Source organism: Pseudochaenichthys georgianus, chromosome 20 (genome assembly GCF_902827115.2).
Source record: "Pseudochaenichthys georgianus chromosome 20, fPseGeo1.2, whole genome shotgun sequence".
NCBI classification, from domain to species: Eukaryota; Metazoa; Chordata; class Actinopteri; order Perciformes; family Channichthyidae; genus Pseudochaenichthys; species Pseudochaenichthys georgianus.
In genome coordinates, this window is record NC_047522.1 from 5,299,898 (window position 1) to 5,444,076 (window position 144,179).

Below are 144,179 nucleotides of genomic sequence, written 5' to 3' on the forward strand. Positions count from 1 at the left end.
GGGGAAAAAGCCTCGATGCTCATTCCCTAAATCCTATTTTTTGCATGATAACTTCAGTCTGGAGTGCAGCGGTGGTGTCAGGCTGTCAGACGGGGGGGGGGGCCGAGGGGTCAGCTGGGTGCCGGAGTGACCGGGACAGCAGTGGACAGTTGACCCCATCAAAACGGAGCGGCTGAGTTAAAGTGGAGGTGCAGCGTCCTTCCATCCTCCTCAGGTTAACCCGATTTAACACACACACACACACACACACACACACACACACACACACACACACACACACACACACACACACACACACACACACACACACACACACACACACACACACACACACACACACACACACACACACACACACACACACACACACACACACACACACACACACACACACACACACACACACACACACGCACACACAGCCAGTGAGTTAACTCCCCAGGCGAGCGCTGGGGCTGCGGAGAGGGGGATCACATTAGCCTAATAAGGGCCATCTGGTGGCCATTCATTAACTTGACCATCCTTGAAGTCCCCGACCCAAAATGTCATTTTTCACTTTGCAGAGGAATCCGTTAGATGACAAGATAAACTTGGACCAAATGAGCAAAGATGGAAAACACGAGTGACATAGGAAGACAAAGTGAGGTGTGCGTGTGTGCGTGTGTGTGTGTGTGTGTGTGTGTGTGGGGGGGGGACTGGTGGAGGAGGATGGGCTGGAGAAAGAAAAATGAGAGAGAAAGACCGACAGGGAGTGGGAGCATGAGTGAGGCCAGAAAGGCCTGAAAGTTAATTAGCTGATATTTGATACACTGGGAGAAGATCCGAAGCATTAGAGACACAGTGAATTGGAAAGACACTTTCAATCCTATTAGTTCATTCTTCATATCATCATAAATACATATTTAATAATAGGGTCATATTTTTCTATAAAATCCTCAACTTTTCTTTGTAAAAACAGTTCACAAAATTACTTATATTTCCCCAAAATGTCCACAAAGACACAGAAAAATGCTCTCTGAACTTAAGATGTAAGGATTATTGAGAAGACAGAGTGTCAGACCTTGACTGACACTCATTCCCTCTGATAAGTGATTGTTAAATGAGTGTATGCTCGCACACGTGAGCGACAGAGCCCTCATGCAACAGGGGGTCCGCCCGGTTTAATCACGCTGTCTGATTAGATGCGTGCACAGAGAAGCACCTTTCTGTGTTTCACCAAAACACTCAACAAGGTCATATGCAAATGTGCCCAGGATTTCTTACAGTCTTACCTTTTTTAAGTGGTAATGTGAGATATATATATTATTTTCTAATCCTTGGTGCTAAGCGGTCATTGCTGTTTTCTGCTCTGCAGGATAGATGTGTTTTTTTTAAACATCTATTGCTATCTATGTTCAAGGTTATTGAGAAATAATGGAACCATTTTTAGTACAGAAGGAACATCAGAATAACAATGCACTGGATCGTTGTGTGTATTTGCTGAGTCGTTTTTTGTCTGCTCTAATGTGCTCTTTTGTCAATGTACTCAAGATTTCGTCGGGGCCATGTGCTCTACTTTTCATTTTCTCTCATCAACTAAACTATTTAGATTACTCCTCCTGATTCTTAGAAATTCTAAAAAAGGACCCTGAACAATTGTTAGTGTAAAATGTAACCATTTCTACTATTTATTTGTGAGCCATTGCCTTAGCCTATAGGATTCTAAAGCCGCACTGTCTTATTGCACCTGTACTAGCAGTACTTTGAGCTAAATGCTATGCTAACAATCAACCCAGTCTCATGGCATTTCGTGTTCACCAACACGATTTTTAATCTATTGATTCGTGTTCACCAACACGATTTTCCCCTTTTTTTCGTGTTGCACAGCACGATTTTAAAAGCAATGTATTTCTACTGGTAATGTGTTTCGTGCCTGCAGGCTGCAGCACGTCTTTTTCTCCGGTCGGGTCGAGGAAGACCGGAAGCTGTGTTGTTCATAAAAACATGTTCTTACTCAATATCAAGCCACAGTTATTGCTTTTATTTGAAATCGTATAATTTCGGACTTTTGTTGCCGTCTGTGAGGAAAATAAATGGGGCTCAGAGCCTCAGAATACTGAAATCTGTATTTTTTAAATCTTTTTTTCCTTCTAATTTGTTATTCTTTTCAAAATAACACACTGTTATTTACTCACCAATAACACACAATTATCCTTGCTTTTATTTATTGGTTTAATTCCATAATCTCGGGCTTTTTTGGCGTCCGTCAGGAACTGAATTTCAAAATAAATTTAACCGGAAACAGACGTAGGCATTTCGAGCGATTACCCAAGATCCTCAGCTATGGTTGTAAGCTCTCTGATTGGATGTTTTGCTGGGATTTGGTGTTTATATGATATGAAATCCGGAAAACATTTTAAAAGAATAAAATAATACTTAATTCCGAGTGCTCTTGCTTTTCTCTTTGAAAGTCATCACATAACGGCATTGTAATACACGGTTCGGCTGCATTAAATATTACAGATCTGCCGTAGTTCTTTATTTATAGAGCCCTGATGAGAAGACCTTTGGAAAAACTGGAAGAAATGGCGCCGAAACTGAATACTTGACGTGGATCATAAATATATCAACAATTAAACAACATCTTCAATTTCTCTTCACACAATACGTCTCCTTGCAGTATCAACACTAATTCGGCTGACTTTTACATTTGATCTAATTCATAGATAGGTTATATTTACACCATAACGGTGCACAGCTGATATAAAAGGACTTTAGTTTTTAAAGATATTACTGATTTTCTTTGAATGTAAGAATGTAAATACTGAGTCTGAAATAGTATAGCAATATGTTGTAAAATTATATGAAAGCATGCATACAACTATACATCTTCAGATGTTGTACATACACACTAATAATACAAAGTAATTATGGCTGTGTGTACCTTGTGTGCACCTCCTAGTGGTTAAAGCACGTTATTGAATTATTGTTTGTATGTGTTATATTTGATTAAAAAAAAATTAGGAGTACATAATTTCATAGGGGGAAAGTAGAAATATAGAAATATAGAATATAAAAAATCAAGAAGATACTATAAGTGATCTCTACAATAAAACAGTTTAGTGCAGGATGTACAAAGATATTAATAGGAGGAGGTGCAAAACAGAAAAACGAATAAACCTTTATTTAAACATTAAATAACAGATTAAGGTCTTCTTTTAAATAAGAAAAAACCTTTGGGGGTATCTATCTACAGATAAATATTAAGCCTGACAAAGTACTTAACGTCTAATATATTGCTTTCCTGCAATGTTAACTATGTTGAAGCACTTATTTTAACTGATATTATACATATGGATTATACTCTTATGTATGTAGATAGAATAAGAAATGTGCAGAATATGACAGTTTAATGGTGGAGGTACACACATATTGATAGATGTCTTGTAATGCACTGTTGAGGAACCTGTGACCCAAGTGTTTCATTCATTGCATAACTACACCGTAGTTGTGTATGATATGTCAATAAACCTTTGAAATCTTGAAAGCGATGTGCAAAATAGCCATAATATACAGTCTTTAATTAACTATTAGTAGAGAATAACGAGTAATGAATATACTTTATTACTCGTTTCCATTCATGTCAATTGCAGATACATGTTTAGTCTTCTCAAGCACCAACTATCAAATATCTCTCCTGATTGTTGGCACTTGACAATCACCTCACCTGAATTTTACTCAGGTGTAACTAAAGTCTGATTTAAGGGTTGTTTATATTTCACATAACTAATCAGAATCTGCAAAGTAACTCAAATAAGTGTAGTGGAGTAAAAATACCAGGTTACCCTCTGAATTGTAGTGGAGTAGAATTACAAAGTAACAATGAGCTGTCATGTGGGTATATATTAATGCTGCGCATTATGGACACAAGCGATTTTCACCCATTTATTAATTATATGTTTTACATTTGATAACACCAATGTGTTTAATACTGGCAACTTCTAATTGTGGGAAAAACGAAAACGTTCAGTAGAGACGTCCCATAGAACATTTTGCGAAACACAATAGCCAGCATGTGTAGTTCTGGGGGGGTGTTTGATTCCAGTTTTGGATAGTCTGGTTTCGTTCCATTTCACACAGCTGTTTGACGCTCTGCGTAACCTTACGGGGACTGTAGTCCTAAACGATAGCTGGGGATTATGGGTAGTGTAGTGTCTTCGGCCATCCTAAACTCAGAAATGTTGACAATCACAATGATGCTCGAAATGTCCCTTATAGGCCTACGTCTGTTTCCGGTTATTTTTATTTTGAAATTCAGTTCCTGACGGACACCAAAAAAGCTCGAGATTATGGAATTCAACCAATAAATAAAAGCAAGGATAATTGTGTGTTATTGGTGAGTAAATAACAGTGTGTTATTTTGAAAAGAATAACAAATTAGAAGGAAAAAAATATTTAAAAATACAGATTTCAGTATTCTGAGGCTCTGAGCCCCATTTATTTTCCTCACAGACGGCAACAAAAGTCCGAAATTATACGATTTAAAATAAAAGCAATGATTGTGGCTTGATATTGAGTAAGAACATGTTTTTATGAACCACACAGCTTCCGGTCTTCCACGACCCGACCGGAGAAAAATACGTGCTGCAGCCTGCAGGCACGAAACACATTACCAGTAGAAATACATTGCTTTTAAAATCGTGCTGTGCAACAGGAGAAAAAGGGGGAAATCGTGTTGGTGAACACGAATCAGATTAAAAATCATGTTGGTGAACACGAAATGCCGTGTGACTGGGTTGTAACAATGACAGAGCTAAATTGCTTGGATTTAGAAGGTATACCCAGTGCCACATGTATCTTAGCTAGCTATATGCTACAATTTTATGGGGTAAAATATCCATAAAGAAAAAGTAAATCTGTTTACAGTTCTGTTTCATATGGGTGTTGAGAGATGTATCCATAGATCTCTTAATTTTGCTCTCAAAGTGCACCAGATTGATGCTTTTAACTTCAATATTTAAAAAAAAATCTTCCCGGGGGACCCCCCTAGAGGAGGGGAGGACCCCCCTAGAGGTTGTTAGGTCCGCCCCCACTTATAAAAAATAGCACTTTACCCCTGCTTACACCTATATGCCGTGAGCTGATTATCGAGCCTTCATTGTAACAGTCGCGGGTGTGCTGTGTGTGCGTGTGGGGAGTGTTTCAGTAGAAAATTCCACTGTAGCGCCCGGTACCTTAATGGGAAGCCCTACATGTTTGAGCACCCTCTATGAAACGTCAAGCTACCCTGCAGCACCCCCAAAAGAAAATCTCTGGCGCCGCCACTGTGGGCTAAGCCCCTAATGTTTCCAGGTACAGGAAATGCCCCTGATTAATACCATTAATGTGCAGGTATTTGGCAATAAACCAAAGTATTGGAGAATATGTACACCCGACACTGACAATAAATCAGAAGTAAACAGTCAGCCGTTTTGCTTTGCCTCAAGCATGTAAAATGCATGCATGTGTGGTTTTGCCTATAAAGACAAACAATGGATGCGTAGTTAGTGGCGGTGTACTTCTGTATGGCCACAATGCAGAACATGTAGAAGAACATATATATCATGATTTTTTTTAGCCACCGTTTCCAGCCAACATGAATAACCCAGTCATTGTTAAATATTAGTTAGTGGTTTATTATGTTTTCAGAATTCCACAGAAAGTTCACACTTTTCGTTTTGCCTCTTTTAAAACAGGAAACGATACCCTTCATCATGGAAAGCGCACATATATTTATATCTTCATCACTGAATACACCAAAGCTGTGCAGAAGCAAACGTGCCTTGCATAATTATTTCACTCACACACCTGTTTGTGTCCTTGGGGATAAGCAAAAGCAAAAAGGTATTTTCTGCTGCTCAGACACATCTCCTAATGAAGGTCGTCCTAAGCAACAATCTAGGTTACGACTGCACTCGCTCATCAGCTCAGACCAGACACAGATTCTCCGCTGGCTGGACACCGCTTTCAGGAAACACAAATGTCTTACATGTCCTCTCATTATCCTTTCTCACTTTGTTCTTTAAAGACAAAAAAATCACTCAGGTGTCTCCAGTGACTCTAAGACAAGCTAACCTTCGTATATGGAACCATTTTAACCACACGCCTATTCCCGATTTCACCGGATGCATTTTGGATTACATTTCAGTAGATGAGAAACAAACACTGGGGTTATTTACTTTCCCTGCTTTTCATCACTGAACATACTGAGCTTTCCAAACCGTGAAGGTTGCCTATTGGTCAAGTTTCCAAGCCAATAGAATTTTAGCCATTTGTGTTTCAGTACCATCCAAATAAAAGCCTTTTGTTTGTGTCTATGCCAGAGCCTCTGCTGAGATATTCCCATTTGTATGACTGGGCCACAACCAGGCTGATTATCCCGTCCTTATTAAAGCCACAGGGATGCCAGCAGTGAAGCCGGTAGTATTTACAGCACCCAGAGATGCTCTTTTGTTCTCCCAATAAAAGGGAAGGTGCAGGAATGCTGGCTAATGATATAGCACAGATGACCATCTTGGCCCTCATTTGTAGTTAGCAGGCATCACTCTCTCCCTCAGATGTCACCTTTTACTCCTGTTTCCCACTACATGGTGTACCTGCAGGAACATCAAAGACAGCAGGGATTAGCCCGCCTCTTTGAAGGTGAGCAATGCTACAGTGATGCTAATGCTCTAACCTCCATCTCCTCTATGGTAAAGTACCTTCAAATGAACATATCAACTGTCAACTGTGACCTCATCTTTACAGAAACAATGAGATTTAAATATCAGGCTGACTTACAAGTTGTTTTTATTTATTACTGACTCATTTGTTATTTATCATCTAGCCCAGACTGTTGTCTCTTCCAAGTGTGGTTTAGTGAAGACAAAGCTGTGAGTATCACATGTCTGAAATACATCAGGTGTTTCGCCGTGGGCATGGCAGCGATTCCATTTCTGCAGATAGCCGTCTCTTGTCTGATTAGTCCGACACACACAACAGTGAGCGCTGATCAGAACTGCATTCAAATAAAATGTGTAAATGAGTACCATCTACATGAGAAGATGCCACACACCAAAACATATCCATACTCAGTCACAATAAAATGACTTTCCCTTAAAACTTTGAGTCATTTAATTATTTGCCCATGCCTACAGAGATAAGCAATTTAAGGTGTGGTAATTACAATCAAAACAAAGAAGAGGAAAAATGTGTTTGAACTTAAACAGAATCTAATTTCGCAGGATTTTTACATGGGCTTTGGGCCTTTTTCTTTGACCCTGTGTTTGTTCAGTGTATCAGCAAATCAGAGTGTTGACACTGTGGGTTGCACACGGCGTTTGTCCACAGCACACACTACATCTGTGGAAACCGGCCAGTGTGTACTCAGGTTGATACACAGTGACACAGAAAACAAACACCGTCTCATACTTTAAATCTCAGCACTTGTATATTCATCTGTCATTTGTTTTGTTTTTTTCCTTTGACATGAGACATGAGTGAAGTCCGGTCTGTTTGTCCTTGACGGAGTACTAAATATAGAATAATTGATAGTAGTTGAACAAAGCAACCTATATCCCTCATTTTTGTAAATCCTCCCATCATACACCACCCCTGAAAACAACAAACTTCATGGAGCTCACCTCAGGGGGGTATACTACGAAGCAGGATTTTCACTTAGCGGCTAAATTCAGGGAAAACTCCGGCTTTCCGGTCCTATGAAGCTGGTTCTCTTTTTAGCAGGCTAGATCTCCATGGTAACTTATGCTTAGCGGCTAACCTGGTCGGGACCAGGTTAGGTTGCAGGCTAAGAGCTCAACTCAGTGAAAGCACTGCCTGCTGACCAATCAGAGCTCAGTGTGCGGAGTTTAAAGCGATCAAGTCATATTACAGGAGAAAGGAAATACAGAAAAGCTGCCGTTGCAGGAAAGACGGCCGGCAGAAATCACCGACTGTGTGAACGTGAACATTAATAGAATATCACCTCCATCTTCAGAGCAATCTGACTATTATAACATTAGCGTTAAGAAAGCTTACTTAAATATCTGCCACGACATAAGTAACCGGATCAGAGTAACATTAAGTACAGTCCGCGGCATATCACTTCATAATGTATCATATATTTCCTTATCTGAGTCAGCTGAGCCGTATCTGGCCGTGCAACACTCACAGTGTCACATACTGTATGCAGAAGTATTATTTTAAGCAACACATTAAGTTGACGAAACACTCGAGACAAATGTAATTGAAGTCAGATCGTGTCTTAGAGACGGGGCAGTGATATCATAAACCTGTTAATGTACGCATTCAAACACTTTTACCAGCTGTATTCACCTTGCAGGTGCAGCTATGTGGCTTTGATCCTGGATCAAGTGTTTAAGTCATGGATATTTAATTTAACTTCTTCATATGTCTAATATTATAGTTGACTTTTCATTCAGGAAGTATGACACTGCGCTGTCAGTACGCTTCTCCATGTTTGTGATTGGTCGAATGCTCCAGATACCACCCCTTTCATGTGAACGCGCACCTAACTAGATAGGACACGGCTGGCTTGAGCGATCCACTTGATAACCCGTGTCGTAGGACCGTTTAGCGAGAGCGCGTATGTTTTGGATTAGGCCAACCGGCTAACTCAAACATATCCAGGTTAGGTTGAACCAGCTTCGTAGTATAGGCCCCTGATATCTGTGTCACACACATGAAAAGCTCTGTTTGGAATGACTCAGGCTTTTAAAGGCTCTGCTCACCTTGGCTCCGCCCACACAGGTGTCTCCAATCCTGCCTGATCACACCTCTCCCTCACACGGTGAACACTGTGGGCTTGATTGCCACCTCCCTCACTCACCTGTTGCACACAGCCGTCTGTCATAGAGAGCCGAAGTCCCTCCCTTTCCGGTGGAACTCCATGGGACCTTATTTCGGAAAAATTATGTATCAAAGTCAATGGCGAGAGAAAAATTATCTTTCGATCCCGTTTGAATTGTGCCATGAATTTTGCAAGTCAAGAAAAAAAAAGTTTGTCGTAAAACTGTGAAGTAACACTTATTTTTGTGTGAAACCTCTCCATGAACTACATCTCTGGTCTCGCACAATACACGTCACCAACACCAGAATTGGTTGCAGGTCACCCTTGAAAAAGAGATCTTTTGATCTCAAGGGGCTTTCACCTGGTTAAATAAAGGCTACAAGAATGAGGCGAAAAGTATTAAACCAGGTGGAAATCATTACACGTCTGGGCATGTTGAGAGCTGCTATTACACAAAAGGTGAGTTAGTCGGTTCCGTAAGAGCCAGCATGCGGGACCGGCTGTAGGCCTACAAGGTTTCGGTGAGTGTTAAACGAGTGTAATGTGTAACGTTAATGTCAGCTAGCTAACATTAGCTAACAAGGTACACTCCCATGTTTTGTTTTAGCAACTAGTTTTCTCGTTAAGAACTGCGTGATCGCTGTGTATGCTATGGATAACATTAGTGTTGACAAGGACAAGGTACACAGAAAACTAGTTGCTAAAACAAAACACGGGAGTGTACCTTGTTAGCTAATGTTAGCTACATGTAGCTGACATTAACGTTACATTACACTCGTTTAACACTCACCGAAACATTGTACAGCCGGTCCCGCATGATGGCTCTTACGGAACCGACTAACTCCCCTTTTGTGTAATAGCAGCTCTCAACATGCCCAGACGTGTAATGATTTCCGCCTTATTCTGGTGTTGGTGACGTGTATGGTGCGAGACCAGAGATGTAGTTCATTGAGCAGAACAAATAAGTGTTACTTCACAGTTTTCGACAAACTGTGACTTTTTTTACATGGAAATGATTTTTTAAGATTGACCAACATCATATGTGTAATTCATGGCACAATTCAAACGGGTTAAAGATAACTCTGCTCTCGCCATTGACTTCAATACATAATTTCTCCGAAATAAGGTCCCATGGAGTTCCACCGGAAAGGGAGGGACTTCGGCTCTCTATTACAGTTGCAGGAATTAGGTGAGTTCACTATATGGGGTCCAAACTTAAAGGTGGGGTAGGTAAGTTTCAGAAACCGGCTCGAGATACACTTTTTGTTATATTCCATGGAATGCTCTTAACACCCCGATAGCAATGAATATCTTAAGTGCTTTGACAAAAAATCCATAAAAAAATGTCATCTGTGGAACCCGTAATACTGTAAAAAGTACAAGACTAAACGGATTGGATTGCCGCCCTGTCTGTCAGCCTTCCATCTTGTGCACGCACAAATGTATCTCGTGCCCTGGGCGTGCCGTCATTGGGCGTGCATTGCAGGGGGGGAGACCAGGGACAGTTGCAACAATTTTTGGGCTTTTCCCCAATAAGTAAAAAACCATTTACAATAGGATAGCCATTTTGCTATATTATACATTATCAATATGTCAGCTACTGAAAGAATGTATTTAAGATGTTTTTATGAAATAAGTACAGGTTGGAAAATGTATTTTCTTTTTAAACTCAACTGTTACAACTGTCCTTGTGTACAGGGACAGTTGTAGCACATGCCAGGCATGGTTGTAACATGTTAATAACGGTTACCTTTTTTCACACTGCATGACAACACATAGGGAAAGCTGTCAAATTCTAAGGCAACAATATTTGAATGGGGTTTCACACTTCCTCCAACAAACAATGAACAATGAACAGGATAACAGATAACACACACAGCATCATCCTCTGTGAAGGATTAAACTGTTCTCTGAGAGGTGCTTCTACCTTCATTATGTAGACCTACCTCCTTTGAGCTGAGACCATAATATAAATCAGCTGCCTCCATCAGGTAGTCTCTCAAAAGCCTCTCCTGCTCTGTTGAGAACACCTTCTTTGGTGTCCATTAGCCTACTCTTGGGGGTGTTTGTGATCCCTGACTCTCCAACACACACACACACACACACACACACACACACACACACACACACACACACACACACACACACACACACACACACACACACACACACACACACACACACACACACACACACACACACACACACACACACACACACACACACACACACACACACACACACACACACACACACACACACACACACACACACACACACACACACACACACACACACACACACACACACACACACACACACACACACACACACACACTTTAGGCCTACTGTACAGTATTATATTCTGTTTATTTTTACAGGGACAATGCACACCAATCAACAATACAACTGTATGCTTGAATGAACAATTGATCATTCAAGCACATGAGCCATCATTGTAAATGTGCCATGTTACAACCGTCCCGTTACAACCGTCCCAGGACCACCAGTCTTGCTTCCACCCCCTGTGAACCTGCCTGATTGCTAGCTTTACCCATATTTAGCTATTTATATTTGTAGCTTACAAAACAGTGATTCTAATAATACTAATTTGGATTCCTAGACATTTGAACTCAAGACAGTATCCAAAAAATACATCATATAATTTTAGTTAATATTTTACCTCAGAAACACACTTGTACGGTGGCCCTGAAGTGCAAGACACCACAGCATTTCAGAAAACGCCACAGCATTTCAGAAAACACCACAGCATTTCACATTGGACGAAAAGGGTATTCCTTTAGGGAGAACACTTCTTGTTTGTGATTGGACAGAGCCAGCCAGAGAAGCACTGCTGTGATTGGTTGTTTTTGCTGCCAGTCAAGAAATGACGCTTCGTGATTGGTCAACACCCGACAGCGAAATATATCCCAACCATGGTCCCACAACGTATGGTCCCAACACATCAGCCGTTAGCACACACTCAGATCTCACAGCTCCTCATATCTGTTCAGAAACTGGACAAAAGTTAAACATGTACAAACCACAGACTGTCTATGTCATGGCGAATACAGTCGTTGCTTTATTTATGTCTGTATGATGTTGTTGTGAGTGTGGACGGAGCAGCTACAGGTTAGTTTAGCCTGATGAATCCGATTCAGAAAACACGCATTTTAAAAGCTTTTCGCCTGCCGTCTTGTCTGCAGACTTGTCAAAGCGTTAATTCATGGTTTTTACTAACTGTTATCAGTATGTAGTTACTTCGGCATCACTTTGAAACGTGTATTACAATTAAATCACGGTCAAATATGTTCATTTTGTTGTAGGATTTACATGGAGATAAGCCCCGTCCCCTCTTGTTTGAATGACAGCATTGACAGGAGCAAACACAGCTGACAGCCGCGATGAAACTCGAGCGATTAGAGCGATGCGAATATTGGGTAGTCTACCATAGTATTTACATGGAGATAAGCCCCTTAAAAACCATGAGTTAATAAAGCATTAATTCTGTGTTTACTCCTGTCATTCAAACAAGACGCTGGAGAGGGGGCGGGCCGTATCTCCATGTAAATCCTATCGGAATCGGATCCATCAGGCTAAACTAACCTGTAGCTGCTCCGTCCACACTCACAACAACGTCATACAGACATAAATAAAGCAGCGACTGTATTCACCATGACATAGACAGTCTGTGGTTTGTACATGTTTAACTTTTGTCCAGTTTCTGAGCAGATATGAGGAGCTGTGAGCTCTGAGTGTGTGCTAACAGCTAACGGCTGATGTGTTGGGCTAATCACGAAGCGTCATTTCTTGACTGGCAGCAAAAACAACCAATCACAGCAGTGCTTCTCTGGCTGGCTCTGTCCAATCACAAACAAGAAGTGTTCTCCCTAAAGGAATACCCTTTCCGTCCAATGTGAAATGCTGTGGTGTTTTCTGAAATGCTGTTGCGTTTTGTGAAATGCTGCGGCGTTTTGTGAAACGCTGTGGCGTTTTGTGAAATGCTGCGGCGTTTTCTGAAATGCTGTGGCGTTTTGTGAAACGCTGTGGCGTTTTGTGAAATGCTGTTGTGTTTTGTGAAATGCTGTGGTGTCTTGCACTTCAGGGCCACCGTACTTTTGCTGATATCTTATGCGAGAAATTCAAACGTGGCTCCTTTTTTTCTCAGCGATCTTACCATCTAACTGCGCATGTGCAGAGTGAGTTTCATCACTCTCGCTTGTTTGTGATTGGAGATATTGAAGGTGTTACAACGGTTACAACCGACCCGTGTTACAACTGTCCCTGGTCTCCCCTACTTCAATGACTCGCCAGCAACAGGCGGCCACTTTCACCAGTCTGCTGACGTCATGTGTGCGTTCATGTGTGTTGGAGGAGGTGCTCTGTAAGGAAGTCTGAAGGAAGGGGCGGATTCTTTTCGGCTGTGTACTTTCAAATTTTAGTGCACTCGAGCCAGTTTCTGAAACTTACCTACCCCACCTTTAAATAAAAGAAAAAATAAATAATAAATAGATATAGTAACAAAGAATAGTCTTAAAGACATGAATCCATTACAAATTAAATAAAAATACCTTTCTTTTTTTAAGAATATTGAACTTAAAATATTTGACAGTTCACATTTTGACAGTCTGAATAATAAACTGATAGCTTTGTTCCCTTGATGGTGACTTCTCAGTGTGAATACAATCTGAATACATTCAGTAGCCCACAAATATTACCCACAGTCCTGCATACAGTCATCTGAGGATTGCAGATACATTTTTTGCAGGGTTTAGCAGCAGAACATTGCATTAATGCACAGATGTCCTGTAAAATGTCCTTTTGTTGTTCTGTTTATGTTTTTTATGTTTCATGTGGAACCTACTTGAGCAGGTTTTCCTTGAAAAAGAGATCAATGATCTCAATGGGATACACCTGGATAAATAAAGGTTTGAAATGAAATGAAAGATGCACTAAGATGTCTTGAATCCTAGAGTATTTTTGTTAAACTACTGTGCAGTAACCCAATGTTTGCCAAGGAAATAGATTATATCTCTGAATTAGATTTGAAAAATGTCTCAATAGACAATCAGTAGTAGATCACTTCTTAAAAACTACTGATATGTACGTCCTATATCTCCGGATTCGGTACGGTTGAGTTAGTATTTACCATAATATCAAATAATGTCCACTGCTGTAGACTTCATTGATGTATATTTAGAATGTAGCCCGAGTCATTGTTTGTTGTCCTGTCCACTTTGTTTGCAGTACTTTAGCGTTAACAAAGCCTTACAGCTAGCTAATCCAGAATTACTGTTTTAAATAGGATTAGCTCTCAATCCTGTTGTAATTACATTCTCAGTATATTATATTAGACTACAGGTGCATCGCTCCATGGCCCGGGAAAAGGTTGTCATCGCCAAACTGTCACATGAAACCGCCTCTCACTTCCTCTTCCCTCCTGACTCTCGCCGGCATGAGAGCAGCATTTGACATCCATCAACCGCGTTGAGCCACGATGAAGTTTCACTCGCTTTACACTTCAAACATTCCCTGCTCACAGCTGGAAGCCCATCATGAGCGCAGAGTATTTTTGAAGTATTGGGAAAGAGCATGATAAAGCTGGAATCCCGATGGCTTCTCTCCTAACAACAGCACAGCATTTTCACTTCAGCAAGATGTCACCTCTCAGTCTCACTTCTCAATCATCAGTGTTGTCTCACTCTGAGATGTGATGGGCCCCGGCGATGTGCTGTTATTATGGGAATCAAAGGTAATGAATAAGTCTATAGCCTACAGCTGTGAAAAAGGAAGAAAGAAACATGTGGCTTAACCCTTATTTAGTAAGGTACACACTATCAGTATAACACGAAGCAATACAATAGCACTGCAACAAACAATGCTCCAAAGGATAACACCATTATATTGCAGCCAGGTAAGGATTCTAGACGTTAAATACTTAATCACTCGCAGGGAGACATATTACCCCGGTAGCATCACTGCGGAAACTCTCAGGTGTGCTGGTCTCCAAAGGAATCTGTACCTTTGAAAAATGGAGCCTTGAAAGTATTCATTAGTTAGCCGAGCATTGAGATTACCCTGCTAATGCTAGTGTGATTTACTGTAAAAGGACAAATGTGGGCTATACGGGAAAGAAAAAATGCTTTTCAGATTCTCAAAAGCACCATTTCTAAAAGAAAGTCGAAGAACTTCAGTCGGGCTTCTCGCTGAGTAGCAGCTTTAGTATCCATTAATGGACATACTGCATGTCTAGTTTCAGCTCGGAGGAACCACTCAGTGCTCACTGGAGGAAAAAGAAACGGATCAATGAGTGCTGTGTGCAGTTCAATAAGTGCATTGATCATCACACAAACAAACACATCACAACCATAGCGGGAAGAAAGAGCGCCGGAGCAAGGTCAATACCGCTCAACCCGAGTAAATGTGAGTCTGCTAAGGCCTGTTTTCCATTGCCCTTTAACACAGCATCAGTCAACTGATGTACAGAACGAACACTAGCATTTAACATGTAACATGCTGTCAGTTTAACTCCTTTAAAGATGCTAAATATTTCAAGGTGTTGGCAGTTGCAAGTTGAACTTTAGCAACCAATGATAATTCTAAGATGGGTGAGGAAACAATACAGAGTTCTCTTTAAACCACAGCCTGTCCATTGGCAAGAAAACGTTTTCAGGTTATTGAAGTCTTCGTGTGTCCTTCATGATGTACAGACGGTCGTTCTTCAAAGAATCTCAGGGACAGAAAACAGACAAAGATAAAGATCCAGAGATTTCTTTTGTCAAATGTAGACACAGGATAACTTGTCTGGTCTGAACAAAAGGACAACATTGGTATACAGAGGAAGCCAGACGGGTACAAACTGTACGGGGTCATTGTCGGTAGAACTGTCTCAGTAGTATTGAGTTTACGGTTAAGTCTGGGTAAATCAGATTTGGTGTGTACGTCTTTAAAGTTGTTTTAGCAGAAGACACCCTCTTGTTATGGAAACACATTATGTAATCCACATTTTCATTCAAGCTAATTATTTTTAACCGTCTCTAAATATCTTTCTGGGCCTTCTTATGTAGTTTGGCATAACAGCTGATGTACAACTCCAAAACACAAGGATGCAAAGATGGCAGACGGATCAAGATGCCTATAATTTGCTGAATGCATCAGATGGCAATTTGGCCCAGGAACAAATGGGAAAAGCCTCAAGAGTTGCTGCAAGAGTGAGGCATTGGTGTTACCATACAGAACGGTTTGAAAAACACAAGATAGCTAGTTCACAGACTTCAATGAAGTTCTTGATTTTGTTTAGATGTTTGATCTTTAAGACTAAGATAAGTCCTTCTCAAGTTTTGAGTTGTGTTCCGGGATTTAACTCACCTTTCACCTGCAGAGATCTGACAGACTTGTCCCATGTGCTACGGTGGCCTGAGAGTGACATTCGTAGCCTCCGTAGTTTAATGCCTTAAGTCAGGGGTGTCAAACTCAATTTCATCCCGGGCCACATCAGCATTATGTTTGTACTCAAAGGGCCGGTTGTATTTGTAATTATATATAAATATACATATGTAAATATATAATATATATTAAATAATGTATTATATTACATTGTTGGCCCTGCATTGGATTATTATCCAACCTGATCTCACCAGAATGCGTGACTCCACCACGACTCCTTAACACCACAATGCGTGGTGGAGTGACGAACTTTGTTACATTTGCGTGTCGGCACCACGCAAACAACCCCAATGTAAAGTGAATGAGGCTCCTTTGTCGTGGTGCACACACGCATTTCTACAACGTGCATTGTGTGTAATGCAACTGTTAATTTTATTAAATTAGTTTGTTTTTAAGGAAGGCCAGAGCTTCAGCTGTGTCAAATAGATTGTTCCCTTCAGTTAACGTTATTTAAAAGATAATGATCATGTCCCCTGTATTGTATTACGAGCGTCCATTCCCATTGGATAACGGAGAATTTTACACCCGGAAGTAAGTAGCCTATTCTCCTTACTGTCGATTGGTTTTACAGTGATATCTGCACTACTCATCGACTAAAAAACACCAAATTGTCCTTGTTAATTACACAACATTGATTGGTTTGAATTGTGTACAATGCTTTTGTATTTTCCCCCTTCGATTCGGAGAAACAAATATATTTTCTGAGTTTTTGGACGGCAGAAGACACTACACTACCCAGAATCCTCAGCTATCGTTTGGGACTACACCATGTGCTTAGCTTGACAAACCCCGTGATCAGTCCTCAACCTCTGTGATTGGATGCGCGACGTTTACACAGAGCGTCCAAAAGGACTTTGAAATGGAATGAAACCCATCGACGGCACACTATTCAAAACAGGAATCGAACGTGTCCTACCCCCCTCCCCCCCTTAGGTCACAGGCTCCTCCAACAGTGCTACGCAATAAAACAGATGCACAGAAAAAATAGTGAAATAGTGCAATAAGAGTCTATATACAAGTGATTGGAATATGATATATTAGATAAATAATTTCTAAGTAGCAGCCAGATGAATGTTATTTCTAAATTCAGGTGTTTAATAGTCTTCTGGCCTGTGGGATGAAGCTGTCTCTGTGTCTGGTGGTTTTAGTCCGAATGCTGTGGTACCGCCTGCCAGACTGCAGCAGACAGAACCGTTTGTGGCTGGGGTGATGGTGGTCTTTTATAATCCTGAGGGCTTTCTTTAAGGTTAACCTGGTATTTTTAATCCACTACATTTATTTTAGTTACTTTACAGATTTGGATTAATGATGTGAAATATAAACAACCCTTAAATCAGACTTTAGTTACACCTGAATGAAATTCAGTGAAGGTGATTGTCAAGTGCCAACAATCAGGCGAGATATTTGATAGTTGGTTGCTTGAGAAGACTAAATATTTATCTGCAGATCCGTTTAAAGCATATTCATTACTCGTTATTCTCTAATAGTTCATTAAAGACTGTATATAATTGCTATTTTGCACATCCCTTTCAAGATTTCAAGATTTTCTAAGGTTTATTGACATATCATATACACAACAATGTAGTTATGCAATGAATGAACAACTTGTTCATCAACAGTGCATTACAAGACATCTATCAATGTGTGTATACTTACTTCCACCATTACACTGTCGTATTCTGCACATTTCTTTAAATAAAGCCTTATTAGTTAGCACATCCTCCTATCAGGCACTAAACTGTTTTACTCTAGATATCATTTGAGTATCTTCTTGATATTTTCTATTCTATATTTATATAATTGACCTTCTACTTTTCCCACTATGTACTCTTAATATTTGAATGTTTTCATAAAATATAACGCATTCAAAAGTGCGTTACAAAAATGAAAGACATTAAGAAAAAAAAGCAACACAATCTTCCTGCATTGCAATTACTCTAAACGTGCAATAACGTGCTTTAACCAGTAGGTGGTTTGGGTTAAAAGGCTGTCAAATTTACAGTGTTAACAAAATAAAATATACTGCTGTTTCTGGTTTAGTTTACGACGAATATTATTTTGTTATTGTTTTGATATTTGTAACACAAAAGCGATGGAAAAAACCCATAGCAACCAAAAAAAGATGGTCTTAACATGACCCAGTCGTCTAGTAGTTAATAAAAAACAATAATATCAAAACAAAATATTACTACTAACTTTATTGTGAAATTAAAACAGAACGGTAAAAGAATAGTTTCCGGTGTATTCTGATGCCCGATCTCTGTAGATAAATAAAGAACTAAGACAGATGTGTAATATTTAATGCAGCCAAACCATTTATTACAATGCATTCATGTGATGACTATCAAAGAGTAAAGCAAGCACTGCTGAATAAAGTATGATTTTCTCTTTTACGAAACGTTTTTTTTCATATGGAATGCAGTTGGAGGTCAACCAATCAAAGAACTTGAGGACTGATCACGGGGTTCATGGTGTAGTCCCAAACGATAGCTGAGGATTCTGGGTAGTGTAGTGTCTTCTGCCGTCCAAAAACTCCGTCCAAAAACTCCGAGAAAATATTTGTTTCTCCGAATCGAAGGGGGAAAATACAAAAGCATTGCACACAATTCAAACCAATCAATGTTGTGTAATTAACAAGGACAATTTGGTGTTTTTTAGTCGATGAGTAGTGCAGATATCACTGTAAAATCAATCGACAGTAAGGAGAATAGGCTACTTACTTCCGGGTGTAAAATTCTCCGTTATCCAATGGGAATGGACGCTCGTAATACAAGACATGATCATTATCTTTTAAATAACGTTAACTAAAGGGAACAATCTATTTGACACAGCTGAAGCTCTGGCCTTCCTTAAAAACAAACTAATTTAATAAAATTAACAGTTGCATTACACACAATGCACGTTGTAGAAATGCGTGTGTGCACCACGACAATGGAGCCTCATTCACTTTACATTGGGGTTGTTTGCGTGGTGCCGACACGCAAATGTAACAAAGTTCGTCACTCCACCACGCATTGTGGTGTTAAGGAGTCGTGGTGGAGTCACGCATTCTGGTGAGATCAGGTTGTTATTATCAGTTCTGGTAATATCTTCCTAAATAACTACGTCTGAAAGCAGAAGTCTAGGACAAATAATTGAAAGTAAATATTCAACAATTACACCAATTGTATGGTATATTATATTCTTTGCAAGCTCTTGCGGGCCACATAAAATTAGGTCGCGGGCCGGATTTGGCCCCCGGGCCTTGAGTTTGACACCCCTGCGATTTCCCCAGATTATTTTCGCACTGTTCTTGCCACAGGGCAGAAGTACAAAACAACATGTCCCCTTTGAACACTTTTCACCATTCATTTCCACAAAGCACGTTACAGCAGGGAGATAATCCGGACGGTTTGCTCTGAAGCTTCTCGTGACGCTTCATGGGGGGGTCAGCCGGCAGCTGTTGGAGGTGAGGTATCTGGGATAAAGTCCTCTCCCCAAACGACGTCAACTCTATTTTAATTCTCCGCGCAGCATGGTGCATCGACACCTGGGCTGAACACATGGTTACAATTAGGGCCACTGCAGTGGACCTTGACAAACAAGTGACTTTGACTGAATTTATCAGGGCATCCCCGGACACTTCTCACACACACTACCGTGTTGGAGGACAATTTTTAGTTTTCTTTTGTTATCTATCAGTGGTCATTTCCGGTTTTAAATGGTTAATAGCTGCATTCATGTAGCAGTAATTCTCCTTTTCTGAAAAATGTTGCCATTCATTTGCGGCTATTTTATCTTTATGTTCTATTTAGCAAGTAGAAGTACTATAAAAACATTTATTTATTTCCACTACTATGCATTAAATACGCATAAACAAGACAACTACAATTAATTCAAAGAAAAACATTGAATAATTACAATATTAAGTATTATATTATTTATAAGAATATTTTGTAAACTATGTTTGCAAAATTACAGCTAAAAAGAAAATACAGTAAAAGTCATTACATTATTTACATTTTTTGAAAATGTGTTAAATGAAAGAGTCACAACTGTACACTGAAGATGTTTGAAAAGATGACATCTGACACAAACAATAAAAATCTGATCCATCATAAACGTTGGTACATTAGGGGAGAAGTGTAGTCTTCCTTTTGAGAAGGAAGGACAACATGTCACACATATTTGACCTATTAGTGTAACACACAGTCCAAAGTTATTTTATTTACTCCCAGGCATCTTTTAAAAACAAATGGAGTGTGTTTAGCCGGCGCTGCGGCTTGAATATTTCAGGTTATGGATAAAATGTCGAGTGTCTGACAGGAGCCACTATATAAACTTTGAACACAGGCTCTCTGACACATCGATAGTTGTAAATATTTAATTCACTGCCTCTGACAATGCGTGCCACTGAAACAAATCTTTACCAGATTGAATTCTAGATAAATATCACGGAAATATCACCAGAGCTGATACACAGATTTTGATGCGGTCGTTTTGTCAGGGTGGCCTTGTTAGGGCATCTCGTGTTAGTGTCAGCACTCCTGAGCAGTGTGTGCTGCGTGGGCAAATATACATATTACAACAATATACTGTAGAACAACTCAGACGCTTATAAATCCAAGCAAATAGTTAGTTAAAGTGTCCAGAAAAGTAATAAACTATTTCAGTAACAAATGAATAATATACCTACCTGCAGTCAACAAAAGATCAACACCATTTCATTTTTTTACTTTTATTCACTTAAATTCTCAAGTGTTAAAGCAAGAACAAAACATTTATAATGTCCTTTGGTGGGATTTTATTACACTTTATCAATACTGTATATGTAAACTGATATTCTTTGATGCCAGCACGTTGCCAATACAAAGGAAAATCAACTGCACAACTAAAAGAAATATTAACGAATAAAATAAGTGAATGAAAGAAATGGAAACCAATAAAAAATAAAAGAAACCAAAAAACAATTGCTTCTTCATTTGGATGTTTTTTCAATAGATACATTAAAGGTTGCCTTTTCTCAATCACAGTTCGGCAAAGATACAAAAGGACTACATGACTCTTTTTTGTTTGCTCTGTCGAGAGGAGAACTTGCAAATACACCGATGGTTCTCTAAGCTCTTCGTCTGCTCGGGTGAAAACTATCCTCGCATCATGGTCGCGGGGAGCGTGGCGGCTCTAAGATAGAAAAAAGAATCAGACGGCTTAGTTTGGAGTACCTTTTTTGCAAGAGGAGGGGAGGAGAGGAGGGGGGAGGGGCTTCTTACACATGTGCATCACTAACATCGGACAAAAGAATCTTTCAACCAACAAGGGTTTTACAGAGTAACGTTCACGAAAGCACAGGTCTGTGGCAGCATGGCGGGGTGGTGGGGGATGAGGAAGAAACAGAAAGCTAGAGGGGGGTCGACGTGGGCGGGGGGTTTGTGTCACAAAGTGGCAGTCCGGACAGATTTCCTTCTATCCACAATGCACTGACAGCAAAGAATGCCTCCTGTTCTCAGTTTCTCTGATAAGTCTTCAGCAGCGGTCCGGCCAACGTTACGCAGCAAGAAGCGTCACGGGGGGGGGGGGGATCGACGACCACTGCCGGCTCGCTCCAGAGCTGATTGGTCGCAGCTGTTGTTGCCGTGGCAATAAGAGAGGAAGAGAACAAGTCTGTCATCTTCAGTTATCCCCTCTCAAGCTGGAAGGAGTACCTGGTATGGCTTAGAAGGGGGGGGGGGTCTCATTGTTCTTTGCACATTTCACTCTTATTAGGCTATTTTTTTTTAAATAATATCTGGCATTTTTAGAAGTATATGTTTTTTTTTCATTTCTATATATTCTTTGAAATTCAATGAAAAGTGTTTGTACTCATTAGTCTGGCACATTCTCTTATCGTCAGCGGAGTGTCCTTAGAGTCTGGCGGACAAGCTCAGGATAGTCCAGAAAGCTCATGTTCTTGTTTAATGGTTGATTATTCGAAATGGGTGGGGGGGTAAGAGTGGAGAAGGTGAGAGTGACAAACTCCGACCAGGTCCCGGTCTCTTCAGAGTGCCGAGGCCCCCCCCAGCAGAGCGGAGCCCAGCAGCAGCAGCAGCAGCCTGAGGGGGGGGGGAGGCAGGGCGGCCCCGGAGTCGGGGCCCTGGCAGCCCCCCAGCTCCGCCTCGCAGCGGGACTTCTCACACAGCAGGCCGGAGTAGTCTGAGGGACAGCTGCAGCGCACGTTGTTCACACACACCCCCCCATTCTGGCAGCGCAGGAGCTCGTTGTCACACACCCGGGCTGCAGGGGGGGGGAGACAGGAGAGAGGGGTGAGAGGCACACAGGAAACAGACTTTCTGGTGACACTTTACCTGAAGTGTTCTGCATTAAAAGCAAAATTAAAATCTAATTAATTTCAAATCACATTAAATTGAAATGATCCCAGTTGGGATCACTTTCTTATGTTCTGATTTGAACAAATCAAAAACTGACAGAATGTTTTCTTCAAGTAAAGTGTTACCACATTTTATAGCAGCTTTAATTCAGCTGAATCTTTACAGGGGCAGTTTAAAAAAGTGGTATCAATATGCAAAATACTGGATTTTCAAAAATAATCCCTGATAAATAAAAGTAACGTAACATTATTATTTAAGACAAACTCTGCAGTGCATGCATCCTATTTGGTTACATTTGACTATAACAGGTTAGTAATGTTAGTATAAATCTGTTGGTAAAAGCACTAGTTAAAACCCTAACCCTAACCCTAGTGTAAAATGTATAATATTTCTACCGGTGGTAGAATCAAAAACACATTAATACCTTCTACCTTCCTCTAATGTATTCCTCTAATAATACAATGCAACACTATGCTACCTTTAAAAGGAAAAAAAAGAAGAATCATCATCTTCTAATGTAAACATGATCACTCTGACTTTAGTGTGCGTAAACTGCCTTTTAATCATTTGCATTGTAACATCAGAGTTGATTAAAGGCCGCTCCCGTCAGTAGTGCTGCTGCGCAGAAATCCTCACAGCCTGACAGGCTTTCCCCCAAACAGCGGCTTCTTGAGACAAATTGAACGTCAGGTGAAAATTGGTGTATATTTAGGGCTGGGACAGCGAGGCCACTCTATTCCCGGAGGAGGCAGGCTGTCAAGCAAGCTGCAGGCAAACAGAGCAGCGGTGCACAAACTAATAAACCAACAGAGACAAATAAACAGTGATAAACACGGGGGCCACTCCTGCCCATTCCACTCCTCTATGGGAGTGGGAAACAATGTGGTGAGCAATCTATGAACTCTACGGGACGTACATATCACAATAACAAATATCAGGCCCCTCTCCTAATAGTGAGGAGTGGTGCCTGCTTTCTCCCAGGAATAGCCAAATAGGGCTTTGGCTCCACCAATCCTGTTTGTCTAAGCGCCGGAGAGAGGGAGCTGCAGTTCGGCTCGGTGAGTTTAGCTTCAGGCCACTGCTCAACAATTACCATGCACACATCGGTCCGGAACACACACCTGAACTCTGTCTTTGTCTCCCAATTACATATCAATTTCAAGACCATTTGAGCCACTCAGCAGAAACTAAAGTAATACGTCAATATATAAAACTGCAACCTGTGTTTCCTTCTTCGGAAGTCGTTGTCCACTTGTTTTTTTCTCCTCGTAACGAGGCGGCTTAACACGGCAACAGAAATGTCTCCTTCAAGACGACAAGGAGGAGCCATTTATAAATTCAAGACCGGTGATTTCCCCCAAGAGGCCTTGATATGATCAGAAGTGCTCCTTTAATCAGAACTACCCGGTCTATCTTATCCCTCCTGCTTCCATGATTGTATTTTCTAAAGATGTTCAAAGTGGTTTGCATTACTTTTTTGCTTTAAATGCATGATACAACACTTGAAATGAAGTGCATGACATCATTGTGCATGCAAACCTTACACAAATTAGTTTGATGAACACAGCACGTCAACGTTGATTTCCACCATATTAAGGATTGCAGTATCTACTGTGACGACAAATAGCACTGACTCGTCTACAACAGCTGAATATTAGCTTTTAGCAATGATAATAGCCCACACTGTTGGGTAAAAACAGAATAAAGTTATTTCATATTAGTTATGCTATCTCCGAATCAAGTAGGTTAATTGTGTTATTTCAGCTGCCAACTACTTGGAGCAGCAATCTCAACTTGATAAATCCACCTAGTAGTAAAAAGTCAACAGACAACATGATTTCAGGGTTAAACAATATTGTGAGTGAATATAAAAGCAGATCAGATAAAAGTGGGCTAAGAATAGCTGCTTTATGTTGTGGGAATGACGGAGTACTAATAGCTTCCAACAGCAAAGATACTCTCCCCAGGTCGCATTTAGCCTCAATTTAAAACTGGTTCACTGTCTTCCAGAAAGTAGGCTAAGCCCAAATACAGCAAGAGATAAAGTGGGAGAAATTGATTATTTCTTTTAAGTGGAAAGACAGAGTATTCAGAAACAAAAATGGGATTATTTTCTACTGGCCTTCAACAGTTTCTAATGAGGGGAAGCAGCCCCTACTAGCTTGCATTTTGTTTACATGTAGGTATTGAGAGCGTATTTTTATTTGAAGTTGAGCTCCTACTTTAAATATTAATTATGCATGGTGCTCTACACTTTATAGCACCTTCACTTGACTTCAAAGTAAAGCTCAGGTAATGGCCGACCCCTGCAGACAAAGCGCTTCATTTGCTGCCAACTAAGCATCGCTGAAGTCCAAAAAAAACAGAGGTAAAGATTTTTAAAAACATCAATAGTAAGTTTATCAAAGATGTATAACAGGGTCGATGAGATTAAAGGTACTGTAACACTATGAGGGGAGAGCAAAGGGCATTATGGAGAAACTCAAGATGGGTATTCTAGTGAAGCATTGTGTTGAACACCTTATTTCATTCTCTCAAAGGAACCGTTTCTCGGCGTGTAAACAGAGCCAGCACCGGCAGTAAAGGATGAGATTTGTAGCGTTTGCTTTTGATATGAGTGATAATATTTAGAGAGAGGACCGCTGAACTAGGTGTGCCTGTCTGGGACTGGGAGGTGTTTGATGAGAGATTTGAGTTTTAATTGCATTCTTCAGTTTGCATGCAGATAGAATATTGTCTATAAAGAAACAACGAGAGGTAAAAACTGAAAAAAGTATTTTCTTTTACAGTCGAGGGGTAACTCAAGCAAAAATAAGCTCCTTGGACGGGCATTGTTTTCGGGGTTTTCTAGTTTAAATGTTCTACAGAAAATATGTTATTGCCAGAGCAGTAAGAGATTTATTTATAAAACCTACATGGATAACAACAATGGGGTGGGACTGGGTAGTTATATTTACTCAGTTGTACTTACTGTTATTTTGGATATTTGTAACTATAAACATTACATATATGTTTAATACATTTCATATACGATGTTAAAGAATTTTTGACATGTGTCTTGGTCCCTTGAATTACAATTATTGAGCACTTTTGTTACATCTATATATTTCTTTATTCTCTGGGATGGTGAGAAATTTAATTTTGATCCCAAATAGAGGAATTGACAATAAAGTTGACTTTTTCACAATTTACAAGCTACAGTAGTAATGACCTGTTTAATGTAAGACGTATCTAATGAAGTTACTCACCCGTTTTTTACTCTTCAGTCGTACCTTACTCTACTTATGTAAATATATATTTACAATATTTGTTTTTAAGTAATATTTATGTTTATTCAATATTTACACACAATATAAGACCCTTCTTTCCCTTAAATGCATTCTAGGAAATGTAGGTAAAAATGCTAACTGAATTAAAAATAATTTGAGAATAGTTGAAGTGGACACTATAGAAAAACATCTATTAAAAATATATATTTGAAGTTGGTCTCATCTTAAGTAAGAATAAACGTTGGCATTCGTTTTGATAACACCTCAGACAATAGTGTTTGTTTGATTTGAACTGTTTCACAGCCTATCTGACAAATAACACTTCTGATCCATTCAGAATTCCCATCTATATGAATTTACCTGTCTTGTTACTACAACACCAACATGTAATGACTGCTGTTGTACAGCTCAGCATTCTCAGGATTCCACTTTGATCATATGATGAAATGTGACAGATGCCTTAACCTCTACCTTTTGTGTAGAAACAGCTCTGTGTGCTGACAGTGCGTATTCACACTTAAACGCTGAATCTATTAGTCAAACACAGTGCATTTTTATGAACACCCAGCTGTGTCAAAAACTGCTAGAATTAACAAATTATTCATTTCACACATTTAAATCTGCACCTGACATATTATTTTTACATTTCGCAGACTAACAGAGGCCAACAAAGACTAACAGATGCAAACAAAGACTAACAGAGGCCAACAAAGACTAACAGAGGCCAACAAAGACTAACAGAGGCCAACAAAGACTAACAAAGGCCAACAAAGGCCAACAAAGACTAGCAGAGGCCAACAAAGACTAACAGAGGCCAACAAAGACTAACAGAGGCCAACAAAGACTAACAAAGGCCAACAAAGGCCAACAAAGACTAACAAAGGCCAACAAAGACTAACAAAGGCCAACAAAGACTAACAGAGGCCAACAAAGACTAACAAAGGCCAACAAAGACTAACAGAGGCCAACAAAGACTAACAGAGGCAAACAAAGACTAACAGAGGCCAACAAAGACTAACAGAGGCCAACAAAGACTAACAGAGGCCAACAAAGACTAACAAAGGCCAACAAAGACTAACAGAAGCCAACAAAGGCCAACAAAGGCCAACAAAGACTAACAGAGGCCAACAAAGACTAACAGAGGCCAACAAAGACTAACAGAGGCCAACAAAGGCCAACAAAGACTAACAAAGGCCAACAAAGACTAACAAAGGCCAACAAAGACTAACAGAGGCCAACAAAGACTAACAAAGGCCAACAAAGACTAACAGAGGCCAACAAAGACTAACAGAGGCAAAGAAAGACTAACAGAGGCCAACAAAGACTAACAGAGGCCAACAAAGACTAACAAAGGCCAACAAAGACTAACATAGGCCAACAAAGACTAACAGAGGCCAACAAAGACTAACAGAGGCCAACAAAGACTAACAAAGGCCAACAAAGACTAACATAGGCCAACAAAGACTAACAGAGGCCAACAAAGACTAACAGAGGCCAACAAAGACTAACAGAGGCCAACAAAGACTAACAAAGGCCAACAAAGACTAACAAAGGCCAACAAAGACTAACAGAGGCTAACAAAGACTAACAGAGGCCAACAAAGACTAACAAAGGCCAACAAAGGCCAACAAAGGCCAACAAAGACTAACAGATGCCAACAAAGACTAACAGAGGCCAACAAAGACTAACAGAGGCCAACAAAGACTAACAGAGGCCAACGAAGACTAACAGAGGCCAACAAAGACTAACAAAGGCCAACAAAGACTAACAGATGCCAACAAAGACTAACAGAGGCCAACAAAGACTAACAGAGGCCAACAAAGACTAACAGAGGCCAACAAAGACTAACAGAGGCCAACAAAGACTAACAGATGCCAACAAAGACTAACAGAGGCCAACAAAGACTAACAGAGGCCAACAAAGACTAACAGAGGCCAACGAAGACTAACAGAGGCAGGTAGTATTTGTATTATTTCCAACATGTTAGTGTCAAGCTGCATGTACTGCCTCTATAAACTACTGTATGACTAGACCTATTCACATCCTGATTGGATCAGGAAATACTTCATGGTTTGTGACTGAATAAATACGTCATAGGCAGAAGACAACATTTCCCCACAATTCTTCATGACAATATTACACTTGCTTCATCCATAGGAGGAAGAAGTAGAGGTCATGAGTAGAATTTTATTCCACAAAACAGGAAAACTGACAATGTTGAGTCGCCTTATTTAGGACGCCTTTGTTAGTTAGGACAAAGATGAATGTTGAGCTACAGGAGGAAGGCAAATAGATGTCATCACCTTCTGGGAAAGTTAAATCATTCTGAAGTAAATTGATCACCGTGATGCAAAGATAGGTCATGGTTGATGAAATGCTAATTAGCAGCAATTATGACACTATGTTATGTGAATGCATTAACCGGCACAGTTCCAGAGGGGCCAAATCATCTGTGCTCTTTCCATTAGTACTCTATGAAGTATAAAAAGTGTTTGTCAATGGCTATTTTGTAAATGAAAGTTTTTTCTTTCATTATCAAAGAGTTCGAATCCTTCCTCCTAAGGTGTGTACTTTCTTATGGCTACCTCCTGTAGAAAAATGGGTGACATTTGAAGACAAATGACTTCACAGGGCATGCATTGTGAAATGGCCTGGGGAAATGTAAAGGATAGATAATAATGCATGAGCTGGAACTGAAAATGACCTGCATTCTCCTTTGAAAAATGTTAGTGTTGGATGACATTGTACTGGTGTGGATTGGCCAGGGGTGTGATGGCTACTCAAACAGATCACAGGCAGCATGTCAAGCAGTCAATGTTGACTCAGCTGTTGTGTGTTGGTGTGCGACATGGCTGGATAACTGAGTTACGGAGCATCATGCATCCTGCCATGCCATTGCTCTGTTCCTATCGGAGCCATAGAGGACACCTGCTGATATTACATTGTTACACAGCTGCAGCAAGTGTGAGGTGCAGGTTTAGTGAAGGGCTTAGTCAATTGGGTTAGCTCATGTTATGGGTCTGTATTTGTCAGGGCAGCCGGGCAGTCCTGCGCATATGCAGCACATTCTTCCAGCCAGAGCTCAGGAGTCACACAGAGAGAGAAGAAATCAGAGGGATAGTAAAGAGAGACAGAGCTGAGGAGGAGGAGAATAGCCAGGAGCTGCGTGAGGAGGGTTGTGGTTTTACTTACATTTGCAGCCATCGTCCCACAAATAGCCGGGTAGGCACTGCTGACACTTAGGCCCTGTCGTGCCCTCCTTACATATACAAAATCCTGTGCCATTACAGCGATCATTGACTGAGCCAAAGGGATTACAATTACACTCTGGAGAAACAAGACACAAACATACAAAGGCTGGAAACAGGGTGGCTTTGACTTCCTGCTACACGTCTAGGGTTTTCACACGTGGACCACCGTCCTTAAGTTCAATAATAAGGTCATTATTACAACAGAGTCTGATTATTTTCAACCGATACAAATCTGACTCATACAGAATAAAATGCTACCATTTCAACTGTTATGAAGACGGAATGAGAAAAGAGTGAATGATGCTAGATTCATGAACACTTTCTATTCATTACAGCATATTTGTCATTTCATACAAATAACTTTACTGTTATAAAGCTATACAACGTGCAATGAGCCAAATATGCAAAGCATTATCAGTAGCTTTGATATCAGATGAACAAGGTGAGCTAATCTGCACATGCTTTTCCAACATAGTATTCATTCATACAGGTACAGAGGAGATAGATGTTAGGAGAAGATGAACAGAGGAGACAGGAACATGTGATGAGTAGTTACCAGATGGATATTGGCAACACGGACAGACAAAGAGTGAATGTTCATGTTTCAGAGGAATGAGAGTAAAGCACATTGAAATGGGCATTGTTGTAATATGTTCTAACTATTCCTTATTATCAAATAAATGTAACATTGTCTAGGAATTTGGCATTACCTTCAAATGCCTATTTGTCGTTTACATAAGAGAATGGTAATCAGCCACAATTAGACACAAACAAACCACCTCTCACGTCTCTGCTGCCCTACGCTCATCTGACATGGTGCTTTCAACAGCGACTAGAGCACTGTGCATTCAAAGTGACACCTTCCCTGACAGTCCTGGCCATCACATGGCACCTTCTGTGGCCCGCTGGCTGCACGTGGCTGCACCCGAGTGACATCCGAGGGTCAGGCGAGAGGAGAGAGGTGACGGCAAGTGACAAACAGGGGGGTCAGTGGGAGGGAGGCAGGGTGAGGTCAAGTTTGCAAAAAGTAACGCCTTGGTGACTCTTAACGCCTTGTGACGGGATTCAGCTGCTACTCTTGAGGCCATTTCATGTAGGCCTATATGACATATGCACTTGTGTGGCACCTCTGACTGGCGGTGTTGCTTCCTCGCGACATTTCTCTAAGAAGTCTTGTTACTTGTCAGACTCCCCCCTCAGGACTCACAAGTGCACCTGGCACTGGGTACCAATAACTCACACTCCGTGTGCTATCTAAAGAATCCAATAGGGAACCAAAGTACTGCCTTAGGAACTATGTGAAATGTAATTTCCCACACATTTTTACATGTACAAAAAACCGATGATGCATTGCATGAATCCCTGTGTAAAGGTAATGGACAAAATAACAGAAACACCAGATGAAAATGGCCTTTTAATTCCAAAATCATTAAGATGACAATGTCTTCACAGACAAGTCATCTTAAATTGAATACTAGTAATCTGTAATTCTATATTTAAGCTGTTAGACAAGCATTAGGTTACAAGCTTATAGTAATGACATGTCCCCATTTCATGAATGATCTACTTAGGAATATTAGCATAGCGATAGATAATAATAATAATAATAATAATAATAATAATAGGAAACAGCTAGCCTGGCAATGAGATAGAGCCTTCACAGTTCCGCCTTCTAAAGGCATGTGATGTGGTCATCAATTAACATTATATGTTTTTTTATTTCACGAACCAGGGCTAGCTTTTCCGCGTTGTTTCCTGTCTGCGCCAAGCTATGCTAACATGCGGCTAGCTCCATGTTACTCGTATAGACATTAGACTGTCTGAGGTGTTTCCATTAGGTTGTGCATTATGATTAATTTCTTTATATGTACCTGCAAATCAGATTATGCTAGCTATTAATGCTTTGCTATTTGTGGTCGCTAAGCACAGACAAGGAGCTATTAAGTAAATATGATATAATACAAATAATAAATACAAGCTAGCAGCTAGCTAACCCTGGTACTGTAGCACTCACCAATCATTCTACAGTTATTAAAACCGTGTGTCTGACTAAAGCTGAATTATAAATCCTGAAAATTGTGTGAGAGCAGAAGAAGCAATACAGGAATATGTGAAGACCACGGAAAAACATGGAGGCAGGAGGGTCTAGTGATGATGAAGCGGTGGGGGATGAAAGATGACACTTTCTCTGGTAACAAGTCAAAGACATGAGGTGAGGCGAGAACAGTTTGTGTGAAAGCAGGGTGGCGATGAAAGGGCCGGTGGGCGACTAACCTATGCACACATTTTCATCGTCCAGTTCTGCTGAGGTATTGCGGTAGTAGCCCAGCTTGCACAGCTGGCAGTGCTGGCCCCTAGTGTTGTGCTTACAGCTCACGCAAATGACGGTGTTTAGCAGCTCGATGTAGCTGCATCGGTTGGAGTGGCCGAAGCATTCACAGTCTTGCAAAGAGAGTGTGAGGGGAAGAGAAGGGAGAAAGAGAGAAAAAGGAAGAGAGAGACGCGGTAGGGAGTGTTGGCATTGTTGATCTTGCTGCGAGTGCTACGGCGGCTGTGTTAGCACGAATTTATGCACCATGGCATGCAAGGTTAAAAATGGAGACTTGGGTGTGAGGAAAGAGATGTTGGGAAAATGAAAGGGATGGTAACTCATGATTAGTCTGACATGTACACAGCCAGAGTTAGAAGACATCACACAAAATAAGCACGGCGTTAGTTGGACTCCAAGAGGTCACATCACTTCAAGCACACCACGACACAAGGCAAGAGAGGCTGCGAAATGATGACACAGACACGGTCACATTGGAAACAACAACGGAAGCGTAAGGCAGGTCAACACATGAATGAAATGGATCTTTCAACTCAGGGAATGGTATTGGGGAGTTTTAGAATCATTTTCTAATTGATCTCTTGACTGTCATGGACAATATGGTTTGAGGTAACAGGATGAAACGTTCAACGATACTTCATTTCACACCCCTCTGTAATGAAATGAATGACGTTGATTTTTTTAAAACTCTTAATTTATCCCCAACATTTTTTTTTAAACGGTTAGATAGTTGTATTTCAAGGCTTATTACAACCGAAAGCAGTCAATAAGGAAAGTGAGCATATGCTGAGTTGCATTGGCAGAGAGTGTCAAGGCGTGCTATGCAGGGTTATGTCATGCTGAATTAGATGTATGGAGTTGTAGCTGGACTTTAAAACCTCATGCTGCATTCTATGATAGTTCCTGGCAGCCCACCCTGAGGGGTGCAGCAGCCCCAGCTCGCCACTCTCCGATTAAACATCATTCTCCCACACTGAGTGACCACTGACACCACGTGTCATAGCAGAGACAGATGTGACCTCACTGGCAGACAGAATGCCTGCGGATCCAGAACAGGGTGGTGGCGGATGGGGCTTTCGTCCAAAGGATTGTGGTTATTAAGGATCTGTATTGAGGTCAGGTCTCTCTGTCCGGATGCTAACAACCTGAATAGGCTTGAAAATGAAGTCTAGCCCACTCTACATTTCACCTAAAGCAGAAAGTCTTGTCCAATTGTGAGCTTAAATCTTCTACATTAGGTGTCTCACTCTGGCTGACATACTCTCAGAAGACAAATAATCTCTCCTTTCCAGAAATAGGCAAAGGTCATAAATCATGCACGAATGAGGAATAAAAAGTCTTGATTCTCGGAAACACATTCACCAAAAATAGTTCTAGTCTCCAGCACCCACTTTGTATGAACTGAAAGAGATATTATTCCAGGGGACTTTTATAGTGTTTAGAAATGATTCCATAGACGAATGAACCCTCAGCGGAGCAGAGAAGACCATCGGTCCAGAACTGAGCTCCGGATATGGATACACAGGCTTCTAGCATTGGGTTAGTGCTACAGGGGTTAGGGGGCTTACAGTAAAACAGAAACATCAGTTAAACAGTGAGGGGCTCAGGGGGTCATCTGAGGGGCAACGTATGAATTCCAGCTCCTACCTCGCTTGCTGTTTGCAACGTGGACAGAAGGGGCAGTGGATAATGCAACCTGAGGAGCTACTAGACAAATTAAAAGAAGAAACAAAAAAAAACATGATATTGCATCAAACAAAACATGTAATGTCAGAGAATTACTGAGCATAATGCTTAATAAAACTGTAACTGTAAAAAGATAAATAAACAGGCGCAATAATGATGAATGATGGCATTGGGAAATAAGGAGTGACATTGCCAAGTGAAGTTGGCTGCATGTAGCTGCATCTGTTACAAATGCTTTAGATGCAGAAGAATTCAAATATTATGGTCCCTCTTTTATGCTTCATTTCATTAACACGTGCTTTGTATAATTCAGAAGCCTCTATGTGTGTTTCCCCGGACAGAAACTGTCCTCTGACAAACTGCTCTCCACCTCGATGGAGGCCATACAAGACTTTTCGCCCTATAAATGTGTGCACAGGAGCATCAACACATCAATCCCTCAAATTCTTTACGGTCATAAAACAAACAGTGGGAAAATAATGAATAGGCCCAGCCTCTGCTATTGTACTCGGTGACATAAGCCCCTAACATACAGCGAGTGTGCTTGGCTGCAGTCATGGAAACACAGCGCTCAGTGGTCGTGTGCTAGTTGTTTGCGAGGTGACTGCACATCACATCTGCACGATGGATTAGGCTGAGATGAGCCTAACATCAATCTGTATAAAAAACACAGCGGAACCTCTCCTGCTTTTACCCCCCCGTTACGCTAAGATGGGAATCCCTGGAAGCTCTGCACCTAATTAAAATCGAGTGTGTATGTATAAACATACAGTGCACACATTGAGCGGATAATGTACGGCCCTGCAGCACATCGAATGCTCCACTGAAGGAGCCTGAACCTTTATCAGGAGAAAGACGAGCAAGCGGAGGATGTTCTTTTTAGTTAAAAATAGCCAAGATTGGAAAAGGGAAAGATACTCGTGCTCATTTACAAATACTAATAGCTACAAAAGAGTTCTTTTAGCAAAACCCAGATATAAATGAATCTGTGAAAAAAAAAAAAATTGTTGTTGCGTATTCTTAAATGCCTACCTTCTTTTCGGTTAGCGACACCTAGGGATGACACATTCGGCCGAACTGCGTGCAATTGAGAGAAACCAGGAGTTATTCATGTGTACTTATGTGATGCAATTTACATATAGTCTAAAGGGTGGTGGGGGACTAGGTGGTGGTGTACACACAGAACTGGACACATGGACATGTCTTGCATGACTTAAATCTGTAAATCAGGAAACAGCAAAAGGGCAGGGCTGACATGGATGAGCAAAGAGAATGCATCCAAAGACCCATTGAGGACATTGGAGAGACGTTGTATGTAATTTGTGTGACTTCCATTGGCTTGCTGTCTGTTGTGTGTTTATGGCAAATGGCAATGATGAGTAAAAAACTGAAGAAAAAAATCTTTCATTTTGTATTTAAGTCATGATTTGTGCAAGCGAGTCTAAACTATGTATAGCAAATCAAGAAGTTAGGGGGCATTTTGTTTAATTCATCACATCGACTATATAATCAATATCTAATTACAGTGTATTTCTGGTGGAGGAATAACAATGAATAAATAATGGCAGGTGTTTGGAACTTGGAATGAGTGACTGCTGTGGGTAGCATAACCGAATAATTACATACACGTCCGTATTTCCGTGTCAGGGAAATACATTGGTTGGAAATGGAGAGGACTCGAGCAAAGGGAGGAATACAGATACGTTTCCTCATTGTGCCCCTTATCTCTTCACTTGATCTTTCTGTCCTTTTGCTATTGACTCATGAATCATGCAATCTTGGGTAATTAACATCCAGTGGCGTCTTGGCATGGAGCCTATTGGCCTCGCTAAGGGTGAATCTGATACGAGACTTCTGTTCAGGCCAGATCATTAAAAAATGACTTTCTCCCATGGAATTATTGATTCAAAGATTTTTTTATTCCACTGCATTGGAATTAAATAACTTATTAGGTTTGAGCTTGGCATGTCTGCACACTGTGACAATCACTTTCAAGCCTCCTTTACAACATAAATCATTGATTTTTAAAACTGCATGAACGAAAGACGATCATGCAGTTCCTCCCGTTTCATCCTTTTATTCAATTTTTTTTATCTCCCCCAAAAACGTTTTACAATGGATCCTGCTGGGGTATTGTGGAATTAGTGATGACTGCCACATCTCCAGTGGGTTGAAGACACTTGAGACACTCGATGAGAGGCTCTTTGAAAGTGACAGATTTACAAAATAAAGTGCTGAAGAAAAAGGGCCCACCACGTCTCCACTCAAACTCAGGTCTTATATCTTGTAAATTGTCATGTCCCTTAATTTTTTGTTCTGAATTTAGTTCCTCTATTCCTGGTGAAGCGGTTTCCTAATGAATCAAACTGACTTGTTAGGGCAGGAGAAATGCATTTCTGACAACAACCCAAAGTATGTATTATCTAAAAAAAACACACATGAGCAAACTGCGTTGTCTGGATCTATAACCTCTAATTGGTACAGTAAGTTCGTTTTTAATTATTCTGTGTTGGCAATTGATTGGATGTAATACACATCTGGGTTCCATTAATTATTTCGTTATGGGGAATATTCAGGTTAGGCAAGCTAAATGACTGGTGACAGATTTTAATCAATGCCATACCCATAATGAAATGCAATCTTGCGTGGACAGGATTGTTTTTTTAAAATATTAATTTCACTTTAATGGTCCACATTAGGCAATTCTGCCTGACTTAATAAACTTGAAATATAATTGAGAAAAGTCAATAAGAGATTCAATTGGCTTCAAACTAAAGCATGAACAACGCTGTGCTTTCTTTTTTTCTCCACAATGGTTTAGCTTTCAGTCAATTTAACAACCTCATGGACCTCCTGTTCTTTTTAAGTCCACTTTATTCTTCCTTCATTAAGAACGCAGAACTAAACTTGGTTTGTGTTGCATCTAAAACAGCCTCATCCTCTTCAGTTTTCTTGTTCATTGGGAGGCTGTAGTGACAAGACAGCCTCTCGTGTGAAGAACTCTAAATCCCTGAGGGGCAATCTGGATGAGAAGTGGAGACGTTCGTTTGTGTATTTTCTACAGCAACCCCCTTCCCAAAAAACAAACATACGCTCTCACACACACACAACCAGACACTTATCAGCATGCACACTCCCTGTAAAGGATTTGAGGACAGCCTATTTAGGTGGGATAGAGAGGACTGACGTGATTATGTAAGCATGTATATACGAGGAGCATGCACACACATGCTAAACTCTCGTCAGGCAGTGCATGGATTGGACACATTATTTCTAATGTGATGAGGTAGGAAGGCAAGCAGGGGGAGATTTGGAGAGGGTAGTTTGGTGTCCTTGGCCACATGTCCATTTCTGACACAGCATCAGACTTTACAACCAGTGTTCACTTCCAATCTAAAGCCTGATTAAAAACCACCTGGGAACACTCTGTTTCTGGCTGAGTCTGACACAGCAAGGTTTGGGAAACTTGCCCAGTGATCATCTTAGCTGTTAAACGATGAAAACAAGCGTGTCCTTATCGTGTCCTGGCTTGGCTTGGTTACACTTGGGAATTAACTAGATATTGGGTCAAAGTAGACACTCGCATTATAAAACAAGGACAAAAAGAATGAATGGTTACTCAGAATGTCAAGCTATGGCTCTCATCTAGATGGGAAGTGGAGGGATAAGGCATTGCTGTTGGAGTATCGGTAATGTGCCCAAAAGGATTTTGACTTTATACTATTTCAACTTTTTTGCATATATATCAAAATATACTTTAAAACCAGTTAACATTTCTTACGCATAAAGGTAAATTGGTTTTCTTTCGATAATATAATTGCCCTTTTACCTCATTCCAGTGTATTCTAAAGTACATTTTAGCCAGAGCCGACAATATTGCAGCTACAGTATACTGTAGATGACTTGTCTTAATAACCATTTGACCGGCAAGTTGATCATCGGGGCCAGTTTATTAAAAACAAGCATGTCTCCTTAACCCTAGCCAGACTATGAAGGTCCAGGAACAGACATGGAGGGGGCAATTTACTAATCAATGCGCTAGAAACAGAGAAGATTCACTAAGAACAGGGCAATGAGAAAAAAGATAAAGAGAATTGAGCCAGGCTGTGAATGCACTTTGACTTGTTCAATACAGTCCCATGGTTCCTGTATCACACAGCCTTCCAGGCAGCGGTAACATGAGACATGGCACCTCTCTTCTTCCTTCCCCTCCTTAGGGGCTACTGGTTGACGAAGATAATACCAGCCCAGGCGCTTGCGGCTTATATTAAAATGACCTCCTGTGACATTATACTGCCAGAGACGTCTTGGCACTTTAATAAAGTCTAGATGCCATTTATTTATAATGCATGGGAGAGAAGAAGAGAACAAAAACGCCATTCTGCATGCAGAGCTAGGCAAGAGTAATCTGGTTGAGTTGAGTCTGGATAAGGTCAATTAATATGCCTACATCATGAGAACATAGCCCCTAGCTATTGCTTATCTGTCTTCCCAAAAAACAAGGTTTGTCAACAGTTGTTGAGCAAACCTTTGTAGGAAGATTGGAATCAGAAATGAACATTTGGCACCAAGTTTAGGGATGTATGGTGAAGGGTGGCACAGTAGGCAAAGCAAAGCATCAAGCATTCATATAGTTATTTTGTAAGGTGTACTTACTAACTGGACCAATGTTATTAGGGATACCTGCAAGAGAGAAAGAGAAAAAAACACAAGTTAATGGAGATCTAAATGTCTTTAAGGCAATAACTTTAACCTCACCCTTATGTAAAGTAGAGATGTAACTGTTCATTGCCTTTATTTTTATATAAATATGGTGTTAGTGCAAACATTGCACTATAACTTAATCTGAAGCTAACAGTAATAACTATAAGATCTATCTGAAATAAATAAGTGTACTGAAACAAATACCAATAACTGTATTGCACTGTTTTCTTATGCACAATTACTTCATACTGTCTAGTTCTCTTTTTCGTCCTGCATTTATTGTGCCCCCCTCAGAAAATAACTGGCCCCCCAGTGGCCCCCCCGTCAAATTGGTCTAGAACCGCCACTGCATCTTTGAACTCTTGCCTTCGTTTTGATCTCAACTACACACCTGTCAAGGTTTGTTCTGGCCAATAGGGACAGAGTGTGAAAGGTTTGAGGATTGTTAATATCTCTTTAGTTTCTTCTGGTTCCCTTCATTATTTCTGCTTTGATTTGCCTGTTGTTGCCTTGAAAGGTCATTGCTGCCCTCTTGTACAGCAAAAGATACACACCTGAAAATATTTCAAAATCACTGAAAAAAACAGTTTCAGCACAGCCCACAACCTCACAGACAGACTTTGATATTTTATATATTTTGAAGTTAAAAAGTTGACCCTTTCTCAGCACACTGTCTTTAAAACATGAGCTGCCAAAGACACATGAGACAGAATCTGATGCACACAGACACGCAACATGTCAAATGATATCATATTTGGGAAATTCTACGTCTGATTCCTGCCGTAGGAGAGCATGTCTTATCCTGCTGCCTGCCTGTCCATCCCTCCATCAAGCAATCCCTTGTGCCAGACTGTCACTGAGCAGATAATAAAGTCTGTCTCATCCCCATGGTGACCAGATCTCTCCCACACCAGGACGTTGGCTGGCCGTAGATCTGCGTTTGATTGAGATGTCCAGGAGGCAAAAAGAGTCCTTGTAAGAAGCTAATGATCTAACTACCGACATCTTGGTTGTGTCCCTTTTTTCTCTGCGTCTATAAGCTTGAAGGTAACTGCTTTATATTTTTTGGTTGCCATTTGTTTTGGGAGGAATTTGCTTTCATTAGACGTTACTTGTTAGACGCTTTTATCCAAAGCGACTTACATACTCAATACTGTGGACAATCCCCAAAGGAGCAATTTGGGGTGAGGTGTCTTGCCCAGGGACACAACGACATGCTGACTGCAGTGGGGTTTGAACCTGTGGCCCCCTTATCCCAACACCAAGGCTCTGTCCACTGCGCCATACGCCTCCCCAGGAGATCAATGCCAGCTCCACTTTTTCTAATCATCTGTTTGGACTTGCCCTCCCTGCAAGTAAGGGAGGGCAAGGCAGCATGCCCACAAAAACAAACAACCCCCTCACCATGAAAAGAGGAAGCATGCTGGGCAAGAGGAGAAATGAGCCCTCGTCGACTAAAGGGGAAGAAACTAAATAAATAGGCTTTTTTTCTTTATTTTTATTCGCTAACCACCACATCTTCGGCTGAGGAAGCCGGGGAGGTATCTGCGCGGGATGTTTGGGGGCGCCTAATGTAGCCGTCACAAAATATCTCCAAGTACTCAGAGGGAAGGTGAGTATTTCCTGCGTAGGTGCATGTTTTTGTGTTTGTGGACTTTGATCAAACTCCTGTCATTCAATCACTCTTCTTCTGATCTCTGCCTGCGAGCTGTATTTAGGGAGCCAAATCTGTGACCTGTCTGAAAGCTGTGAAGTGCAGGAGGCCTCTGCTGACATAATTGGTCTGGTATGAGCAGGCACAGCCTCAGTCTTGATATAAAGAACGTCAATCAAGTTCATATTCAAAACCCATTTTACAGGGTCATAGCAATGCTAACGTAACTAGGCTACTGCAATCTCTACGTATGCATATGCCAAGCCAATTATACATTATCAGTCCAACATGTGACACTGCATGTTTTACAGCTCTTTAAGTGAGCTATGAAAAGGGAGAAAAACACTGTAACACATTGCTAAAGGAGTCTGATTGAGCTGACTCAGTGCAATAATACACAGGCGCTACAGTACCTGCATCGAGTCTGGCAGGGGACCCATTACATTGACCTGAGAGGGATGTAAATATAAAACCAGGGAGCAGCAGAGAGGTGACTTCCATTAGTGTGTGTCACCAAACTGTAAGTTCACAGTTGGAGCACAGAGAACATTCTTCAGATACACAGACATATATTCACACACATTAATCTGCATTGTATGAAACATGTGTGCCTTTCCTAAATAAGTCAACACAGTCAAATCCGGAGTGTTAATTTAACACTCCGGAGATAAGGACCATATGTTCACTGGCAGTGTTAAGGGTTAAATTAAGACTTAAAGGGAGGGATTCAAGAGTTAAATGAACACTTAAGTGTTAATTTTAACACTGAGAGCCAGTGAACATATGGTCCTTATCTCAGAGTGTTAAAGGAACACTCCGGAATTTACTGTGTATCACTCCGTTATCAGAAAAGTGATCTGATCCAGACAAAATGACTGTACCAAATCAGGACCCTTCGTTCAGGGTCAAATAACCTTTTCTTCTAGGTCATGGTTTGGAACACCAGTGGACTGTCAGAGCAATTATTCGCCGCTTTATGAACAACCTGTGGGGTTCGAGCAGATGTCCAGGATCCCATGTCGGGTCATTCCATTGATTTTCAATCACCGTCATTTCCAATCCCCTTCACCTGCCCGGGCCTGGCCATTACGGGGCATGGCTGCAATCTGATTTGGTCCTATCGCACAGGAAGAGCATTAGGAGCTGCTTATGTTGACGGTGTCCTCCATTGATTTGTAGGAGTTGTGCAGGGATCATGGTTGCGATCCGCTGGGTGGTGAACACGATGAGGTGTGTGATTCACTGAACATGATCTGTTCGCATGTGGGTTCAGCAACAGAACACACACACACACACAAACAAATGTGGGCATTACAATACAGAAGAGAGCCTTTGCCATGTGGGCCATCAACTGATTTACAATAAGGCTGCGGCCCCACGAGGACGAAAACGGCTAAACGCATAGGATTAACGCAAACGCAATCGCAAACAGCTTCCGTCCACATGCAATAGTTATCCGGATAGTGTCTGCCCACACGAGACCGCTCCGTTTATCTCCAACCGCTGGAGAAGCTGCAGTACATATGCAGGAGCCTCTACGTGGCGCTGTAACTCCCTCCACAAAAGCAGCGAAGAAGCATGGTTGTCATGGTTGCCCTTCTGTTTATTCTCCGCGGTGGGGGCCGAGGGAACCGGGCAGAGTTTTTCGCCAGTCAACGTGTATTAAAGTTGAAATCTTCCGGATAAAATTATAAAAGTGCCGGTCAAAGGTCTTCTTTGTTATTTATTGAGCTTTAAAACAAATGAATAACGACTCTATATAATATAATAACAAAATACACGGAGCCTCTCTTTTTCCTCCCTCTCTTCAGACAGCGTCAGTGTCTGTCTCATGCAGCAGTTCATCCAGTAATCAGTGACCCGGCCGACTGTAAAAATAAACATATTTATAACTAGTTTAGGGAGTTTGAGAGGTAATTAAAATAGCTAAGGGTGATGATCTGACTTGAAGTGTGTGTTTTGTGTGAGCAGAGCTGCGTGTCTCCGTCCTGTCAGATTAGACTTCACTCGTGAGAGAAAGATAAATAATCTGAATTCAGGGTGCAGTTTACTTTGACGCGGGGGTGAGCAGCAGAGGTGGGGAGAGGCGGGGCTATTGCCTCATCATTATTGCTGTAGATGTTGCACAAACAACTGTAGCATGGTCAATAGCGTCCGGAGCACGATATCAACTCTGCGATCCGCCATTGTTGTTGTTGTTGGTGGCGAAACACTTCAGCACTGGCGCGCGGTAAGCGGAGGTGAGCAGAAGAGGTGGGGAGAGGCGGGGCTATTGCGCAATCACTATCAGTGATCTGAAAATGTCCGTATAGGGCGCACACACGGAGCCGTTTGACCCCCCAGAGAGTGGCGTATGCATTTCTATCCACCTTGGGACCCGTTGTCGTTTCCTCAGTCGTTTAGTGCCATATTCGGTCGTCCTCGTGTGGCCGAACGGTCTATATGACACTAAACAGTAACGCAAACGACCAAATTCGTCCTCGTGGGGCCGCAGCCTAAGTCTCACATGAGAGAGCCATGGTTACAATGTGTGTTGGAGGTTCATCCTTCACTGGTGCAGTTCCAGCTATGTTGTCATCCATCCAAGATCACCACTGTAACCGTGCTAATGGATCATCAGAAGCCAATAATAAAATGTACTCTCATGGGTCTATGGGCTCTAAATCTTAGGCATACATCCTATTTCCTCGCTGAACAAGCTAATCTGTCATTTATTCACCCTCAATGTGTCACATATATATGCTATGGGATTCTACTGCCAAGAGCACATGTAGTTGTTGGCGTGGCAGTGTGTGTGTGTGTGTGTGTGTGTCATTACATTGTTTCTGTCAGTATCCATTCTGCTTTGACCTTCGATGTGTCTCACCTGTTTGTCTTGGTGCCACCTACTCTGAAAAGGGGCTTAACTGCTACATTTCCCCCACAGGCAAGGTTGGTAATTACTTTCCCTGGCTGCCATCCTTTTATAGCAATTCATCATCAGGTGGAGCTCTTTGGCTATACAGAGCCTAGTGGTGGTGATAGCCAGTTGCTAACTGGTTAGTAGCGCAAAGGCTGCCAAAACAAAAGCAAACGGCGAGCAACTTGATTGAATTCCTTAGGAGCGAAATTACGGCTTTAGTGCCCGGCTAAACGCACTCTCTTTCAGTGTGTAGATCTGAATTGAAGGTGGCAAGTCTTAAAGAGCCAAGGAGCCAAGTTGGAAGAAGAACAGTTTAAGATTTCAGGGAAGGAATGAGGTGTACGTCGGTGGTGGTAGCTATGGGGGAAGTATACAGAAAATGGAGATGAAAGAAACAAATATTTGAAAGAAAGATTACGGTCACAGCTGCACAGAGCCGAGATGTGGAAAAGACAGAGTAAACACGCTTGGTCTCTGGGGTGGTTGGGGGTGTTGTGGGAGAGAGAGAAAGAGAATGCGAGCATGAAACAAAACCAAGAGATGGAGCAAGATTAGGCGCAGGCAGAAGAAGATGAAGAAGGGCAGAGAGAGCAACAGAATGAGGGGATGCAAAACGACGGGCAATGAGGGATAAAAAAAAAGAACGGGATAACATGGAAATTCAAATAGCTGTGGGAAAAGGAAAGAGGCATAAATGAGTGGGTGATGTTGCACGAGAGGGGGAGAAGATGGGAGTGAAGCTATGTGAGCACAGAAAATGTGTTTATGTGTGAAGATCTGTGAACACGTGGCATTAAATGAATGTAAGCTTGGTGAAAAATACTGTTTTTTACAGAGCAGTCTGTCGTTTTTACATCTAAGCAACGGAAATGATCAATTTAAAAATGATTACCTTATTTTTTTTTATCAACCACTGGCTTTGAATTGAATTTATAAATGGAACAAGTGTATTGGCACATACTGGCATGTGTAATGTGATTACACGAGTGCTTTGTTAGCGCTTCATTAGTAAAGTAATGTGATTACACCAATGCATTAGTAAGTAATGTGCTAACCAGGGCTCATTAATCCATCTAATGCCTGTAATAAATATTTAAACAACTCATTTTTGGAGTTGGTTTACTATGTAAACCACATAATTTATGTTCACCAATCACGTCTCAGAGGCTCCCATACAGTAAACATTGAGTGTCTTCATTCACAAAATAATGAGATGTATTCTTCAATGCGATGTAGACCATTATTAGTTCCTTTGGGATTTGGATTTGTCATTGAAATATGTATAGAAACCTACTTTCTTTACACAAGAGGAAGGTTTAATCAGGTCTATATTTGTCTATGTGTGTTTGGTCACATTTCTATGATCAGCATCTCCTAGTAGGACTGGCAAAATACCATAAGAATGTAGCATCTGATGTCTCTGCATTAAGAACACTAGTTAGAGAACAACAGCATTACAATTATATTTGTTGTTTTAATAATAACTGTCCTTGTCCAGATATGACAGGCCTTCTTTTCATTTTCACCTGGGACCAAGAAGTGCCCGGTTTTATTCAGATGGTGAAAGTCTCATGTGGATTTTTCTCTTCAGGCAGTGGATGAATCATTACAGTGAAACCCACGGCGTGTCCATGCTTTTAAATGCTTTGATCAAAGGAGATCCTCAAACTGTGAGGCTGGCTTCTACTAAATCTGAACAAGTGTCTCCTAATCCTGTCCTGACAAGGAGATCTATACGTTTTATCAAGCAGCGGACAGAAAAAACTTTCTGAAATGATGACTTTCTGAATAGAGTTATTGCACAAAAACGGTACATTTATGTGTGAGTATCAGACCACGGCAATCATTGCTTCCATTTGTGAATAAAAACACTTATACTAAGTGAGGTTAAAATGCAATGGTAATATACATATGGATTTTAATACATGGCAAATTAAAGTTGTTATTAGACTGTTAAAAATATAATACCTTAAAGGTTATTCTAACATTTTGGAAAATAGATTTATCCGGCAACAGCCAGCAGATAATTGGTTCTGCAAAGAGACTTCAGAGGTGACTTCTTGGAGTCTGGACTCTGCATGGTAAACTTAGTAAAGACATGAATCCAGCGCATATTCCCCAAAAGATAACACAACTTGTGCCTTTTAGACAAGCAATAAATAAGTTGTTAATTAGCAAGCTTTAGGGGTGCTAGCTGGCAGATTGATTTCAAACCTTCGGATTGATCTAGGCTCGCTGTTACCCCATTGTTAAAGATAACCTTCAGCTAGTTGTACCTTTATACAGGGTTGCCAACTCTCACGCATCTGGCGTGACACACGCTTTCACTCTCAATCTCACGCTCTCACGCTGCCCAAACTATTATATATATAAACCGGCGATCGTTTTTGGTTTGTTATTTACAATGTTGAGTTGACAGCTGCTGAAGCTGTCGATCCGCTTCCGCACGCCCCCACCACTCTTAACAACATTAACAGACAGCAGAGCAGTGGGAGCCGGTTGGTCAATCCCCGTCCCGTGTTGCGCATGCGCAGATCTACGATCCAGTAGAAATGATAAAAAAGTAAAAGTCTGCTGCTTATTGTTCTACCAGGCCAAAATAGAGTATATGAGAGTGAGAGTGTGTTAATTAATATAGTTGGCAGTTTGGAGTAAGTCTGTAGATTTGTTTGTGTGTGTGTGTGTTTCATGTAAAGGCCTCTCATGATAATTAATTTTGTTGGATACATTTTCCCGGAAATGATTGCGATAAACGATAATATTGTTAGCACCGTTGTATGGCCATTTTAGACCACTGACATAATGATAATATATAATAACAATTCAAGTACATCCTTTAAAACTGCTAGTCACTTCCTCATGTAAATGGGAATGTATCGAGGTCAGAAAAGTTATGCTAAGGTCCCGCTACACGATAGCAGTCATTTAGTCCGCATATGCGTAATTAAATATAAAAATCTCACTCCAGCCAGGTACCCAAAGTTGACAACCCTGCTTTATATAAAGTGTACATTTAGTTTATTAGGAAAGAAAAACAAAGATATCGATTTAATTGAAGTAAGTCTAGCTTTGAGCTTGAGTTATACTTTGTGTTGAAGCTACCTTAGACAGTTGCTACTGACATCCAGCAGCTAACATGCTAAGCTAATATGTTTTATTTTACTACACATAATATTCAGACACAAACATGCTGCAAAAAGCCCAGTCCTCCAGTTTAAAGTGCATTTGAGGATTTTCACGTAAAAACAAAATTAGGGTATATTTTTTACTTTTCTAAATCAACTTTTCAAAGGCCACCAGTCACTGCACCCCCCGCCCGCTTCTATCTCCCTCAGTGTCCTCAGCCTACAGTGAAATGAACTGCCATGGTTAATTCTCAAACTGATCCCTCTCCTTCTGTCCCCACAGAAGGAAAAAACGAGAATGCGGGAGGCTGAGAGACGGGTGAGGGGGAAATGAGAGACATAGATGGAGAGAGGACAAGCGAGAGAGACAGAGCCACCCCAGAAGGCTGAGTTAGCTGTGACAGAGAGTGATGCCCACTTCCCCTCCTTCTATCTCCGCCATCCTTTTCTCTCTTCATCACTTTTTAAATCATGTTCTTCTTATTCTTAACGCCATTGTACGACAAAATATCGCCCCCGCCCCCTCCCCCTCCCCCCTCCCCAACTCCACACCCACTCCGGATGATGATTCATCGATCTCCTTATCGCATCAGACGTCTTGATGGGCATAGTAAAAATAAATTAAATCTTAATTACATTTTCATCTTTGACAAATTTGTCTCCGAAGAGCTGCCATATGCTCACTGGGTTTGGGGGGAAACATTGAGAGTGAAGGAGACTTTTGGAATTGGACTTGAACAGGCTTGACAATTACCAAACAGCACAAGGTGCATTTTTCTGTCAGACTTTTTTTTTCTATTCAGGAGGGAAAGCCTTGCATTTCTATACATTTTCCACTGTGTTATTACATTATGGATTTTTTCCCCTCCAAGACAAAGTATAATAATGCACTTTATACTAAGACTGTTTTTCATGACTTGCAGGGCAAAGGGAGAGTGTGTGTCCTTGTGTAGTAGTTATGGATGTGTGTGTGTGTGTGTGTGTGTGTGTGTGTGTGTGTGTGTGTGTGTGTGTGTGTGTGTGTGTGTGTGTGAAATAAGGAGGTCTGGATGAGCACCTGTGTGTGTGTGTCACCTTTTTTAATAATGTGCTGTCAATCTGGACTCTGGGAATGGCCATTTTACTAACCCTCCCTAGATCTCATAACACGGATCCTCTGGGAGGCAGAATAAGTCATCAGCCGGTGTCCCAGAGTCCTCCAGCACCACAGAGGGAAGAAATCACAGCGGATGCAATAAGGGGACAGAGCGGGATAAAACGTAGGCTTACAAATGAATGCCGGAACGCTCCAACTTATAGCCCTGCCTCTCTTCACCCTGCTGTTTTAGCTGATGTATGGCAGGCAAACTGGAGAGGATAACAAGAACGGGCCGATGGTGATTGTTTTTATGCTAACGTGATTGCTATTGATCATAGCTTAGCTCGTGACTTCAGTGCCACTAAACTTCTTAATGTAAGGCAGTGGTTCCCAAACTTTTTCTGTCAGGCCCCCCCTTTGGAGAAAAATAAAAGTCGGGCCCCCCAACACACATAGTCAGGCTCAGTGGCGGCGCCAGAGACTTCTTTTGGGGGTGCTGTGGGGTAGCTTGACGTTTCATAGAGGGTGCTCAAACATTTAGGGTTTCTCATTAATGTACCGGGCGCTACAGTGGAATGTTCTACTGCAACAATCCCCACACATATTCACAGTGTACCCACGACTGTTACAATGAAGGCTCGATAATCAGCTCACGGCATATAGGTGTAAATAGGGATCAAGTGCTATTTTTATAGGTGGTGTGTGGACCTCACATAGGGGGGTCCGGGGCAAGCTCCCCCGGGAAGATTTATTTTTAAATATTGAAGTTAAATGCATCAATCTGGTGCACTTTGAGAGCAAAATGAAGAGATCTATGGATACCTCTCTCAACACCCATTTGAAACAGAACTGTAAACAGGTTTACTTTTTCTTTATGGATATTTTACAAATCACCCTTTTAAACTTTATTCTTGTTTTGCTGTCATATAGTATTTCATACCTGTTTTTCATTTATTCTCTTATTTTTTTATAACTATAATGATCATATAAATGTGTGCCTCGGAAATAATTGTTTACATTAATGGTTACCAAAACGTTTGAGACCCACTGAGATAACACTGAGAGTCCTTTAGCTCACTGAGCCTCTCAGTCTGACAGGAGAGGACTCTCCTCCACTTTGTTGTTGAAAAAACTCCTTATATCTGTTAGCGTAGCTCGCTAGCACCAGAAGCTAACAGCAACGATCTCCGGTACCGGTGCGCTCTCTCTCTCGCTCGTGCACACAAAATGGCTCGTTCCACACACACAGAGCCGAGCTTTAATGAAACACAGAGACCCAGACGTAATGGTACTGTATTGCATCATATTATTTTCAAATCAATAATTTTTCAAATTATGATTTTTTTTGTTGTTTTAAATGGTTATATATATATATATAAAAAAAAAAAAAGATTTGAGAACCACTGATGTAAGGAGACATTTTCTTTTTTTTCACAACTTGAGAAGAGTTTGGGATCCAAATAAACTAACAGCAAACGTTTGGGTGTAAGATAGAGAACCTTTATAAAAAGAGGGAACAGAGATTGTAATATTGCCAAATATTGCTTGTTAAAAGCTTCGGATTCCTTCTTTTATTTGAGGCATGTTTATCAGGAAAGCGCAATATCTCAAAGGAAGGGCCGCCTGCAAGATATTTTTAAGTTCTTATCTATATACTCAGGAGTGCTATGAGTTTGATTCAGCACACTCTCTAACGGCACAATACATTTGTAAATTGCTCGTTTTAACTTCATGAAACGTAACTGTTCATGAGTAGGTGCGCTTTTGTGAGATAAAGTCATTAGCATCAGGGTTCCACTCTGTTTTTGGAACATTTGTACATGCAGGCATTATTGGCTTACATTAATATGAACATGTTTCTAGGTCATGTCTTGTTTTTATTCTCGAAAGAAAACCCTATTTTTACCTAAACCTTTAAAATATCAAGACGTTTGAAGATGAAACACTCTTCAGAAATATGCAGAATGCAGCACACTCAGTCCATGGTTAAATCAGTAGTGTTTTCTTCAGTTAATGTGAATACTTGAGATCATTTGAATGATAGAGCTGGCAGTTCATCCTTAAGTACAGATGAAACAAACTTGTAATTGACAGTTAAAGTGCACTAAAGCCCTGACCCTGCACACTCAGTTTGCACATGAGGGAGAGGGCGTGCAGTCTTTTCACTCACTGCTGTGGGTGTGATTTTAAAAGGATAGGAAGACAGTAACAAAGAGTGAAGTCAGACACAGGGCATCTGCTGAACCCTGTAACACTCACATATGCAATAATCCCACTGCACCTGCTGTACACTGCAACATGCGTAATACATTATCCAGCCATCCATCTTCTCCCGCGTATCCGTGGTCGGGTCGCGGGGGTAGCAGTTCCAGCAGAGAGCTCCAAACTTTTCTTGCGTAACACATTAGTTATAGCATATTGCTAATGGAACAGGGTGTTCCCTTATATTTGACTGCTTCAGTTCAAGCTTTTGTAATAATAATTTGTTACAGTTTTGATATAATTAGTAGTTATTGTAATTGTGTAATTTGTTGGTCCAATATCTGCTCTTGATATTATTTTATATCAAAATAGCTCTGTTTGATTAGTGTAAACCACAGCAAAGGACAACAGATACACATATCCTGTACTATATACACCCAACATAGAAGGTAAATCCGCACTCTGTTTGCTCTATACACTTTTATCTTATTGTCGCATTTGTTATTGCTTTGCATTGCTTTGAAACCCCAGCACTCTCATAGGTGACACACAGGATGCTGCTAATTGGGAACCGGCAACACATGCCTTGGGAAGTCTTCAATATTCTGTTCATATCTATATCTATATTAATACCTACATTGTCATGTGACCCATCCTTTTTAATTACTCAACGTGTGTGTGTGTGTGTGTGTGTGTGTGTGTGTGTGTGTGTGTGTGTGTGTGTGTGTGTGTGTGTGTGTGTGTGTGTGTGTGTGTGTGTGTGTGTGTGTGTACTCACAGATATTAGCGGTGCCCTTGGGGATGGGCAGGTAGGAGCCAGAACTCCAGGCTCGGCCCTGGTAACTCTTCTTGCAGCGGCCACAGTCGGGCCCAGTGGTGTTGTGTTCACACTCGCAGCCCAACTTCTCTTTGTCAAACACACAGCTGTTGGCATGAAGGTTGCACTTGCACCTGTCAAGAGTGGTAGAGAGAGGGAGGGAAGTTGAAAGGGAAAGATATGTGAACATGAGTGAATTGTCTGGCACTGAATGAACATCAGACAGATTTTATTTTGTTGGCTGAAGGGCAGCATGTCCTTGACTAGCGGTGGCATAGGAACACAGTCAGACCGGCTATAACAGTTGCTTAGTCAACTTAAGAGGAGCTAGTTCAAAGGCAAGCAGTTGCACGAAAAAATCTGGCATCATTATTTCTTCCCTTTTTCTCCCCCCCCCCCCCCCCCCACACTCGGGAAGGTAGTTTTAATTGTCCCACTGGAGGATGCAAAACTGTAAGGTCATAGTCGATGGGAGGGGGAAGATGAGGAGGGAGAGAGGGACAAAGAGGTGCGAGGGGGAGGCTGTTGAAAAGAAGCCAAGTTAAATGGGAAAATGAAGGCGAGGCGAGAAATAGCTCAGAGTTAGCCAGAGGGCGGCAGTGAGCAACAGCACGGCTACGTTAGCTATGACAAATTCATATGAGATGAGATCTCAGAAGCATATTTCCACTTTGGAGAGAGGGACTCCCTTAAGGTGCACTTAATACTCATGCACATCCTTCTTGCAGAACCTTCATTTAACAATAAACTCAGCTAAATTCATTTTGTGCATGAGCATTGAGGGGATATCTATCTGTTCAATTAATTTATGATCCTCGTGCAGCGTACTTTGAGGAATATGGGGAATTGTTAAGACTTAAAGACATTTGCATAGAAGACAATGTGAGTGAGTCGTTTCAAAATCCAATATGCAAAGGAAGTCATGAAGCGTTGTGCCATGGCATTTCAACATAGTCCTTTGGGTTTTCAAATGGTTTATTTGACTTTAGATATATTAGATATATATCCTTACGTGTGAAAACATAAGGATCACATTTTTCTATTTGAAATGTATACTTTTGGTATGTACATCGAATAATGATAAGATCGCATCCCACAGCAGAGGAACACGTATGTGAGAATGCTGTTCAATGACTACAATTCAGCTTTCAACACAATTGTGCCCTCCAATCTCATCATCAAGCTCAGGGACCTCAGGCTAAGCAGCGCCCTCTGTGATTGGATCCTGAACCTCCTTACGGGCAGACCCCAGGCAGTGTGGGTGGGAAACATCACATCCTCCACTCTGATCCTCAACACCGGAGCCCCTCTAGGCTGCGTGTTCAGCCCTCTCCTCTACTTCCTGTTCACACTACTGCGTGCCCACACACAGCTCCAACACCATCGTGACCGCCATCGGCCTGATCACCGACGAGACGGCGTACAGAGAGGAGGTCGAAACCCTGACATCTTGGTGCCAGGAAAACAACCTCCATCTCAACGTCAGCAAAACCAAGGAGTTGATTGGGGATTACAGGAAGCAGCAGAGAGAGGGACACGCCCCCATCGCCATCAATGGGACTACGGTGGAGAGAGTCAGCAGCTTCAGGTTCCTCGGTGTCCACATCACTGAGGACCTGACACGGAATCATCACATTAACACCAAAACAGCGGCTCTTTTGTCTGGTGTTTTGGTGTCCTGCTACAAGAGAGTTTGACTGATCTGAGATCTAATGCAGAACTGTGACACGACACACTCCACAAACATTACCAGCATGAGGATGCTTTATTTCCTAAGATAACAGTAATGTGTCCTAAGCGCAGAATGAGTCATGATAACTTAGTATCAATGCCAACACTGGCTGCAACTTAAATAAAAAACTGGAAAACTGAATTCCAACACGCAACTGTGTTTATTTTAGGATTAAAGGCTAAGAGCCAAACAAAATGGCACAATACAAACCAGACTTCTTACTTAGAAAATGCTTGTTCTTTACTAAGAGAAAGGTGAAAGGCATTTTTCTATTCCTTCCTAAGGCAGAGTGAGAGATAGAGTAAAACAAGTTAATGAGATGATAGTTGTGTTCGCCATCGTCTTAGTTAGAAATGAGTTTGACAGCTGGTCTCGGTCAAACCCTGCCGATTCTGCTTGATACGTGGGTACTAGGACTGCAGATGGAAATGAGCTATTAGCTATAATCTGGCATAATTCATATCTTCTCTTTTCTGAGATTAATGTATTTGTATGCATAGTCCTTCTTGAAATAAATACATAATTCAAAAATAATTTGGAGGTTCTACATTCTTCAAATCACTCAACACTCCTTTACCCTGACCCTGAAGTTATCTGCTTGTCGGGGTTTGATACCTGGCTACTTTGTAGTACTCTTTAGTACCAGGGTACGGAGTAGTCTTTATTTGGAGTCAGTAGCTCATGGAAAATAAGGTTGGCAGAAGTAAGAATAACACCTGTTATTATATCATGTCTGAAACATTTGAAAGCATTTCCTATCTCATGCTGCTCATGTTCTTTCCATGTTGTAGCTTCAGGATGTGAGCAGTAATAAGGCTGACACTCACTACTTTACGAGTGTTTCTGTTTCCTAACAGAAACCCATTACATACCTAAATCCAATGTTTGAGTTTTAAACGATCCAGATTCAAATGAATGCAATCCCAGCTGCCGATTTTATTTAAATTGTCCACATTTATTTTATCGCACTTACAATGTAATGAGTGCTGTTTGTTCCTAGGAAGGGACTTCTATGAAAGCATCGTACTACCTAATCTAGGTAATAAGCACCCATGTAAAAATAAAGTCTACTTAAGTATTCTCAAAGAAATAATAGCCAGCACTTTAGAGCCTCTAAAGGAGTCCACTTTCAGGAGCTAGACTGTGAAATCCCTTTGTAACACTGGATTAAATCTTCAGCAGCTATGGCAGTTATATCCAGACCACACGGAGACGCAGAGGGATTGATCGAGAAAAAGTGGTGTGAGTTGAGCGTCCATTAGTGGCTAAAATCAAGGTAAGAACAGAATGAAGTCCTATACAGCTCTCGTCAATTCACTTCCCTTCCTTCTCTGTTATAACAGTCTTGATAGTGTTTATGTATGTGTGAGTGTGTGGACGTGAGGAGCGGGAGAGGTAGAGGATGAGCTGTGTAACGACTTCACATGGCCCTTTGTGGTTTAACCTTCAGCTTCTTTTAACATCGGCAACAATTTAATCAGCGTCTAGAAATGATACAGCCGTCGGCATAATGGTGGAGACCGCCACTCAGGCCCTGAGGGTCTTATACCCACAAGCACTGTTGTGCTGCCAATCAGCAGTGGCCCCTGAATGTGGATACCAAGGGAGGCTCCCACATTGCTGTGCCAGCAACAACAGTTTCAGAGAAGGAGCTCAGTAAACGTGCATTTGACAGCATTTTAATAGCAAAATCCCTCCAGCGCTCCCCAACGTGTGTTTTTTGTCTTAATTTCCCTTTTGGCTCCGCTTCACTTTGAAAACTCTGTAGGTTTTCTCCTTCTGACTCTCCGTCATTCTTTATATCATTCTTTTCATATCTCTCTTCTGCATCCACCTATTAAACTCCTGTTAATAAATATTCATGGAGCTAAAGCATCTTTGTTTTTGTGTGGTGCTCTCAAAGTGATATTGCTTGAGGCAATATTGAGTGTGCCAGCCACCGGCTGTGAGCTAAAGGTCCTGATATGTATTCATAAAATTACCCATGAGGCTATGAGCTGAAATTGCTTGACTGGCAAAAGTAAAGAAAAAAAAACCTTGGGTGAAGTTTACATTCCATTTTCTCTGAGAGAAAGCAGCATACATATTCTCAAATCTGACAAAAGTTTAAAGTTCTCCTTGAAATGTGGGAGACAGGAAATATTGTTTGGCCCAAATGTATTATTTTCCTTTATCCTGGTGGAAACGAGAGCGGCCCAACGGACTTAGCTCACCTGGAGCAGTGTGTCTATGACCTCTGCAGTAATGGGATTCTGATTGACACCATGGGTTCAGACGACATATTGCGCCTTTCCACTGGTGTTGCCAGCAGCCACAAACAAAAACAGACCAAAACAATGCCCTGTTTCAGATTTTTTCCCCCATATCCTTTCTATTACTTCAGCCAATATCTGCATCATCTTCGTTTAGCCAAGTTGCTTTCCCGACATTGCTCTATTTAGCTCGTAGCGGCTTCAAAGCCAAAGTATCAGCCACTAATTGATAGTAATTATCCATAATCCAAGCCTACAACATCCCTGACGCACAAAGCTGCTGATCCCAATAAATTGAGCAGACTAAACTCAACATGGTCCTTAAGTGGGTTAACTAAGTGAAGCAATTACATTTCAATCTAACGCCCAGGTGTTTTCATATGCAGCCAATTGGGTCAAACACGGCTAATAAACACTTTTTGAAAGCCTGTGTCTGCATTCAGTGTGTCGTGCAAATAAGCGACAACAGACAGGGGGTTGCAGAGGTCGGGCAGTGGGGTGGGGGGGTGTCCGGGGGGTCTGGTGGTTCAGAGAGCACTCAGGCTTAATTATGTGCGATGAAAAGGAAATATAAAAACAGGAGTGGCTGTTAAAATGGCCTTCAGGCGTGTGTTTGTTTAAGTTATATTTCACACACACCTACATTATTGAAAGGGGACGATAACTCCATGCTGACGAAATGGGGACTGGTAAAAAGATACCATAGAACATTTTACACGCACACACACACACACACACACACACACACACACACACACACACACACACACACACACACACACACACACACACACACACACACACACACACACACACACACACACACACACACACACACACACACACACACACACACACACACACACACACACACACACACACACACACACACACACACACACACACACACCATGTATACATCACTTCAGGGGACATTACATTGACTTACATGCATTTCCTGGAGACTTATCCTAACCTTAACCAGAACCAACACATGCCCAACCCTAACCCTTACCCTTACCCTAATCCTAACCGCCTCCTATAAGGGAGGCGAGTCCCCACACGTGACTGTGTAAACAGATGTAGGTCCCCACAAGTATAGTAATGCTAGGCCACACACACACACACACACACACACACACACACACACACACACACACACACACACACACACACACACACACACACACACACACACACACACACACACACACACACACACACACACACACACACATACACACACATACACACACACACACACACACACACACAGTTTTATAGCTCTTACTTACACATAGACATGTATAGCTTGCAGCTGACGTATGTATTGGCTTGAAACATATCACCCTGTCTGCTTACGTCTTACTTACTAATTGCCTCCTCTACCTCTTTCCCCCAGCCTGCTTTGCATTGTGGGAGGAAGAGGATTAAGTGGGATATCAGCACGATGTCTCCTGGGATAGACCTCGCCCGTAAACCTCCCCTTAATTGCATACTTCTTTATCAGAAAGTATGCAGTTAAGAGGCAAATGGAGATTGTGAGAAGAATCATGGCACATTCTTTACTTCTTTCTTATATTTTTGTTGCATGCGAAAAAAGTAATTTACAGAGCAACTGATTTATAGGGCTTTTAAGTATTTACAAATGCAGTTTGACCTATCTTAGATGACAGAACTTGTTGCAGATCTCACATCGAGGTGAATACATTTGTTTAAAAAAATCTACAGACTACAGAAAAGGAAAACACCTTCTGACCGACGGCTAGTCTAACCCTAACTCTAATCCTAATCCTACATTTCTTTAAAGCAATTCAGATCCCTCAGAGCACCCAGGGTGTGCAGTTTTTTTCCAGTTTTTAAATCATGTTTTTAATTAGGTTGTTTTTATTGTGTTTTTAAAACTGGGTGGGACTTTCGGAAACAGTTCTAAATTGGTTTGAATCCTACTTAAAGGACAGAAACAACTTTGTTTCTATAGGTAAATACACATCTGAGTTGACAAATATGACATGTGGGGTTCCTCAAGGCTCCATCTTGGGGCCTCTTCTCTTTAACATCTACATGCTACCACTGGCTCAGATAATGAAAAACAACAAAATAAGTTACCATAGCTATGCGGATGACACACACATTTACGTAACAATTTCACCAGGAGACTATGCTCCAATTCAAACACTGAGTAAGTGCATTGAACAAATCAATGACTGGATGTGTCAGAACTTTCTCCAATTAAACAAAGATAAAACTGAGGTAATGGTTTTTGGAGCCAAGTCAGAACGTATAAAAGTTAGCGCTGAGCTTCAGTGTGCAATGTTCAAAACAACAGATAAAGCCAGAAATCTAGGTGTAGTCATGGACTCTGACCTGAGTTTCAACAGTCACATTAAAACAGTTACTAAATCAGCCTACTATCACCTAAAGAATATATCTAGGATTAAAAGACTAATGTCACAGCAGGATTTGGAAAAACTTGTCCATGCCTTTATCTTCAGTAGACTGGACTACTGCAATGGTGTCTTCACAGGTCTCACTAAAAAATCTATTAGAAAGCTGCAGCTGATTCAGAACGCCGCTGCTCGAGTCCTCACTAACACTAAGAAAGTGGAGCACATCACTCCTGTTCTGAAGTCTTTACACTGGCTTCCTGTGTGTCAAAGAATAGATTTCAAAAATATTGCTGCTGGTTTATAAAGCACTGAATGGTTTAGGCCCAAAATACATGACTGACCTCCTGCTAAATTATGAACCATCCAGATCTCTCAGGTCTTCAGGGACTGGTCAGCTTTCTGTCCCCAGAGTCAGAACTAAACATGGTAAAGCAGCGTTCAGTTATTATGCTCCAAATATCTGGAACAAACTCCCAGAAACCTGCAGGTCCGCTGCAACTCTTACTACTTTTAAATCCAGGCTGAAGACTTTTCTTTTTGTCGCTGCTTTTAATTGAACTATTCATATCTTAAACTGTACTGTAACTTTTATCCATGTATTTTTTGTTTTAATGTTTATTTTATTAGCTTTTCTTTTTTAATGCTTAATGTCTTTTATTTTTTGTAAAGCACTTTCAATTGCCTTGTGTTGAAAAGTGCTATATAAATAAACTTGCCTTGCCTTGCCTAGGTTCATTTTGTATAAATGCAATAAACATAGGGAGTTGAATCAGAAGTCATAACTGCCACGTTTTACAGCCTGGCTGCGCTCATGATTACAATAGTATTTGTTGTGTAAAAAAGTGATATGCATAAGTAGCCAATTAAGACTTGAAGTGTCACTCAGAACACTGACCTACAGTACAGTAGCTGAACTATGGCAGCTGGTTTAAAAATTGCAGCACTCTAAATGATTTGTAATGATTGTTTTGGTGAGCTGGTGAGGGGTTCTTGTTTCTGTTGTATGTTCCTCTAACAATAATTCATTATACATGTAGAAAAACTTCTTGCTGTCTTTCAAAACTAAAATGATGATAATTAAAATCAGCCAAGTTAAAGGAACAATTTACTGTATTTTGTGATTCTTGTGCTGCTGGTTCAGTCCATCTCTAGTTCCCTACTTAGAGGTAAATTTGTCGCCTGCCTGTATCAATCCGACCGGGCCATCCATCTATCGAGTCCTCAACATTACTAATGTATGCAGTTGGACATGCTATCCAAGCAGGAGTCAATCAGGGGGTCTTTACTGCCTGTGACATGCCAAGCCAGTTCAATAGAATCGACATGCTGGGCCTCACTGATACTGCTCTCAGCTAAAGACTGTTGGCTGAGGACCCGGAGACAGAAAATGCTCTGCAGAGGAGGCAGAGAGCTCCATCATTGAGGGGATAGTGCCATAGAGATTCAAGGAGAGGCCAGGTGGAGGAGAGATATTAAGTGATCTTGTCATTTAATAACCGGCATTGATGACTGGCGCTCTTAAAGGAAGTAACTCCCCAAAGGAAGTAACTCCCCAAAGGATCCTGCCGCATTGATCCGTTTGTGTCGGTCGCTCAGCCGCAAACTGCGAGAGGTTAGACTGTAACACCTCTGTGTGTGAGAGTGGAAATAAAGAGAGAACAAGTGTAATGTAGCAGGAAGAAAAATATTTGACTCCTCCACAGCCACACATTTTCTCATTAATTATCCAACACTTTTGTACAGTATGCAGTCTCACCTAGTTTTTGATAAGGTTCTAATCATATGAAATAACACCACAATGAAGTGAACATATAAAAGTTACAACTAAGAAGTGTTACTTCTTATTGGTCTTCTGTTATCTCGTTTTTTGCTAATGTCACTCGCCAACACTTACTTTTGTTACATAATCCCTATGTCTGGAGCAGACATCTCCAATAGCTACACCCACCAGGGACCAGAAACTGGAACCAGGGTAGGACCCGAAGAGCAGGTGAAATTACAGAAAAATGCTGGCATTTCTCCCAGCTAGCAGAGGGGCTAACTCTTAGCATCTCCTTTCCGTCTTTATGAGGTCAGGGCTGTATCCGTGTCATCTGTTGGGTTTGAAAATAACTGAGAGACCCTGATAAACCCTAACCCTAACCCCAAAGGGGCAATGTTTCCACTGCATTGAATTAGAACGGTGAACAATGAGAATCACATGAGATGTAAAGATTGCTTGTAACAGGGCATGCAGGTTTATGTGTGTTTGTGCAGACAAAATGTAAAAAATGTTTAGTGATTAGCTATTTGGGTTGATGTTAATAAGCTGGAGGGTATTCCTAGAAACTGCACAACACATTTATAAAATGGTCACTTTTACTATTATTTCTCTCACAGATGTATTGTTGCAGTTTGTCCGTCGCGGCAGGGGAAAACAGTATTTATGATCTGGTTGACGTTGGCAACTTTGATTTGAGCTGCAGTTCAGAACAAAGAATAATATCACTACTTATTCAATCAAATACTGACAACAAGAAATTACGCAAATCTCCTTTCATCAGCTGCGAGGTGAGATTATGGCTGAAATAGTGTTTGTCCTACAAACGGTTTCATCAATAAAGGTGCTTTATTTTGTAATATATAGGCCGAGTAACTGATGGTAAAGTATCATTTAGATAACTGAGCGTATGTAATGAGCACAACAGGCTGATCTATACTTTCCTATACCAAGTCTTATTTGCATGTATTACTGCTGCACATTCATTAACCAAAATAGAAGGTGCGCTTTGAAACTTCACACCACCTTGTGCTTGTCATAATTATTTGCATTTCAACTGAAGGTGCACAATATTAAACTGAGGGTGCAATGTCTCCGTCACGAGATCTTTCTAAATAGCGGCAGGGCTTCAGATGTCTTTCTCTTATCACTGAATTGTTCATGCAAGTGCAATTCAATAGTACAGTATACAAAGGCTTCCCAAACGGGTCAGTGATAAAAGAATAAAAAAAAGAGGGTCAGTGCAGTCAAATGAACGTAACTATGGTAAAGTATGGTAAATATTTGCTTTCAAATAACTGTGACATACATAAAGGCAGCCCTTGTGATATGTTTTGGACAGCGTAGTAAGTCAATCCTATTGAATTTTACCCAGACCCTCCAATCACAATCATCTAGCATCCTCTCATTTACCAATGAACATTTCCAATGAGACATCATGCTCCAGTAAGTTACATTACCTTGCGAAAAGAGCATAGGTCTGGAAAATTCAGTACAGCACTTTTTCTTTGTTTGATTGTTATTCTTCCTCTCTTTTGTCTATTGGACGCTCTTGTTCTGCTTGAAGGCTAAGGCACCGTCGGATAGCCATACACAATGAGCGTCTGCATTCATCGGCCTCCCCGAAAGATAACTTGCTCAGAATCGCTTTTCATGACTCAATGATCCCATTATCAAGCAGTTTTTATTCATCACTCCCTGTCGTCTTCAGATCAGAATCAAATATCTTGCTTGGGGAGGTATGGGATCTAAACACATCGTCACTGTCACTGTGTGTGCGTATTTGTGTGAACACAAGGAGAATTAGACAAACAGGGAGTGTGTGATGACGCTGTCGACACTTCTCCCTTTGCTCGAAATATCTGCTTCAGCTTATGATGTGGGGATAAACAGCCATATGGTGTTTTCTTCACCGAAGTGGCTTTCTTCTAGTCACCCATGCCGATATGGCTAGCTCAGTGGGATGTCTCACTGATAAGAGAAAGCCACGTTTTCTGCATTTCTGATTAGATCATTGTAAATCATCACCACTTGTTTTGGTCATTGAGTTGTCAGGTCTTAAAAATACACATGTAAAAATGTCTAGATATAGCGACAATGACATAGCCAGGGCAGGGAATAGATTGTGCTTATGGCAAATACGTGATATTTAAAACGTATTTATGGTATACACTTAATTTTTTGGGGGAAATTGTTTGAAGACAGATTTGTATTTATGAATGCATGTCAAATATTCAATCACTTTTTAACTTGGTTATTTACTCTACCCCTTCTTTCCAAATCTAAATATTCCACTGATATAACAAGCATATAACACATAATCAATTAAGTATAGAACCATGTTTAAAATAGTTCTGAGTGTATTATGTTTCTCCAGGTGGCACTGACAATGCAGGTGTTGCCAACATCTATACCAATTACTAAATCATCAGTGTGGTGGTGGAGGCTGCAAGTGAAGGAGAGGTCAATGAGGGGATTAGTCATGAGACCCTGACAGGAGCACCCATTATGAGGGAGGCTGTTGCCGACAAAGAGGGGGGGAAGACACGTTGAAAAAGGCCTATCCATTAATGAAATGGGTCACCACATGAATGCTGAATGTGCTCTGTCGACAGTGAAGAAGAGATAAAGCCTCCGATATGGCTGCTTTCTGTGCCCCAGACCCTTATGTGGCACAATGGAGAACAATTGGCTACCTTAACTTGGAGATAAAAAGGCTTTATGAAAAATCAGATCTGAAAATTGCTCATTGTATCCATTGAGATTGTCATATATGAATGTAACTGCATGGTGAACAGTAAACAGATAATACATTGGTTTGTAGGCGTATTAATGTATGGGTCATGACGGGAATGAAAGATGCTGCCTGCATTATCTTTGTGTGTGTGTGTGTGTGTGTGTGTGTGTGTGTGTGTGTGTGTGTGTGTGTGTGTGTGTGTGTGTGTGTGTGTGTGTGTGTGTGTGTGTGTGTGTGTGTGTGTGTGTGTGTGTGTGTGTGTGTATGTGGGGATTTTAGATTGAATTCCTGCTGGACCAGATTTGGATTTATGGAACAAATATGGGATGGCTTTTGCCTGGAGGATATGTACACACACAAATGCGATCACATTTACCCAAACACACACATACACATTTGCTCCCACCAGATGCCATATGTGAAGCGTGAGAGTCTTCCAGTCTATGACATAATTCCAATCTGTTGTCTGTGCTGGCCATTTGTAGTGATAAGAACGCTGTTGTTATTTATTTCCTTGAGTAATACACACAGGCACATGAATTAATGGGAAGTGATGATAAATTGCAGCACCACGGTACCCTAAGCAGATAAGGGTGCCTTGCTTAAGGGCAGGGTGCACTGCCATAGTGACTCTCGTTAGCAGTCCACTCAATCCTGGCCAAGACTCTAGAAAGTGAATGAGAAAAACCGAGTATATATCCGGGTATTTTGTACTCAAGAGAAAGACAATTTTAGCTTCATTCGCCACTTAGCAACTTTCATAGGAATGAACCGGGCCCTTCTCGCAAACCTGTACCCACTTCTAAACATTCATGGTGAATGCGGGGACTGAATACTTCTGAAGTGCAAAATGAATGTTGCTTCATCCCTGAGAACAGGAAGGGGATTTGTTGAGGCGACGCGCTACCAGTCCTCTGCTCTGACGATAAAATCTTCATGTCACTCGTAGCTTTCCTCCTCATATCTCTGGACTCAGTCCATTCCTCCGGCCTGTGATAAACAGTGAGGGATTGGCTTGTACACCTTCTCCGGGTTCAATGTCAGTGACACGGCGGCTCATCACTGGATTTTATTTGTACATAAAGCTCTCAGTGTATCTGATTTTATCACACAACGGAGTGGTTCTGTACCATTTACAGGAAGCAGGAGTTGTTTGTGTCGTGATGGTCTCAGTGTGAAACATCATTTGTTGAGAAGGCACCCTAAGTGAATATGAAATCCTTTTATTCTTGGGAAATTGGGAACCTCCTTTTATTTCGACCCTGTGTTTTTATGAGTGGGTTCGCATTTAGTTATGATAAATGATCTAACGCTTTTCTGCAGAACAATAGTTTGTAGGTAACATGCACGGAAAGATAGCAGGTCACAAATGCAATGATGAGAAACACCACAAAGAAGCAAACACAGATGTAAAAAATGCAAGATTTTAAATTGATTGGCTTTGCACATATTTTGAGTATTAATTGTATGTTACAATATACTGTACAGTGTTGTGGTTAGAAACAACACATATACAAATGTATTTTGTATGTTTACAAGAAAAGGTACACATTTATGCTTTACTAAGCTAAACATCTTAATTTAAATGTTTGAATATGTTTTACTTTGTGTTTTTTACTGCAGTAAAAGCTTCTTTTTTGTGTTAACAGCACCATTTATCTTAAGAGCAAGTATGGCCACTTTCACCTTGGTGCATTTTCTCATATAAACTAAGCCTTCAGAGTTTTCTATAGGAAGCCTCCTTTATCAATGCATGCAGCAACTTCTTTCAGACGGGAACAAGCTGAAAGCAAACACTGCTGTTTGTGTTGTGAATATAAAACAAAGAAATATCATGGGCCTTATGAAAGTACAGTACAATAGGTTTAAGCTGGATTGTCTTTGGAAAGGGGCAATTCAGCAAACAGAGACTAAGCAGTCAAAATCCATCCCTCTTTCATCCTGCCATTTGTATGTGTGAGTGGAGGTCAGCGTGGGGAAAGAGAGAGGAGGTTTTAATAAGTAGCTAGAGGGATTGCTGCTTAGAAAAGGTAGTTGAGGCATGGACATATTTTTGGACGAGACATATATGCCCTTGACCAATAAAGAAATACCGTTTTTGTTTGCTGTAACAAAACAAATCATTACATTACATTGCATTTAGCTGACGCTTTTATCCGAAGCGACTTACAATAAGTACATTCAACCAGGAAGACACAACCTTGAAGAAAACAGAATCATATAAGTACATCAGGTTTCATAGAGCCAAGCATTCCAAGTGCTGCTCAACTGGCTATAGATAAGCCAGCCCTTTATTAGTATATAAGTGCTCTGTTAGCAGATCTTTGTTAGTCATTCTATCGCTCGAGGTGGAGTCGAAAGAGATGAGTTTTCAGTCTGCGCCGGAAGGTGTGCAAGCTTTCTGCCGTCCTGATGTCAATGGGGAGCTCATTCCACCATTTTGGAGCCAGGATAGCAAACCCACGTGTTTTGCTGATGGGAACTTGGGTCCCCCTCGCAGCGAGGGTGCAGCGAGCTGTTTGGCTGATGCAGAGCGTAGTGCACGCGCTGGGGTGTACAGTTTAACCATGTCCTGGATGTAGGAAGGGCCAGATCCATTCGCAGCATGGTACACAAGTACCATTGTCTTGAAGTGGATTCTAGCAGTTACTGGAAGCCAGTGGAGGGAGCGGAGGAGCGGAGTGGTGTGGGAGAATTTAGGAAGGTTGAAGACCAGACGAGCCGCTGCATTCTGGATGAGCTGCAGAGGTCGGATGGCACATGCAGGTAAACCAGCCAGGAGGGAGTTGCAGTAGTCTAGGCGTGAGGTGACGAAAGCCTGGACCAGAACCTGCGTCGCTTTCTGGGTCAGCTGTGGAAGTATCCTCCTGATGTTGTAAAGCGTGTATCTGCAGCAACGGGTTGTAGCAGCGATGTTTGCTGAACCTCATCTTTTTTCTGATAACTGCAGCACAGCACAGACATCGCACGACTTGTGACCTCCAGAGAAAACTTTCTGAACAGGGAGTCTTAAATTCATATTTTGTATTTGCTTTACTTTTCAATCCAGCAAAAATGGTATTGATATGATAGTTTAAATCTAACAGAAAAATAAAAAAAATGCTTCTAATTATGTTGAGTACTTAAAATTGCAGTACTTATAACATATTAATTTTGATTTTGAACTCAATTCAACAAAAGACACTGATTGTATTGTTTCTCTGTGATTCGTGGAAGTGTCCCAGGGATGAAAATGAAAGGCCTGTTTAAGTAGCCTGTTTAATTAAATGCTGTTTATACATTTGGTTTGGCAAGTTTGGCTTCTTAAACTTTATTTTTAAAGTCTACAAAACTTTAATGGTATACCACTATAAAAATTAAATCCTGCAGAATATGATGTCATATCAGACAAGTTAGAACTGCTTTGGGGGATAGCTTTTGACAGATATCTTATCCATCAATTTGGATTAAAAGCCACAAATATTAACCTCATGTTGGCGCCAGAGTAGAGTAAGGAGATACCAAAGTATTTCGAAGAAAAAGCGACCAGTTATAGACCGACAGGCTGACATAATGCCAGGGAGCTAATTAAGCCTCTGAACCCTTGCTTGATTGACAGGAAAACATCATCATGCAGAATCATTTTCTAAAAATATGTTCAATTTATGAAGGACACAGACGTTGTTACGATGGTCCGATGTAGCCGGCAGCTATATGCAGATCCCTGTGCACAGGCAGCTGTGGCCTTTAGATATTGTGCACTACGCTCTGCTGGTGCCATGGTGACGCATCTCATACTCTGCCTCCGCCTATCGCATTTTTCAAATCCGCCCTCTCCGCATATTATTTCCTTTTTACCTTCACGGTTCACAAGTGTACTGCTTGGGGAGGCGTTTGCAGCTGGAGATATGCAATTAATTGGATAGGGGGGGCAGCTTCTATATTAATTCCGCCTCGCACAGAAACACACCCACTACAGCTGCCTCTATATAGGGAGTGAACGGTATTTGCTAAACACAAATAAACCACCGGGAACAAATGCATCATTATTGTTCCCATTATGTACATTAAAAAGCATTTTAAAGTGTGAGAAGCTAAAGCAGGAGCTGAGGACAATAAGGGGATGGCAGGTGTATCCGGTCATATCTCCACAGGGAGAAAGGAAACCAATACATCATATTAGGATTTATTTCATGCAGAGTTGACCTTGCTTCTCTGCAGCTGGAGTTTGGTCCCCAAAAAAACTGTTGTTCGAACACCCATGCGTACTTTTCACAGCCTATCAAGCAGGTACACCAAGAGCATAGGAAGAGCGTGAGATAAAGGTTTCTGCCCCAACTGATAGACATTTCTTTTGAGCTCTTAAACCTGGCAGAGTCAAGCTGGGAGGGCGTCAGCGAGAGACAAGCCGGGGGAGGAGCATCAAAGCTAGAGAAGTTGAGAAACAACCTGGACGGAAGTCAGGCATGACAGGCGATACATGTGTTGATGGAAAAAGGAAGACATGTTTAGGAGCATCGGGAACTGGCTGATTGAGCTTTCGCAGTAAAAGGTAACACTAAAGCAGGATTAAGTGACAATCTGACTGTTATGCAGCAAATGAACATTCAAAAAAGGTCAAATGCGGGACCTACTCTGCCCCACAGGACAGTAGTTTAAAGAAAACATCCAGTCAAATCAGAGTCAAATCTTCAATGAGAAGCCATGATTGTTCAGTTTCCAACCAGGGTTCACCTGTTAGTAAACCATCCTACTGTACGTCTCCTCTTCCAATGGACCTACAAGCATAGGAAGGTAGTTCACAACTTCAAACTGCACTTACTCAAAACACAGCAGAATGAAATAAAAGAGACATTTTGCCCACACTTAATATTCCAACTAATACTCCGCTAAACTTATCTGGCATTTATATTACACCAGTAGCTCTGTGGTTAGGGTTAGGGTAAGCGAGAAAAAAGTACGTTTTATTTTTACATAGAACTTAGCCCACATTCTAACATACTCATCGGTGTCTCAAGGGCACTGGCCAAGCTTGTATTTGACATGTTTGAAGTGAGAACTATTTGACTACATCATTAAAATGTTATTTATGCTTTGATAATCATTGCTTTACCTTTCAAAGGGAAATTACTTACTTACATTACTGTACGCACATTGGTCTGGGACTGGGTCTAATAATGGCAATGTTGTCTTTGAGCCTAAACTGTGTACAGTAGGGAACTGGTGGCAGTGGGGCCAACAAAGTGACCAATTGATAAATGGCAGAAGAATGAATTGGGTGTACGATTATAAGCACTTTACATCGGGGTGGCCACCATGAGCTATCCCTGGATGTGGCACTTCCATTCTCATTATTCTACAGTAAATATGAGAGGGACATACATTAGACATTAAAGCATGTCTCAAATACATCACTTGACTCATTTTTGCTGGACTAACAAAAGGCTACAGGTCATTTAATTACAGCCATAAATCTAACGTGTGATTTATAACAGATGGTCCGTGTTATCTGAACCTCTCAGCTCGGCCTCTCCTACCAACGAGGCATTCTCCCACACAATGACTAATGCAGACTGCTGATTTAAAAAAAAAAAAAAAAGGCTGAAATGCAGAGCACAGCAAAAGGTAAATAGATGCTTATGGTGACAGAGAGAGAGAGAGAGAGAGAGAGAGAGAGAGAGAGAGAGAGAGAGAGAGAGAGAGAGACACTACAGCAGAGAGAGAGAGACACTACAGCAGAGAGAGAGAGAGAGAGAGAGAGAGAGAGAGAGAGAGACACAGAGACAGAGATAGAGACAGAGACAGAGAGAGAGAGAGAGACAGAGAGACAGAGAGACAGAGACTAAGGATGGTAGACAAGTGGAATGACTTATTCAAGGGGGAAGTGGGCAGGGAGAAACATGAAATTAGCACAAATAGATTATCTGTCGACTACAGGCAGGCCTAAAAGCAAGCCAAGCGCTGTGGAGGGAGAGGGAGGAGGGAAAAAAAGAAGATTGACTTCTTGTTTGTTCCTCCCTTAGGGGAGATCCGATAGAGCCATCACTCACAAAATTGCTGATCAGTAGTTGGAACAGCTGTAGCCAAAGCACACATGCACAGTCTGAACTACATGCCAATTAGAATATCAATATTATGACCCATGCACTTTTGGGAAGAAGAGCTGTATAATGTTTTATATTTGTGCTCGCCTCTGATGGAAACTTTGATTTATCATTATTTTTTGAATAATTGGACCAGTCTACATGCTACAACCGACTCATATAACTTGTTTTCTTTCAGATCACAAGATAGATATATCTGCCAGATGAGAGTGGCTTCAATCTTCTTAGCCAACCCTATGCAAGTAAATAAATGAACACTAACTCAAACTATCTCTGTGAGTAATGATAATACAGTCCCAATGATAGAATAGTGTGCTGCATTCTGCTTAACACTATTGCAGTGATCTTACTGCACAAAATGCAATTGTTTCCAAAAGACATATTTTAAATGAGTGAGAATGACGACTAAAGTGTGGAGGCATGGTGACATATATCAATTCTGTGGGCGATTGCATTGGGCATGGAAACATGATTACTATGGATGATTCAATACCGTTTTTAGTATATAACTATAATATATTACATTTTGAAGATATTTCACAAAAACAAAACATTGTTTTAAAAGTCCAAATGTTGTCTTCAATTATATTTCCAAATGGTTTCACATATAAGGCGAGCACTTAGATGTAGAGAACCAGAGAGACTAGATTTAAAGGCCGACTCCTACTTTGCTTTACATTCAAAGGATTTTCTGAGAGTTTTGATTAGCAAAAGTAGTGCATGTGTACTCAACCATAACAGAACACGGGACAATTAAAACCAGACCGGGAGTTTTCATGGCAGTATCCTGAGATGTTAGGGTCCATGGTCAGTGTAGGGATTCACAGCCACTGAACAAGAGGCCGATGGGGAATCTAGACCAGATAAAAGGTTGGTGAATCCAACGAACAATTCGCTTCAAGAGAATTTTCTGTCTAACCTCAAGTCAAAGTGACAGTGACCTTCTGTGTTAATGCCTCGCGGTACATACTGTATTTGCTTTAGAAATTGAATCACAACTACCAAAGGTGCAAGGGTAAATTGTTAAAACAAACTTTGCTTCCATCTATTTTTTTCCTGTACTCAAACAGGGTAGAAACTAGCTTTGAATTTAGATCAAGATAGGGGGAAAACATTATTTCTTGGACAGCAGGAGATACGTTTGGAACTAATAGTCTATTACCGGATTTGGTTTTTTAAACGTTGTCGAATGGAGAGGATTGTTTTTTTAGATTTGGTTTACTTGTTGCAATGTGTATTCTTTGGTTTATTTGGAATTTAGATGGTGTTTATCCCTCAAGAGGCGGCACATGAATGGAATGGGGCTAGGTCTTTGTATATAATTCAAAACAGGGACCCAGAGCCACTTCAGAGACAGGAGAATTAAAGTGAAACAGGGAGATGGGACAGCCCGAATCTTCTCCAGCTTTAATTACAATTTATTGATCACAGGCGGGATGGAAGAAGAGGAGGGGGAGATAGAAGGAAGAGGGGGAGACGGTTGACTAAATTGCAGGCTGCAGTTACTGTAAAGCATTTAAAATAGAGGAGCAGAGCAATTATGCCACAGTCATACAGTGTAATTAGAAATTCCTTCCAACCCTCCACACTTTCTATCTCCACACACCCATTTAGCCCTGCTTATACAATAAAACAGTAAGGGTGTCAAATTCATTTAAATCACCAAGCAGAATGCATTGTTCACATCCATCTCACAGCTCCATGCATGGTCAGATTTGAAATTCTTAACATCGATTTTTTCTTCAGAGTGCCTTTGGTCTGGTCCTCCTTTGTAATCAACCATAATAGAATGGCCATGCATGACACATTGGTTTTCCCTGTAACTACTTGGGCTACATGTTACTAATGGAAAGAGGTGTACTTCTGCAAAGTTAAGCTAGAAAGCTCACTTCCTTTCCTATCTTCTTCTCTTGTTGGTTGACCTACTTTAGCAAAGAGCTTAGCTGCTTTTCTTTGTTTCTCACACTGTTGTGGCCAGGGCAGAAGATCAGCAAGCTCTCCTACTGTATTTCCCCCCACACCCTCCAAATCCAGAGGGATGGCAGCCGAGTCCAGCATAGTGAAATATGCCGGATTCAAACTCACTGCCCCTGCAAAATCGCTCCCGCCGAGTCTCACAGAACCGAATTCCGGGGGTTAAGGAGCTTATGTCTGGTACACGACGCATGGAGAAAGGGACTGAGCAGTGATTCGCCATGGGAGAGGGAAAAGGAGAGTGAAGACTGTGTAGTGTGCATCTCATTATGTCTGAACTATATGTTACCTTTGGTAACCAGTGGAAAACATTGCTCAGGCGAGCGTCACTCCGGGAGCAGCAGGCTGGTAAACGACAGCGGCCCAATAGTGGTATGCAGCCATTGCTCAAATCTACAGCCCCACAGGGATGCATGAGTTTGGTCATGATTAGTCAGATAGAATAAATAATCTACGCTTATGACAGCACGCTTCATTCCAGAGTGTTGAATGGATGCCCCGTTCAACACTTTTGTGTTAATACATTCCCTCCAGTTATTTTTACTGAATAACCTTCTCAATCAGGAGAAAAGTCAAAAATTATATTTCTGAGCGAGGCATTCATTATCATAGCCGGTTGGGCTCAAGGGTACCTTCCATTTACAACACGTTAGAGCCATGTGTCGAATGACTGTAATTTCATGGCATTATAAGGAAATCAACAAATTAGAGATTCATTAAATAGCTTGAAGGCATTTGACAATATTATTGTAAATAATGTCACAGCAGCAAAGATAATAGAACAGTACGACTATAGCCAGCGTAGCATGAGACACACATTCACATCCACATTGGTTAGACGTTAGAGCAACTGATGTTTGCTGTGCCCGGAGCACTACTGATATTTCTATCTGCAGTCATCTTCCCAACTTCCAATTGTTGTGACGTTCCGCCAGTCTGCACTTCTGTACTGCCATCCTCTCATGTGTGAAAAGCAAAACAAGGGTAATTAAATCTTAATGCCTTCACCCCCAACACCATATTCACATCTGTTGAATTGGAAAACCACACTGTGTAAAACACATCTACTTAAGTGTATGCCCCAGTGACTCTTGTTGTAGCGTCAAGGAGCATGGGAAGCATTTGTCGTCCTTTCCTCTAACAGCATAATGGCGTCTTGTTTTCATGTTATATGACCCTCTGTGAGTTCCGTAAATCAAGCACTAATTACAACGCGCAGTGACCTGACGGATGAAATGTCTTCGACGGGCTAATAGACAGCAGAGTGAATTTTGTGTCCAAAATAGAGTGCTTCAGCAAGCCGTAAGCATCTCAGTTAATTAAGACATGCTGACAACTGGTGAACTCCGCACATCATTATGGATCCGCTGCCTAATTGGAAAGTATGGTAACGGTAAACGCATTTTTCTTCACTATTGAGTAGCTGTACTGTCGCTGCAATAAACCACGGGGGAAACAGAGAGGTAATCCAAAACGTGTTCCTTTAGGGAATTAGTCCCCCCATTGGTGGAGTAGCACCCCAGGGGTTCCTAGTTGGACCCCTGATTTAGTTTAATTGGCATAAATTCCCTTACAAATTTGGAATGGATCAAATAACTGTTGGGGTCCTTAGCTGTCTGAAACCGTGGAGCCAAATTGCTTGTTTTGCCTGCTTTGCTCTTGGCATGATCAGAAGAACTCAAGTCTTACCTGCCATGGACTTTGATGTCAGAAATGGCGTAGAAGTATCTGGTCAGTTTGTCCTCGTCCACCATGGTAGCTCCTGTGGCAGGCCGCAGCAGACGGATTCTCAGGTCTGTGATGGTGAAGAAGTCCCGCAGATTCTTGGTGGTGTCCAGTTGGCCATAAAGCGAAGCCATGTTGTGGAGTCGGGGCCCAGCAAACAGCGCAAAGCGGTCCTTGATCTCAAAGCGCACCGTTTTGTCATACTTCCACACGTACCCTCGTGAGTAGTCCTCTGTGCAGATGATGTCCAGCAGTGTGTGCTGAGTCAGGTCCTGCACCGTCTTGGGCTCCATGGTGAAGGCGTCCAGACAGTCAGTGGCATAGAACTGGTACGGCTGCCAGGTTCTTCCATAATCCAGAGACTTTTCTAGGACCATCTGCTCGGGCCGGCCCGACTCAAAGGTGAGGACGATGTCATCAGTCAGCTCGATGGTCTTGTTCCATGATAGCGTGATGTTTACTAGAAGGGCCTTTGGGTACTTCTGCCAAGATGTGGACTGCCAGAAAGTAGTGGGATTACGGCCCTCGATGTCAAACATGAGCTTTGGAGGGTGGGCCAGTTCCTCTGTGTTGGCGTCACATTCATTGTTACACATGTAGGGGTTCTCCTATAGTGAGAGCAAAACAGAGAAGGAAGAAGACATGTTGTTAGTCTTTGCAAAAAACAAGCAAAAAGGTTATTTTCAGTCAGATTGTTACGTCACAATGTAGGGATCATGTGCATATCCATGCTCTGCTGGGCATAGTGTGCAGTCACATATAAATAATCAAAAGCCACGTAGCTATGTATCAATCTTTGAAGAACCTGCCAACACCAATGTTTAACTCAGTTAATTGTCACTGTCATTAGAGTGCTTCCTCTCTGTTGCATTGTTACATCCTGTCACTACAAATGTCACACTTCCCAGTCCTGAAATTAAGATGTTGGTGCAGAATTCTAATGTTGAAAAAAAAAGAAAGTGTGGGCATAAATTAAATAGTAAACTCATCACATTAGATAAATAACCGAGTGATCTCATTGGCTCTTCAAGTATCTGTTCAGACTGGATCTGTGTTCTTGTGTCTTATTGACGTTTTCCCACTTGATTCAGTAACACTGAGGACATTGACGCCTCCAAACCGTTGACCTAAACCTTGTAGACCATGTAATCGTTTTCATCATAACTTCTTTAATTAAAGAGTTATATTTTAATGCCTTGTTTCCTAATATAAATTGTGTTTTTTAGAGTTTTACTGCAAGCTTTTTTTTAGATTCTTCAAGCTGTTTGCTTGAAAGAGATATTTCCAAAAACATTTGTCCGATTTACCACAAATCATTACAAGCCAATGTTCTCTCCTTGCTCCCTGGGGGCTTCATCTAGTTGTCAGGGGGAGGAGGCACTCCTCCACGAGGACCTTTCAAGTGCTACAAGCGCCAATTTATCAGGACAAGATAATCCACTACTTGATTAGGTGGGAGATGTCACCCTGTGTGTGGCTGTGTGAGTGTGGCAATGTAGTGAGGATCCAGGGAGAGGATCAGGCCTCTGATGTAAGACAGTCTAATGAAGCGTTGAGGCAGAGATTGAGTGGGTTAGAGGGAGAAACAGCTCCATTCGGCTAATAAGCTTCGCAAGTTTTTTCTCATCCTCCAAGGCAAGGTGACAATGAAACAGGGCTCTGTCAGGGCCTGTGACTGTCGGAGGGGCTCATTAATATCCTGTCTGGACCGTCCCCTACAGGCTTCTCCCGGCTCTGGACAGCGGTGGCAGCGAGGACACGGCGGAAGAAAGCAGAGTGGCAGTGGAAAATTCCATTTTGGTTTTAGTGTACCACCTCATGGTGGGGGGTTAGGTGTGCCATTAACTGCAGCATCTGGTGCGCCATGTATCTACAGACAGATGTGTAATAACTCATATGAGACAGTTATGCCTGCTTAGGGGGTGAGCACATCTCCAACAAACACACTTGGCATGCAGGAGGGCTCACTGTGTGTCTGAGGCTTGTTGGAAATGTGCATTTATCGAGGGAGACCTAAAACCGTTATTCAACAACGGCGGAGCACTCTGATCAGAGCACAAGTGTAGACTTGGGGGAGAGAGGAAGTTATGTTGCTTTTAATTCCCCCATTATTATGATTAAGTATACTGTATTTCTACCACACCCACTGACTTACTCCTACTCACATGCACTTAAGCACTTCCCCTTTTTCTGCAGGTAATCCTATTAAACGAGACAATTATAATTCAATCAATGCAATTAATTCTGCTCGAGCGCCTGACCCTTTTTCGTGCAGATTTTTCTACTGTATTTGTTTAATTCTTATAACACTCCTGGAAAGCAAGAATACCTTAATGTCAAAATATACTTCACTACAAGTAGAAGTAATTAATATTTCACTAAAATCACACTTTTAACCATGCTGCATTAATGTACAGGTGGACTCAAAGTATCAAAAGTAAAAAAATACTAGCAGGATGATGCCGGTAAATAATATTGTTGTATAATATATTATTTGACTACTACAGATGTCAAAATACGTAAAGATTTGTATTGCTGTTGCAAATTCAGGTTGGGCTAATTTTAGGTAATTTATATACTGTTTGGGAAATGTATAAAGATCATATTTTAAAATTACATGTCAGTACAGTACATTAGGAAAATATACTAAAAGATACTTTCCATCACAGCTTACAGGAGATGCACCTACGCCTCCATCAACCCATAATACTCAGAAACCTCTGAGCAATAGCCTTGAAAATTAAAGGCAAGAAAACACCACATGCTGTATGTCTTTATGTGAGCAGGTTTATTCGGTCGGAGGTTAAGCTTTTAGTACCGTTATGTCTGAATCCGGCAGATACAGTGATCAGCTATTACTGTAACACCCACACACACAAACTGCCAGCACATCTCTGTAATCAGACAGAGATGTATCCCTATCGATCGCTGTGGCCGAGCAGCTGAAAAAGTGCTGCGTGTTGCACCTGGCAACCTCGGCCATTTGTCCAACTCTGCCCCGAACACACAGGTTACAAAGCGTTCATTACTGTCTCCTCTGCTTCTTGCCTAACGACACAATCCTGCCTTTATGAAGATCAATAACCTCGCTGGTCAGAAGAGAAAGGAGATGAAACGCTGAGTACGGCCTCATGCACAATCAATGGCAGATTTCTGTATTGTACTACAGGGCGCCGCTGAGGTCCGTCAGCCGATTAATGGTTTGGCCCACATTAAAGTAATTGACAGCACCCGGCATGGCAACGCAGCATTTCTGTAATTACAAAAGATGTTTCTATTAATCCTAGTGTGATGATAAATGGCCAGGATGGGGGATAGCCTTCGCGGATTACAAAGCCAGCGCTGAGGTTGCTGGAGCGGAGAGGTCACGCTAAATGGGTGCTAATAGAGATGTCCACGACCCACCTAAAACACAGAGGCTTAATCCGATTATTAGCATTGTGATGCAGTGAGATAGAGTGTGTGTGTGTGTGTGTGTGTGTGTGTGTGTGTGTGTGTGTGTGTGTGTGTGTGTGTGTGTGTGTGTGTGTGTGTGTGTGTGTGTGTGTGTGTGTGTGTGTGTGTGTGTGTGTGTGTGTGTGTGTGTGTGTGTGTGTGTGTGTGTGCAGGTGGGTACTCATGTAAAATCAACATGATCGTGGTTGTTGTCGGATTTTACAACATCTTCGGGAGCTGCTCTAAATTCCTTGGGTGTTGTCCCCATTATTGTCGAACTGTTCAGCCTAATTTTAACCAGCCCGGCGAGAGAAATAAAAATTCGACAATGCAGCGACGTTGAGGATAATAAATTAGACTAATTCCATTCAGCTGCACGCCACAGACAAGCACTATTTGTAGCGTTGAGGTCACAGGGAAGTGGTTTCCTCTTGCTTCACTCCTGAACAAGGCTATTAGACATGTTACAGACTAATTTGCCTTCATATTACTTGTCCAAAGCAATTTAAAAACACAACAACATTTGTAAATCAAGGGGCTGTTTCCAGCTGCGTATTTCAGTTTTTTTATATTTTATTTTGTCTCTGCAACTGCTACAATTAATGAACCATTAGAAAACATGTTCCACTGCTGTATCTTCTTGACTTATCCTTTAATTAAATAGGTAACAGCACTTTTATTATTCTTACTTGTATGCAAATTCTCAATTTTCTGTATGACTTATTACTTGACTACAAAATGTGAATAACTACATTATTGGCATCGATACCATGCTGCTATGTTTTCTTTTGTGCGTGTTTAGGGATGGTTGAACCCAAGAATAAACCTTAATGTATAAAGTTGATCATCTAAGGGGGTGGGGTGTTATTTTCCACCAGTTATCGTATTGGCAACAACAATCAGAAACAGAGGTCGAAGTTGTGATCCGTGAAAAGTAGATAACGGTGACCATATCAAAAGAAGTGAAGATAAGTTACCCAGTTTTTGACTGTTTCTAGGTTTAAAATAAGATATGACCACGGTGGCTGACAGTCTCGGCCCGGAAAAACCATAAGCGCTGATGGAAGACGGGACAAGGGGGAATATAAATTTGCTAACTGCCGACAAGCCTTCGAGATAGATGGGCTCTCACCAATCAAACAAAACTCGTTTGTGTGACAGATGTCTTGGACTTGTAACCCAGATAGCAAAGCTCTATCTGCCTTTCCCCTCCTTTGTTCTTCTTTCTCCATTTCTCGCACTTGTACATTACATTTTAAAAGTGATAAGTGTGCCTAAGATCTAATACTTTTAAACTGTCGCCAAATATTACCAGACTGTGCTCAGAAATGTATTTTATGTAGAAATTCCGCAATCATCCTTCTTTGTCAATTGACTCAGTGTGGATGCTGCAGCGCAACACATTTAGGAACGGCCCTCTCTGCTGCTGTTCCTTCTGATTCAAGATAGCTCCAGAAATTAAACATTATGTTTTGTTTATTCATATGCAATTTGGACCCACACAATGCAGGCAAACAACGGATCCATCCAACCGACAACACCCACATGAAATCCTGCTTTTGCTGTTATTGTAGCATTGGAGAGAAGACAGATGGAGAGTGATTGGGGGAGTTTATCTCTAAACACATATCAATACCAGAGCCCAGGAACTCCTAATGAGAACAACAAATTGCTTCCTCGCCGCATGCTCCAGCCTTTGCTTGTTGGGGAAGGAACATGCTCTGCGCGACAGTTTTATTGGAAATAAATTCAAATCGTTTCCAAATCACACTCCCACTCTTATCCTTTGTATCTTAAAACGTCTGACCTAACAATATTGAGTTTTATGTTAGGCTTGTGTTTACAAGTGCCATAGAGATTAATCATTAAGATTTAAGGTCATCGGCTGCATTTGGATCTCCATTAACCATTCAAATGTTTTAATTATTAAAACCATTCAACATTTGAACAAACCTCCGATGTTGAACAAAATAAAAACCTATATAAAAATGTCCCTCAATTGGCAACTTTGCTTTTTTCAGAAAACTAAGTGACATCACAGAGACAGCGTCCATCTTTCTATGAGTGGATACATCCCAGCATGCATTGTACAAGATGCACACTCGACCCTGGAAAGGTCAGCTAACTTCTTGAAAGGCTACCAATAATATACCCTCGTCACAATTGATAAGTACTGTATAACTTCATCAATATTCCTTCTTCTTACAGGACAGTAAGACGAAGAAGAAGATATACTTTATTAATCCTCAACAGGGAAAATTACTTTAAATTACTTAAATCCTGCTATATAGTTCAGTTTTAAATAAATACACACATTTTGTCATTTCTATATTTTGCGACATACATTTACAACTTTGTATCACGAGTGTAAAAATGTCATTGCATCAACAGTATAGATTTCCTCCCACCTTTTCCCCAGACTTGCATAATCCCTACCTTACATCTATCCATTTCTACCTCTCTTTCCTCAGCAAGGCGTGTGTGTGTGTGTGTGTGTGTGTTTGTGTCTGAGGCGCGGTGTGTAGGGGTTAAAGCTATCCCTGCTGCATTAATGAGACCTTGTGTTCCACAATAGATTTCTCCCCCCCGACCCAGGGGCTTGATTGAAGCAGTGCTCTCTCAATTTCAAACCCTCTCTCTCGCTCCAGTCGTGCCAACGCCTTCACTGGACCCCCCCCCCCACCCCCCGCTCCCTCTCCCTCAGATGGTGCTGGGTGGTGCAGACAGAAAGAGGGGCTTAACCTGGACGTGGAATGAATATTGGATGCCAGTGTGACAGATTACACTGGTAATAGACACCCAGGCCAAATCCTCACAAGGATTACAATCATATTTTCAAATGGCTCAGGGTCGGCCAGAGGTCGGCCTGGATGGTGGTCAACAAGGCAACAGGGAACCTGAAATCACACACACACAAACACACACACACGCACCCAAACACACACCAGCTTTCCAACTGTCTCACATGGGACATCTTTTTTTGCATAGATTTTCTTAGGTTTTGATACAGATTTTTTACATAACTACTTTTTTTTGCAGTTAGCCTAAGGTTAAAACAGTGAAAGCAGGAACATAAATTAAGGATTATAATGAGTTTAAGGAATGGGTTGAAAATGAAACCCTGATTTTTTTAACACACTCTTTCTTACATTAATAAGTGACAACAAATGCGATCAATAATTGCTAAAGGAGGATTGCTAAAAGCATTGTGAATTGAGTATGTTGGTTGATAACGTAAATGAATTGAGACATAGTTAGAATCAAACCTATTAAGTTTGTCTAGCTATGAAATGTGTTGCTCATCCACACAGACACGGATATTCAAAGGGTGTTGGTGCTCCACCAGCCCTCAGCAGCCGGATATGGACCGCTAGCAGACAGCTCAAAGTGTCCAGCGGATGCTGTTTTGTGGCACCAGCGGGGGAAATACAATACAATAGTGATCTAAAGCAACTCGCCGCACAGTTCAACCACCTTAAGTACCGCGGTAAGGGCCGCCCAGTCGGCTGAGGGGGGGTTATGAGGCGAGACGGTGTGTGAATGTCCTCGTGTTGCGTTCATCGCGATCAGTGGAGGCGATTGAGAAGATTCATGAGCCTAAAGACAATGGTGGGGAAAGCCTTCAGCACGCAGCCTCGGCACATCGAGAGGATAGAAAAACAATTTTATATTCCATTATCTTTTATATGGCGGTGCGAGCCCCACTGGGTACCACTACGATATGGTTTGGAGGACAGGACGATATACCCTGTTTAAGCGATATGGTCTGTGAGAGCGAGGAAAGTACTTCAAGATCTACGGCCAAGTGGTGTTGATGGCTGTAAGCATACCTTTAACACAGGCAGTTAACTCGACCGGTTAGTGTACCACTCACTTCATCCTTGCATACTTTGCAAGCTAACCGTTTACTTCCGGGTACATAGATCGTGTTGTGTGTTGAAAAACCTCATGATCTCAATGTAAAGAGTTGAAAGGTGACACACATACTCTGGAGGACCATTTTCATTCAGGAATAATGTTTAAAATCATTACTTTGTGTAACAATTATTGATTTTTACAAGTAGTCATGTGATAAGATAATGACACAGATAATCCTGAATGGGATCATTTCACAATGATGACATGCTCGCTGTACAATATCCCTAACATTTGACTAATAAATAAAAAAGGTATTTAAATTGTTTCAAATTAGTCAAGCTTAGCTATAATCCTCTAAACTCCCTGACACTTCACAGGTAACTCCTGGGGTAGGACCTCTGGTTGCAAACCGAATTAGACAATATTGTCTTAATACAGAAGTTCCAATGCTAACAATAATGAATAGTTAAAGAAAACCCAGTGATAGTAACATTCATTACAAATAGAAACAGAAACATGGGAACCATTTGAAATGAAAGCCTCATCCTTTATAAAGTTCTACAAGAAAAAAAATATAGCATTATTAATTAACAAGTTACTTAAAAAGAAAAGTTTAAAAGTCATACATTTAGTTTGAGTGCTGTCACAAACTGGTCATTTGGATTATGTATTATGCGTCTTAAATAAAATGGTGACTCATAAACTACAATGAAAAATGCTCTGCTCAACACAGCAGATTGTGTTCTGTAGATTAAAACTTAAAATATATTTTTAGACGGCAACATCAGAAATGGATCATGGGGATTTTCCACCATCTTTCCACCAGACAAGTGTCATTCATCGTTTATTAAGATGACATTTCTCCACAGTGAGCTAATACACCAGGGCCTAATCGATCGGCTGGCTGCTGCAATGCTACATCTCTCAATCAAACTGTCTGCTCAGATAACATGAAGAATTTTTCACCGTACATTAAGACTTGAGAACAAGACTCGCCTGTAGCCACCCCTCATCCTTTAGCTGAGACACCCCCTGGGGGTTGACGTCACGTGGCCGAGGTCATATCGCACTTTCACTGCCGCTCCACCCCCCACTGCCATTCCTAGGCCTCTCACCAATCTTTCATTCACAGGTTTGTTTAATGGTGTAATAATGCTATACACCCCACATAGAAGCCCTCTAGAGAGATATGGATCACTGTCAGGTTGACCAAGCTGAGAGGCAGACCTCACTGCCCCGCTTCCTCCCCATGGATACAATCCCCAACCAGCCTCCAACAATATGGCTACCATACAAATTAGTGCTAGGTCATTTGTGAAGCCAGTGGGGAAAGCAGTATTACACAAAGGGACATTTGAGCTATAATTGGTGTGGTCATCATGTGTGGGACTAACCATGCCTTAGCACCAGTAAGTATACATTTGAAATTGCAACATGCTGAGGTAAAACATACACGATACTACAATGTTGATATGCTAGATTTTTGATTATCCTTCATGATGTCTGAGGTATATTTCTCTTTTTAGTTTCATCCTCTCCCAACAGATACATCCAGGGATCAAAGACCATCTGTCTGTGAAGTAGAATACATTTTGCATGCAACTGTATTACCATAACTTCATTACTAGTGATTGAAATTAATACTTATTGCCATGCAAATTCATCTGGCCTAATGCTATTGAAGAATAAGCATAAGAGTAGTGTCCATTAAACACTCTTTTGCTCTGAAATCTCTTCCAGTCATATAAGTGCAATCACAATCCTCGTGAAGCCTTCTCAATCAATCAATCATTGAGCTTCAGCCCTCATTACTGGCTCCGCTGTGAGAACACGGAGCATCTATTTGTGTTAATGAGCACTTACGTGACTCGGTCAGCAGCAGCCAGAGCAGCAGGGGGGGGGGGGGGAATGCAGCACCTTATAATAATCTATAAGCATGATATGAGGGAGCGAAAGGTGTTGGAGATGTCAACAAAATCCAATCAGTGGTCATCTTCCGGATTTTTTGTTCTTTACTGCAGTCTTTAGGGGGCTCTTATTTGATTTATTTTCTTAAAGTCAGAGCTTTTAAGAGATGATTAAAATCAATAGGGTGGTAAAGCTAGGCATTCCCAGTGTGGATATTTAACTGTGCACAGCGTAGTTGGGATTCAGCTCCAGGCCTCTCCGTCAGATCACTGAAGGTCTATTTAGTCATTCTGCAGGGAGACTTTCTTCTTTTCCTCCTGTATTCTTCTTTCTCTGTCTCCTTCTTTCCCCTCCATTTTTTCCCTTACCACTGAATCTGAGGAAGTGATTGGCAGATGACTCCTGGGAAAAAGAGCTCAGGCCTTTTCCTCTCTCGGAAGCTCTCAGAATCATGACACTCAAACGCACTGACAGGCAAAGATGGCGTGCGCACACACACACTCAAATATATTTCAAAGGCTAGTCACACAGAACCCTTAAGAAAAATATGGACACAAATACCCACATACACTCACACACATACATCGACTTGGCACTATTTATATGACCCTTGACAGCTTAGTATACTTACAACAATGAATAAAATGAGTTCATTTTTGGACTTTTTACTCAGATTACATCCGACATTATTAAATAAAAAAGCTTAATAACTCAGTAGGATCAGCAGTTACTTGTAACCACAGAACACAATGGAAATGAATTAATCTAACTCAAGGGATTCAAAAACATAGGTATCAGTTTGACACCATGAACTAATCCTGTGGCTATTCTGAAAATACGTTATTCTGCATCATGAAACATCATTAAAACTGAGTTAAAGAAACGTGTCAATACCAGCGACAAACATCGCACGAAAGCGAGAGACACTTGACTCTCGGAAAGCTTGTCGCAGTTTTCCCTTGATCTTCTCCCGTCAGGCTAAAAGAGGCTTTCAAATGAAAACGAAAGGAAGACTCTAATAGCGTGCAGCCAGCAATGAAACACAAGTGGATCCACTCGATTCCACGACAATAACTTTGAGTATCCGCCGCCATCGTAATCACAATCCTCAAAAGGGAGTCAAGGGTTCTCCGCCAGCTGATTGTCCCTGAGCCCTTGATGAGCCGCCGTTATAAAAGATGAGAGAAGAGTGAGGAAAAAACAGAAAAGGAAATCAAAAACTTAAACAGGGCCAGAGGGAAACTCGACACTAATCAACTCCACTCTGCTAAAATTATAGATGAATTAAGTACTCTGTTAGTGATTAATTAAACCAAGAGATTCAACCTAAGAGACCGCACAGAGCAGTTTCTGTACATTTCTGGCACCAAATACAGAAACACACTTTAGAGAAGGATTAGATGCAGTGGTTGGTCGTGTGATCGCTGCACACAGGCGGTGCTCGTTAAGTAAAAAACATAAGCTTAAAATAGCTGGAATAAAAGGATATGGGAGGAGAGACTCTTTGTTTACACTCATAGGACTATAAATTACCTTACATATTTAACATATATTGGTATACTCAATGTACATATGTTGACTATAAAAGGGGCGGGCTCATTAGGGACGTGTGCAGTCAGCAGCAGTATGTGTGTGTTGTGTGGCGTTTAATGTCATGATGTATTTAATGTGGTCGGTTTCATGTTGGTTCCTGTAACTCTAAATCAACATAGGAATATTAGCAGGGTTAAATAACATAATGTTAGCTGAGTAGGCTGCACATGCCATACTGTAGGAAGAGTTGGTCAAGTTGGTCAGATTTGAATGGAAATTAGAGGGACATAAATCATATAACTTTAAAGCCATTTTAGGATAGTCCCTAACTCAAGGTAGTGAGTTTACATCTACCCTCAAGACACACACAGTGCCAGGCTGTAATATGGGATCATGATAAAAAGAAAGAACACCGTTGCAATTATAACTTTAATCAGTTTCACCATATTTGATCTGCAGAGCAGGTACTGTAGCTAGTAGCCATACAAGAGAGAAGTCACACTAAGTTAGAGCAGACTGGTAGATGTCAGACATGTCTTATGTCTTGACAGACACTCGAACAAAATCAGAATGGCTTAATCAAGAGTGACAGTGACTCTGGGGAGACAGTGTGCCGAACATCATTGGCTTTTTTTTTTTTTATTATTTCACAGCTAAAGTAACAGAAGAATTGCGGCAATCAAGAATATTCTCCTTGTAAAGATAGATATCCTTGATATACATCATCTCCAGCCTTTTATTAAGCTTGTAATATACATACAATAACTTCAATCAGCAGTTAGTATTTGATCTGGGACAGATAATAAAGCCCTCTTGTTTGTAGAGGTGTTAGGTGTTTTTTTGTAGAGTGTGGTAAAATAAAAGAGAACAGTGCTGACTGCAGGTTCCCATGTCCTATTTTAGTACTTGAATATTTATGAACTCCTACAAGGATATGTGCATACAACTACATTTGTGCAAGTTAGATTTCACCTTGCATTTCTAACGCTATAAGGCTTGCTTAATAAGGGAGATTCTGGGATATCATTGTGCAAACTTTGGGATTAAAACACAAGGTACATATTGAAAAGAGGAGGTTTTTTCTAGAAATAATATTCCTACAATGTTCAATGAGCCATAAAGTAATAGCTAACACAAACGGAGTAATTCATTAGTGTACTGTAAACTCTGTATGTTCACAAGAAGATGGATATATAACACGTTCAATTAACCATTGTTCCACATATTCTTGTTTGTATGCTTTGATGAATGGCAAAAAAAAATTTTTTATTTGTATAGTCTGCTGGTTTTTATTCATACCAGTGTATATATTTGTATATATATATATATAAACACCATGGTTGTTTGATTCCCAGGCCCTCCACCCAGGACCACTGATCCACCCCTCAACATGCTTTCTGTTCATTGGCTTCCTGTTCAGCTATCCTGTATCACCCCTGTCCAAACACCACCAGCCGAGGCAAGACTTTCTTGCCTGTGACTGACAACAATAACACAGCATAGTGAGACCAGGGTGCAGCCTTTGTTTCCAGCCCCAGCAATGTCTCAAACTCCTTCTCGCCAAGCAGAAATATATCCCTCGTTCTACTCCTGTGTGCTTCTCTGCGTCTCCCCTCTACTGCCTTCTCCTTTACTTCTCTCTCAAATTGATTTCTTCTGACGTGACAGAGTTGTGGAAGCCATGGGCGGAGGTGTTACAAATGCTCAGTCACCACTCTAAACATGGCAGGGAGCGAACGCCTCGACAGCTCTTCGGATGCAACTCGGGGAATCGGCGACGATGCCCCGCCACCGCCTGTTTGACTTTAGCCTTTATCTCTCATTTAAACTACACTGGAACATTTTCTGTGTCTACCCCGTTCGGCTGGCCTAGTTTTGATACTGGCGAGGGAGAGCACGCTGCCGGGGAGAGGCGGCAAGGAAAAGCGATGCCAAAGGGAATGATGCATACAAAAGTATACAGTTTAGTAGTTGGTTTAACAAGCTTTTTGTATGTAAGGAATAAAATACTAAAACAACATCAATAAACGAGACACATTATCGGAATGGAGAGCAAACAACAGCAGCTCTTTATGATGCGACAGGGATCGGCAATGTCAATACCACTCAAACTGACGCTTTATTTCATCGTAAATAAGGAATCACTGGAGCAGTGGCGGAAAAAATAACGTTAATGCATATCACTGCGGGGTATTTCCTCTGAGTCAACAGTATTGGCAGGATGAATGCTGGCTGTAATTCAGTCTTCCTTATAAATCTAATCTCTGTGGCAATATCAGACCACTACCTGGGTCTGAAAAATGTGTGTGTGTGTGTGTGTGTGTGCGTGCGTGCGTGTGTGCGTGTGTGTGTGTGTGTGCGTGCGTGCGTGCGTGTGTGTGTGTGTGTGTGTGTGTGTGTGTGTGTGTGTGTGTGTGTGTGTGTGTGTGTGTGTGTCTGTCTAGCATCTGGACAGTTCTTTCCCGGTACCTTTGTGTACCTTTGCTCTTGGCTGCAGTGCAGTGTTACATGATTTCTAATAATAATGTTTTGATACAATGTTGTTCTTCACAACTTTTTCGCAGTACTTTGGGGCGCCAGGTCCATAAAGACAAAGGTTTTGATGTCATTATGTCTAAATTGTGTCCGATAGACTTCCCTTATATTTATCGAACACAATTAAATTATCCACGTAATCTAGATGTGACAACAACAAAGCCCTATTCACACACAGACACACGCATACTGTAAACCCTTGGAGAGGGTCTGTTGGCAGAGAGACAGAGCAGCCTTGCCAAACCTCCTCCCAGTTTAAATGACAGCCAATCTACCTGAATAAATAAACCTCCTGATTATCAATAAAGCAGTGAGAACAAGCTGTGGTGCAGTGTGGAAACGTTACCTAATTAGAATCTGTCAATGTAACTTGCAGACAGTAAGTTCTGATGCCACATTACAGAGCCAGACTTCAAATAAAGAGAGTTTTTCCACTGTAGTTTCAAGTGAGAGAGCAGGCTTTGGTGAGCTTTGTTTGTTTCCGTCTGAAGACTGCTTGAATAGAGGATGACAAGCGGGTGAAAGTATATTGTGCATTGGGCTTGTACTGTACAAGAAATCAAATGGCTCTAATCGGAGCTAAGCACTTTTATGTGGGAGCAGTAAAGGTCACTGTGTACAGGTATCCTTCGTAACCGTAAAGGCCTTGAAGTCTATTGTTAACATTTATATAGCCTATTTGAGTCTAAATATGTAAGGGTTATAACTGCAGTGTTACTAGTTCAATCTTCAGCTCTTTCTCACATGGCTCTTAATTTGACTTGCAGGGATGAACCAGGTCTAAGGGACAACCTGATTGGATTCCGAAAGCTTAGTGTTCCTGCGAGAGGTTAAAAGGTTGTGTGTGTGTACTCAGGAGGAATTCAGATGTGGAGGAAAACAGGTGGGAAAGAGCAATGACGAGCAATGCTAGGTTCCTAACATTCTGGTGAAATAGAAGCTAAGCTTGTGAAAAGCCTGCATTTGAATAAAATCCCAAAGCTTTTTATGGAAAAAGAAAAGCAGGGAAAGAGGGAGATGGACAGGTTTGTGTATTTACCTCAACCAGAGTCTCCTCACAGCAGAAACTCTCACCCGGGGGAGGAGGAAGGGTGTGATCAGCAGCCAGGCTGGATCTCAATAATTCAGGCAGGTCTGCTCCTCACCTCAGCCAGCCTCACACGAGCCACACTCGTCCAAATGCCCAGCTTTGGCTTGTACTAGCATCACCACTACATATGACGTGCTGTACATCCAGTTAGCCTTTCAACTATAGCATTATGAACAACCAAAAACATGGTTGCTGTTACAACTGAAACACGTTGCTCTGGTTGGGGGTTAGTGTTTATGTGTTGGCACGCCTCAGCACTGCAGCTCTGTCAGCCGATTAAATATTATTGTTTGTTGCTTTCAGAACATTAGCTGATTGCTCCACAGGCTCTACTTATGCTGTTTTATGGCTGACAATAAGCCTGAGTCATTGCCATAATGTTGGTGTAATTCAACGTAATGATTCTTTTGCATTTTACATGCAGCTGAGGTATGAGATGATACTTGCCTGCGAGTATTTTGCTGCTGAACAGATGCTGATACGGCATATGTGCTTAGGTTAACAACTTGGTTCCAAGATACTTTACAAGGCTGTTTTTATTTATAATCTTGGGAATACAAACATACACCTGCCTCCCTGACCTACATCAGTGTTGCCCTTGCTCCTTCACAACTCACTGGGTTGTGTTTCAGAATAACATTGAAAGGTTTTTGTAATTTCTATAATGAAATTATACATTCAAATATGGCAGCAGGAAGTGTGTCCCGTGTTCACTTCACAACAAAGGTACCAAATATCTTCCAGACAAATCTGAACTGAAAGACTCTGAACTATAATAATTGTGGCAGCAAATGCCAAATCAAACCGCTTGTCAATTCTCAGCAACAGGAACAAAACTCGCTCCGGTTGCATTCCCTGAGGGTGTATTTTTCCGTTTCAGAAGAGGAAAAACAAAGACCAATGTGAGGATATCCACTTGCTAATTTGAAAAGCAAACTAAACAGGGAACACGGCTGACTTGATGACAGCTGTCAGTGTGACAAGAGGAATTATCAGGTGGGATTTAAATTGTTATGCTGGAGGCAGCCAGCCGGTGTCCAGAAGGGATTTGAAAAGACATGGTTTTGGGAGGAGGGGGAGGGTGTTTCGTGGCTGTCAATCCAACATATATTGTATTTCTACTAGGCCTTTATGTAAAAGTTTCTGTGCTGAATATTCATAAGGTATAACTTAAAATGTCCCTGTAATAAAAGGTAAAAAACAAGGACTGTGCCGCGAGCAATTATAAAACAAAGGTATAAACACTCGTTCAGTGTACAGTAGCTGAAAACCGGGGACATTTTAATTTTCATATCTACTGTAAGCGCTTCAGGGAAAGTCATGGCAGTTGGGGAGGAACAACAAGGTACGTTATGAATAAATACTTCAAGCGTACTTCTGGAGCAACATTAAAAAAAATCCCAAAAAATAGATAATTTTCCAAATCAATCTTTGTACATCGAGAGCAGGTCATTACATTGAAATGTTTCAGCCTGAGTACGCTTTTACCAGGAGTGGAGCGGGGGAATTAAAGCATTCGGATAACGAGCCCCAGCCAATGAACCAAGGTGTGAGAAGCCCATTTGTTTGCGGTCTCACAATGTGCTTCTTCAACCACAGATACCGACCCACAGAGGTCACCTAGTGGAATCTGTCTCTCTAACAGAGCGGTTGCCAATTAGTAAACCTTAGACAACACAGGTATAGCAGCTGTGCTGAAAGCATCTTACCTCCTTCACGACAAAAAGCCTTATAGCTTACTGCCAGTGTTCTTTAAGGAGAATATTAACAACCCCTCCATTACCAAGGAAGCAGTACCAGGGCTGTAATATTTACGTACCACAACATTAACCAGTCATCATACGTATGGCATACTATTAACATGGCAGTAAGACAGTTGGAGGACTCTCTCCTCTGCCCCCAGCCACACACACACAAGACACTATGAGGTTAATGACCCCTTTGTCCGGCAATATAAAACACCGGATTACCACTGGAATCATCTCAGTTCTGCACACTTGAAACAAGTTAAAAAGGCAGCCTAACAAGGGTACGTACCGGTGAGGTAAAAGCCTGTGAGCAACGTTAGCCATATGCCAGAAACCGCCTACACTTCCCAGCTGGCTCGGCCCTGTCGTTGCAGACCTGTTTGCAACATTTCATTGGCAGAAATCTTCTGCAAGACATGCATCCAGTCAGCACGACAGTCTAACCCCCTAAACGCACCAGGAGCGTCTGCACCAGGAGCGTCTGCGCCGCGCTGCGCCACGCTACGACCTCCTCCTGCGACCTAACACACCAGGCGCGTTTCAAAACGTTGCGGAAGCGGAGCGTCGTGTGTGCAGCCTCGCAGTTGTTGTTGATTTTGGAATATTTCCTGGACATTTGTACTTCTACAAGTAGTAGGCTACGTAGTTAAATGGTTTATGTTTGTGTCTGTTTAAATCGTGTTTATTGTTGTTATTTCCTATGTTGTTGTGTTGTAGACTACAGACACAGTTAATAATAATTGTACTATTCCAGTTATAAACGACATGAATCAAAGATGTGTTGCTGTATTTTAGTGGTAAAAAGATATGCATTCATCATCATAATTATTGTATATATATATAATTTACAGTGCCTGTAAACTGGAGGAGAACGCTGGCATGTATTCTCCTACTTGAAAGACGGTGGTGGGGGGGAGGAGAAGGAGCCGGTGTTGGGTGCACCCCCTCAACCAACAAAGCAGACAACAAGGTGATTTTCATCACTTCCTGCCTGCGCCGCGCCAAAATAGGATTCATCCTATATTTTAGAAATTCCTTGCGGCGAGGAGCTTCTGGGATGCTTCGAGCCGCGGCGCAGCGCGCCTGGTGTGTTAGGTCGCAGGAGGAGGTCGCAGCGTGGCGCAGCCGCAGCCGCAGCGCAGCCGCAGCGCAGCCGCAGCGCAGACGCTTCTGGTGCGTTTAGGGGGTAACACCTTCACTTCAGGAGCAGTGTCTCTTTACTCCACTTTACACTGATCTGCAATAACACAGTGGATTAAACAGCATCTCTCACATAATCTTTGAAGTGCTATGATAATATGGAGCTCTTAAGATGTAACAGTATTTACATAATCGAAACAATTAGATCAGCTGCTAACACTCCTAATCACCATGTGAGAATATCCTCCATGAACAATGCTTCAACAACGTTTCAGTTTCTAGCTCTTGCAGGATTTAACTTTGACTATTCCCTTTCATGTGCTTTGCCATTGATAATCTATTTCAAATAGGTTCCTACATTGAGCAGGAACAGCATATAAAGTCAATATGGCGTTCTGCAAGAATTGTTGTCACTTTAGAAAGAGCAGCCCAACAACTTCCAACAAAGACGATTCAGAGGTGAAATCCAGTAGGCTGGCACAGCGAGCGGCTTACCCTGTGTTCTTATCTCTTGGCAGAGCAAAGCCGAGTCGCTCGCTGCCACATGGCACCCGGATACACAGTGAGACACAGTCACACACACCGACACACATATAGACACACGTTGGCTTTTATGACCTGTTCCCCAAAAGCACTTCCGCAGGTTCAAAGGAGTCAGGAGCGATGAACCAGGGGCTGGAGCCAGGTTTCGCTCCGTTATATCATTAACACCGGGGTAAAAGCTGGAAATATGATTCCTCTTGAATTTGTCAACTGATCTACATTTGGCGGTTTGCTCTTTGTAAACACAAAGATGTTTGTTTTTCATTGTTAAAATATTCTATTGATGGTGGCAGCTGACATGAAGGAAGGAGAACTTATAGTACAATAAGGATGAGTTTAAAATACATTTGTCAATGGCAGAATGATGAGCTGGTTACATGGGCAGCTTTCACACCTTGCTGACTAAACAATGACAAATATTTAAAGAGTTTTGGTTACATTTAGTAGACTTTAGAAAGATAATGTCTGCATTTATTGTGATGCCCTGCAAAGTAACACTGCTCTCACCATTAGAAGTGGCTAAGACCCCATTTACACGCAAACACACACAAAACGCAAGCGAACCGAATAGGATATCAAAAAAGTATTCCGTTCACACGAGACCGCTCGAAAGCGCTGGAGACGCTGTAGTACATATGCCGGGCCTGTAAGTGGCGCTGTACTTCTGCCACAAAATACACCAAAAGCAGTGATTCTATTTTAACCGCCGCCTACAGCAGCACCTGCATGTGTGTATGAGAATGGCCTTGACACCATTTCAGCCCAGATTTAAACCAGATTTAAACAAGCTCGAGCTCAATTCTCGCACTGAACAAAAAAAAGCGAGTGAGGGACTGCAATATAAGAGGGAAAGAAAGAGAAACTTTGAAACTCTTCAATTGTTATGATGTGTAAAGATGTTCTATAATCGGCTGAAACTGTTAGGTCATGATGTGAAACGGTTAACAAAGAGAAAGGGACACTCAAGCTGCTGCTACACTTTATTTTACATATCTAAAATTAAGCACTTTTGAGATGCACACATTTTCAAAAGCTATTTTATTTATTTTCTCTATTTTATTTTTAAATGCAGCCTGAGAGGAACATTACACATATCCACAGTATTTTACTGTATATCTGTATAGTTCAATGTCAATTGACAATAAATATTGTTGGTTTTGAATGCTACTTCAATATATATCACACTAATTCTTAAAGCAACTTAGACATTTTGATGTTCCGGACCTTTGCATGGGGAGATTTTCTCTAACTGGACCTCGTTTAATTGTAGTTGAATACCCCTGGTATAGGGCGTACACACTGAGCCTTGGGACCCGTTATCGTTTGCGGGGTCCGTTTCAGCGTCTCCGGCCTACGGCCTCGTGTGAACGAACGGGCTATACGAAAGAGAAAAGTAGCGGATACAACCTTTTGCGTTCTCGTCTAAACAGCACCTAAAGGTCCTGCTATCATTCAGACTGAGATGTATTGCAGGGCTGAATAGTCCCAACGTCAATTGCACACCAGAGGGAGTACTTAGAGGAGGGGGGAGGGGGGGAGGGGGACATTAGTGCAGCTAATTAGAATTATTAGCAGGACATACTTAATTCAGCTGAGACTAGAACAAATTGCTGAAAATAAAGTGTAGAATTACTGACAGCCAAAGAGCACTTGCACTTTATTGTACGGCAGCGTGTGTTGTGACAAGCAGTTTAAAGAAATAGTTCCAACATTTTGCAGTAATTTTTTTGCTTACATTTGGATGAGAAAAGCAAACATGACTGGATTAAAGAATTGTTCACGCCTCGACAAGAAATATTCCAGCCCAAGTCCCATAAAACCATCAATTTCATGAAAAAGCATAATTAAATCAATACTTTAAAGCTTTGTTGAGAGTAGGACAGTTGCAGTGCAGTATGGCCAGGGTTAAACTAAAATGTGTTTAAAGACAGTGTTATTCATAAACAAGCTTCTTTTAGATGAGGCAGTTGATACATTGAGACACTCCTAAAGTCTAAGTCCAGATATGACTACATCACAATCTAATGTAAAAATCCGGAATTGATACATGTCATCCACAACTAATGTATAATTGTCCCATCCTCAATGTGGCTCTCATATTTTCTAAAGCAGCGAGGGTGATGGCAAGAAAGCAAGCCAGCTAATAATACATGTAGAAGAAAGCCCTTGATGAGATCCAAGGGAATTCAGGTGGGGAGGGGGGGAGAGTGGGGGGCAGCAGACTCGTATCAAACGCCAACGCTCCCTGCCATAGCGTCTGCAGTTTGGCGTATCGCCCCGGTGTTTACGGCGGGGGAATAGTCTGAAGCCATGCTGAATGCCGTTGAAAGAGAGCCTTCAACATGACAACAGTGTGTGTCCCGGAGTAGCAGCAAATGCCTGGCACCTCCAACCAAATCATTTAATTTAGAGCCTCTGATGTGCAGACAGGGGATGTCAAATGTATTTCCACGCCAGGCCTCTCAGTCGCGTGCTGTCCTCGCAAACATAATGAACAGATTACCGTTTGCACCCTTGTCACATGATACTTCTCTGACAAGTGCCTGGCACCTTGTGGAAGATGTTTTCACTCAATGTCCTCTCGTTCCCGACTGAGAAGAAATGACAGTGAGTAGCAGCCACAGGAAATAAAACAACTTGCTAATTAGGGGAGCGATGGACTGAGGCGGACAGTTTTCCCTGAGTGGAGGCTTCAGAGATGGAGAGGTTGAAATGCCGAGTGTCTACATCCCAGCACCCTGAGGCCAAAGTCCTGCAGACACTGCAAGTCTCCACCCAATTGACCAATTACTCTCTCTGTCCTGACTGGGGTTAATAAAATGCTAACCATCTCAATATCCGTGATGGCACTTTGCTAACTACTTCCCCTCTAGTTAAATTCAGCAGCTTGTCCTTTCCCTCTCCCATAGAAAGAGAGTGTAACGCATGCCTGGGCTTAATCAGGAGGACTGCTTATTAAGGAAAAGCTCTCGGGTACTTCCTAAATTGGGGAGAGGACAGTCTCGCCGGTGCGATAACTGCAGATTTATGTCAGAATTAGGTGTAAATAGCAGCACTGGTTCTTCCTCTTCTTTAATTAAGCAAGCACATTTGCCCAGGCTTTCGTCTGGTGCGCTGACCACTCCGGTTCCCTCTGCTGAACAGATGTTAGCTTACAAAGCAACTCAGCCATGTGTGGGACAGTGCTCACAGTAACCATGTTAGTGCTCTCCCAAAGGAACAAGCTCTCAGTCTTAACAGTTATTATATTTCTGTATGGGTTTGATAGGAGAGTTTCTAAGAGAACTGTCACTTTTACCTATTGCTATCAGCTGTGTTTTAAGAACTAGAAATCCAGTTTGCAACTATCAGTGAGTAGTCATCAGAGATGGGGTCGTTACTAAAAAAAAGTAATATATTACATATTACATATTACTTTAAAAAAAAGTAATATATTACACTACTCTCTACATAAAGTAATTTGTTACTTTACTCGTTACTTTATTCGTTACTTTACTCGCAGGGCAGGCCCGCCCCTCCCTACAGGCAGATCACGCAGACTGCTAAAGTTTCAAATGTTCTCTTTAGTTCAGTTTCCATTGTCGCATAAGACTGATCCAGATAGCTCCTGAATGTTTTCATATCTGACCATGGCTGTCCTCTGTCTCCTGCTATCTGTATATTTTGCGCAGTCTATCTCTGCTCACGCTGTTGCGTCAGCGTGTTCTCCTGCGTGTTGGCCATGTGCTGCACTGGAGCCAGACTGGAGCACACCGCAAAGACTTCAGCCGAGCACGTACGAACTGCGCATGCGTAAGTGGCAATAACTCTCCTTACCAGCAGGCGGCGGTAGTGTGTATTCGTCATTCAAAACAGGCAACAACCGGAAAACAGAGAAGAAGAACAGACTACGTGTGTGATATAAATAAACAACAGCTATGTGCGTTAGCTTCACCTTAGCATGTGTTCTTTGCAGGTGTTTGTTGAGGTTTGATTATGACTGATTTTAGAAAGTAACGAAGTAACGCGTGTCGGGGCAATGTTAGTAACTGTAGTGTGATTACTGAATTATAAAAGTAGTGCGTTACACTACTCCGTTACCGACAAAGTAATATTATTACAGTAACGCGTTACACCCAACTCTGGTAGTCATCCAAAATGATACATGGCAGCAAATGCCAAATGACCTCTCAGCGTCAGATCAAGCTGAGCGCGCCGAAAAATTAAAATGTTCTACGAGAGTGTAATATCAGTTTAAAAGCCTGTCGACTCTGCACTTTGAAGACAATTCCATCGGTGGCCCCTCATCTTCCTGAGTTCTAGTTTTTGATGCTCCAAAAAGGCGCACATCCCAACAAGTGTTACACTTCTTTTCAGCTCCGGCTGCACTCTAGATGCCAGGGAGAAAAACACCTGAGATGAGAAGCGGAAAAATGCTCTCATGCCGTTCATGAGAGGGGATTCAGCATTCAATTCCCATCACTGATAGCGCTGCTATTGATTCAGAGTGTGCCCTGTGCTCGGTGTGGGCCAGACACAACATATCTCAGGGTTTGGGAGCTGTCAGTCAACGTAATCCAGGAGTCTTTGTTGAAGCCTGTCAGGGTGAAGTGTACAGCCTCACATTTCCCCTCAAACAAAGAGGACGACAGAAGAGAGGAGAGGAACGCTCTTCAGGGACCAAACTGGCGAGAAAAACCTTATCTTGGGTGAAATGGCTTCCACTTCCACCTTTCTTATGAGTTAAATAGGCACTTTGTCGATGCTTTCGGTCGATAACAACAAACATAACATGTAGTGTTAGGTCATATCCTATTTTGCTTTAAAAACGGCCAATTATTGAATGTTTCCTCAAAGTTTTTTGGAAGAATTGAAAGGAAATTAAAACGTTTTTGATGATTCTGCAGCTGAACGTATACATTTATTAATGTTTCCCTTTCTTTTGATGCAGATCTTACGATGCCCGATACGTCTGAATTACAAAAGGTGGCAATGTAATACAAAACCCTAACCCAATGAGAGAAGAAAGGCATTGGAGAAGGCAATATAGGCAGAATTTGAAGGCACGTACTGGCCCGTTTTATTTTGAATATTTGTGTTTTTTCCACAGTTCACCTCGGTACAGCTTGTACAGTAGGTTAATCCTAAAATAGATGTGAAGAGTCGGCTAAAACAAAAACAGAGCTGTAGTTCAGACTTCATCAAAGCGCGTGTTGTGAATGTAGATACCAACACAAATAGAAACAAACACACACACACACACACACACACACACACACACACACACACACACACACACACACACACACACACACACACACACACACACACACACACACACACACACACACACACACACACACACACACACACACACACACACACACACACACACACACACACACACACACACACACACACACACACACTCACATAATGCATTCTCCACTCCAAAAAAAGAGGCTTCTATTGGGCTGATAAGGAACGGGAGGCTCTGCTGCTTTGAAATGCTGAGAAGAGGCGAGAGAGCTTTAAACTTAACTTTAAAAGCCCCCCAACACAAATAAATGAAAACACGAGTGCATCTAAATATGAATGCCACCTTATGTCATGCTTTGGGCTCTGTAAGCTTGGCATGTTTTGTGTGTGTGTGTGTGTGTGTGTGTGTGTGTGTGTGTGTGTGTGTGTGTGTGTGTGTGTGTGTGTGTGTGTGTGTGTGTGTGTGTTGTATCCCGAAGAGGATAAGGGGTATTGTGAAAATCAGTGTGTTCAAACAAGCGAGCTCTGAGGGGAAATCCCCCCTCGAGGTTCAAAGAGCAATTAAAAGTGAACCGATCTCTTCAGAAGCCAAGTACTGTATTTCCAATTCTCATAGCCTCGTGCACAGAGGTTAAGGGAGTACAGGAGGATGATGGGGGGGTAACAGACCATCATTTTCCGTGAGTGATGAACTGTGAAATGCAACAAAAGCCCCCATTACTGCAGGAGGGATTTAAAGCCCACAGAGCAATAGAAGAGAAAAGGTGGTACAAATAAATTACACGAGAGAAAGAAAGAAATGCTTGTATCGTCGAATGACGTAGAATGGAATGTGAAGGCCCATGTGCTGAGCACAGAGAATTTAACAATGGAACAATGTTATTTTTCTGGGTGACTTGTAGTCAATACTCAGAGCCTTTAAGATATATTGAGGCTGAATCTGAGCTATGGGAGATCTTTCCTCCCTTGACTTATATTCAATACTAATTTTCTGGAAATTCATCATGTCTGTATACGGAAACCAGAGCTGAATGAAAGTGAAATACGATGTTTTTGTTTCCAAAAAGAGCCTTTCTCTTATGGCTTCATTCTTGTGGCTCTTTCCCAGTCTAACACCGTTTTATATCTAAATACAGGGTGGAAAAAAAACATGTTTTTCATTCTATAGCTTCTCCAAGCTTTCCTCTCTATACTTTATGGCAAAGGAGGAAATGTTTTGCTCCAAACTTTGACAAAAACAGTTATCTTGTTATGGCGGTGTTACGCTGAGGCACCACTGAGCGCATTGATGGAGCCCGGATAGAAGAGTCACACACTTTTAAAAACCTGATGCTGTCTGCACACCAACTTCTCACAGGAAACTTTTCTCCCAGGAAGTAAACACACAGTAAACACTTTTTTTGAAAACAATACTCTGTCATTTAAAATATCCATATCCATAAAACAACTTGCACTGACGCTACGGAGGATAATTAAATTGGTGGTGATCGTGTTAAAGGTGATAACGCTGCTGCTGATGACGGTGATGATGATAATAATAGCATGGAAAATAGAGAGCAAGGCAGGTTAAAAGCAATATTCACTACAGCAACAACAGCAATTCACATAAAAATGGACCATTTGCCATTTGCACATTACTTTAATGAGTAGACGTGGCACATAAACAACATCCTGGAATGCATTCAACATCAAAACAGATGAAATGTGATAGAAGAATCATGTAACGCCGGATGTGTCTTACTCAGTCTGGACTAAGCGAGGCTGGGCAACAACGTGCACATAACAGGACGTGTGGGTTTTTCTGCCAAAGCTTGTTTAATGGACCTCTGGAGCCTGTGCTGGCTGACAAGTCTGTGTTTGTGTTGGTGTCTGAAGACCTGGAAGAACGAGCGGTTGGAGGAAATAAGAAAAGGATACAAATTCAGACGGTGCCCCGCGCTCATGCAAAGTTTATGGCTCGGAGGGAATGTGATGAGATTCCTCTCGTGACCGCGGTGTGTATAACCTTCACTTTGGGCAGAGAGATATAGTCTGACGGCTCTGTGCTGTGTGACAATATTCTATTTACTCTCAATCTACTGCTAGTGTTTCAGCTGAATGTATCAAGACACTCAATGAAGGCTTGTTTTGGGTTCAGATTAAGGGAACTGCATGATGCTATAAATAAAAGCTGTAAATCACAAGAATTAGTGATGACAACTAGAAACTGAGAAGATGAGTCCGATGTGCTGTACAGTAGAAGTGGCTTAAACTGGCCAACAAGGGGGCGACAACTGGTTGCAAAAAGAAGAATGTTTTACAGAAGCCTATGAGAAAATTACATCAGTTTACATTATCTCTGACAAGTTGATCGTCTCAATAGCTAGGTTTATATCGTCTTATTTCAGTTTGAATAGCTACAAAGCCAGTTGAGATTTATAAAGACTCATTCATGTTCATTCAGGAAGGTCTAATTATGAAGTATTAGTGCCAGGTGCATTTTATAATTCCTCAGATGATGAAACGTACTCTACTCCTAAAAGGAGAGTGTTATCTGTTAAGTGCAATAACAAAAATACAGTGTAGTGTTTTCTACCTCAAATTGAATTGTTTATTGTTAGTTGATTGGACTTGAATCACATACAAATACACTGAATTCCCTCAAGCTCAGATTAAGGTGCTGTTTACACGAGAACGCAAACGGTTGTATCCGCTACTTTTCTCTTTCGTATAGCCCTTTCGTTCACACGAGGCCGTAGCGGAAACACGGAAACGGACCCCGCAAACGATAACGGGTCCCAAGGTGGATAGATCTGCAAACGGAACACTCTGGGGGGGCAGGTGGGGCTATGGCTTCATCGTCATCAGGAAATGACGATGAAGCCATAGCCCCACCTCTCCCCACCTCTGCTGCTCACTGCTGTAGCATGCTCAGTAGCTACTGCTACTGACCATGCTACATATGTTAGTGCAAAATCTACAGCTCCTCTACCACAACCATCAGCAACAAGTAGACATGGAGAATTACATGAACTACATGTTGATAAATCCAAAGTGGGGCATAAACAGAAGGGCAACCATGGCAACCATGCTCAGGGGTCTTCTTCGCTGCTTTTGGTGTATTTTGTGGCAGAAGTACAGTGCCACTTACACTTACTTATATGTACTACAGCGTCTCCAGCGCTTTCAAGCGGTCTCGTGCCGAAGTACAGCGCCACTTACAGGCCCGGCATATGTACTACAGCGTCTCCAGCGCTCCGAGCCGCCTCGTGTGAACGTAAGACTTTTTTGATATCGTATTCGGTTAGTTTGCATTTCGTATGCGTTTGCGTGTAAATGGGGTCTAAGTTCATGTGTGAATAATTCAGTCAAGTCTCAACTGATGCCTGTTAGTGAATGATCCATAAATAATAATCAGGCCCAACTGTTTTGCACTACAGATAGCCATCACTAATCAAACCGAGAACAATGACTTGTGCTGCAAGACTTAATGAATTATACACATCTCTCCATTACGCTTGTTTGGTTTATATCTTGTCCCTTTGATTTGGTTTGCTCTGGCAAAGATGAAAGAAGACATGACATGGATTGAGTTGACTTATTCCTCTGATGTTAAACAGTTCTATTGAATGATTAATTTGTTTTTCAATGCTGATTGACTTTTAAAGAGGTCGAAGTAGCAGTGAATCAGCAGGAAAAACTACATTTGTGCTTGTTTTGCTGTTCTGCCTTTTCATGAAAAAGCCACAGTCTCTTTCCATCACTTTCACCCTCTAAAAGTGATGGTTCCAATGTGAAATGAGACATATTGCTGCTGACAGAGCACTCGTTTCTTAAGGAAATGTCAGTCCGGAGCTTGTTGAGAGGCGGCACAGTTGGTGAGTGGGGGGTGGTACTGGGGTGGGTCTGTCTGAAACCTCTAATCAGGATCAGCTTAGGAAAGTTCAGAGCTATGTTTCTCAATGTAAATCCATGGGAGTCAACGGCACCCCTCACTTGCATTTATTGGCAAAAACACCTTAGAAAGGCAATTTCAAACGCAAAACCATAGTAAAGTAAATGTGCAATACATATCCAAAGATGCAAGCTTCTATGAGTCACAATGTCCCTCCCCCTATATTGTATGACCTTACCTTCAGTTACATGCAAAATATGATATATTCAAGTTTAGGGTTGAGGGTTAGGGTTTTAGAGACTATTCGTAAGATAATTTTTCTCATCATGACACTAATTAAATGAAATTTCATGAGAGCTAAAATAGGCAAGATAAGCCACATGCTGCACCATCTTTATAACAATCGTCTTTGGCTGCTCATTTAGATTTGATTGGTTATGAAGTGCAATGGCCTGCTGGGACTCAGGTTTCAGCATTCATTAGCATTTCCAGGTTGTAAATTGATGGCACCAATAGAGACAAACTGTACTTTGAAAGGAAAACATATAGACATATACACACACACAAGCACGTTTAGTATATCATTTATAGAGTAACACCAAGGGAGGGGCTTCTTCTATGTGTACTCCCAAGTGCTTCATATACACATGTAAGGATCTGATGGTTGATAAGCTGTGCTGAAGTGATGGTTGAACTGAGATGTTACATTCATTTAAACTATAGAACAATAAATAAAACACTGATCATTTCCTTCTTTCTTCTATATACATATATATATATATATATATATATATATATATATATGTAACAGGAGCTAGACATGGGGAAACTACAACTCAGTTTAATCTACCAGGCCTAACCCTAACCGACTTCTCTAAACAAGTATAGGTGTAAAAGTGTCTGGACAAGGCAAGGCAAGGCAAGTTTATTTATATAGCACTTTTCAACACAAGGCAATTCAAAGTTCTTTACAAAAAATGAAAGACATTAAGAAAAAGGCATTTCAAATCAGTCATTAAAAAGAAAAGCTAATAAAATAAACATTAAAAGAAAAAATACATGGATAAAAGTTACAGTGCAGTCTAAGATATGAATAGTTCAATTAAAAGCAGCGACAAAAAGAAAAGTCTTCAGCCTGGATTTAAAAGTAGTCAGAGTTGCAGCGGACCTGCAGGTTTCTGGGAGTTTGTTCCAGATGTTTGGAGCATAATAACTGAACGCTCTCCATGTTTAGTTCTGACTCTGGGGACAGAAAGCTGACCAGTCCCTGAAGACCTGAGAGATCTGGATGGTTCATCATTTAGCAGGAGGTCAGAAATGTATTTTGGGCCTAAACCATTGATTAGGTTGATTAACGGGAATTTGTTTCTTTCGCAACACATCCTTTTTCTATGAAGTTCACGCTGCTCTCCTGAGTCCTGCACAAAGCCAATCACAGACTCTTGGAGGCTCTGCGACCTGTCCAGACTTTCGAAGGGCAGTCTGAGCAGAACTGGAGGGGACAGTGAAATCTCATATGATGGCAGATGTGTGTGCCAGAGTTCAGTGAATGCCAGCTTATTGCTATCGAAAAGGTCACCGGGCTAGAAGCAGAATAAAAAGCCTTTACTGGGGAGAGTGATGTGTAATGTGTGTGTGTTTGTGTGTGGGATATGAAGGCCGCAACCCGAGGAAACTTAGCTCATATAAGTGCCACGCCCTGGAGCTGCTGCACCTCTCCCCACCTTTCTCTCCTCTCGCCAGGCTTTGGTGTCCGTTACCTTCAGGAAGCAGACTTTAAAATACACCCGGCTGTACGAGCCTAGAATCAATTACCAGAAAGATGAAATTCTCCGATAGCGCGGCCTAATGATAATTGCCCTGAATCTGCAATGATCTGACTTACAATGCAAAGCACTATTGGCATGGCAGCAGCGTATTGGCAGCCAAGTAGCTGGAATATCAATGATAATTGTTCCAATGTTGATTTGGATCCATGTAGCTGCCAGGAGTAAACATAAACCAATTGCAGAGACTCTATGGCAAGCGGCAGGGGTCATATTTCACTGATTTGTGATGAGTAGAGTACAGCGAGGGAGGAAATGGCTATGTTGGAGCTAACCGCTGCCTGTTTAATTGAAGCCCTTCTTTCACATTGACTGCCGGAGACAAGAGGGCAGCAGCGCGGCGCAAACTCCCTCTGATTCAATCAACGATCATCAGACTGTTAAACGCCGACGGCTGGCAATAATGATAATAATAAACTCTGTTTCAATTGTGCGTCCAGAAATAGAACACGTCCGTTGAAACATCAGCACGAATGTCCACTGTTGACGCAGGATTCATACACTCTATCCACAAAACAGTCGCTGAACAGCTAGCAGCGGACACATTTCAGGTTCAAATGAGGATCGACCTGAGGGAGAACGGATGATGACCCCATTTTGACGATGACCTCCCAGATTCGGCTTCCTCCCCCTGCCCCAACCGTCTTCGCCTTCGACCAACCTTGGCCGATCATGGGAGTCAGCATTTTTCAAAAGTGCCCGAGAGATGTCGGGCTGAATAATGTGTCCTATGAATAAAACACATTAGCTACAAAACATGTTGAATTATTCACATTTCAGAGCCTCCATCCCGCCCCACACAGGAGATATTAGTTCTTCAGTCACCGTATGCTTTGCACATAGTCCTCTGAGTCTGTCTCCCCCATGTTCGCTGGGCCTCTCTTGATCATTCTCTCGCTGTCTTTGTCATCTGTATTTTGTTAATCTCTCTGTGTCTCCTCCCAGCTGACTTTCTGCTCATGGCGACCGTCTATTTATACTTCTCAAGTTACTACTTTCCCTAGAACATCTTTCTATTTATCTAAAGAGCTCTTGAAGCTATTGAGGAGTGCATTTGTTCTGGGGGAATCTTTGATGACTTGGTAACACACGACGGCCCAAAATGGATTCATCATTTAGCGTTAATCTGAGGCGACCAGCTGTGAGTTTCAAAGTGAAAAGATGCCGGAATAAGGAGGAGGGCGGTTTGCTAATTAAATACTTGACCTAATATGCATCTTCTTTGCTCATTTTAGTTTCAGCTCTTCAAGGAATTTGTGTTTTTTTTGTATGATTGCAGCGTCATTTGCAGAATCAACAGCACCGCGTGAACTTCAAAGGGTAAAGCAATCAACCAATCACTGCTCTTTATTGTGCTATTTCAATATGAAATGCCTCTCATCCGACAAAATATCACTTTTAAGTAATCAGGATTAGACTAACGTGCAACACTGTGGAGCCTTTCATCAACAAGTCGATCGCGGGAAATGTGTTCAGGGATTCAACAACCCTGACATTCTCTTTTGTTCAATTAAACAGACAAAAAGCTAATTGAAATAATAAAATACCCTCAACCTGTTTTTGGTTATAAAAATACATAGCAACTTCCTGCAAGAAAATAAGCTGAGCTGGAAATTCTTGTCATAAAGGAAATGCTATTTGATTTATTTTCTTTTTGATTCTAGTGTAAAATAAGGAAGTACTTAATTATGAATTATACAGTATTTTTGAGGGACAGAACTGCAGCTGGCTCTGTGAGGTTGGCCCAGGCGCTGTTGTGTTTTGAGCTAAACAGCCTGCTAACATGGTCAAAGTCACAAAACGAACCTGCATGTCGACCACCAAAGAAATCCGACACTGACTGATATTCATTTCTCACAGGAAGGCATACAGTATGCTGAAATGGAGAGCAACTGTCTCCAATACACAGTGTCACCGAATGCCCTAAATAAACATTTTAAGGACAAGAAATAACCATACTGGCTAATAATAAATCCTGACAGTGAATTTGATTACATTGGACTGCTATGTTTGAGTAAAAAAAAGCTAAAAAGCAATGCACACTGCACGTGCAGAAGTACCGCCAAATGTAAGAAAAACAAACAAAAATGGTGTACTGGGACTTCAAACAGTGCTCCACTTAACGTCTCAAACATACTGTTGTATTTATAGTCCACCTCTGCACTATTTCACCCGGAGAGTGTTTGAAATGTTACACCACCCACTCATCTTATTTCTGATACAACAGAGAAGCTGCAATAACAACGGATGAAGGTTTTTTTTATGATGTTTTTGTTGGAAATATCCCATTTTACCGTGTCTTTCTGGGAGTAAAGAGCGTCATCGGCACATGAGAGTGCACTCTTGGAAGTAGCTCTCTAAACAGCAGAACGTGACGTCAATGGGCACAAACCTCTCTACTCCCTCAGCCCCGGCAACATATCTGAGCCACGCTCAGGCTTTGAACGTGACTGTCATGGCTGTGGGGTCAGAACCAGCCGAGAAGACCCACGATTCATGGACACAGATAAGAAGGCTGCCTTGAAATGAAGCGTGTGTGTGTGCAATTTTTAAAAAGGGAATATTTAGCAGTTTCTTTACTTGTACTCACCAGGGCACAGTATGTCTCCGGAGGGTCTCCACAGGTGATGTTGGGGGGATCCAGAGTGACTTTTAGGTACTGGGTCATGTCTGCGGCCTCTGGCTGGCAGGCCATGTAGTCCCAGGTTAAGCCTTCTTCTGTGTAAATCTGGAACTTACACAAATCGTAGTGGCCCCATGCGGCGGGGTAGTGCTGCACGGCCTGGCACACGCTGGTCCACAGCGTCAGCGCAAAATGGAAACGCATGACTGGTCTTCTGTAGGCTCCTTCTTCGAGGAGCTGTATCTCCTGTATTCTGTACTAACAAGGGTTCCCTCTTTCTACAACTCACTCAACTGGAGTGAGGAGGCATGCCAAGCTCCCCTCAGGTGGAGCGAGGGAAGGTTTCGAAGTGTCTCGTTGTTTTTCTTTACTACTTCTGTCTCTTTTTCTCGAGTGCTGGATAACTATGAGGGATAGTGAGGTTACCAGACCATTGAGTAGATACGAGGAGAGGATTTAGGTAGGGTGGAAGTGAGGAGGAGGAGGAAGAGGGGGGGGAGGCGAGAAGGAGATAGCCCTCTTTCACGCTGATAGGAAGATGAGTGACAGGTCTCCTCAGCTTGCCCGGCTGTCAATCATGGTCCTCTTCCTGCGTGGCGATGTGGTGCTGCGGAGAAACAGAAGAAGGGTGGGGTGAATACACCATCCTTATGGGAGTATGATTTGACAGTGAGGGAACATTAGCTGGCGCCATGATACGGGTGAAAGGTGTATTTGTGGATTCAAAGTTAGATCGGTGCAAGATGGGGGTGCCAGGTTGGTGTTTGTTGTCCATCAAAACACAAAAAATCAGTAAGTTGGATCCTGCTGCTTTCACACCAAACCCTCATCTCACTTGGTTGGATCAAGCCTACAGTGTTACAGACAGCTTACACCATCGGCTCACACCCAACACACACACACCCCCCACTGCATGAGCTGGAATGATAGGCATCAAACAAGATGTATCTATTATGTTTTACTTAGTTGTTCATATGATCTAATGTCTAAATCTCACAAAGAGAGCAGAACTGTGAGGTGATCCACTTAAGGTAACAGTATATAATGTTAAACGTGGGGGGAAAAGGCAGATTGTATAGAATTTGATGAATATGCATGTGTCTTATTTTGAACTGATTTGAGTACCATCGCGAATAATTAAGTGCTCTAAGGGTACAGGGTCATTGGTCATGGTGACTCTGATGTCATCAATGGGTATAGGATGTTATTGCCATTTACTTTTTCAATATAGTAATTAATTTGGTAGCTTTATTTCAAATGTTATAAAGAAAGTCTCCAAAAAGTGAAATAAAAAATCAAATATTTTACATTTGTTGATAACGTTTTTTTAAGTTTTCACCAAGCAGATTTGTGAGAGTTTGTCAGTATGAGCAACGTCTTTCTAAATATCTTGTATATTGCTGCTAACGTTCTTTCTCTTAAGTGGTAGAGCTGCCTGAAGCAGGAGACACTGCACTTTATCACCTACAGAGGTTTACTTCCCAGATAATATAGCGTCCATTAATATCTGACAACCAGTTTGTGATTTTGTTTTTGAAGTGACCGTAAGCGTCTTTTGTGTATGTGTGTGTGTGTGTGTGTGTGTGTGTGTGTGTGTGTGTGTGTGTGTGTGTGTGTGTGTGTGTGTGTGTGTGTGTGTGTGTGTTGACCGATATCCCCTCCAGTCATCAGTGATCAGTTAGCAGCTACAGTGTAGATGGGTGTTTGTAAATTGAATTTTTTTTGTTATTAACACAAACATGGCTAATTAATTTCAATTTTAATTTATTATGCGATAAATTGAGATTAATTAAGACACTTGGTCACAGCAGCCTTAAATAAAAAAAGAATAGTGGATTAGTGGAACAAGATTGATTGGAGGACATTAGATATTTATACTGTTACTGTTACTGTTATAGATGTTTAAAAAGGATTAATATCAAAGTACAGATTGTGCCAAAAAAGCAGCCGAGCACAAGCTGTGACCGAATGACAAGGTGATTTCTGTAATGTAAGACTTGGAAAAATAGGATACACCTTCTAGGTTATTCTCTTGACTACAGAAACACTGATAAGAAACAAAAAGGAGATTTGACATCCAGATAAGAAATGTACAGTTGTACGGTTTCACATTTGTCATATAGGGATGTGGTTATAGTATTTGCATGTGCCTCTTCAAAGTGTTTATGTGATGTGTTGTACCAGAGTATAGCTGTGGAGCTGCATCTGTGTCTGTGGATATGTTCACACTGTGTCATTCGGAGACACTTCAATCTGATGGGTGTAAATGATCATTTTAATTAACAGCCAAGGTCAGGGGCATACGCTTAGTGGCATGGAAATGTGTCAAATTCAGCAAGGGCACATACAGAGAAAAAAGTGTGTTATCCTCCACTACAAACAAGATTTTAGAGGCAAAAAAAACTTGGTAACTTGAGATGTTCAAGAACATGACACGATAAAATAAAAAACTCTTGAACTGGTTGCAAACTGATTTAAAAAAAACGAATTGCCCCTTATGCCTTGAGCTCTGTTTAAAAATAGTGATGTATCACAACAATAGAAGTAAGAATTATCCACTGATAGAGCAGGAAACTGGGATTACATCTCACACAATATAATATCATGGAGAAATATAATGTAAAACCAGTACAAAAGTGGGTATTGTGATTCAGAGAATGGAGGAAAAAGGTAAGGGGGTATGGAGCACCTTAAATCTAAAATGTAAGAATGTCAATGGGGGAGATGTCAGCAGGTGAGGTAGCAGCCAATTATCCAAAGGGAACTCTTGGCACCGAGCTCCCTGTTCCCATTAAGAGACATAATATTACCGTGTTACAGAGGAGACTAAAGAGATGGCCGGACAGTGTCTGCCAGTGTGTGCGTGAGAAAGCGTGTGTGCATGCTCCACATGCAACCTCTGGATAAAGAGAGGTTCAGGTCACGGGTAATGAGACAACAAGCGGTGGCGAGGCTTCGATAACAAGCAATAGAGATCACAAGCGCGGGGTCATTATCACTCTACAGTCCTGCATACAGCGGCCCCTTCCTCTCATTACTCCCTGCTTATAACCCTCCGTCTCCCCAAGGAGAAGAGGTGAGGGATAGAAAAGGAGAGCAGATGGAAGAAGTGTGGATGTGCATTTTCAGTTTTTTGGGACGGTCGCTTTTTCTAACCATCGATCAAGGCCCGAGGACATAAGAGGCGTCACACTCACAGGAAGTCTGAGCTTCTTCCATGTTTTGGCACAGAGCGATAACACTTACAGTAACAGTGGGGGTCGCCGGGCAACACGTTCTCACTCCCAACCCGTCACACGTTGACGGACGGTCAGGGCCCCTCCCCGTCACTCTATTACGGACAGGGTGCCCCTTATGAGTCCGTTTTCAATGGGCAGGGCGTCCCATAGACCTTCGTAGACCTCCCATAGCGTTGATAATAGACGCCATGAGAACGCTCCCCGACGGTCGGTTGTTATTGTCAATAGTCACACTCGATTTCGCCGATGTTCTTGTTGCCCCAGCTGGTCGACACCTCTTTTAGCAGAAACAAAGCACACCCTAATTATATTTAAAAACATTTTAGAAGCCCTCACGAAATACTTTAATGCAAATTAAAATGTAAATGTGAAGGGAAGTGTGTAATGTGGTGATTATTATTAACCCACGGATCTATAGGTTGGGGTATTGTTCCGCACGGACATTTTAGTTAACCGGACTTCCTGTTGATGTGAAATCCGAAAAAAATAAATAAAAATAAAATAATACTTTATTCCGAGTGTGCTTGCTTTTCTCTTTGGAGGTCATCACATAACGGCATTGTAATACACGGTTCGGCTGCATTAAATATTCCATATCTGCCGCCGAAACTGAATATGTGACGTGGATCATAAATATATCAGCAATTAAACAAAATATTCAATTTCTCTTCACAATACGTCTCCTTGCAGTATCAACACTAATTCGGCTGACTTTTATATTTGATCCAATCAGTATATTGGTATATGTACACCATAACGGTGCACAGCTGATAGAAAGGGACACCTGGTGGTTAAAGCACGTTATTGAAATGTATTATGTTTATTATTAGATATGAATAGGAGACACAGACAGACAAACTAATAAGGCTTTATTTAAACATTAAAGAATACTTTAGGTTAAGGTCTTATTTTGAATAAGAAAAAAGCTTTGGGGGTATACATATGAAGCCTGACAAAGTACTAATATATTGCTTTCCTGCAATGTTAACTACTGTATGTTTAAGCACTTATTTTAACTGATATTATACATATGTATTATACTCTTATAAGATGTATGTAGATAGTAAAAGAAATGTGCAGAATACGACAGTTTAATGGTGGAGGTATACACACATATTGATAGATGCCTTGTAATGCACTGTTGAGGAACCTGCGACCCAAGTTTTTCATCTCCGGCCTTGTCAGGTATTGAACAATCAATAAATAAAGAACACAGAATTATTAAATATAAAACACAGAATTTGTGTGATTATACTAAATGATTTACAAATAAACACCACTGGATATGTACAACCCGTTCAAATCCAGTTTTGGACAGTCTGCCGTGGTTCCATCCCATTTCAAAGTGTTGTTCGACGCTCAGCGTAACCCTCGGCGCACACTCAAACATCCAATCACAGAGCTTGAGGACTATCACGGGGTTTGTCAAGCGAAGCGCAGAGAATACTCTAAAATTCTCTAAAGCAACTACTATGAGCTGCTCCGACCCTCGGTCCTGACGGCCTCCAACTTGTGTTTATTAATCAAACAAATAAATAAACACAAGGATAATTATGTGTTATTGTTGAGTAAATAACAGTGTGTGGTTTAGAAAATAATTCAAAATTAGAAGGAAAAAACGATGAAACAATACAGATTTCAGTATTCTGAGCCCCTACTCTCCCCATAACTGATGGCAATAAAAGTCCTACATTATTCAATTAAAATAAAGAAGTAAAAACAATAAGTGTGGCTTGATATTGAGTAAGAAAAAGGTTGATAAACGCTGTGAGAATGGGTCTGCGGAGAGCATTTAGCCGCGATCCCAACTCCTCTATTACCAACGTTCAGGGAGCTCTATGCAAGTCAATGGGACGCCCTGCCCGTTGAAAACTGACTTCCAAGTGGTACCCTGTCCGTAATAGAGTGACGGGGAGGGGCCCTGGCCGTCCGTCAACATGTGACGGGTTGGGAGTGAGAACGTGTTGCGCCGGGTGTGAGAGAGGTGACTGCCAGACTGACTGTCTTTGTGTGACATTTAAAAAAACGAATGTATGACAATATAACTGCAAATATATTGATCATGCATTGACGCGGCCTCGTCACAACACATTTCTCTAGCACATGTTATCAATGGGATCACCTGCAGTGTCTGAGGAATGACTTAAAAGATGTGACTTGTTAAAAAATAGAGGTTGGAAGGTTAAAAAAAATCAAAAGATCAAAGCTTGCTTTAAAACGTAAATTGTGCTGATATGGTTCTCACAAAAATTGCTCGAAATTCTTAAAAATAACATCTGCTCCTTCTGCCTCATTGCACTAGACAACTGATCTTACAGACATTTTCTAAAGTTTCCACAGAACAAAACTGCACATATAATTTTGCAGAGAAAAGGTTGAACATCAATGTGAAGTAATTAAACATTCCTCCTCGGACTTTAAAATATGAAAAAAAGACATGATCTTTAGATCTAACCATGAATTGACCCCAGCAATGAGGTCTAAACGGGGCCTAAATGGGGAGGCGCCATAGAAATATAAAAAGTGAATACATTTATTTTAAGATGTATAAAAAAGGAAATTAAAGTTTTAATAATATTTACAAAATTATATATTTGCCACTAAACTGAAGATGAAGCAAATTAGCCACAATTGTAATATTGTTGGTGAAAACACTGCATGCTTTTCTGCTTTAAAATGATCTGATTTAATACTTAAAGATAGGGTAAGCATTTATTTTGGAAGAGCCTTCACCATACATAGTGCTGGTAAATCACGTGCCGTAGAGCAGTCTGTGCACTCGCAGCCTGACACGGCAAGGGACTGAAGGTACCAACCAGTCAGCACTGCAAACGGAGGCTGGATTTTATATTTAAACACATGAATCTTTCACAAGGCCCGGCAGACCCAGGAGAGGTTTTGTTTGGCTGGTGAGTTCATCCCACCCACCCAAACAGCCACCCATGAACCCGACCACTTCCCTGCCTCCGTGTCTGCTTCCATTTCATCCCCGGGGCCACTCGAGCATGACTGAGTGTTTCTCCGAATCACAAGGGAAACGTTACACGCACGTCCCCAGAGCCGCTCTTTAGGCTACTACTGGTGGGAGTCACTTGTAAATCATGCATTTTATCGAAGGAACAACTGATGGAGCTCATCCCTCACATATGACACACCTCAACCCTAAAAAGACGTGATTCACTTTTTACTCAAGAGGATATTTCCAGCCCCTTCATTGGCAATTTTATGGAATCATACCTTAACAGTTTAAATGGGCAATAAACACTCAGCATGTTAATTTTTGAGCCACAGTGTTTTCCTCTTTCTGTCCCACTTCATTGCCCATCCTTCCACTTGTCAATTCTTGCCATATTGATCTTTCTTTATTGATCAGTGGTTTTGTGGGTTCAGCTTTATGTCCTGCATCTGCCTCTGTCGTGGCAACATTTTCAACGGCTCCAGACTTCAATTGTATTCGTTCTTTGATCATTTTTTCCTCCAGCAGGACACAGCGAAGAGAATTGCCAGGTCATGACCTCACACAAATCACCTACAGTGGCCCACAGGGGGCAGTACTTACTCACCTGTCTGTTTAAAAGTTTAACAAATTAGAATATTACGAAAATAGAAATAAATGTCCACTTTATCTCTAAATGATGTGCTCAGTATCGTGTTGGGTAGCATAATTACAAGGTTACCACTTGATATCCCTTCTATCCCACCTTTCATTTTTTATTTCACGCATTTGATGCACTTTCAAGAGCAATTTCTGATCCTGCTTCTGTGCTGTCTCTACCTACTTTCATCTTTCCTGACTCTACCTGTTTCATATTCCCCACCAGTGTCTTGCTTAAAGAGAAACAAGAGCACAGGAAAGAGAGAGAGAGGGACAGAAAGACAGGAGGCCAGACAGTCAGAAATGGATGAAAGATAGATAAAGATAGAAGCTGGCCACGCTTCAGAAATAAAAAAGCCTCCTGCCTGCTCTCTGTGCTCCACTCACCAGATTTCTCTGCCTGCCTTTCCAGAATCCCTAATCTTTCCTGTTAACAACCTGCCAATAGGGCCACTGTCCTCATGAATAAACATATGGAGAGTGAAGCCTGGCCCCCGCAAACATGACAGGCAGCGTTACGGTAGAACAGCGAGAGCACGCCTGTAATGCTTCCCCGGGGCATGCCTCTGAGTCAGCCCATCACTTAGCGCTCTGTTCCACTTCTTAAAATGTCGCCGCATTCAATCGGCAGGCTTATGATCTTTTAATAATGACGGCAGGTAGCAAATGGCTGGAGTGCTGACAGCTGGTTAAGTGACTCTGCTGTGGGGATGGGTGGGCTGCTTCAGAAGGAATCAAAGCTGTGGCTCGGCTATAGGGTTAGACAAACAGCCAACACTGGGCTTTTATTGAGATTTCCTCCTCTGATATGATAGAATTCCGTAGCCTGGAGTTTTAGGGAGGGCCACATTAATGCTGGTTATCAAAAACCCATGTTGAACCCTGCCGAGGTTCCTTTAAATCAGGGGTGGGGAAGCGAGACCATTTGGTTTGGCCCTCGAGGTCATTTATAAACACACGCAAAAAAGAAAAAAAGTAAAGAAATCTAGACCGCAAAATAATTAAACAAGCGAGTGCCTGTTTTTCCTGGCAACGGTCATGGTCCTTGAACACAACACGAGCCTAACGTGTCATCACGTGGTATATGTCTCGTCTGACAGGGGTGCAGTGCTGACCGAGAGCACCAGAACGCCACTCCGGGACTTCAAATTGCAGTAGGCCTACCCATAAGTCCGTAGGCTACACATGCCGCAGTTTTTGCGTAGTTGTAAAACCAGTGAGGTAAAGGCACATCTTTATATGATCATTATAGTTATCAAAAAACAAGAGAATAAAGTAAACAGGTAGGCCTATAAAATACTATATGACAGTAAAAAAAAGTTGTTATTAATAAACAAGAATACAGTTTGAAAGGAGAGTGATTTGTAAAATATCCATAAAGAAAAAGTAAGTCTGCTTACAGTTCTGTTTCATATGGGTGTTGAGAGATGTTTCCATAGATCTCTTCATTTTGCTCTCAAAGTGCACCAGATTGATGCTTTCAACTTCAATATTTAAAAAAAAATCTTCACGGGGGAGCAAGCCCCCGGACCCCCCTAGAGGAGGTTAGGTCCCCCCCCACTTAAATCATGTTCACATGGATAGGAAACTAAATACATTTGCACACATCTTGTGTCCATATCTTTCTGTTTTGGTGGTCATGCCACAACCGTGCACGTGAATGCATGCGCGAGTCATGGCAAGATATCTGGATTAAGAGGTTGCTTTTTCTTTGCACAGCATGAAAGAAAGGCCAAATGAATGTGCTGTGATTTTTAAGCAGAGGTCAATAATTTGTACGGCCCTCGGAGGATGTTGAAAAAATTGAAATGGCCCTTGAGAGGAAAAAGGTTCCCCACCCCTGCTTTAAATGGAAGTGGCTGCAGCCTCTCCTCACATCCAGCGTCCAATGGAGTCAGACAGGTCAGGCCTCCGAAGGCGTCCTCCACTGCACCAGCTGAATCTGCCACAATCCTCTATTTCTTCCTCTGTCCCTTCTAACTCCTTCCCCGCCCGGCCCCCCTCCCCTGAGCTGCTGAAGCTGCCACATGAACTCTGTGTGTGCGAGAGCTGCACTTTTGACAGGGTGACTCGCCGAAAGCTGCCCAGAGTGGAGTTGAACACCCTCGGGCGTGCATGGGTTACTCCAGCTTCACACATGCAGCAGTGCACGGGGCACCCAACGAGCCTCCGCCTGACCTGCCTCCATCCCCTCCGTCTCTCACCCTGCCTCCCCTCGCCACCGAGCATTCCTCTCTGTGCGACACAGGAACACCTTATGCATTATTAAAGACACCTTTCCTAAAAGGCTGCTGGCACATTATTCTGCAACCACAGTGACATGTCTGGATACTCAAAACGTCCACTCGCCCTGGTAGCTCTCTGCTGAAATATAAGCAGGGACAACAAGGTTTAAAGCGACAGCTGCTAACAGCCACACAAGAGATGACTCATTATTACCTGTCATTCTTTCATGGGTTGAGTGAAATATTACGAGTAAAATCACAATGTATAACTCCATAAAAATCACTAAGGTTACTAATTTAAGGTTTTAAAACTAAACTTAAAAAGGTGTTATCTTATCCATTCAGTACAGCATGTGCCTCAGCCCTAAAGCCATTATGTTCTTGTGATAATAATGATGAGCATGCCCTTAAAATATATTTTAAAGGTATTATCCAATACAAGGCCAAGGTAAAATCATGTGGGTCTTTCAGAAAATAACTTTGACACACAGTCACAGATTTGTGAGAAATAATATGCCTTACACCAAAGGGCTAAAATAAATCTCAAAGAAGAAGAAGAATTAAGCAAATGTGTATTAAATAAGAAGCTAGTGCATGCGCGAAGAGTGACGCAACATGGAAAGCTTGTGGCCAAACTAATCTCACTGTAACAGGTAGCTCATAACATGACGTATAGGTCAACTGGCTGCAGCATGACACAGATGTAATTATGCTGATAGATAGGCAACGATTTGGTAATAAGTTCCACAAGGGGGCGCCTCAAAAAATGACCTGAAGAGTAAGTTTTGGATGCATTCAAGGTCGCCTCATGTGTGAATATGAATGGCTTTGTGGCTCAGAGAAAAGTTATTCATGCTGTTTTGAGGGAAAAGTCCTACAAGTATCAGCACACTGTTTGTCTATTTGTTACAGATGATAAATGCAGCCACGTAACACATCACGACTGTAGAGAAAACGCTCCAACACACAAAAAGTAAACTTTACGAGCAAAAAGAAGAACTTACATTTCATGTACAGGGTACCTGTTCCCCTGCTCTCTCTTTAACGCCGTTCAACAAGTTCAGAGAAGAAGAATGAAGAAGGATGAAGAAAGAAGCTCTTTAAGACGCGCTCCTTAACGGCAATGTGATGAGTACGCACGTCTGTCTCAGAGGAATCGCTGTGCGCACCATCTCTCACTCTTGTTTGGAGAAAACGATCAAGAGGAGGATTTTCCTGCCACTTCAAAACAAATGACTGATCACCGTCCTGAGGGCTCGGTCAGCAGCACCGCGCCTGGTGTAAGCGGGGGGATTTCTGAGACGGAGGTCCGGTGCCAAAGTGTCCATCATCCTCTCTCCAAGTGTCATTCCATCACGGCGTCAATCTGAGGCGCAGTGATGTCCGCAGAAAAGGGAAAAAAGCCCACTTCGCAAAATAAACTTTGACCTGGTCGTGTGCGTCCCACCTGTTTATAATTCCTTCCTTTCCAACTGCGTGCGGATCACTGCGCGGATCTCATCCCCACTCTCTCTATCCTACTCCCGCGCTATGAATATGTTTGAGCCACCCAACAGGGACAGGAATCACACCAATTACACTCGGCGTCTGAGAATATCCGCTCTTCTGGACGTTTCCCTTCTGCACCGCCCGCCCAAACGGAGATGGCGGGGAAGATAATGCGCTCCGAAGCTCTATTAGATGAGACGCACACTCAGCTTGTTTCCCCCCCACGCACACCTAGGTTTCTCTCCCCACCCCTCTAGCCCGTCTCCACTTCGCCTTCAAACCCCCCCACCACCCTCACACACGCGCGCAGCATCCTCTTTCGGGACCCGTTATAACTCAGGAGGGAGGAGGATCGCCTGCAGTTGAACCTCTTTTAATGGAGTTCACCCGGTTCGACCATCGCGTTAAATTATCCAACAAATGCGCGCGTTAACGGTCTCAAAGGAAATATTGCATCCGGGTGAAATAGAAAGAGGAATATCTCTGACTCCCAGCTGGCGATTATTACTGGGCAGGCAACCAAAGGCGTGTGCAATTTTAAGATATGAAATGCTTTTGTGTTAGTATCTAAAAAGGGCAGTTTATGTACTTTTATTATCATGGCCGTACATGAAGTTGTTTAATCTCCTATTACTTAAGTGTAGGAAGTCGTCTGATTTTAATTTATAGGAAAAATGTGTCACTCCAACACCAAGGTGTCATTTTAAACAGCATCTCATTCAAATGATCAATGATAAATGGGCAATAGCCTATAGGGGAACATAATTGATTGTAATTTTATATAAACACTCACTGCTGTTTTCAGAATGACAATAGGCGACATGGCTTTAACTCATTCCTTCACCCTTCGATAACATTGCTAACGAGAACAATTTAATCAATCCTGACTGAGAGTGCACCGTCTTCTCACACCTTAATGTATTCACACAAAGAGTAAGAGGAGGTAGAGAAGGGGGGGGGGGGGGTGTTCAGGTCTTGACACTTGGCGCACAGGTTAACCTCTCAGCAGGTTGACAAGCAGCTCAATGTGTGGATGCCTTCTGTCTGCAGACAGCCTCTATGGGCCCACAGAGGCCCTCATCACCCCCGCATATATCACCCCAACCTGCTTGCATTCAATGGTGTCATCAGAAAGAGAGCCGAACCTCAGAACACGTGCGTAAAAGTGTACATGTAACAAGATAAAGATTGGCTTTAAAAGATGAGATAGAGATCAAAGATGGTAATCCAGCGTGAGAGAGAAAAATCAATTGGATGACAACAGCGCTGTCTCCGTTTTATCTATGACAAGGAATCATGGGGTTATTATCTGCACACAGCGTGACTGATTCATTTCAAATGACTTTTTACTGTATGTGGAAACGCAGTGCCTATACCACCTCTCAGTCAGTTAAACCCTCATATAAAGCACACGCAGGTGAGTTGTGCAGGAAATTGCAAGAAGACAGCTCAGTCAAATCAACCAGATATATCCTTTATCTGGCACTACAACATTGGCTACACTTTCGAACCAAACGTGTTGATTTTGCTGATGTGTGGGCTGCATTCCCACGCATAGAAAAATAAAGAGTAGTGCATAAAAAGCAGACAAAAGATAAAACAGAAAACGTATGCATCTGTTCCCAAATTAGTCGGGATACAAATCCCACACGAGGCACAAATTGGCCACCCACTCCGTGTGCGTCGCAGCGAAGCTCTAAAAGTTTACGCGCTCCGGTTTGATTGGGGATGGATGAAATGAAAAGAAGAAGGGCTGAGACTCTCACCTTGGTCTTCAGTGCTTGATAGCGTGGAGGACAGCCACTCGTGTCGCAGCCAAATAAATCCGCTTTGAAACGGGACATCTTAGCGCGGCGAGGGAATGGGAGGCTCGTCGTAAGAGCGACCAGCTTGTCTCCGCCGCTCGCGGGGAATGGAGGAGAGCTCCCGGTACCGGCGCAACGTCACCTAGAGCCGGACACTCCAGGAGAAAAAAATCCTCCACGCCAGGTGTAACCGATAAGAAAAAGTTGGTAAAAAGAAAGCAGGTGATATAAATAAGATTCCAAGTGGCTCATTAGAGAGGAGTGACCGGACTCACTGCTCTCTGACACAATGAGGCGCTCAGCCTTTGACAACTGACTTTCACCTCAAGTTTCCTTCTTTGCTGAAGCCTGTGAGCCGCAACTGAGAGCAACCACGAACGGAAACATCTCTCACTGCTGCAGTTAAGCTTTCTTTGTAATAAATCATTCAATGATATTTTACCACTGAAACACATTTTCCTATGACAAGTCACGGAGATCACATTCAAATCTGCTCATCAGCTATTGGATTTCTGTACACAAGAAAATGTTGTTGAAACGGTTTGCCTTTCACTTTTTTTTATTTATTGAAAAAAGTGTCCCCATTTCAGAGCAGTGCCAGTTGAGGGTGGCAGCATCTGAGCCAGGTGGAAAGCCAGACATCGATTGAGTTGATAAACCCAATAAACCCGGCAGATACTACAGGAAAATGGTCGAGTTGGGTTATGGTGCATTTCAGATCTCAGTAAGTGATATAGTATATGAATGTATGTCTGATATCTTGTATTGAGTTGTGTTAAGTTCACTGGATGACACCAGAACGTGATGACACCAGAACGTGATGACCCAGCAGCAGAGAGCACCAGAAGATGATTGTATAACATAAATTAAACAAATTAACAGGCATACTGGATTCAATGAGATTCAATGAGTGAATTATGTAAGAATGTGCATTACAGTATCTGTGACTACATAAAGAGATTGTATTTGATGAATGTGCCTTTCCTGCAAGTAAATGCTCAAAATCATATGCTCCGATATCCAATACACAACAATGACACTCTTTATAAGGGAACCCGTGGACAGGTAAAGGCTACAGTTATCTCAGCTGTGGACCCAGTTCCCACACTGATGCCTCTCTTTCTCTCTCGAGCCCAAGGGCAACTTGTGTTACATGTACCTCTGGTTCTATTCAACGACAAGAAAGAGGTGTACACAGTGGACATCTACCAAAGAGCACATGTAATTCCCTCTTTTGAATTCAAATAAACAATGAAACAGTATTTTTCATTTTATAATTCTCTCTGCAGAGTGTTAAGGAGTTTTCAGATTTTTCTTCAAGGCCTAAAACACCAAGTTCAGGCAGATGTACTTGCTCTTAAACAAGATGTGCTGGAGGTCAGACTGAAAGGAGGATGTGCTTGAATGTAGAAGAGTATAATTATTATTATTATTTTTCCGTTCTTGTCATATTCCATGATGATTATTTGAAAATTGATGGGTAAAGCTGTCTTAGCACATCCCTGTCTGGCGGACATCAGGCACAGAGGTATTGGATTTGTACGCCTGTTCAATGAAGGGTAATGTTGCCTTCATCCGGAGGAGTTGTGTGTTAGGAAAGGGGGGGTGGGGGTCTGATGGTGGGAGAGAAGGCAGGATATTGCAGATATAACAACACACTCTCACTCCCTAAGCGTCCAATAGCGACGTTTGGTCAGTGTCCGTGGCGTCCAATTGTGACGCTCCTAGGCTCCTTCAGCGTCATAAAGGGACGCAAATAGCTTTCAACTGCAATGTATTCCCATCTGCGTCGGGATTTGACGCTCATGGAAGCACGGCATTCGTTTATGTCGGCTGCCCTTAAAGGCAATGTGAGCGTCCATTCCCATTGGATAACGGAGAATTGTACACCCGGAAGTAAGTATTCCTCTTACTGTCGATTGATTTTACAGTGATATCTGCACTCATCGACTAAAAAACACCAGATTATCCTTGTTAATTACACAACATTGATTGGTTTAAATTGTGTGCAATGCTTTTGTATTTTTCCCCTTCGATTCGGAGAAACAAATATTTTTTCTGAGTAAAGGATGGCAGAAAACACTACACTACCCAGAATCCCCAGCTATCGTTTGGACTACACCATAAGCTCTGTTTGACGTCACGTGATCTTCACATTTCTTCCTGCAGAAAAAGAAAACATGGCCGAACTTCATTTTATTCTCGGTGGAAAATGCCTACTTTAAAGTTAGTTTGGCCATTAAAATGCGTTTTGATGTCATTTGATGCGAGAAATATGAGTTGGTATTTCAGATTATGTGTGCAGTGGATATACATGATCTTTAGTTTGCTAGTTATTACGAAGATCACTTCAGGAAATCGTGACGTTTTCATTGTTACCAAGGTGGTTGCTAGGGACGCTGCTATCGATATTATTTCTGTTATGTTGTGTAACTGTTTAATGGTGTTATCTTTATTGCTACCCCCTTCCCCGTCAATGTATAGTGTTGGTCCACAGCCTAAACATATTAGTTTAACAAAATCCGCATCTAAAGATAGCCTACGTTATTTCCCCCTGTGCAATTCCAGTCTCACATCTCACAGCACATCGTCATTAACAAATACCGGAAACAGACCGAAAACATTTAAAAAAAAAAAAAAAAAAAAAATTCCGAGTGTGCTTGCTTTTCTCTTTGAAAGTCATCACATAACGGCATTGTAATACACGGTTCGGCTGCATTACATATTACATATCTGCCGTAGTTCTGTATTTATAGAGCCCTGATGAGAAGACCTCTAGACAAACATGAGGAACTGAAAACGTGACGTGGATCATAAATATATCAGCCATTAAACAACATCTTACATTTCTTTTCACACAATACGTCTCCTTGCAGTATCAACACTAATTCGGCTCACTTTTATATTTGATCCAATTGGTAGATAGGCTGTATTTACACCATAAAGGTGCACAGCTGATATAAAGGGACACCTGGTGGTTAAAGCATGTTATTGAATTTCATTATTTTTATTATTAGATATTAATACGATCCCTATAAAGTATATTCATTACTCGTTATTCTCTACTAATTGTTAATTAAAGACTGTATGTAATGACTATTTTGCACATCCCTTTCAAGATTTCAAGATTTTCTAAGGTTTATTGACATATCATATAGGCCTACACAACTGTGGTGCAGTTCTGCACTGAATGAAAAACTTGGGTTGCAGGTTCCTCAACAGTGCATTACAAGACATCTATCAATATGTGTGCATACCTCCAGCAATGTTAACTATGTTGAAGCACTTATTTTAACTGATACTATACATAATGTATTATACTCTTATAAGATGTATGTAGATATTTCATCTCCGGCCTTGTCAGGTATTGAACAATCAATAAATAAAGAACACAGAATTGTTGAATATAAAACACAGAATGTGTGTGATTATACTAAATGATTTTCAAATAAACACAACTGCATATTTAACTGTTACACATGCTGATGTAACGCAAATGTTCCAACTTGGGATCAATAAAGTATATCTTATCTTAAGCTGATCGATGGCTACTGCCATATTTGCAAAATGTGCCTCTGAACCTTGACAAGTGCATGTTTCAGGCTTATCAATTAATGTAATGTAATGTAATGTTACCACAGGGGTCACACACATAAGACCAGCTGTTAAATAAAGCTCTTCTGACTTTAGCTGTCACGTGGGTATATATATTAATACTGCCCATAATGGGCACAAGCAATTTTCACCCATTTATTAATTATATGTTTTAAATGTGAGTGTTTCCTGTCCCCTAAACCTCCAGGGATGTACACAGTTTAATACTGGCAACTTCTTATTATGGGAAATACGAAAACGTCTTTTAAAACTACAACTCCCAGTAGAGACGTGCCATAGAGAACATGTTGCAAAACAGAATAGCCAGCATGTGTAGTTCTGGGGACGGGGTGGGGGAGGGGGGACGCGGTGGACCCGTTCAAATCCTGTTTTGGACAGTCTGCCGTGGTTCCATCCCATTTCAAGTGCTGTTTGAGAATCGGCTTAACCCTCTGAGCACACTCTCCAATTACAGAGCTTGAGGACTATCACGGGGTTTGTCAAACAGAGCACATGGTGTAGTCCAAACGATAGCTGGGGATTCTGGGTAGTGTAGTGTTTTCTGCCATCCTTTACTCAGAACAAATATTTGTTTCTCCGAATCGAAGGGGAAAAATACAAAAGCATTGCACACAATTTAAGCCAATCAATGTTGTGTAATTAACAAGGATAATCTGGTGTTTTTTAGTCGATGAGTAGTGCAGATATCACTGTAAAATCAATCGACAGTAAGAGGAATACTTACATCCGGGTGTACAATTCTCCGTTATCCAATGGGAATGGACGGTCACATTGCCTTTAAGGGCACCCGACACAAACGAATGCCGTGCTTCCATGAGCGTCAAATCCCGACGCAGATGGGAATACATTGCAATCAGTTGAAAGCTATTTGCGTCCCTTTATGACGCTGAAGGAGCCTAGGAGCGTCACAATTGGACGCCACGGACACTGACCAAACGTCGCTATTGGACGCTTAGGGAGTGAGAGTGTGTTGGATATAAGAGTGTGCTCAATGCACTTTTATGTGGTATGACAGAGCTGTGTCATCCACCTAAATCTGAGAGTGCATGGAGCTGTTCAGGCAACAACAATGTGAAATAATCTACAAGTTACATTCAGACAATTGTTTTTAGAAAAGTGTTAAAGGAAATGTATTTTCTATAAATATTAAGCTGTATTATTACTGAGGCATATGGTCGCGCCAAATTATGATATTTACCATGAAAAAGTATTTATGCAGTTAATATATTTGGTTGTGTTTGACCATCGCAAGCAATGTTACATTATTCAATAAGAATGGCATTACTCAATTTTAGGAGTTTGTGGTACCCATGTTATGAAGTATCTCGATCTTTCATGTATTCTATTGACGGGATTAGAACATGACACACAGATCAGGTCTTTTTTTGTCAAAATATATACATATCAATGTTATCACAATTAAAAGATTCACTACATGGCATTACGATATTAGTGAAAGTATATTTGATCCATATACCTTTACCCTACTGATGCAGGAAGTTGACGAGCATTAAATGTTAGCTTATAGATCTATATTGCTAGGTAGTTGATACTGTCATCATTTCAAAAGTGTTGTGTAGATTCAGTGAGTTCAGATTTTGTGGACAAAGTGAACTCTGCAAAGAACCGAGGAGATGCATAAAAAGGATTTAATTTTGTTTTTTTCCTGCTTTCATAACATGGAAAAGGTGAATAATGATGTTCACCTGCCAGTTTTACTCCTTACATAAACTGTGTGACTATGCAATTATCCCAACTTCTCTTGGGAGGCAAAACACTTGGTCAGAGTCGGGACGAATACAGGGTTCACAATGCATTATGGGAGTCTTTGGAAGGAGTGAATCAGGTCAGTCTCAGCACCTTTGTGCACCTGCTCCATTTGGACAGTGCGTCAAAGCTTTATCACACTGCTTTGAGTCTGGCACTAACACTCCGCTCCAATCTGCTGCCCGCAGACCTGCGCTGCTTATCCAATCCTGCACGGTGCCCTAAACCCATAACCCACATTCAAATATCATATTAAATTATAAAACAATACCTGAGAAGAATTACATAGAGGCATAATCCAAAAAGTGCATGATTCATAAAGGATTAGCGGGTCGGTGAGCAGGGGGGGGGGGGAGAATGTGGCCCCAAAGTTTGCGGGATTTGTACTTTGCTCACAGGCTGAGAGACGTCTGCCTCGGGCTGATTGTGAATCGGGGGCATCCCGTTCAGATTTACGTGCCCCTGCGAGTGATTTGGGATTTACTTCCTTAACAGTCGCCGTCCAGATCTGTCCTTGTTGTGCAGTGTGTGTTCGTCCGTGAAGTCAAGACTCAGTGCTTTCAGCTGAAAGCATTTTTGATAGGAAGTGGCTATTTTTTGCAGCTCAGAGCTAGAATAAACACTTCCTCTCATTTGAATATGTGTACTGTTTTATGAATGTTGAGGAAAAATATGGGAACATGTAGTGGGACAGTTATTTTTGGGGTTTAGCAGCAGGCGCAGGGGTCATTTCCTGTTGCTAACGGTAACAATGATGAATGGTCTGCCACGAGGGGCCGGTTGGTGACAAAATTAGCTTTTATCAATAATATATTCCCAAATTGTCCTCACAGGAAATGCTGACAGTAATATGGCTTACTGTAACCGATGGTGGGAATTGAATCCTATTGGCTTATTCATGGTGTCATTAGCATACAAAGATGAATGAGTGGCCATGATTAGATGCTGCACGCCACTGAGTCCAGTCAGGTTTCAGCTACGATCGAGAAATGTGGAGCGCGTTCAATGATTTGATGAGTGTACAGGATCACATAGAGAGTTGTCATATGTTAATCTGGTCACTGAAAACATAAACAGGAACACCATGGATTTAAATGGCCAATTATCTCAAATCAAACAAGATTACATTAGGAGATTTACATTCTTCCTAGTTACGTTTTGGGAATACATAATTCATTGTGTCACTATTTGATTTTAACAGGGACATTGGATTGAAGGTTGAGGTGATAGACTGTGAAATCTTCACTATAGTCACCATTTATGTTACCACTTGTGGTCTGTTTTAAATATGTATATTTGCACTTTGCTGCTGAGTGACTTTCACTGTGTGTTTGCTTTTAATTGTATTGTTTAATTGTATTTTAAATATTGGACTCTCCAGTTTGTTTAAGCATCTTAACTGAATATTGCCTGAACTCTTTTGCAGCGTGGTTTAGCCTGTTTGTTTTCCGGATTTACTTTTCATTGTAGTAGTTTTAAAATGCTGCCTACAAGCATTTAAAAGTAATTTCTAAGTGTCAAGTAATTATCTTCCTCGGTAGGCCTACACATGTCTATTTAAACGGAAGAAAAGACGACTCAGGAAGTAGATCAAGAAAAGTGGGATCATGAACAACACCGACTGAAATGCAACCAGTTATTTGGTGTGGATGGCTGAAGCATAATGCTTAGCCTCAAACAATAAATACAACCTGGGTGTTCCAACAATCCGTGTATCTTCAGACCATTTGTTTTTCTTTGTTAAAGAAGTAAACGGAAGAGGCGTTTTTGCTTTTACCTTACTAAATAGTCTAATGGTCATTGGAGCGAGGGGCGGGGCGAAACTCACGGAAGTGATTTCAAAACAAAAGCACTCGTATGCTAAAAAATACACTTTCATTGAAGCACTACAGTATCCGGTTGAAGGAACGATGATAATATTATAAACAAGGTGAATTTAGCGATCACAACGAAAAAGCAAAAACGCCTCTCAGATGCTCTTCTGTTTACTTTTTTAATAAAGAAAAACAAATGGTCCTCGGGCATAAAGGTTTATACAAATCAACAGTGGAATAGCTGCACAACTACAATGTCTATGAGTGAAAACGTGAGTAGTGTGCCTAATTAATATATTTTGTCTTACTCAGATTATGTTTAACACATCTAAAAGAACACATTGTATTCAACACACTCCTCATGGCTTCCATAGTCCAAGAGTTGAAACACATGTTGTTAAAACAACTGCACATCCTGTATAGTAAGTGACCCCAGTCCACTGCTGACTCGCACTCACCAGCTCTGCTTTCCTGAAATCAGTGAGATTAAGCACATTGTCTATCGATTGTCTCCTAAATTGATGTATAATCCCATTTCAAGTTTCAACACTTGTTTCTAATGGTTTCTAAACCATTTTAGACAGCAATGGATCACAATTAATTTAGCAGCCAAGAGTGGCCATGCATGCATGAGCGTGATTCTGGGCTTAATAGAGGCTGCCTTTGCTGCATTTGACATTTCCTTTCTCTGCACACTTTCTATTGTGCAGTCCACACACATTCTTTTCAGGCATAGCATGAGATGTTCAGCCACTGTCCGTGCACATTAAGCTAGCTGGTGGAATTTAATTTGAATGAAGAGCGATGGAATGTATTTATGTCTCGCCCTGACAAAAAAAAGATGTTCTAGGGCAACAAAGAGACTGAAAGGCCCACCTCATACTGGAGACCTTTCACATGTAGCCAGTTAAAGACCTGTTTTGGCATTTGACAGCAAGGATCTGACAAGGCTTTTAGTCCGTTTGACTGCTTGACTTTTGAAGAAAGAGTGTACATGTGTTTCAAACCGTAGAATGCTGTGATACATCTCTCTGCCATGAAGGTCTGGGTCCTAAAGAATCTTGAAAGCTATTTCTGCTGGGCCTTGCACGGCTTAGTACGGTATGGTTAGGCCTTGGTAGGCCAGGCTCACTTTATGCTGCGTTTCCATTACAGTTTAGTAGCTGGGGCAGTAACTATTGTAATGCACTAACGCAATGTAGGCGGAGCAACGCTGCGTAAAACTGCCGTGACGTCATCTTCAATGCGAACCACAAAACCAAACATCAGCCGTTAGCTGTTAGCACTCAGAGCTCACAGCTCCTCATATCTGTTCAGAAACTAGTCAAAAGTTAAACCAGTACAAACCACAGACTGTCTGTGTCATGGCGAATACAGTCGCTGGTTTATTTATCTCTGTAGGCCGTTGTTGTGAGTGTTGACGGTCGGAGCATATACAACGTTAGCTTAGCCTGATCGATCCGAAAACACGCATTTTAAAAGGATTTTCGCCTGCCGTCTGTCTGCAGACTTGTCAAAGCATTAATTCATGGTTTTTACTAACCGGTATCAGTATGTTGTTACTTGGGCATCATTTTGAAACGTGTATTACAATTAAATCACGGTAAAATATGTTCATGTTGTAGTTGTAGCACCCTTGCCAGCGATTCTCTCTGACCATTCAGCAGTCGAGTGTTTACGTCATTAGTTTAGCATATTCAGCCCGGTTGTTGGCCCGCTAAGAACCTCGATTTTGGAGGGCCAGAAAAAGGGGAAAAAGTAGCCCTGGGCCGGAACTACCCCTAGTGGAAAAGCAAAAAAAAGCGGTCCGGGTTTGGCACGGCCCGCTACCCAGCTACGTGCTGCAGTGGAAAAGCACCATTAGTGTTATGTAGGGTTGGGTACCGAGAACCGGTTCCGGTTCGGAACCGGTTCCAACATTTCGATTCCAACGGCATCATTTAGAAATGTGAATTTCGGTTCCGCTTTTCGATTCCTGAGGAAATGTTTCTCGCCGCTCTCTGTAGCCTGCTGCATGACTGCAGCGGGGCGGGAAATGTAGCGTTGTAACTACATTTCCTACAGTGTAACCTGAGACCAGGGCCGGCCCGTCGCACTGGCATTATAAATGTTCGCCTAGGGCGCCAGATCTGTGGAGGCGCTGCGCTGACAGCTCTGGGAGAAAAAATAAATGTTTTGACCGTTGGTGCTCATCCTAATTTTCGACCTTGATGTAACAACATTCATAATTAAGTAAATGTAACACCCTTTTCATCCCGGTTACACTTTTCATTTGCCCTGTACGATGGGCGCTGCAAGTGATGAAAATGGGGGATGTTGGCTTATCTGGCAACCGCAGCTCACAGCCAAAGTGCGCGTGAGCGAGGGAGAAAGGGAGGGTGCACTGGAACCGGCGCTGTTGTTATTAGCATCTGGTGCTAGCTGCTCTAAAGGCCCTGACACACCAAGCAGTCACCAGAGGACTAGCCGACGCTGAAGTCGGCTGTTGCCTGGCCATGTTCTCCTGCGTTTTGGCCATGTGTCGCACGGGAACACACCGCACCGACTTCAGTGCATGAGTGGCAATAACTCTCCTTACCAGCAGGCGGCGGTAGTGTGTATTCGTCATTCAAAAGAGGCAACAACCGGAAGACAGAGAAGAAGAAGAGTATCTTTTCTCCGTAATATCATACAGAGCTGGCCTCTCCTGGATCAAGGTGATGAGCAGGTCTTCGTTTGCATCATTCCAGATCGCCATGATGAGATGAAAATGAATAGCAGTCTGTGTGTGCCTTCTTAAATCGTTTGTTTACGTCCCTCACTTCCGCTTCGCTTCTCATGCACTGATTTGCTAGCTGAACAGCCAATCAGAGTGATTATTTGGTCCGACTGCCAGACCCGATGCATGGCCGATTCAACATGTTGAATCGGCCATGCATCGGGTCTGGCAGTCCAAATAAGGCGTGTCACAGTCGACGGTGCGGGACACACCAACCTGACTACGGCGCCGCGAATGCCCGACAGCCTCTGACGGCCTCTGACTCCCAAAATCGGGTTGGTGTGTCAGGGCCTTTACGGAAGAAGAAGATGTTTCTACAACAAGGTGGAGGAGAGTCCTCTCCAGTCAGACTGAGAGGCTGATAACTACAGCTCAGTGAGGTAAAGGACTCTGAGTGTTTGGATAGTTCACTTTAGTCTAAGTTATCTCAGTGGGTCTCAAACGTTTTGATCACAATTTATGTAAACACATATTTCCAAGGCACTCTTTTATAATTATTGGGATAAAACAGGTTTGAAATCATTCCAATGTATACTATAGGACAGTAAACCAGACATATCGTTTTAAACTGGAGAGATAAAAAAATATGCATAAATAAAATAGTAAAATAAGATATGAATGAACAACAAAAATAAAATGCGTTACATGTAGGCTATTTGTTATTTAATTATTAAAATGTAAACCGATCTTTTTCATATGGGTGTTTAGAGTTGTACCCCCTAGATCTAGTCTCTAGTAATTCTGCGTGTGCACCAGATTGAAGCATTTTACTTCAAAATGTTCAAACATTTCTTCCCTGTATGCCTGAGAGGCAGATATGCTTGTTTTTCTCAACAAGAACTGTTTTTAAAAGTTGGACTGTTGTAGCTTCAGTGGTTCTCAGGTTAAAGTTGCATAGCAGTGAATATAAACAGACTGATTAATGTGAATATTACTTTAAACTAACCTGTGTAAAAGTTTCTCGAATAAATGTAATTGTTTTGGTGGAAGAAGCATGTATAATTGTTTTACCCTGCCCCTCAAAGAATCGGAATCGAGAACCGTTAAGAACCGGAATCGAAAAGTAGAATCGGAATCGGAATCGTGGAAATTCAAACGATACCCAACCCTAGTGTTATGTCACATAGGACTAATGTATAATTAAGAAGATTTTTTTCTTTGTTTTGGATGTGTGCCCTTTTTCTTTCTAGTCATCATCAATTTAATCAAAGTAGACAATTGAAGTAAAAAATGTGACCCAGCCATTATTTACTTTATACAAACGGGCAGACAATGTGCTTGATTTGTAGACACTATAGCTCTTGATGAGTTAATTATTCACATAATATGGCTTGAATTCAATGCACACTGCACAGAGTTACATAAGGCAAGGCAAGGCACGTTTATTTATATAGCACCTTTCAACACAAGGCAATTCAAAGTGCTTTACAAAAAACGAAAGACATTAAGAAAATGGCATTTAAAAAAGAAAAGATAATAAAATAAACATTAAAAGAAAAAATACATGGATAAAAGTTACAGTGCAGTCTAAGATATGAATAGTTCAATTAAAAGCAGCGACAAAAAGAAAAGTCTTCAGCCTGGATTTAAAAGTAGTCAGAGTTGCAGCGGACCTTCAGGTTTCTGGGAGTTTGTTCCAGATATTTGGAGCATAATAACTGAACGATGCTTTTCCATAAAGGTTCATTCAACAAATGTTCCGTTGACCTTTGGAATGAGACAACGCTACACTAAATAAATAAAATATATAAATAATGTGTGTTCAGAAATAAAGATTTTTCAATAAAATAGATATGCATGATTTAGAAGTAAAGGCATTATTGGTAACACATCTTGTGTTGCAAATAAGGCTAAAAACAGTTCAATCGTTTGTGTAAATGTCATCAAGGAAATGCTTATCATATTTTATTGACAGATTACAAAAGAAATGTAGATACATTATTCAATTATATATTTGTATTGAAATATTTTCTTTAACATTGCCATTGACTTATGTTATCATTATACAAGTTATTTATTGTTATGATGGTATTGTTGTTTGTTTTTTTATACCCATTTTGCTATAAAGTTGTTACTGGCCATTCTAACTTCAATAAAACACAACATCCTTATTTTTAAAATCAATATCAGTATTTTCAAACATTAGCTGTTCAAAGATAGTTGTAACGTTGACACATGATCAGGATTCCCTATGTACTAATAAGTACACATTTTCAATTAGGACTCATGACACACGTAACAGTCAAACCATTTATTAGTATAGTTCCCATTTGTTCAACAATGAACTAAGCTGATAAACAATTATCTTTGAGACACAGTTGTCAGTTCACCAAACTCCAATCACACTCCATACCCTTCAAAATCCAAGCCCTCTAATTGTACACTGACTGTAAAGTAGTCTGGAGTCAGTGAACCAATGACTGATCAGTGACCAGATACCATTTTTTATTTGATTCATGAGTGACAAATTATTAACAAGGTGGATATCAAACTTTAAACGTTCATTAAAAAGGGTTATCCTTGATTGTAACTGATAAAAACGTCACGGTCACAACTCAAGTAAAGCATGGCATGAAAAGAAAAAGCTTTGTTGTACGTGTACTGTAATGGAATATTGCTGTAGAATTACAACTTTGGATAAAGTCAGTTGTTTCTGGCAACACATGATAGTGTGTGCTCGTTTTGAAACCAAAATAATCAGCAAGTTTAGTTTGTTATTAAAACCTGAATACCGCCCAATGTAAAACACCTTCTGCCTGCCTGCAGCGGCTCCAAGTCAATATATCTGTTTAAACCTCATTTGAATGCAGCATTTTGATCATATTCCCCACAATATGCATGATTACATTTAATAGAATATCAGATGTCTGCAGCATGGCATTGCATTTATTCAACAATTTGTAAAACCTGCCTGCCTCACTTGGCTTTGCAGAGCTACACCCTACTATTAACTATGCATTTGTCAGGAGACTTTAAGTATTTGGTGATGCTCAAATATAGTTTTAAATGTTTTTTCCAGACTGAAAATAATCAATGAAAATTAGAGATTCAATGATTTGCTTTTTTTGATTGGTCTGTAATAATATAATAGTAAGAATATTTGAAAAAGTAAATCAACAATGTTAGGTTTTGACTTGTTGGGATGTTAACCCATTTATTTCCTTATTTATTAGGACATTTTACAGACCATATGATTAATGGAGACATTACAGGTTAGTTACAACGATCAGAATTATCTCCATTTAGTGGTAAATATGGGTAATACATGTTGTAAACAGAAGAGACAATGTCATTTTTCCATGATCAGTTATAGTTTTAGATGTGGATTCACCTCACTGGTCAACATAGCTCCACTTATTCAATAACTCAGGTTATTAGGAGCAGGTTTAGGAATTAGTGACATATAATAACTGTGGCCTTTGAGTGTGTTGCAGCCTGGTGATTGAACTGAAACACAGGATGTGATGCTGCTCTATGACTGAGCTCCACTGCTCCAGTCAGGGATGGAGAAGGTCTTGGACTGTCTTTTCTGCTCTCCTATGGTGTAGTCCACGTGGATGCATATATGTCTGGCACTTTCCTCCGAGGGGAACATGCTTATCTCCCCGGTGACCACCGTGTCCTGCACCACATCCACCGGGGCATCCAGGTACAGCACCGCTTGCTTCCAGTGCGTCTCCGGTTTGAACGGGGACGTGGAGAGCACCAGCGGCTGTGGCTTGTCCGGGCATGGGAAAGTGACCGTGAAGAAAACACAGAAAGCGTTCACTGCAGCCGAGCCGAAAGACTCGAAGTTAAACTTCCCCTTGACGGAGCGCAGCTCCTCCACGGTCACGGTGTGTAAATCGAGCTCGGCGAAGCGGGCCGGGTGGGAGAGCACGTCCTCCCCGTGAACCGAGTTCACAGTGATGTCCGAGTTCATGATACACCCCCTGGCAAAGTCGGACATGCAGGACATGTCGACACCGTACTGGTCTTTGACGGTGTACCAGAAATGTAGGCGGTCCTCCACCACCGGATCGCTGACGGGGGCGATGTAGAGCTCGGCTTTGTGGGGCAGGATGATGCCGCCCGGCTTGAGCCACTTGTCGCGAGCGTAGAGGACCGAGTTTAGCATGGATTCGTGCAGGAGGGCATACCCCATCCACTCGCTCACTATCACCTCCACCTTCTCCGGTAGGTCCACCGTCTCCACTGTGCCTCGAATCACTTCAATTTTGTCCTCCATGTTGTTCTGTTTCACGATGTTCACAGCCTGTTCGGCTATAGAACAAGCTTCAACGGCGTAGACTTTCCTAGCACCGGCTTGAACACAGAACATGCTTAAAACGCCGGTTCCTGCACCCACGTCCAGCACAACTTTCCCCCGTATGGACTCACTGTTGTTAAGTATCGCCATTCGGTACGTGTTAGTCCGGACGTGGTCCGCAATCATTTCCTCGTGGATAGTCACATCGGTATAGCTGTCAAAATAAAGTCTGTCCTGTCGGGTTTTATCCAATTTTCGTTTCTTTACCAGATGAGACATCTTATCGGCTCTTGTGCAGCAACCTCAGTGTGTTTTGTTTCAATACTTCCGCATTGGGAAATCTGGAACTTGTAGTTTCCTGCCGCCCATAACAGCAGAGACACATTTTTAAAAAGACTACAAATCCCAAATCCAAACAATAGTGACGCAGTGGTCGGCATTCACCGTGAGGGGGGAGATGGGCTTCTACTTGGTATAATAGTGAGTAGTTAGTAGTAGTAGTAGTAGTGAGTAGTAGAACATAATTATTATTATTATATATACTCACTATAAATAAATAACTCACTTAATTATTTATAATGGGAAAATATATTACAGTGGCTATTTGCACTAATTACACTTTTCAGATGGGTGCTTCTTCCTCAGAGGATCAGACAGATGGAAGTAATGTATACTTTGATACTTTATATTTTTACTAAACCCTTGTTAATTTTTTGAGTAACATTGAAAAGTGTTTACATTTTCCTTCTCCCTGTTTAATGTCAGGGTAGTTCAGGAGCTATAGGCATTTTCATTTGTGTATGTATGGCCTACAAGTAAAATCATAAAGCAGTCGTTCACATACCTTGTTGATTATAATGCTGAGAAACTACTTAAGTAGAAGTGTTTTGTGCAGAAAAATGGAGCCACCTCCTCTTCATCCCACGCATTCTGAAAAAGAAGAGTTGTAACCTCTTTCATTTGGGCTTGTCAATACTCAAAATGATTTCATGTTCATGGTACTGAATGGTGCAACTTTAAGAATTTGTACTGTGCACCACATGACACTTTATCAGATTATTTATTTGTTATCTTCTTGTCATGATGCCTTTCCATTCCTGAGTACATCTGTGATAGATAAGTCAATACTTTTTCTGCAGCATTTAACTCTATAATGAATATAGGGTCCACTCATCTGTGGTACATCTCCTCGAAAGTTTCTCCTAACAAGCTGCACAACACAGCATGGCCATTACCGTTTTGGAGCTTTCCCCAAAGTTATGGCAGGCGGAACACAGAGCTTGTGGCTCAGCTCTCCACTCTTCTAGACGGTCCTATGGGACCCTCTGCACTCTGTTTCAGAGATCTTTGGCAGAAGATACCGGACAAATGAGCAGGAGCTGTATCCCATTTCAAAAAGATGAAAAAAAAAAAGAGAAAGAAGGAAGCAGGACTTTTAGAGGGGAAATACAGCAAGGTGCTCGATATTTTTGTTCTTTTAAAGCAAGAAGACAGCACAGTGTGATGCAGGAAATGTGAAAAAAATAGCATTAAGAGGAAAAGTTGGAAGCAAATGTGTGTGTGGGTAGGTGTATATATGTGCATGTATTCATATTAGCATACTTCTACATTTGGATCCAATGCTGCCTCTCAAGCACCGGAACTCCTGGGAAATATGTGCATTTAATAATTCAGTCTTTTCAAAATTATATAGAGAATAAAGCAGGGAAGTGATTCTGCATGAACTGATTTGTTTCAGCTCGAGTAACCGAAACAGCAATCATCAAAAGCAAATGAGCCATACCTTTGTAGTCGACACTGACCCGATACTCAAAGCTCCACCATCCCATCTGAATATATTTGATTTATGTTAAACTAGAAACAAAATACCACCAAACATTATCTAAAGAAGTCGTTTAATCCTAGAGTGAGCCAAATATCAAAAGCTGAACACCCACAACCAAATGGTCGAAAGCTAAATTGGACTAAGTGCAAAGGAGGAATGGAAATGCGCAATAGCATAGATTACTGAGGCGTGAAATACAGACAGTGGATTGTGAGTGTTTGCATTTGGCAAAATATGTTTTTTTTAGCCAGTAGACAGACAGACAAGCAGCTGTTGGCCATGTTATCCTCTCCTGCTCTGAAGCTTCAGGTAGAACCGCTGCCAGGCCCAGACTCAGCCAACACCCCCCCCCCCCCCCCCCCCCCCCCCTGGCACGGGTTAGCCTTATCCTTAAAGTAAGTAAATGTTAGTGCATCTGTTTTCATGCAGAGAAAAGTCTGCTGTCCAACGAGTTGCAACACGTGCATCTCAGCTGGGTTACAATGACCTGGTATGCTCAGACTCTGATTGTGAGAAAGATGCTGAAGGTGAATTTGGAAGAGTAATGAGCAAGAGTTTATTTTGGTGCAAAGTGCCCAGTTTAGGTGGGATTCTGAGTAACATTGTCATGTATGGACAGTACCAGCACAAGTATGGTAAGGAGCAGGGGCCTCATTTATAAACGGTGCGTACGCTCAAAAGATAGCGTACGCCAGTTTCTACGCAATGTTTGCAATTTATAAAAAACAAACTTGACGGGAAAATGTGCGGTCCTCCACGCAAACTCTGACCCATGCGTACGCACTAAGCACAACAACGGGAGAGACGAGAAACTGCGACACCGTTGGCAGAAGCAAGAATGGAGAGAAATATGTGGAAATAATACCATAAATAAAATGTTACCTCTCATTTATCATATATGAAGAATTCATTTGCAAACATTGATTAAAGCCAATCTTAAAATGATTAAACAAGCGCCTGTTTGAGACTCCTCAGTGCACACACACACATAACTTGGAGAAATAAACAATACAGAAATGTTATTGATCACCCCTCGATTATGTTCTCTTAAGAAATGTATTCTCATAAATGATGCGGTAAACAGAAGGATACTTTAAACTGACGCCGTTTTGCATTTCTATAGGTTGTGTAGATACGAGGATGGTTTTATCATGTTTAATCATGTTTTATCATGTTTAATTATGTTTTAATAGCCTAATTGATAAGTCGCTCGTAAAACACAGGAGGTATGGAAACTAAGAACACCATATGAGGTCAATTGTCCAGCTAATATAACACACCACATTAGTTGTATTTCCTTTAACTGGTGGATTATGGATATATAGTTGCTGATCGACAGCTGGAACACAAACCACCAAATACAAACAAATAATTCAGATCCAGTCGTCATGACTCCACTGCGGAGGGACTCCTCAATCATTTCTTACAGTTTCTCATCAGGGGGGGGGTCTCCTGTCCCCGGAACAAACACACTGCCTGAGGAAAGTTATGTGTATTTTGTTTGTCATTAATCTTTTTCGGACCACCGCTTATTTATTTATTTTGGTGACGATCCGACCTCCATGCTGCTACTCTGGTTCAAACGGCATCCACCAAACAATATGATTTATCTCGACCTCCCCAAAATCTGACACGGTGTGAGATGTCTTTTTTAGCTGTTCTGTCGTCATTTCCTGCGATCTTCTTCATGCAGTCAGTCAGAATGAATGAATGGGCGTTTCTTTGACTAAGTATAGGCAAATATGGGCGTTACGTGAAGCCCGCAAAAGCTGCGCCGCATTTCGAGTTGATTGTGATTTATAAAGGGAAACCGGCGTAGGATGTGCCGTACGCAAGTCCTGCGCCGGTACGCAGTCTTTTATGAATCGGAAAATGTCTGCGTATTTATTTGCTTTGTCCTATGTAAGCAATCTTCCCACGTCAATCCTACGCAAGGCTTTATAAATGAGGCGCCAGGTGAGGAAAAAATCTTGTTATGGCATATAAAGATAAAACACTTGGAAATGGGAATGTAAATTGATGGTCTGTGATTTGGAAGTGAATTCTGACCGCTGCACATGAGTTAAACTTATTACACAGCAAAGCACACACTAAAAGTTCCTCCTCACTACTTAAATTCCACGCAACTTCCTGCGTTGGCATCCATATATAATACACCAAAAGAGGACACATATGCATTCGCACATGTTTAGAATATCTCCTTACCTCCTACTACCATCTACTCCCAAATACTGCCTGATAAAATCTCAATCTCAATCCCCAATCTCAAACGAGTGGAAGGGAAAGAAAGCCACATATTTGCACAGCTCATCCTCCTTAATTAAACATGGCCAATTTCTGTTTGCACATCTAAATCAGAACTTCATGAAAAACTGGTGGGAATATAATCAGGTCAGAGGAGTGCTGGAGCGTCCTTAATGAATGTGTGCCCTTTTTGTGCCTGAAACATGTTGAGAGATAATACTGAGGGCAGGAGGCGTGGTGGATGCAGGCAGGGGTTGGTCAAGCATGGCGGGGCGGGTGGAATCCCAATCGCTTTGGACAATGAGGGGTGTTATGGAAAAATCCATAACCAGCTTTCTTTTCTTTGTTTATCTCCCTCCTCCTTCAAAGTGGAGAATTCATGGTGTGTGCCTTAAATGGATAAAGCGCTTTCATATTGTGAAGAGAGAGGGGGACAAAGTGGGAAGCTACATCAGTAATAAAACAACACAGTAAGTGAAGAGATGTTTAAAGAGGGGAGAGAATATGGGGACTCGCAGTGTGGGCTCTTTGTACTAGAAGCCCATCAGCAGCTGCTCTTGTTCTTGGCCAGCTGCTGTCAGCCTGCAAGGCCTCATGGGAACTGCCTGTGTCCTGTCAGTATTACTGGACCTGTCAGCTGCTGCAGCAACACACAAACAATAACCTTGCCTGCTTAGATATGCATACACACATGCATAGCAACCTGCACAAAGAAGCGTGCGGAGGCCTTAACACACACAGCCTTGGTGTCATGATCACACATTTCAGAGGAAGGCGGCCTCCTGAGCAACAAATACAAAGGTGCAATGGCTTCATATCGATTGTTCCCGGGGATCAATACCGTGCTACTTTGATATCTCACTCCCACAGAAAGAGAAATGCTTGTGTGTCATAACACATATTCCATCTCTTATTCACCGCCCGTTTCTTACAGCAAATATAAATCATCTAACCAAAAGACAGTTTCACGCATGGATCCATTTGGATGCTTTTTCCAAGTGTGTGTTATCTATGTTCATGCTTTGACATCTCCCTATTGGACACAGTGTGTGCCAGGACTTATCAGTGGAAAAGTTATAACAACGGCCAGAGCCACATTTCCTGCCCAGGCGTTTTCATTCACTGTGTGTGTGTGTGTGTGTGTGTGTGTGTGTGTGTGTGTGTGTGTGTGTGTGTGTGTGTGTGTGTGTGTGTGTGTGTGTGTGTGTGTGTGTGTGTGTGTGTGTGTGTGTGTGTGCCTTTCAATTGCCCCAACCAATCACTTTACAGGATCTTGGCCTGTCAATCCACAGCCCCGGTGATCAATTCATTAATTACATCCCTCCCCCTGCAGACTCACTTCCTTCATGCCACCAGTATCAGTTACATTACACTGCAATTAGATTAAATTACTAAGAACAACCGGCATGTGACAGCAGTTATGACAGCATGGGGTGGGTATTATGCTGACTCCATGAAATTCCACTGCGCAATTTGTAAAAGGGAAATATTGTCTGTTTGTTAATGGGGGTTATTTGATAAGTACATAGATACTGGAGATACTGTAATAGTCCCATCAGGATTCTGCAGATATCTGCATGAAGATAATACATGCTACAGACATAAAACAATGACTTTAATCGCCATTGTTAAGTAAAATATATATTTATTTATCAACCAATGATAATAAAGGTATTTAAGACACATACAGTCGGGCAAAAAAGTATTTAGTCAGCCACCAATTGTGCAAGTTCTCCCACTTAAAAAGATGAGAGAGGCCTGTAATTTTCATCCTAGGTACACTTCAACTATGAGACAGAATGAGAAAAAAAAAATCCAGAAAATCACATTGTCTGATTTTTAAAGAATTTATTTGCAAATGATGGTGGAAAATAAGTATTTGGTCAATAACAAAAGTTCATCTCAATACTTTGTTATATACCCTTTGTTGGCAATGACAGAGGTGAAACGTTTTCTGTAAGTCTTCACAAGGTTTTCACACACTGTTGCTGGTATGTTTGCCCATTCCTCCATGCAGATCTCCTCGAGAGCAGTGATGTTTTGGGGCTGTCGCTGGGCAACACGGACTTTCAACTCCTCCAAAGATTTTCTATGGGGTTGAGATCTGGAGACTGGCTAGGCCACTCCAGGACCTTGAAATGCTTCTTACGAAGCCACTCCTTCGTTGCCCGGGCGGTGTGTTTGGGATCATTGTCATGTTGAAAGACCCAGCCACGTTTCACCTTCAATGCCCTTGCTGATGGAAGGAGGTTGTCACTCAAAATCTCACGATACATGGCCCCATTCATTCTTTCCTTTACACGGATCAGTCGTCCTGGTCCCTTTGCAGAAAAACAGCCCCAAAGACAGCTCTTTGGCCATAGTGGAGTTTGGAGTGTGACTGTTTGAGGTTGTGGACAGGTGTCTTTTATACTGATAACGAGTTCAAACAGGTGCCATCAATACAGTTAACGAGTGGAGGACAGAGGAGGCTCTTAAAGAAGAAGTTACAGGTCTGTGTGAGCCAGAAATCTGGTTTGTTTGTCGGTGACCAAATACTTATTTTACTGAGGAATTTACCAATTAATTCATTACAAATCCTACAATGTGATTTCCTGGATTCTTTCCCCCCATTCTGTCTCTCATAGTTGAAGTGTACCTAGGATGAAAATTACAGGCCTCTCTCATCTTTTTAAGTGGGAGAACTTGCACAATTGGTGGCTGACTAAATACTTGTTTTCCCCACTGTATGTCCTTGGGGGAGTATTGTGACATATTGGAAAACATTTTGATTTGCTTTCTTTATGAGAAATACATGATCAGTCCCTCTCTTGTGGGTACAAATAAAGGGATTGTTCAGATTGTTTCAAGGAGCGTTGAAACAATCTGAACAACCCAAACATGAAAGAAAGAAATGTACTGCTGTTGACAGCGGAAGCAAAATGTATTTTAGCCTCCAAAAAGAAAGGTCCATTTAAAAAAAAAAAAAAACTAAACAGGTTTAATTGACATTGTCTTTACTTTATTTTGCCATCAGCCAACATGTATTATACACACCCTTCTACATCTACAGCAGAAGTATTTCTAATGGCAAATATAAGAAGAAGTGCATTTATTTTGTTCAAGAAAATTCTGCATATTTTTACAATTTGAACTAGCACTCTACAGTAACTTCCTAATAATGGATATATTAAAACCTGTTAGAACTAATATACGCAGACACAGGTCTTTAGTTAGTGTCTGGGACTTGGTGCTCAGGAACCAGTTGTGCTTGTTCTGATAATCCTGTTCCGAACGTGAGACTTTGACTCTTCTTCTACTTTTACTTTAACACCAGGACGAGAACTATGGATCCCCAGCGAGCCACACCAACTGCAGACCTCTCGGACATTGATTCTGTCTGCGTTCTTTTTCTATGAGAAGCCTGTAATTCACTTGTGGTGCAAGGCAAGCACGCAGCATGAGGCAAAGGGCAAGAGATGTGTTGAAATTCAGTCAAGTTCATGCAAATGCATGCTGTGTTTGCCATGGGAGGATCAATCCATTTGGCCAAAGAGGGGGACATTTTGGGTGATGCTTCTTGCTGCTTTCACACTTTCTTATGAAGGAGGAAGGAATCGTAAGAGCACGTTGTCTCTAGCTCTGGTGATAGCAAAAGGAGCCTTAAATAGCCGTAAGAGCCAAATGTAGTTGTATCAAATGTGATTAGGCATTCATTCAATTATAACAAAAACGATGTATGTTTTGTGTGCATCATTGACAATCTGATGCAAATAATTATAATCCCTATAATGGGGAAAATACAACTTGGACTGTAATGTTTTGTGAAATCCATCATGAGGATGTTATTCATTTGTTAATTGTACTACAAAAAGTAAATCTTCCACAACTGTAACCAATGTATTTAAAAAAAGTGGTTTTCAATATGTGATTCATTACATACAGTATGTGTGTCAGGCGGATTCCATAACAACACGGTTGTGTAATGAGTAATGTTTGTGTTGAGGACATTTGCGTTGTCTTCATTCCCCCTTTGATGGGAACGTTACCTCCTGTGTTCAGCTGTCCGTTTGAATTCTACTCAAGCTCTTTGGGGCGAGGTAAAGTCATTCATTGGGAAATAATTCATTTGGAAATGCTGTCACCTGCCATGATTAGGCCAATTACTTCCTCTGAGGCATTGTGTGTTCCTTAAGTATGATATCACAAACAGCAAAGGAGAGGCTTCGTCTGAGGTTAGGAGACACATTTTGAATGAGAAAGAGTAGATAAACAGGGATGGAAGAATGTGAAAATACAGCTCAGCTTACAGCCATAAAAAGCAAATATGTAACATCATAACACATTGTTCCGTTTCTTTAAATCCAAAACGCCTCACAGTTTAAACATTTGTTGCTTGCCATTATGCAAGGTCAGGATGAGTCAGACAGCTGTGTTCTCAACTCCATTTGTGTTTATTTTCCCTTCGATAAATAGAGAGAGGCCTGTACTTGTGAGGTGATAAGATCCTCCCGGCTTGCTCTTCGCACTGACCTTGGGTGCTGCAAAGTAAAAATCGATGCTCTTTCAGGAGGACAGAAAGGCAGTATTCACTTTCTGTTAAGGTTCCGTGCGTCTCCCACAGAAGGCAAGACAGGGGAAGGGAAAAGCTGTAGTGTAATTAGTGAGTGTCAGTGGAGGGTGTATCTGAACAGATAGACACACACACATTCCCACAGAGACACTGGAATAAACTTTAAAGGACAGGGTTAGAGAATAGCTCACATGTTGGTTTAAATAAAACCTGCCTCCCACTGCCTTATGGAGCTGCTACTGCATACAAATAACCTCAATGCTAGACTTTAATGTATTCAACGCTAAAGGCTTAATAAGCAACTGTTGACATCACAATAAACTATCAACAGGTCTTAGAAAGCTATATTGATAAAAGGAATACAGGAAGCGATGTCTACATGATTGTTTCTGGGCATTATGTGCGCACAACAACAAAAAACTATCATGCTGTAGCTCGTCATGAGGAAAATCAAATGTTGCTGAGGGTTATTCGACTGTAGGGAGTCTTCTCCGACTGTACTGTCATGGAGACGCTGACTGAGGACAGGTGGTGAGAGATTTAGCTCTACAGTATTGCTTTCCCCCAACCTAATCAGAAAATCCATTCGAGCACATTAGCACAACTGCTAATTGTGATGCTCTCTGTGTCTTATTGCACACATTGATCCGTCCACAACCTCCGCCAGTTGAAATGGAATTGTGAAATTAAAGACCCTAAGTGGACAGATAAAAGGATTGTGTGCCATGTTCAGCCACATGATTCAGATATGATGGAAAGAAATGCCGGATTAGTGGATTTTGTATAGCAACAAGTATAATGGCTGAGAGTGTGGCGTTCTGTTTAAATTGTGCTTCAATTCATTGAAGACCAAGGACTTGAAGGTGCAATCTCTAAAAATCTTGTGGTTGTAGTTGTTGATTGACATTTTTTTTTTAATTGGTTACAAAAAACGTTGAAATATTACCTTTCCCACCTGGACCCTTTCCCCACTGATACCGTGTTACAACCCTCAGAAGTCTAATTGTAGTGTAGCGTACAGTGTTTTCAGTGACATCTGACTGTATTGTTACATAAAGTTCCCAAAGTAAAATGCACAGTATTGCCTTGGGTGTTTTCTCTATGTCCTTATTTGAACTTGCTATGTTGACTATGTGGGCCGCAGGCAAATATAGCCAGTGTCCTCAGAGGACAGAGTAAACAAAGTGCTACTGTCTACCCCCAAAACACACTTGTTTTCACATAGAGCACCTCACAGCAGCAGCAGCAGCCATCTGTTTGGTTGAAGCCAAATATAAAATGTATTGTTGTTTTTTGAGGCATGATTTGAACATGAAGTACCTGCCTGATAAAAGAAAACAACTACTGTGTGTGATGTAGCTGCTTCTAAAAGAGAGCTGTTGGAAAAGCTGCTTACACTTTGAGCTTTCTAAAAAGTTGCACTTGGGAATCCACTGAGCCATGACTCTTCATTTTGCTTTGTGTTCATCCCAAAACAAAAAAATATAAAGCGGCGTTCTGTTACCTCTATTCTGACCTCTAATTGGCGCGGCAATATGTGCCAGAGGGAACATTACACTGCATCCCTAAGTGGCTGCTCTGGGCCACTGCACAGGACATTTAGTTGAAGTTGGTCATTCTCCATCCCTGGAGAGCCAGTAAAGAGTTTGCCACATTGCCTGGAAGAAAGTGCACAGACATGCAATGTGCTGTAGATGACAGGACTCCGCTGTGAGGTCCCTGGATGCAGTGGAGATGGCAGGCTGCACAGCATGGGGCTAAGTATTGCTCCACCGCATCCGGCTAATAAGCTGTAAATAATCGCCCTCCTCTTTTTCTCTGTGTTCTTTCTCGCACAATAAGAAATACACTCAAGCTTCTTCTTTTTTAACAGCATTGGGATTATGTGTCTCCTTAAGCATCCCTTGTTTTTTAGCATTACCTTTACAAAGAACGGTTATACATTCAGACAAACACACTCTCAGTGAACCTTTGTTTTTGCAATAAGAACTCATGCTGGGTCTTTGCTTTCAAAAATATTAGTAAGTGCAGATGTAAACATGACGAGGCAAGTCAGTGTAAGCTTAATAACTGTGTAATAATTCCATGTTTGATTGAAGGCATTGAAGGTTATTTCAGTAAATGTGAAAAACAATAGTTGTTAAAAGCTTTTACTACTACTCTTACTATTGCAATCAGATCCATTGCTTGGTAGATTAATGAAGACTACATTTACAATAATTAACAGGACACAACCTGTCAAATTTGTCAAAAGGACAGACATGTTTTCTTAAATATTGCATTTGGGCTTGAAGTTTGACAGCTGCACTAATCAATATCAGGGCCAAAAGTGGCTCTAAAAAATAATGACCACTTTATGAAGTGATAATATATTGGTGTTTTGTTTACAGCTTTTAGCACTGCCCCCAAGCAGCCAGAAATCAATTATTACGGCTTGGATAATAGTTTCCTAATGTAGGTCAGTTAGTGCCTATCCACTGAAAGCTGGGTGTGTGCTGTGCTTCAATACAGCTTCACCACCAGGTGTAGACAGTTGTAGCATTTAGTGCCGGACTTGTTGACAAAGCTTCTTGCTTTTGTTGCTTTTATTGCACCCTTCCTCTGGCTCTTCAAACAGAGTGATGCCATGGAGCAGGAAGTGGACGAGTAGAAAAACGTTCCTTTGACATGAAGCAAGCGGAAGGTTCTCTTCCATTTACATCTTTAAATTGTTATGTAAAATAGGTTCAGGCCATTTTTATTTAAAGGTCCCCTATTATACTGTTTTTCGTCAATATATAATAGGTCTCAGATATACAAAACATGTCATTGCAGCATTACCCATAAACCCCTCTGTTTCAGCCCTGTTTCAAAAGTGCTGATTCTCTGTCTGTTACTTTAGAGATATTTGGTTAATAAGAAAACAATGGTGCTCTAGGAGGAGATTCAGGTGATAAGATAAGCTCGTTTCAGGTTTTTATATAAATGGATCAGGACAAAAAGTGAGCTAATCTTTTTTCCTGAAACTTTCAGAATCTCTTTGCACAGAGGGGACACATGTTTATGTATGATGAAAAAGTGGATTTTGCATAATAGGTGACCTTTAATATCTAACTCGGATCTTACAGTATGTCAGCACAAGCATTCACAAAACACCATCACATCCAGCATCACAACTGTGTGTACATGAGAACATAGTGATGATTAAGCACTGGAAGGTTTTTGGGGATGATTTGGTTTTAAATAAACTCTGTATTCTCTCCATTACATCAGACTCGCTGAAATCCATATTTAACGGTCTCTTATGTAAAGTCGCCAGTTCCGATTCAACCCTGAACATTGGACAGGGAAATAATATAATCGTATTGTCCTATTGTATTTACCACAGAAACACTGCATACCTATTCATTTAAGATGCTGTTCGATTGAGTTTTTAATGTGAAAATAAACTCTGAGATGTTAAACCATATGCTTGATGACTCTCTGAACACAACTTTTTGACATCAGACATAATGAGACCTCGCTAACGACTAAATTAATGTCACGTCTAACGAATCCTCTTGTTAAAAAAAAAAAACAGCAGCTCAACAGCAGCAATTTGACAGTTGCGACCTTTCCCCTCATATTTCCCTCTGATAGTATGGACCTTTCTGGAAGATGAGATTTCAAACTTCTGTCTGTATATTAAGCTGCTGTTAAAAGATATTCCCCATGTTAGTTTTTTCAGCCCTCAGCAGCAAACTCCTTATTATTACGTTCTCTTTGGAATAAAACAAGTAAAGTGCTTGGATGAAAAAGGCTAGGTTCATGCATTTACCCAAAATAAAGCTTTAGTAAATACTGCATTGCTAAATAGTGATGATTGTAATGTAACCAAAGTGTAGATTGTGGTTTCTTACTTCCAAAGGCAGGCTATCAACCGTATTTAATCATTTAAATCCCTTTTATTGTCATGTTAATTAAGAAACAGGAATGGCCCAATTACACATCTTAATTAGCTATAACACACACACACACACAAACCTATTCCATCATAGAGAGTTTACCGGGTGTCACAGCTTCCTTTCCTATCCTCTACATCTGTAGCATGGTCTCTGCTTTTCTTCAAGGTGACTAATTTCATTTCCCTGATTTGACTGACCTTTGCCAGACTTGTTTTGATGGCAATGATTTCCTGTCCCTTTGCCTCAGCATTCGTAGCAAACAGAGCAAGTGTAGCGCTCTGGTTTATGTTCCTGCTATCAGATCAAATGTGAAGTGAGCTGTAAAGAGATCTGAGTGTGTGTGTGACTGACGGTCACCATGCAGAAACAGGTGAAACCAAATAGCTTTCGGGACAATATATTGAAGCGCTGTTAAATGCTTGTGTTGATGGATGTGAGCGTCCCTTGAAATGTTAAACAGCTTTTAGCATTGCCATATATTATCTTCTAATCTTATCTTTTCTAGAATGCTGTATTAAACTGCATTTCTAGCATTTTATATTCAATCAAAACATTACAGAGGTGTCAGTTAGTCTAGTCCAAACTGAGATCATGGAAAAATGAATGACCTAAAAAGATAAAGTCCATCTGTTGCTTTAGTAATACAATGTAAACGGCGGTACAGTGTATCAGTAAGTACACTGAACAAATATATAAATGCAACACTTTTGTTTTTCTCCCATTTTTCATGAGATGAACTCAAAGATCTAAAACATTTTCTATATACACAAAATAACCATTTCTCTCAAATATTGTTCACAAATCTGAAAAAATCTGTGATAGTGAGCACTTCTCCTTTGCCGAGATAATCCATCCCACCTCACAGGTGTGGCATATCAAGATGCTGATTAGACAGCATGATTATTGCACAGGTGTGCCTTAGGCTGGCCACAATAAAAGGCCACTCTGAAACGTGCAGTTTTGCTTTATTGGGGGGGTCCGAAAACCAGTCAGTATCTGGTGTGACCACCGTTTGCCTCACGCAGTGCAACACATCTCCTTCGCATAGAGTTGATCAGGTTGTTGATTGTGGCCTGTGGAATGTTGGTCCACTGCTCTTCAATGGCTGTGCCAAGTTGCTGGATATTGGCAGAAACTGGAACACGCTGTCGTATACGCCGATCCAGAGCATCCCAAACATGCTCAATGGGTGACATGTCCGGTGAGTATGCTGGCCATGCAAGAACTGGGATGTTTTCAGCCTCCAGGAATTGTGTACAGATCCTTGCAACATGGGGCCGTGCATTATCATGCTGCAACATGAGGTGATGGTCGTGGATGAATGGCACAACAATGGGCCTCAGGATCTCATCACGGTATCTCTGTGCATTCACAATGACATCAATAAAATGCACCTGTGTTCGTCGTCCATAACATACGCCTGCCCATACCATAACCCCACCACCACCATGGGCCACTCGATTCACAACATTGACATCAGAAAACCGCTCACCCACACGACGCCACACACGCTGTCTGCCATCTGCCCTGAACAGTGAAAACCGGGATTCATCCGTGAAGAGAACACCTCTCCAACGTGCCAGACGCCATCGAATGTGAGCATTTGCCCACTCAAGTCGGTTACGACGACGAACCGGAGTCAGGTCGAGACCCCGATGAGGACGACGAGCATGCAGATGAGCTGCCCTGAGACGGTTTCTGACAGTTTGTGCAGAAATTCTTTGGTTATGCAAACCGATTGTTGCAGCAGCTGTCCGAGTGGCTGGTCTCAGACGATCTTGGAGGTGAACATGCTGGATGTGGAGGTCCTGGGCTGGTGTGGTTACACGTGGTCTGCGGTTGTGAGGCCGGTTGGATGTACTGCCAAATTCTCTGAAACGCCTTTGGAGACGGCTTATGGTAGAGAAATGAACATTCAATTCACGGGCAACAGCTCTGGTGGACATTCCTGCTGTCAGCATGCCAATTGCACGCTCCCTCAAAACTTGCGACATCTGTGGCATTGTGCTGTGTGATAAAACTGAACATTTTAGAGTGGCCTTTTATTGTGGCCAAATGGTTATTTTGTGTATATAGAAAATGTTTTAGATCTTTGAGTTCATCTCATGAAAAATGGGAGCAAAAACAAAAGTGTTGCATTTATATTTTTGTTCAGTGTATATACCTGACAACTGAAAGTTATTTAAGCAACCAAAGTAAGTCTCCAATACATGGAATTCTGCTTTACTGCTCTATCATAATTGTGTAACTTTTAATAGTGTCTTGAAGTGTCTGTTTACACGTGGAATTAGTTTTTGTAATTTTGTTTTAAAAAGTTGCACTGTTTAGGCTTACTTGCTAGCAGTCTTCTTTCACTGCCTTTTAAAGAAGTGTATGTATGACCATGGCCGTACCCACCATTGAGGTCACCGAGGTCCGTACCACGGTAATTCTTTCGAGGTGTATATAATAAAACTTGGGAAATAATTGCACATAATTAACAGGGTTCTTTGTAGTACTTCCATTTACTGGCAGTGGGGGCAATGCACAACTAAGTAGCCTACATTAAAGCAAACAGAAGAAGACAACATACATTTATAAACAAACAGCCGCAGTCCGGACTTGTACGTATAATAAGGGAAGGTGAAATACTTTTCATTAAGTTATTTTCGTGTTGTGTAAATAATGATGTAATGCTTTTGAAAGGCAAAGAATAATACAAATATATATATATATATATATATGTATATATGCAGAGCCCAGAGTAAAATGCTTTTGGTTCAGATGAACAGCAAACACCAATGTGATTTTGGTGGCAGTACGACCACCCTGGACAAAGTTTTAGTGGGGTTGCAAAATCCGGCAGCACCAAAACCTGGTCTGCCACATGTGGAAGCCCCTCTTTAGTTTCTCACCTGCTGAGCCCAGAGTATAATGCTTGCGAGCTCCCCTAGCATGTTTTGGACCTCGGTATTTACGAAATCCTGGGTACGGGCCTGTGTATGACTAATAAAAGCCTTGAACCTTGAAACTTGAAAGTGTGAAATCAGCGCATCACCTATGTGCCTGTGTGTGTCCTCGACGTGCAACATGCCAAATGGGGACCCCTCATTAAATCAATCAATCAATGTTTGTTTATATAGCCCAATATCACAAATGTTACATTTGGCTCAGTGGTCTTCACAGTGTGTACAGAATATCAGTATGACAATACGACACCCTCTGTCCTTAGACCCTCACATCGTACAAAGAAAAACTTCCGGAGAAAACCCACAGTTTAAAGGGAAAACTGTGGGTTAAACAATTGCAATAGTGCCTCTAGTGGACAAAGAATGTATTCACTTTTAATACGATTTGATGCATGCAGCTTTAATAACTCATACTATACATATCAAGCTGTTACTATACACTATAGTATCACAACAATGAGCACATGATCACCCACAAATGTGAGATACAATTCCCTAAAACAGATTTTTTGGATG

At 41.5% G+C, this 144,179-nt stretch overlaps 2 protein-coding genes across 10 annotated transcripts; both read right to left on the reverse strand.

The window, feature by feature from the left end:
- Window positions 1-21,000: 21,000 nt before the first annotated feature.
- Window positions 21,001-113,974, reverse strand: ntng1a (netrin g1a). Of its 9 annotated transcripts, none has more exons than XM_034108317.1 (8): window positions 111,680-112,376; window positions 101,584-102,223; window positions 70,230-70,873; window positions 49,575-49,747; window positions 37,788-37,814; window positions 31,391-31,558; window positions 29,058-29,192; window positions 21,001-22,501 (listed from the first exon to the last, which is right to left on the reverse strand). In XM_034108317.1, the coding sequence occupies exons 2-8, from the start codon at window positions 101,818-101,820 to the stop codon at window positions 22,266-22,268; spliced, it is 1,620 nt and encodes a 539-aa protein (XP_033964208.1). In that variant the 5' UTR covers window positions 101,821-102,223; window positions 111,680-112,376; the 3' UTR covers window positions 21,001-22,265. The 9 variants fall into 9 exon arrangements, with proteins under 9 accessions (XP_033964208.1, XP_033964204.1, XP_033964200.1 ...); XM_034108313.1 differs by lacking the exons at window positions 29,058-29,192; window positions 31,391-31,558 and adding exons at window positions 33,093-33,152; window positions 34,164-34,208; XM_034108309.1 differs by lacking the exons at window positions 29,058-29,192; window positions 111,680-112,376 and adding an exon at window positions 113,930-113,974.
- A 12,184-nt stretch (window positions 113,975-126,158) lies between these two features.
- On the reverse strand, window positions 126,159-128,484 carry prmt6 (protein arginine methyltransferase 6). The gene has a single exon (XM_034109031.2). It carries the CDS (start codon window positions 128,448-128,450, stop codon window positions 127,395-127,397), a length of 1,056 nt encoding a protein of 351 aa, XP_033964922.1. The 5' UTR covers window positions 128,451-128,484; the 3' UTR covers window positions 126,159-127,394.
- Between the last annotated feature and the right edge of the window lie 15,695 nt (window positions 128,485-144,179).

Excerpts from the sequence above, each read along its gene's own strand:
- ntng1a (XM_034108317.1), bottom strand. The coding sequence starts at position 101,820 with ATGCGTTTCCATTTTGCGCTGACGCTGTGGACCAGCGTGTGCCAGGCC. Across the intron at positions 49,748-70,229 it reads GACATCAAAGTCCATGGCAG|GTGCAAGTGCAACCTTCATG; the intron begins GTAAGACTTGAG and ends CACTCTTGACAG. Across the intron at positions 29,193-31,390 it reads CGATGAAAATGTGTGCATAG|AGTGTAATTGTAATCCCTTT; the intron begins GTTAGTCGCCCA and ends TTGTTTCTCCAG.
- prmt6 (XM_034109031.2), bottom strand. The coding sequence starts at position 128,450 with ATGTCTCATCTGGTAAAGAAACGAAAATTGGATAAAACCCGACAGGAC.